Genomic DNA, 144,179 nt, shown 5'->3' on the forward strand with positions numbered 1-144,179 from the left:
GCTGCAAACACACATCAGTTTAACTCTGGAAGTTGAATACACACATTGACAACCATTCTGCTAGATAGCTCCGTTTTGGTTTTAGAGCAAGGTATTTCTCTTTACAGCCTTTTCTCCCATCCACTCTGCAATGTCCAAACGCAGCTTTTAGAAGAAATGTGTTTCTACCTCGCTGAATCTAAACATAGATGCAACTTCCAAAAAGGAAGCAACACACAGCACATGAGTTCGTAAGTAGCGGGTCTTCTGTGTTTTAAACGCATTCTTACTGCTAACTCTTATATGCGTCTCTAGGGCTGGAAATGACTGTTTCTGCATTCTCCAAAGAAAGGGTTTCCGAACTGCTGCAAACACACATCAGTTTAACTCTGGAAGTTGAATACACACATTGACAACCATTCTGCTAGATAGCTCCGTTTTGGTTTTAGAGCAAGGTATTTCTCTTTACAGCCTTTTCTCCCATCCACTCTGGAATGTCCAAACGCAGCTTTTAGAAGAAACGTGTTTCTACCTCGATGAATCTAAACATAGATGCAACTTCCTAAAAGGAACCAACGCACAGCACATGAGTTCGTAAGAAGCGGGTCTTCTGTGTTTTAAACGCATTCTTACTGCTAACTCTTATATGCGTCTCTAGGGCTGGAAATGACTGTTTCTGCATTCTCCAAAGAAAGGGTTTCCGAACTGCTGCAAACACACATCAGTTTAACCTTGGAAGCTGAATACACACGTTGCCAACCATTCTGCTACATAGCTCAGTTTTGGTTTTAGAGCAAGGTATTTCTCTTTACAGCCTTTTCTCCCATCCACTCTGGAATGTCGAAACGCAGCTTTTAGAAGAAACGTGTTTCTACCTCGCTGAATCTAAACATAGATGCAACTTCCTAAAAGGAACCAACACACAGCAGATGAGTTCGTAAGAAGCGGGTCTTCTGTGTTTTAAACGCATTCTTACTGCTAACTCTTATATGCGTCTCTAGGGCTGGAAATGACTGTTTCTGCATTCTCCAACGAAAGGGTTTCCGAACTGCTGCATACACACATCAGTTTAACTCTGGAAGCTGAATACACACATTGCCAACCATTCTGATACATAGCTCCGTTTTGGTTTTAGAGCAAGGTATTTCTCTTTACAGCCTTCTCTCCCATCCACTCTGAAATGTCCAAACGCAGCTTTTAGAAGAAACGTGTTTCTACCTCGCTGAATCTAAACATAGATGCAACTTCCTAAAAGGAACCAACACACAGCAGATGAGTTCGTAAGAAGCGGGTCTTCTGTGTTTTAAACGCATTCTTACTGCTAACTCTTATATGCGTCTCTAGGGCTGGAAATGACTGTTTCTGCATTCTCCAAAGAAAGGGTTTCCAATGTGCGGCAAACACACATCAGTTTAACTCTGGAAGTTGAATACACACATTGCCAACCATTCTGCTACATAGCTCCGTTTTGGTTTTAGAGCAAGGTATTTCTCTTACAGCCTTTTCTCCCATCCACTCTGGAATGTCCAAACGCAGCTTTTAGAAGAAACGTGTTTCTACCTCGCTGAATCTAAAGATAGATGCAACTTCCTAAAAGGAGCCAACACACAGCAGATGAGTTCGTAAGAAGCGGGTCTTCTGTGTTTTAAACGCATTCTTACTGCTAACTCTTATATCCGTCTCTAGGGCTGGAAATGACTGTTTCTGCATTCTCCAAAGAAAGGGTTTCCGAACTGCTGCAAACACACATCAGTTTAACTCTGGAAGTTGAATACACACATTGACAACCATTCTGCTAGATAGCTCCGTTTTGGTTTTAGAGCAAGGTATTTCTCTTTACAGCCTTTTCTCCCATCCACTCTGGAATGTCCAAACGCAGCTTTTCGAAGAAACGTGTTTCTACCTCGCTGAATCTAAACATAGATGCAACTTCCTAAAAGGAACCAACACACAGCACATGAGTTCGTAAGAAGCGGGTTTTCTGTGTTTTAAACGCATTCTTACTGCTAACTCTTATATGCGTCTCAAGGGCTGGAAATGACTGTTTCTGCATTCTCAAAAGAAACGGTTTCCGAACTGCTGCAAACACACATAAGTTTAACTCTGGAAGTTGAATACACACATTGACAACCATTCTGCTAGATAGCTCCGTTTTGGTTTTAGAGCAAGGTATTTCTCTTTACAGCCTTTTCTCCCATCCACTCTGGAATGTCCAAACGCAGCTTTTAGAAGAAACGTGATTCTACCTCGATGAATCTAAACATAGATGCAACTTCCTAAAAGGAACCAACACACAGCACATGAGTTCGTAAGAAGCGGGTCTTCTGTGTTTTAAACGCATTCTTACTGCTAACTCTTATATCCGTCTCTAGGGCTGGAAATGACTGTTTCTGCATTCTCCAAAGAAAGGGTTTCCGAACTGCTGCAAACACACATCAGTTTAACTCTGGAAGTTGAATACACACATTGACAACCATTCTGCTAGATAGTTCCGTTTTGGTATTAGAGCAAGGTATTTCTCTTTACAGCCTTTTCTCCCATCCACTCTGGAATGTCCAAACGCAGCTTTTAGAAGAAACGTGTTTCTACCTCGCTGAATCTAAAGATAGATGCAACTTCCTAAAAGGAACCAACACACAGCACATGAGTTCGTAAGAAGCGGGTCTTCTGTGTTTTAAACGCATTCTTACTGCTAACTCTTATATGCGTCTCTAGGGCTGGAAATGACTGTTTCTGCATTCTCCAAAGAAAGGGTTTCCGAACTGCTGCAAACACACATCAGTTTAACTCTGGAAGTTGAATACACACATTGACAACCATTCTGCTAGATAGCTCCGTTTTGGTTTTAGAGCAAGGTATTTCTCTTTACAGCCTTTTCTCCCATCCACTCTGCAATGTCCAAACGCAGCTTTTAGAAGAAACGTGTTTCTACCTCGATGAATCTAAACATAGATGCAACTTCCTAAAAGGAACCAACGCACAGCACATGAGTTCGTAAGAAGCGGGTCTTCTGTGTTTTAAACGCATTCTTACTGCTATCTCTTATATGCGTCTCTAGGGCTGGAAATGACTGTTTCTGCATTCTCCAAAGAAAGGGTTTCCAAACTGCTGCAAACACACATCAGTTTAACTCTGGAAGTTGAATACACACATTGACAACCATTCTGCTAGATAGCTCCGTTTTGGTTTTAGAGCAAGGTATTTCTCTTTACAGCCTTTTCTCCCATCCACTCTGCAATGTCCAAACGCAGCTTTTAGAAGAAACGTGTTTCTACCTCGCTGAATCTAAACATAGATGCAACTTCCAAAAAGGAACCAACACACAGCACATGAGTTCGTAAGAAGCGGGTCTTCTGTGTTTTAAACGCATTCTTACTGCTAACTCTTATATGCGTCTCTAGGGCTGGAAATGACTGTTTCTGCATTCTCCAAAGAAAGGGTTTCCGAACTGCTGCAAACACACATCAGTTTAACTCTGGAAGTTGAATACACACATTGACAACCATTCTGCTAGATAGCTCCGTTTTGGTTTTAGAGCAAGGTATTTCTCTTTACAGCCTTTTCTCCCATCCACTCTGGAATGTCCAAACGCAGCTTTTAGAAGAAACGTGTTTCTACCTCGCTGAATCTAAACATAGATGCAACTTCCTAAAAGGAACCAACACACAGCACATGAGTTCGTAAGAAGCGGGTCTTCTGTGTTTTAAACGCATTCTTACTGCTAACTCTTATATGCGTCTCTAGGGCTGGAAATGACTGTTTCTGCATTCTCAAAAGAAACGGTTTCCGAACTGCTGCAAACACACATAAGTTTAACTCTGGAAGTTGAATACACACATTGACAACCATTCTGCTAGATAGCTCCGTTTTGGTTTTAGAGCAAGGTATTTCTCTTTACAGCCTTTTCTCCCATCCACTCTGGAATGTCCAAACGCAGCTTTTAGAAGAAACGTGTTTCTACCTCGATGAATCTAAACATAGATGCAACTTCCTAAAAGGAACCAACGCACAGCACATGAGTTCGTAAGAAGCGGGTCTTCTGTGTTTTAAACGCATTCTTACTGCTATCTCTTATATGCGTCTCTAGGGCTGGAAATGACTGTTTCTGCATTCTCCAAAGAAAGGGTTTCCAAACTGCTGCAAACACACATCAGTTTAACTCTGGAAGTTGAATACACACATTGACAACCATTCTGCTAGATAGCTCCGTTTTGGTTTTAGAGCAAGTTATTTCTCTTTACAGCCTTTTCTCCCATCCACTCTGCAATGTCCAAACGCAGCTTTTAGAAGAAATGTGTTTCTACCTCGCTGAATCTAAACATAGATGCAACTTCCAAAAAGGAAGCAACACACAGCACATGAGTTCGTAAGAAGCGGGTCTTCTGTGTTTTAAACGCATTCTTACTGCTAACTCTTATATGCGTCTCTAGGGCTGGAAATGACTGTTTCTGCATTCTCCAAAGAAAGGGTTTCGGAACTGCTGCAAACACACATCAGTTTAACTCTGGAAGTTGAATACACACATTGACAACCATTCTGCTAGATAGCTCCGTTTTGGTTTTAGAGCAAGGTATTTCTCTTTACAGCCTTTTCTCCCATCCACTCTGGAATGTCCAAACGCAGCTTTTAGAAGAAACGTGTTTCTACCTCGATGAATCTAAACATAGATGCAACTTCCTAAAAGGAACCAACGCACAGCACATGAGTTCGTAAGAAGCGGGTCTTCTGTGTTTTAAACGCATTCTTACTGCTAACTCTTATATGCGTCTCTAGGGCTGGAAATGACTGTTTCTGCATTCTCCAAAGAAAGGGTTTCCGAACTGCTGCAAACACACATCAGTTTAACCTTGGAAGCTGAATACACACGTTGCCAACCATTCTGCTACATAGCTCCGTTTTGGTTTTAGAGCAAGGTATTTCTCTTTACAGCCTTTTCTCCCATCCACTCTGGAATGTCCAAACGCAGCTTTTAGAAGAAACGTGTTTCTACCTCGCTGAATCTAAACATAGATGCAACTTCCTAAAAGGAACCAACACACAGCAGATGAGTTCGTAAGAAGCGGGTCTTCTGTGTTTTAAACGCATTCTTACTGCTAACTCTTATATGCGTCTCTAGGGCTGGAAATGACTGTTTCTGCATTCTCCAACGAAAGGGTTTCCGAACTGCTGCAAACACACATCAGTTTAACTCTGGAAGTTGAATACACACATTGACAACCATTCTGCTACATAGCTCCGTTTTGGTTTTAGAGCAAGGTATTTCTCTTTACAGCCTTTTCTCCAATCCACTCTGGAATGTCCAAACGCAGCTTTTAGAAGAAACGTGTTTCTACCTCGCTGAATCTAAACATAGATGCAACTTCCTAAAAGGAACCAACGCACAGCACATGAGTTCGTAAGAAGCGGGTCTTCTGTGTTTTAAACGCATTCTTACTGCTAACTCTTATATGCGTCTCTAGGGCTGGAAATGACTGTTTCTGCATTCTCCATAGAAAGGGTTTCCAAGGTGCGGCAAACACACATCAGTTTAACTCTGGAAGTTGAATACACACATTGACAACCATTCTGCTACATAGCTCCGTTTTGGTTTTAGAGCAAGGTATTTCTCCTACAGCCTTTTCTCCCATCCACTCTGGAATGTCCAAACGCAGTTTTTAGAAGAAACGTGTTTCTACCTCGCTGAATCTAAACATAGATGCAACTTCCTAAAAGGAACCAACACACAGCAGATGAGTTCGTAAGAAGCGGGTCTTCTGTGTTTTAAACGCATTCTTACTGCTAACTCTTATATGCGTCTCTAGGGCTGGAAATGACTGTTTCTGCATTCTCCAAAGAAAGGGTTTCCGAACTGCTGCAAACACACATCAGTTTAACCTTGGAAGCTGAATACACACGTTGCCAACCATTCTGCTACATAGCTCCGTTTTGGTTTTAGAGCAAGGTATTTCTCTTTACAGCCTTTTCTCCCATCCACTCTGGAATGTCGAAACGCAGCTTTTAGAAGAAACGTTTTTCTACCTCGCTGAATCTAAACATAGATGCAACTTCCTAAAAGGAACCAACACACAGCAGATGAGTTCGTAAGAAGCGGGTCTTCTGTGTTTTAAACGCATTCTTACTGCTAACTCTTATATGCGTCTCTAGGGCTGGAAATGACTGTTTCTGCATTCTCCAACGAAAGGGTTTCCGAACTGCTGCATACACACATCAGTTTAACTCTGGAAGCTGAATACACACATTGCCAACCATTCTGATACATAGCTCCGTTTTGGTTTTAGAGCAAGGTATTTCTCTTTACAGCCTTCTCTCCCATCCACTCTGAAATGTCCAAACGCAGCTTTTAGAAGAAACGTGTTTCTACCTCGCTGAATCTAAACATAGATGCAACTTCCTAAAAGGAACCAACACACAGCAGATGAGTTCGTAAGAAGCGGGTCTTCTGTGTTTTAAACGCATTCTTACTGCTAACTCTTATATCCGTCTCTAGGGCTGGAAATGACTGTTTCTGCATTCTCCAAAGAAAGGGTTTCCAAGGTGCGGCAAACACACATCAGTTTAACTCTGGAAGTTGAATACACACATTGCCAACCATTCTGCTACATAGCTCCGTTTTGGTTTTAGAGCAAGGTATTTCTCTTACAGCCTTTTCTCCCATCCACTCTGTAATGTCCAAACGCAGCTTTTAGAAGAAACGTGTTTCTACCTCGCTGAATCTAAAGATAGATGCAACTTCCTAAAAGGAGCCAACACACAGCAGATGAGTTCGTAAGAAGCGGGTCTTCTGTGTTTTAAACGCATTCTTACTGCTAACTCTTATATCCGTCTCTAGGGCTGGAAATGACTGTTTCTGCATTCTCCAAAGAAAGGGTTTCCGAACTGCTGCAAAGACACATCAGTTTAACTCTGGAAGTTGAATACACACATTGACAACCATTCTGCTAGATAGCTCCGTTTTGGTTTTAGAGCAAGGTATTTCTCTTTACAGCCTTTTCTCCCATCCACTCTGGAATGTCCAAACGCAGCTTTTCGAAGAAACGTGTTTCTACCTCGCTGAATCTAAACATAGATGCAACTTCCTAAAAGGAACCAACACACAGCACATGAGTTCGTAAGAAGCGGGTTTTCTGTGTTTTAAACGCATTCTTACTGCTAACTCTTATATGCGTCTCTAGGGCTGGAAATGACTGTTTCTGCATTCTCCAAAGAAAGGGTTTCCAAGGTGCGGCAAACACACATCAGTTTAACTCTGGAAGTTGAATACACACATTGCCAACCATTCTGCTACATAGCTCCGTTTTGGTTTTGGAGCAAGGTATTTCTCTTACAGCCTTTTCTCCCATCCACTCTGGAATGTCCAAACGCAGCTTTTAGAAGAAACGTGTTTCTACCTCGCTGAATCTAAAGATAGATGCAACTTCCTAAAAGGAACCAACACACAGCAGATGAGTTCGTAAGAAGCGGGTCTTCTGTGTTTTAAACCCATTCTTACTGCTAACTCTTATATCAGTCTCTAGGGCTGGAAATGACTGTTTCTGCATTCTCCAAAGAAAGGGTTTCCGAACTGCTGCAAACACACATCAGTTTAACTCTGGAAGTTGAATACACACATTGACAACCATTCTGCTAGATAGCTCCGTTTTGGTTTTAGAGCAAGGTATTTCTCTTTACAGCCTTTTCTCCCATCCACTCTGGAATGTCCAAACGCAGCTTTTCGAAGAAACGTGTTTCTACCTCGCTGAATCTAAACATAGATGCAACTTCCTAAAAGGAACCAATACACAGCACATGAGTTCGTAAGAAGCGGGTTTTCTGTGTTTTAAACGCATTCTTACTGCTAAATCTTATATGCGTCTCAAGGGCTGGAAATGACTGTTTCTGCATTCTCAAAAGAAACGGTTTCCGAACTGCTGCAAACACACATAAGTTTAACTCTGGAAGTTGAATACACACATTGACAACCATTCTGCTAGATAGCTCCGTTTTGGTTTTAGAGCAAGGTATTTCTCTTTACAGCCTTTTCTCCCATCCACTCTGGAATGTCCAAACGCAGCTTTTAGATGAAACGTGATTCTACCTCGATGAATCTAAACATAGATGCAACTTCCTAAAAGGAACCAACACACAGCACATGAGTTCGTAAGAAGCGGGTCTTCTGTGATTTAAACGCATTCTTACTGCTAACTCTTATATTCGTCTCTAGGGCTGGAAATGACTGTTTCTGCATTCTCCAAAGAAAGGGTTTCCGAACTGCTGCAAACACACATCAGTTTAACTCTGGAAGTTGAATACACACATTGACAACCATTCTGCTAGATAGTTCCGTTTTGGTTTTAGAGCAAGGTATTTCTCTTTACAGCCTTTTCTCCCATCCACTCTGGAATGTCCAAACGCAGCTTTTAGAAGAAACGTGTTTCTACCTCGCTGAATCTAAACATAGATGCAACTTCCTAAAAGGAACCAACACACAGCACATGAGTTCGTAAGAAGCGGGTCTTCTGTGTTTTAAACGCATTCTTACTGCTAACTCTTATATGCGTCTCTAGGGCTGGAAATGACTGTTTCTGCATTCTCCAAAGAAAGGGTTTCCGAACTGCTGCAAACACACATCAGTTTAACTCTGGAAGTTGAATACACACATTGACAACCATTCTGCTAGATAGCTCCGTTTTGGTTTTAGAGCAAGGTATTTCTCTTTACAGCCTTTTCTCCCATCCACTCTGGAATGTCCAAACGCAGCTTTTAGAAGAAACGTGTTTCTACCTCGCTGAATCTAAACATAGATGCAACTTCCTAAAAGGAACCAACGCACAGCACATGAGTTCGTAAGAAGCGGGTCTTCTGTGTTTTAAACGCATTCTTACTGCTATCTCTTATATGCGTCTCTAGGGCTGGAAATGACTGTTTCTGCATTCTCCAAAGAAAGGGTTTCCAAACTGCTGCAAACACACATCAGTTTAACTCTGGAAGTTGAATACACACATTGACAACCATTCTGCTAGATAGCTCCGTTTTGGTTTTAGAGCAAGGTATTTCTCTTTACAGCCTTTTCTCCCATCCACTCTGGAATGTCCAAACGAAGCTTTTAGAAGAAACGTGTTTCTACCTCGCTGAATCTAAACATAGATGCAACTTCCTTAAAGGAACCAACACACAGCACATGAGTTCGTAAGAAGCGGGTCTTCTGTGTTTTAAACGCATTCTTACTGCTAACTCTTATATGCGTCTCTAGGGCTGGAAATGACTGTTTCTGCATTCTCCAAAGAAAGGGTTTCCGAACTGCTGCAAACACACATCAGTTTAACTCTGGAAGTTGAATACACACATTGACAACCATTCTGCTAGATAGCTCCGTTTTGGTTTTAGAGCAAGGTATTTCACTTTACAGCCTTTTCTCCCATTCACTCTGGAATGTCCAAACGCAGCTTTTAGAAGAAACGTGTTTCTACCTCGCTGAATCTAAACATAGATGCAACTTCCTAAAAGGAACCAACGCACAGCACATGAGTTCGTAAGAAGCGGGTCTTCTGTGTTTTAAACGCATTCTTACTGCTATCTCTTATATGCGTCTCTAGGGCTGGAAATGACTGTTTCTGCATTCTCCAAAGAAAGGGTTTCCAAACTGCTGCAAACACACATCAGTTTAACTCTGGAAGTTGAATATACACATTGACAACCATTCTGCTAGATAGCTCCGTTTTGGTTTTAGAGCAAGGTATTTCTCTTTACAGCCTTTTCTCCCATCCACTCTGCAATGTCCAAACGCAGCTTTTAGAAGAAACGTGTTTCTACCTCGCTGAATCTAAACATAGATGCAACTTCCAAAAAGGAACCAACACACAGCACATGAGTTCGTAAGAAGCGGGTCTTCTGTGTTTTAAACGCATTCTTACTTCTAACTCTTATATGCGTCTCTAGGGCTGGAAATGACTGTTTCTGCATTCTCCAAAGAAAGGATTTCCGAACTGCTGCAAACACACATCAGTTTAACTCTGGAAGTTGAATACACACATTGACAACCATTCTGCTAGATAGCTCCGTTTTGGTTTTAGAGCAAGGTATTTCTCTTTACAGCCTTTTCTCCCATCCACTCTGGAATGTCCAAACGCAGCTTTTAGAAGAAACGTGTTTCTACCTCGATGAATCTAAACATAGATGCAACTTCCTAAAAGGAACCAACACACAGCAGATGAGTTCGTAAGAAGTGGGTCTTCTGTGTTTTAAACGCATTCTTACTGCTATCTCTTATATGCGTCTCTAGGGCTGGAAATGACTGTTTCTGCATTCTCCAAAGAATGGGTTTCCAAACTGCTGCAAACACACATCAGTTTAACTCTGGAAGTTGAATACACACATTGCCAACCATTCTGCTAGATAGCTCCGTTTTGGTTTTAGAGCAAGGTATTTCTCTTTACAGCCTTTTCTCCCATCCACTCTGCAATGTCCAAACGCAGCTTTTAGAAGAAACGTGTTTCTACCTCGCTGAATCTAAACATAGATGCAACTTCCAAAAAGGAACCAACACACAGCACATGAGTTCGTAAGAAGCGGGTCTTCTGTGTTTTAAACGCATTCTTACTGCTAACTCTTATATGCGTCTCTAGGGCTGGAAATGACTGTTTCTGCATTCTCCAAAGAAAGGGTTTCCGAACTGCTGCAAACACACATCAGTTTAACTCCGGAAGTTGAATACACACATTGACAACCATTCTGCTAGATAGCTCCGTTTTGGTTTTAGAGCAAGGTATTTCTCTTTACAGCCTTTTCTCCCATCCACTCTGGAATGTCCAAACGCAGCTTTTAGAAGAAACGTGTTTCTACCTCGATGAATCTAAACATAGATGCAACTTCCTAAAAGGAACCAACGCACAGCACATGAGTTCGTAAGAAGCGGGTCTTCTGTGTTTTAAACGCATTCTTACTGCTAACTCTTATATGCGTCTCTAGGGCTGGAAATGACTGTTTCTGCATTCTCCAAAGAAAGGGTTTCCGAACTGCTGCAAACACACATCAGTTTAACCTTGGAAGCTGAATACACACGTTGCCAACCATTCTGCTACATAGCTCTGTTTTGGTTTTAGAGCAAGGTATTTCTCTTTACAGCCTTTTCTCCCATCCACTCTGGAATGTCCAAACGCAGCTTTTAGAAGAAACGTGTTTCTACCTCGCTGAATCTAAACATAGATGCAACTTCCTAAAAGGAACCAACACACAGCAGATGAGTTCGTAAGAAGCGGGTCTTCTGTGTTTTAAACGCATTCTTACTGCTAACTCTTATATCCGTCTCTAGGGCTGGAAATGACTGTTTCTGCATTCTCCAAAGAAAGGGTTTCCAAGGTGCGGCAAACACACATCAGTTTAACTCTGGAAGTTGAATACACACATTGCCAACCATTCTGCTACATAGCTCCGTTTTGGTTTTAGAGCAAGGTATTTCTCTTACAGCCTTTTCTCCCATCCACTCTGTAATGTCCAAACGCAGCTTTTAGAAGAAACGTGTTTCTACCTCGCTGAATCTAAAGATAGATGCAACTTCCTAAAAGGAGCCAACACACAGCAGATGAGTTCGTAAGAAGCGGGTCTTCTGTGTTTTAAACGCATTCTTACTGCTAACTCTTATATCCGTCTCTAGGGCTGGAAATGACTGTTTCTGCATTCTCCAAAGAAAGGGTTTCCGAACTGCTGCAAAGACACATCAGTTTAACTCTGGAAGTTGAATACACACATTGACAACCATTCTGCTAGATAGCTCCGTTTTGGTTTTAGAGCAAGGTATTTCTCTTTACAGCCTTTTCTCCCATCCACTCTGGAATGTCCAAACGCAGCTTTTCGAAGAAACGTGTTTCTACCTCGCTGAATCTAAACATAGATGCAACTTCCTAAAAGGAACCAACACACAGCACATGAGTTCGTAAGAAGCGGGTTTTCTGTGTTTTAAACGCATTCTTACTGCTAACTCTTATATGCGTCTCTAGGGCTGGAAATGACTGTTTCTGCATTCTCCAAAGAAAGGGTTTCCAAGGTGCGGCAAACACACATCAGTTTAACTCTGGAAGTTGAATACACACATTGCCAACCATTCTGCTACATAGCTCCGTTTTGGTTTTGGAGCAAGGTATTTCTCTTACAGCCTTTTCTCCCATCCACTCTGGAATGTCCAAACGCAGCTTTTAGAAGAAACGTGTTTCTACCTCGCTGAATCTAAAGATAGATGCAACTTCCTAAAAGGAACCAACACACAGCAGATGAGTTCGTAAGAAGCGGGTCTTCTGTGTTTTAAACCCATTCTTACTGCTAACTCTTATATCAGTCTCTAGGGCTGGAAATGACTGTTTCTGCATTCTCCAAAGAAAGGGTTTCCGAACTGCTGCAAACACACATCAGTTTAACTCTGGAAGTTGAATACACACATTGACAACCATTCTGCTAGATAGCTCCGTTTTGGTTTTAGAGCAAGGTATTTCTCTTTACAGCCTTTTCTCCCATCCACTCTGGAATGTCCAAACGCAGCTTTTCGAAGAAACGTGTTTCTACCTCGCTGAATCTAAACATAGATGCAACTTCCTAAAAGGAACCAATACACAGCACATGAGTTCGTAAGAAGCGGGTTTTCTGTGTTTTAAACGCATTCTTACTGCTAAATCTTATATGCGTCTCAAGGGCTGGAAATGACTGTTTCTGCATTCTCAAAAGAAACGGTTTCCGAACTGCTGCAAACACACATAAGTTTAACTCTGGAAGTTGAATACACACATTGACAACCATTCTGCTAGATAGCTCCGTTTTGGTTTTAGAGCAAGGTATTTCTCTTTACAGCCTTTTCTCCCATCCACTCTGGAATGTCCAAACGCAGCTTTTAGATGAAACGTGATTCTACCTCGATGAATCTAAACATAGATGCAACTTCCTAAAAGGAACCAACACACAGCACATGAGTTCGTAAGAAGCGGGTCTTCTGTGATTTAAACGCATTCTTACTGCTAACTCTTATATTCGTCTCTAGGGCTGGAAATGACTGTTTCTGCATTCTCCAAAGAAAGGGTTTCCGAACTGCTGCAAACACACATCAGTTTAACTCTGGAAGTTGAATACACACATTGACAACCATTCTGCTAGATAGTTCCGTTTTGGTTTTAGAGCAAGGTATTTCTCTTTACAGCCTTTTCTCCCATCCACTCTGGAATGTCCAAACGCAGCTTTTAGAAGAAACGTGTTTCTACCTCGCTGAATCTAAACATAGATGCAACTTCCTAAAAGGAACCAACACACAGCACATGAGTTCGTAAGAAGCGGGTCTTCTGTGTTTTAAACGCATTCTTACTGCTAACTCTTATATGCGTCTCTAGGGCTGGAAATGACTGTTTCTGCATTCTCCAAAGAAAGGGTTTCCGAACTGCTGCAAACACACATCAGTTTAACTCTGGAAGTTGAATACACACATTGACAACCATTCTGCTAGATAGCTCCGTTTTGGTTTTAGAGCAAGGTATTTCTCTTTACAGCCTTTTCTCCCATCCACTCTGGAATGTCCAAACGCAGCTTTTAGAAGAAACGTGTTTCTACCTCGCTGAATCTAAACATAGATGCAACTTCCTAAAAGGAACCAACGCACAGCACATGAGTTCGTAAGAAGCGGGTCTTCTGTGTTTTAAACGCATTCTTACTGCTATCTCTTATATGCGTCTCTAGGGCTGGAAATGACTGTTTCTGCATTCTCCAAAGAAAGGGTTTCCAAACTGCTGCAAACACACATCAGTTTAACTCTGGAAGTTGAATACACACATTGACAACCATTCTGCTAGATAGCTCCGTTTTGGTTTTAGAGCAAGGTATTTCTCTTTACAGCCTTTTCTCCCATCCACTCTGGAATGTCCAAACGAAGCTTTTAGAAGAAACGTGTTTCTACCTCGCTGAATCTAAACATAGATGCAACTTCCTTAAAGGAACCAACACACAGCACATGAGTTCGTAAGAAGCGGGTCTTCTGTGTTTTAAACGCATTCTTACTGCTAACTCTTATATGCGTCTCTAGGGCTGGAAATGACTGTTTCTGCATTCTCCAAAGAAAGGGTTTCCGAACTGCTGCAAACACACATCAGTTTAACTCTGGAAGTTGAATACACACATTGACAACCATTCTGCTAGATAGCTCCGTTTTGGTTTTAGAGCAAGGTATTTCACTTTACAGCCTTTTCTCCCATTCACTCTGGAATGTCCAAACGCAGCTTTTAGAAGAAACGTGTTTCTACCTCGCTGAATCTAAACATAGATGCAACTTCCTAAAAGGAACCAACGCACAGCACATGAGTTCGTAAGAAGCGGGTCTTCTGTGTTTTAAACGCATTCTTACTGCTATCTCTTATATGCGTCTCTAGGGCTGGAAATGACTGTTTCTGCATTCTCCAAAGAAAGGGTTTCCAAACTGCTGCAAACACACATCAGTTTAACTCTGGAAGTTGAATATACACATTGACAACCATTCTGCTAGATAGCTCCGTTTTGGTTTTAGAGCAAGGTATTTCTCTTTACAGCCTTTTCTCCCATCCACTCTGCAATGTCCAAACGCAGCTTTTAGAAGAAACGTGTTTCTACCTCGCTGAATCTAAACATAGATGCAACTTCCAAAAAGGAACCAACACACAGCACATGAGTTCGTAAGAAGCGGGTCTTCTGTGTTTTAAACGCATTCTTACTTCTAACTCTTATATGCGTCTCTAGGGCTGGAAATGACTGTTTCTGCATTCTCCAAAGAAAGGATTTCCGAACTGCTGCAAACACACATCAGTTTAACTCTGGAAGTTGAATACACACATTGACAACCATTCTGCTAGATAGCTCCGTTTTGGTTTTAGAGCAAGGTATTTCTCTTTACAGCCTTTTCTCCCATCCACTCTGGAATGTCCAAACGCAGCTTTTAGAAGAAACGTGTTTCTACCTCGATGAATCTAAACATAGATGCAACTTCCTAAAAGGAACCAACACACAGCAGATGAGTTCGTAAGAAGTGGGTCTTCTGTGTTTTAAACGCATTCTTACTGCTATCTCTTATATGCGTCTCTAGGGCTGGAAATGACTGTTTCTGCATTCTCCAAAGAATGGGTTTCCAAACTGCTGCAAACACACATCAGTTTAACTCTGGAAGTTGAATACACACATTGCCAACCATTCTGCTAGATAGCTCCGTTTTGGTTTTAGAGCAAGGTATTTCTCTTTACAGCCTTTTCTCCCATCCACTCTGCAATGTCCAAACGCAGCTTTTAGAAGAAACGTGTTTCTACCTCGCTGAATCTAAACATAGATGCAACTTCCAAAAAGGAACCAACACACAGCACATGAGTTCGTAAGAAGCGGGTCTTCTGTGTTTTAAACGCATTCTTACTGCTAACTCTTATATGCGTCTCTAGGGCTGGAAATGACTGTTTCTGCATTCTCCAAAGAAAGGGTTTCCGAACTGCTGCAAACACACATCAGTTTAACTCCGGAAGTTGAATACACACATTGACAACCATTCTGCTAGATAGCTCCGTTTTGGTTTTAGAGCAAGGTATTTCTCTTTACAGCCTTTTCTCCCATCCACTCTGGAATGTCCAAACGCAGCTTTTAGAAGAAACGTGTTTCTACCTCGATGAATCTAAACATAGATGCAACTTCCTAAAAGGAACCAACGCACAGCACATGAGTTCGTAAGAAGCGGGTCTTCTGTGTTTTAAACGCATTCTTACTGCTAACTCTTATATGCGTCTCTAGGGCTGGAAATGACTGTTTCTGCATTCTCCAAAGAAAGGGTTTCCGAACTGCTGCAAACACACATCAGTTTAACCTTGGAAGCTGAATACACACGTTGCCAACCATTCTGCTACATAGCTCTGTTTTGGTTTTAGAGCAAGGTATTTCTCTTTACAGCCTTTTCTCCCATCCACTCTGGAATGTCCAAACGCAGCTTTTAGAAGAAACGTGTTTCTACCTCGCTGAATCTAAACATAGATGCAACTTCCTAAAAGGAACCAACACACAGCAGATGAGTTCGTAAGAAGCGGGTCTTCTGTGTTTTAAACGCATTCTTACTGCTAACACTTATATGCGTCTCTAGGGCTGGAAATGACTGTTTCTGCATTCTCCAAAGAAAGGGTTTCCGAACTGCTGCAAACACACATCAGTTTAACTCTGGAAGCTGAATACACACATTGCCAACCATTCTACTAGATAGCTCCGTTTTGGTTTTAGAGCAAGGTATTTCTCTTTACAGCCTTCTCTCCCATCCACTCTGAAATGTCCAAACGCAGCTTTTAGAAGAAACGTGTTTCTACCTCGCTGAATCTAAAGATAGATGCAACTTCCTAAAAGGAACCAACACACAGCAGATGAGTTCGTAAGAAGCGGGTCTTCTGTGTTTTAAACGCATTCTTACTGCTAACTCTTATATCCGTCTCTAGGGCTGGAAATGACTGTTTCTGCATTCTCCAAAGAAAGGGTTTCCGAACTGCTGCAAACACACATCAGTTTAACTCTGGAAGTTGAATACACACATTGACAACCATTCTGCTAGATAGCTCCGTTTTGGTTTTAGAGCAAGGTATTTCTCTTTACAGCCTTTTCTCCCATCCACTCTGGAATGTCCAAACGAAGCTTTTAGAAGAAACGTGTTTCTACCTCGCTGAATCTAAACATAGATGCAACTTCCTAAAAGGAACCAACACACAGCACATGAGTTCGTAAGAAGCGGGTCTTCTGTGTTTTAAACGCATTCTTACTGCTAACTCTTATATGCGTCTCTAGGGCTGGAAATGACTGTTTCTGCATTCTCCAAAGAAAGGGTTTCCGAACTGCTGCAAACACACATCAGTTTAACTCTGGAAGTTGAATACACACATTGACAACCATTCTGCTAGATAGCTCCGTTTTGGTTTTAGAGCAAGGTATTTCTCTTTACAGCCTTTTCTCCCATCCACTCTGGAATGTCCAAACGCAGCTTTTAGAAGAAACGTGTTTCTACCTCGCTCAATCTAAACATAGATGCAACTTCCTAAAAGGAACCAACGCACAGCACATGAGTTCGTAAGAAGCGGGTCTTCTGTGTTTTAAACGCATTCTTACTGCTATCTCTTATATGCGTCTCTAGGGCTGGAAATGAGTGTTTCTGCATTCTCCAAAGAAAGGGTTTCCAAACTGCTGCAAACACACATCAGTTTAACTCTGGAAGTTGAATACACACATTGACAACCATTCTGCTAGATAGCTCCGTTTTGGTTTTAGAGCAAGGTATTTCTCTTTACAGCCTTTTCTCCCATCCACTCTGCAATGTCCAAACGCAGCTTTTAGAAGAAACGTGTTTCTACCTCGCTGAATCTAAACATAGATGCAACTTCCAAAAAGGAACCAACACACAGCACATGAGTTCGTAAGAAGCGGGTCTTCTGTGTTTTAAACGCATTCTTACTGCTAACTCTTATATGCGTCTCTAGGGCTGGAAATGACTGTTTCTGCATTCTCCAAAGAAAGGGTTTCCGAACTGCTGCAAACACACATCAGTTTAACTCTGGAAGTTGAATACACACATTGACAACCATTCTGCTAGATAGTTCCGTTTTGGTTTTAGAGCAAGGTATTTCTCTTTACAGCCTTTTCTCCCATCCACTCAGGAATGTCCAAACGCAGCTTTTAGAAGAAACGTGTTTCTACCTCGCTGAATCTAAACATAGATGCAACTTCCTAAAAGGAACCAACACACAGCACATGAGTTCGTAAGAAGCGGGTCTTCTGTGTTTTAAACGCATTCTTACTGCTAACTCTTATATGCGTCTCTAGGGCTGGAAATGACTGTTTCTGCATTCTCCAAAGAAAGGGTTTCCGAACTGCTGCAAACACACATCAGTTTAACTCTGGAAGTTGAATACACACATTGACAACCATTCTGCTAGATAGCTCCGTTTTGGTTTTAGAGCAAGGTATTTCTCTTTACAGCCTTTTCTCCCATCCACTCTGGAATGTCCAAACGCAGCTTTTAGAAGAAACGTGTTTCTACCTCGCTGAATCTAAACATAGATGCAACTTCCTAAAAGGAACCAACGCACAGCACATGAGTTCGTAAGAAGCGGGTCTTCTGTGTTTTAAACGCATTCTTACTGCTATCTCTTATATGCGTCTCTAGGGTTGGAAATGACTGTTTCTGCATTCTCCAAAGAAAGGGTTTCCAAACTGCTGCAAACACACATCAGTTTAACTCTGGAAGTTGAATACACACATTGACAACCATTCTGCTAGATAGCTCCGTTTTGGTTTTAGAGCAAGGTATTTCTCTTTACAGCCTTTTCTCCCATCCACTCTGGAATGTCCAAACGAAGCTTTTAGAAGAAACGTGTTTCTACCTCGCTGAATCTAAACATAGATGCAACTTCCTAAAAGGAACCAACACACAGCAGATGAGTTCGTAAGAAGCGGGTCTTCTGTGTTTTAAACGCATTCTTACTGCTAACTCTTATATGTGTCTCTAGGGCTGGAAATGACTGTTTCTGCATTCTCCAAAGAAAGGGTTTCCGAACTGCTGCAAACACACATCAGTTTAACTCTGGAAGTTGAATACACACATTGACAACCATTCTGCTAGATAGCTCCGTTTTGGTTTTAGAGCAAGGTATTTCACTTTACAGCCTTTTCTCCAATCCACTCTGGAATGTCCAAACGCAGCTTTTAGAAGAAACGTGTTTCTACCTCGCTCAATCTAAACATAGATGCAACTTCCTAAAAGGAACCAACGCACAGCACATGAGTTCGTAAGAAGCGGGTCTTCTGTGTTTTAAACGCATTCTTACTGCTATCTCTTATATGCGTCTCTAGGGCTGGAAATGACTGTTTCTGCATTCTCCAAAGAAAGGGTTTCCAAACTGCTGCAAACACACATCAGTTTAACTCTGGAAGTTGAATACACACATTGACAACCATTCTGCTAGATAGCTCCGTTTTGGTTTTAGAGCAAGGTATTTCTCTTTACAGCCTTTTCTCCCATCCACTCTGGAATGTCCAAACGCAGCTTTTAGAAGAAACGTGTTTCTACCTCGCTGAATCTAAACATAGATGCAACTTCCTAAAAGGAACCAACGCACAGCACATGAGTTCGTAAGAAGCGGGTCTTCTGTGTTTTAAACGCATTCTTACTGCTATCTCTTATATGCGTCTCTAGGGCTGGAAATGACTGTTTCTGCATTCTCCAAAGAATGGGTTTCCAAACTGCTGCAAACACACATCAGTTTAACTCTGGAAGTTAAATACACACATTGCCAACCATTCTGCTAGATAGCTCCGTTTTGGTTTTAGAGCAAGGTATTTCTCTTTACAGCCTTTTCTCCCATCCACTCTGCAATGTCCAAACGCAGCTTTTAGAAGAAACGTGTTTCTACCTCGCTGAATCTAAACATAGATGCAACTTCCAAAAAGGAACCAACACACAGCACATGAGTTCGTAAGAAGCGGGTCTTCTGTGTTTTAAACGCATTCTTACTGCTAACTCTTATATGCGTCTCTAGGGCTGGAAATGACTGTTTCTGCATTCTCCAAAGAAAGGGTTTCCGAACTGCTGCAAGCACACATCAGTTTAACTCCGGAAGTTGAATACACACATTGACAACCATTCTGCTAGATAGCTCCGTTTTGGTTTTAGAGCAAGGTATTTCTCTTTACAGCCTTTTCTCCCATCCACTCTGGAATGTCCAAACGCAGCTTTTAGAAGAAACGTGTTTCTACCTCGATGAATCTAAACATAGATGCAACTTCCTAAAAGGAACCAACGCACAGCACATGAGTTCGTAAGAAGCGGGTCTTCTGTGTTTTAAACGCATTCTTACTGCTAACTCTTATATGCGTCTCTAGGGCTGGAAATGACTGTTTCTGCATTCTCCAAAGAAAGGGTTTCCGAACTGCTGCAAACACACATCAGTTTAACCTTGGAAGCTGAATACACACGTTGCCAACCATTCTGCTACATAGCTCCGTTTTGGTTTTAGAGCAAGGTAATTCTCTTTACAGCCTTTTCTCCCATCCACTCTGGAATGTCCAAACGCAGCTTTTAGAAGAAACGTGTTTCTACCTCGCTGAATCTAAACATAGATGCAACTTCCTAAAAGGAACCAACACACAGCAGATGAGTTCGTAAGAAGCGGGTCTTCTGTGTTTTAAACGCATTCTTAATGCTAACTCTTATATGCGTCTCTAGGGCTGGAAATGACTGTTTCTGCATTCTCCAAAGAAAGGGTTTCCGAACTGCTGCAAACACACATCAGTTTAACTCTGGAAGTTGAATACACACATTGACAACCATTCTGCTAGATAGCTCCGTTTTGGTTTTAGAGAAAGGTATTTCACTTTACAGCCTTTTCTCCAATCCACTCTGGAATGTCCAAACGCAGCTTTTAGAAGAAACGTGTTTCTACCTCGCTCAATCTAAACATAGATGCAACTTCCTAAAAGGAACCAACGCACAGCACATGAGTTCGTAAGAAGCGGGTCTTCTGTGTTTTAAACGCATTCTTACTGCTATCTCTTATATGCGTCTCTAGGGCTGGAAATGACTGTTTCTGCATTCTCCAAAGAATGGGTTTCCAAACTGCTGCAAACACACATCAGTTTAACTCTGGAAGTTGAATACACACATTGCCAACCATTCTGCTAGATAGCTCCGTTTTGGTTTTAGAGCAAGGTATTTCTCTTTACAGCCTTTTCTCCCATCCACTCTGCAATGTCCAAACGCAGCTTTTAGAAGAAACGTGTTTCTACCTCGCTGAATCTAAACATAGATGCAACTTCCAAAAAGGAACCAACACACAGCACATGAGTTCGTAAGAAGCGGGTCTTCTGTGTTTTAAACGCATTCTTACTGCTAACTCTTATATGCGTCTCTAGGGCTGGAAATGACTGTTTCTGCATTCTCCAAAGAAAGGGTTTCCGAACTGCTGCAAACACACATCAGTTTAACTCCGGAAGTTGAATACACACATTGACAACCATTCTGCTAGATAGCTCCGTTTTGGTTTTAGAGCAAGGTATTTCTCTTTACAGCCTTTTCTCCCATCCACTCTGGAATGTCCAAACGCAGCTTTTAGAAGAAACGTGTTTCTACCTCGATGAATCTAAACATAGATGCAACTTCCTAAAAGGAACCAACGCACAGCACATGAGTTCGTAAGAAGCGGGTCTTCTGTGTTTTAAACGCATTCTTACTGCTAACTCTTATATGCGTCTCTAGGGCTGGAAATGACTGTTTCTGCATTCTCCAAAGAAAGGGTTTCCGAACTGCTGCAAACACACATCAGTTTAACCTTGGAAGCTGAATACACACGTTGCCAACCATTCTGCTACATAGCTCCGTTTTGGTTTTAGAGCAAGGTAATTCTTTTTACAGCCTTTTCTCCCATCCACTCTGGAATGTCCAAACGCAGCTTTTAGAAGAAACGTGTTTCTACCTCTCTGAATCTAAACATAGATGCAACTTCCTAAAAGGAACCAACACACAGCAGATGAGTTCGTAAGAAGCGGGTCTTCTGTGTTTTAAACGCATTCTTACTGCTAACTCTTATATGCGTCTCTAGGGCTGGAAATGACTGTTTCTGCATTCTCCAAAGAAAGGGTTTCCGAACTGCTGCAAACCCACATCAGTTTAACTCTGGAAGCTGAATACACACATTGCCAACCATTCTACTAGATAGCTCCGTTTTGGTTTTAGAGCAAGGTATTTCTCTTTACAGCCTTCTCTCCCATCCACTCTGAAATGTCCAAACGCAGCTTTTAGAAGAAACGTGTTTCTACCTCGCTGAATCTAAACATAGATGCAACTTCCTAAAAGGAACCAACACACAGCAGATGAGTTCGTAAGAAGCGGGTCTTCTGTGTTTTAAACGCATTCTTACTGCTAACTCTTATATGCGTCTCTAGGGCTGGAAATGACTGTTTCTGCATTCTCCAAAGAAAGGGTTTCCGAACTGCTGCAAACACACATCAGTTTAACTCCGGAAGTTGAATACACACATTGACAACCATTCTGCTAGATAGCTCCGTTTTGGTTTTAGAGCAAGGTATTTCTCTTTACAGCCTTTTCTCCCATCCACTCTGGAATGTCCAAACGCAGCTTTTAGAAGAAACGTGTTTCTACCTCGCTGAATCTAAAGATAGATGCAACTTCCTAAAAGGAACCAACACACAGCAGATGAGTTCGTAAGAAGCGGGTCTTCTGTGTTTTAAACGCATTCTTACTGCTAACTCTTATATCCGTCTCTAGGGCTGGAAATGACTGTTTCTGCATTCTCCAAAGAAAGGGTTTCCGAACTGCTGCAAACACACATCAGTTTAACTCTGGAAGTTGAATACACACATTGACAACCATTCTGCTAGATAGCTCCGTTTTGGTTTTAGAGCAAGGTATTTCTCTTTACAGCCTTTTCTCCCATCCACTCTGGAATGTCCAAACGAAGCTTTTAGAAGAAACGTGTTTCTACCTCGCTGAATCTAAACATAGATGCAACTTCCTAAAAGGAACCAACACACAGCACATGAGTTCGTAAGAAGCGGGTCTTCTGTGTTTTAAACGCATTCTTACTGCTAACTCTTATATGCGTCTCTAGGGCTGGAAATGACTGTTTCTGCATTCTCCAAAGAAAGGGTTTCCGAACTGCTGCAAACACACATCAGTTTAACTCTGGAAGTTGAATACACACATTGACAACCATTCTGCTAGATAGCTCCGTTTTGGTTTTAGAGCAAGGTATTTCTCTTTACAGCCTTTTCTCCCATCCACTCTGGAATGTCCAAACGCAGCTTTTAGAAGAAACGTGTTTCTACCTCGCTCAATCTAAACATAGATGCAACTTCCTAAAAGGAACCAACGCACAGCACATGAGTTCGTAAGAAGCGGGTCTTCTGTGTTTTAAACGCATTCTTACTGCTATCTCTTATATGCGTCTCTAGGGCTGGAAATGACTGTTTCTGCATTCTCCAAAGAAAGGGTTTCCAAACTGCTGCAAACACACATCAGTTTAACTCTGGAAGTTGAATACACACATTGACAACCATTCTGCTAGATAGCTCCGTTTTGGTTTTAGAGCAAGGTATTTCTCTTTACAGCCTTTTCTCCCATCCACTCTGGAATGTCCAAACGCAGCTTTTAGAAGAAACGTGTTTCTACCTCGCTGAATCTAAACATAGATGCAACTTCCAAAAAGGAACCAACACACAGCACATGAGTTCGTAAGAAGCGGGTCTTCTGTGTTTTAAACGCATTCTTACTGCTAACTCTTATATGCGTCTCTAGGGCTGGAAATGACTGTTTCTGCATTCTCCAAAGAAAGGGTTTCCGAACTGCTGCAAACACACATCAGTTTAACTCTGGAAGTTGAATACACACATTGACAACCATTCTGCTAGATAGTTCCGTTTTGGTTTTAGAGCAAGGTATTTCTCTTTACAGCCTTTTCTCCCATCCACTCTGGAATGTCCAAACGCAGCTTTTAGAAGAAACGTGTTTCTACCTCGCTGAATCTAAACATAGATGCAACTTCCTAAAAGGAACCAACACACAGCACATGAGTTCGTAAGAAGCGGGTCTTCTGTGTTTTAAACGCATTCTTACTGCTAACTCTTATATGCGTCTCTAGGGCTGGAAATGACTGTTTCTGCATTCTCCAAAGAAAGGGTTTCCGAACTGCTGCAAACACACATCAGTTTAACTCTGGAAGTTGAATACACACATTGACAACCATTCTGCTAGATAGCTCCGTTTTGGTTTTAGAGCAAGGTATTTCTCTTTACAGCCTTTTCTCCCATCCACTCTGGAATGTCCAAACGCAGCTTTTAGAAGAAACGTGTTTCTACCTCGCTGAATCTAAACATAGATGCAACTTCCTAAAAGGAACCAACGCACAGCACATGAGTTCGTAAGAAGCGGGTCTTCTGTGTTTTAAACGCATTCTTACTGCTATCTCTTATATGCGTCTCTAGGGCTGGAAATGACTGTTTCTGCATTCTCCAAAGAAAGGGTTTCCAAACTGCTGCAAACACACATCAGTTTAACTCTGGAAGTTGAATACACACATTGACAACCATTCTGCTAGATAGCTCCGTTTTGGTTTTAGAGCAAGGTATTTCTCTTTACAGCCTTTTCTCCCATCCACTCTGGAATGTCCAAACGAAGCTTTTAGAAGAAACGTGTTTCTACCTCGCTGAATCTAAACATAGATGCAACTTCCTAAAAGGAACCAACACACAGCACATGAGTTCGTAAGAAGCGGGTCTTCTGTGTTTTAAACGCATTCTTACTGCTAACTCTTATATGCGTCTCTAGGGCTGGAAATGACTGTTTCTGCATTCTCCAAAGAAGGGGTTTCCGAACTGCTGCAAACACACATCAGTTTAACTCTGGAAGTTGAATACACACATTGACAACCATTCTGCTAGATAGCTCCGTTTTGGTTTTAGAGCAAGGTATTTCACTTTACAGCCTTTTCTCCCATCCACTCTGGAATGTCCAAACGCAGCTTTTAGAAGAAACGTGTTTCTACCTCGCTCAATCTAAACATAGATGCAACTTCCTAAAAGGAACCAACGCACAGCACATGAGTTCGAAAGAAGCGGGTCTTCTGTGTTTTAAACGCATTCTTACTGCTATCTCTTATATGCGTCTCTAGGGCTGGAAATGACTGTTTCTGCATTCTCCAAAGAAAGGGTCTCCAAACTGCTGCAAACACACATCAGTTTAACTCTGGAAGTTGAATACACACATTGACAACCATTCTGCTAGATAGCTCCGTTTTGGTTTTAGAGCAAGGTATTTCTCTTTACAGCCTTTTCTCCCATCCACTCTGCAATGTCCAAACGCAGCTTTTAGAAGAAACGTGTTTCTACCTCGCTGAATCTAAACATAGATGCAACTTCCAAAAAGGAACCAACACACAGCACATGAGTTCGTAAGAAGCGGGTCTTCTGTGTTTTAAACGCATTCTTACTTCTAACTCTTATATGCGTCTCTAGGGCTGGAAATGACTGTTTCTGCATTCTCCAAAGAAAGGATTTCCGAACTGCTGCAAACACACATCAGTTTAACTCTGGAAGTTGAATACACACATTGACAACCATTCTGCTAGATAGCTCCGTTTTGGTTTTAGAGCAAGGTATTTCTCTTTACAGCCTTTTCTCCCATCCACTCTGGAATGTCCAAACGCAGCTTTTAGAAGAAACGTGTTTCTACCTCGCTGAATCTAAACATAGATGCAACTTCCTAAAAGGAACCAACGCACAGCACATGAGTTCGTAAGAAGCGGGTCTTCTGTGTTTTAAACGCATTCTTACTGCTATCTCTTATATGCGTCTCTAGGGCTGGAAATGACTGTTTCTGCATTCTCCAAAGAATGGGTTTCCAAACTGCTGCAAACACACATCAGTTTAACTCTGGAAGTTGAATACACACTTTGCCAACCATTCTGCTAGATAGCTCCGTTTTGGTTTTAGAGCAAGGTATTTCTCTTTACAGCCTTTTCTCCCATCCACTCTGCAATGTCCAAACGCAGCTTTTAGAAGAAACGTGTTTCTACCTCGCTGAATCTAAACATAGATGCAACTTCCAAAAAGGAACCAACACACAGCACATGAGTTCGTAAGAAGCGGGTCTTCTGTGTTTTAAACGCATTCTTACTGCTAACTCTTATATGCGTCTCTAGGGCTGGAAATGACTGTTTCTGCATTCTCCAAAGAAAGGGTTTCCGAACTGCTGCAAACACACATCAGTTTAACTCTGGAAGTTGAATACACACATTGACAACCATTCTGCTAGATAGCTCCGTTTTGGTTTTAGAGCAAGGTATTTCTCTTTACAGCCTTTTCTCCCATCCACTCTGGAATGTCCAAACGCAGCTTTTAGAAGAAACGTGTTTCTACCTCGATGAATCTAAACATAGATGCAACTTCCTAAAAGGAACCAACGCACAGCACATGAGTTCGTAAGAAGCGGGTCTTCTGTGTTTTAAACGCATTCTTACTGCTAACTCTTATATGCGTCTCTAGGGCTGGAAATGACTGTTTCTGCATTCTCCAAAGAAAGGGTTTCCGAACTGCTGCAAACACACATCAGTTTAACCTTGGAAGCTGAATACACACGTTGCCAACCATTCTGCTACATAGCTCCGTTTTGGTTTTAGAGCAAGGTAATTCTCTTTACAGCCTTTTCTCCCATCCACTCTGGAATGTCCAAACGCAGCTTTTAGAAGAAACGTGTTTCTACCTCGCTGAATCTAAACATAGATGCAACTTCCTAAAAGGAACCAACACACAGCAGATGAGTTCGTAAGAAGCGGGTCTTCTGTGTTTTAAACGCATTCTTACTGCTAACTCTTATATGCGTCTCTAGGGCAGGAAATGACTGTTTCTGCATTCTCCAAAGAAAGGGTTTCCGAACTGCTGCAAACACACATCAGTTTAACTCTGGAAGCTGAATACACACATTGCCAACCATTCTGCTACATAGCTCCGTTTTGGTTTTAGAGCAAGGTATTTCTCTTACAGCCTTTTCTCCCATCCACTCTGGAATGTCCAAACGCAGCTTTTAGAAGAAACGTGTTTCTACCTCGCTGAATCTAAAGATAGATGCAACTTCCTAAAAGGAACCAACACACAGCAGATGAGTTCGTAAGAAGCGGGTCTTCTGTGTTTTAAACGCATTCTTACTGCTAACTCTTATATCCGTCTCTAGGGCTGGAAATGACTGTTTCTGCATTCTCCAAAGAAAGGGTTTCCGAACTGCTGCAAACACACATCAGTTTAACTCTGGAAGTTGAATACACACATTGACAACCATTCTGCTAGATAGCTCCGTTTTGGTTTTAGAGCAAGGTATTTCTCTTTACAGCCTTTTCTCCCATCCACTCTGGAATGTCCAAACGCAGCTTTTAGAAGAAACGTGTTTCTACCTCGCTGAATCTAAACATAGATGCAACTTCCTAAAAGGAACCAACACACAGCACATGAGTTCGTAAGAAGCGGGTCTTCTGTGTTTTAAACGCATTCTTACTGCTAACTCTTATATGCGTCTCTAGGGCTGGAAATGACTGTTTCTGCATTCTCCAAAGAAAGGGTTTCCGAACTGCTGCAAACACACATCAGTTTAACTCTGGAAGTTGAATACACACATTGACAACCATTCTGCTAGATAGCTCCGTTTTGGTTTTAGAGCAAGGTATTTCTCTTTACAGCCTTTTCTCCCATCCACTCTGGAATGTCCAAACGCAGCTTTTAGAAGAAACGTGTTTCTACCTCGCTGAATCTAAACATAGATGCAACTTCCAAAAAGGAACCAACACACAGCACATGAGTTCGTAAGAAGCGGGTCTTCTGTGTTTTAAACGCATTCTTACTGCTAACTCTTATATGCGTCTCTAGGGCTGGAAATGACTGTTTCTGCATTCTCCAAAGAAAGGGTTTCTGAACTGCTGCAAACACACATCAGTTTAACTCTGGAAGTTGAATACACACATTGACAACCATTCTGCTAGATAGCTCCGTTTTGGTTTTAGAGCAAGGTATTTCTCTTTACAGCCTTTTCTCCCATCCACTCTGGAATGTCCAAACGCAGCTTTTAGAAGAAACGTGTTTCTACCTCGATGAATCTAAACATAGATGCAACTTCCTAAAAGGAACCAACGCACAGCACATGAGTTCGTAAGAAGCGGGTCTTCTGTGTTTTAAACGCATTCTTACTGCTAACTCTTATATGCGTCTCTAGGGCTGGAAATGACTGTTTCTGCATTCTCCAAAGAAAGGGTTTCCGAACTGCTGCAAACACACATCAGTTTAACCTTGGAAGCTGAATACACACGTTGCCAACCATTCTGCTACATAGCTCCGTTTTGGTTTTAGAGCAAGGTAATTCTCTTTACAGCCTTTTCTCCCATCCACTCTGGAATGTCCAAACGCAGCTTTTAGAAGAAACGTGTTTCTACCTCGCTGAATCTAAACATAGATGCAACTTCCTAAAAGGAACCAACACACAGCAGATGAGTTCGTAAGAAGCGGGTCTTCTGTGTTTTAAACGCATTCTTACTGCTAACTCTTATATGCGTCTCTAGGGCTGGAAATGACTGTTTCTGCATTCTCCAAAGAAAGGGTTTCCGAACTGCTGCAAACACACATCAGTTTAACTCTGGAAGCTGAATACACACATTGCCAACCATTCTACTGGATAGCTCCGTTTTGGTTTTAGAGCAAGGTATTTCTCTTTACAGCCTTCTCTCCCATCCACTCTGAAATGTCCAAACGCAGCTTTTAGAAGAAACGTGTTTCTACCTCGCTGAATCTAAACATAGATGCAACTTCCTAAAAGGAACCAACACACAGCAGATGAGTTCGTAAGAAGCGGGTCTTCTGTGTTTTAAACGCATTCTTACTGCTAACTCTTATATGCGTCTCTAGGGCTGGAAATGACTGTTTCTGCATTCTCCAAAGAAAGGGTTTCCAAGGTGCGGCAAACACACATCAGTTTAACTCTGGAAGTTGAATACACACATTGCCAACCATTCTGCTACATAGCTCCGTTTTGGTTTTAGAGCAAGGTATTTCTCTTACAGCCTTTTCTCCCATCCACTCTGGAATGTCCAAACGCAGCTTTTAGAAGAAACGTGTTTCTACCTCGCTGAATCTAAAGATAGATGCATCTTCCTAAAAGGAACCAACACACAGCAGATGAGTTCGTAAGAAGCGGGTCTTCTGTGTTTTAAACGCATTCTTACTGCTAACTCTTATATCCGTCTCTAGGGCTGGAAATGACTGTTTCTGCATTCTCCAAAGAAAGGGTTTCCGAACTGCTGCAAACACACATCAGTTTAACTCTGGAAGTTGAATACACACATTGACAACCATTCTGCTACATAGCTCCGTTTTGGTTTTAGAGCAAGATATTTCTCTTTACAGACTTTTCTCCCATCCACTCTGGAATGTCCAAACGCAGCTTTTAGAAGAAACGTGTTTCTACCTCGCTGAATCTAAACATAGATGCAACTTCCTAAAAGGATCCAACACACAGCACATGAGTTCGTAAGAAGCGGGTCTTCTGTGTTTTAATCGCATTCTTACTGCTATCTCTTATATGCGTCTCTAGGGCTGGAAATGACTGTTTCTGCATTCTCCAAAGAAAGGGTTTCCAAACTGCTGCAAACACACATCAGTTTACCTCTGGAAGTTGAATACACACATTGACAACCATTCTGCTAGATAGCTCCGTTTTGGTTTTAGAGCAAGGTATTTCTCTTTACAGCCTTTTCTCCCATCCACTCTGCAATGTCCAAACGCAGCTTTTAGAAGAAACGTGTTTCTACCTCGCTGAATCTAAACATAGATGCAACTTCCAAAAAGGAACCAACACACAGCACATGAGTTCGTAAGAAGCGGGTCTTCTGTGTTTTAAACGCATTCTTACTGCTAACTCTTATATGCGTCTCTAGGGCTGGAAATGACTGTTTCTGCATTCTCCAAAGAAAGGGTTTCGGAACTGCTGCAAACACACATCAGTTTAACTCTGGAAGTTGAATACACACATTGAAAACCATTCTGCTAGATAGCTCCGTTTTGGTTTTAGAGCAAGGTATTTCTCTTTACAGCCTTTTCTCCCATCCACTCTGCAATGTCCAAACGCAGCTTTTAGAAGAAACGTTTTTCTACCTCGCTGAATCTAAACATAGATGCAACTTCCAAAAAGGAACCAACACACAGCACATGAGTTCGTAAGAAGCGGGTCTTCTGTGTTTTAAACGCATTCTTACTGCTAACTCTTATATGCGTCTCTAGGGCTGGAAATGACTGTTTCTGCATTCTCCAAAGAAAGGGTTTCTGAACTGCTGCAAACACACATCAGTTTAACTCTGGAAGTTGAATACACACATTGACAACCATTCTGCTAGATAGCTCCGTTTTGGTTTTAGAGCAAGGTATTTCTCTTTACAGCCTTTTCTCCCATCCACTCTGCAATGTCCAAACGCAGCTTTTAGAAGAAACGTGTTTCTACCTCGCTGAATCTAAACATAGATGCAACTTCCAAAAAGGAACCAACACACAGCACATGAGTTCGTAAGAAGCGGGTCTTCTGTGTTTTAAACGCATTCTTACTGCTAACTCTTATATGCGTCTCTAGGGCTGGAAATGACTGTTTCTGCATTCTCCAAAGAAAGGGTTTCCAAGGTGCGGCAAACACACATCAGTTTAACTCTGGAAGTTGAATACACACATTGCCAACCATTCTGCTAGATAGCTCCGTTTTGGTTTTAGAGCAATTTATTTCTCTTACAGCCTTTTCTCCCATCCACTCTGCAATGTCCAAACGCAGCTTTTAGAAGAAACGTGTTTCTACCTCGCTGAATCTAAAGATAGATGCAACTTCCTAAAAGGAACCAACACACAGCAGATGAGTTCGTAAGAAGCGGGTCTTCTGTGTTTTAAACGCATTCTTACTGCTAACTCTTATATCCGTCTCTAGGGCTGGAAATGACTGTTTCTGCATTCTCCAAAGAAAGGGTTTCCGAACTGCTGCAAACACACATCAGTTTAACTCTGGAAGTTGAATACACACATTGACAACCATTCTGCTAGATAGCTCCGTTTTGGTTTTAGAGCAAGGTATTTCTCTTTACAGCCTTTTCTCCCATCCACTCTGGAATGTCCAAACGCAGCTTTTAGAAGAAACGTGTTTCTACCTCGCTGAATCTAAACATAGATGCAACTTCCTAAAAGGAACCAACACACAGCACATGAGTTCGTAAGAAGCGGGTCTTCTGTGTTTTAAACGCATTCTTACTGCTAACTCTTATATGCGTCTCTAGGGCTGGAAATGACTGTTTCTGCATTCTCCAAAGAAAGGGTTTCCGAACTGCTGCAAACACAAATCAGTTTAACTCTGGAAGTTGAATACACACATTGACAACCATTCTGCTAGATAGCTCCGTTTTGGTTTTAGAGCAAGGTATTTCTCTTTACAGCCTTTTCTCCCATCCACTCTGGAATGTCCAAACGCAGCTTTTAGAAGAAACGTGTTTCTACCTCGCTGAATCTAAACATAGATGCAACTTCCTAAAAGGAACCAACACACAGCACATGAGTTCGTAAGAAGCGGGTCTTCTGTGTTTTAAACGCATTCTTACTGCTAACTCTTATATGCGTCTCTAGGGCTGGAAATGACTGTTTCTGCATTCTCCAAAGAAAGGGTTTCCGAACTGCTGCAAACACACATCAGTTTAACCTTGGAAGCTGAATACACACGTTGCCAACAATTCTGCTACATAGCTCCGTTTTGGTTTTAGAGCAAGGTAATTCTCTTTACAGCCTTTTCTCCCATCCACTCTGGAATGTCCAAACGCAGCTTTTAGAAGAAACGTGTTTCTACCTCGCTGAATCTAAACATAGATGCAACTTCCTAAAAGGAACCAACACACAGCAGATGAGTTCGTAAGAAGCGGGTCTTCTGTGTTTTAAACGCATTCTTACTGCTAACTCTTATATGCGTCTCTAGGGCTGGAAATGACTGTTTCTGCATTCTCCAAAGAAAGGGTTTCCGAACTGCTGCAAACACACATCAGTTTAACTCTGGAAGCTGAATACACACATTGACAACCATTCTACTAGATAGCTCCGTTTTGGTTTTAGAGCAAGGTATTTCTCTTTACAGCCTTCTCTCCCATCCACTCTGAAATGTCCAAACGCAGCTTTTAGAAGAAACGTGTTTCTACCTCGCTGAATCTAAACATAGATGCAACTTCCTAAAAGGAACCAACACACAGCAGATGAGTTCGTAAGAAGCGGGTCTTCTGTGTTTTAAACGCATTCTTACTGCTAACTCTTATATGCGTCTCTAGGGCTGGAAATGACTGTTTCTGCATTCTCCAAAGAAAGGGTTTCCAAGGTGCGGCAAACACACATCAGTTTAACTCTGGAAGTTGAATACACACATTGCCAACCATTCTGCTACATAGCTCCGTTTTGGTTTTAGAGCAAGGTATTTCTCTTACAGCCTTTTCTCCCATCCACTCTGGAATGTCCAAACGCAGCTTTTAGAAGAAACGTGTTTCTACCTCGCTGAATCTAAAGATAGATGCAACTTCCTAAAAGGAACCAACACACAGCAGATGAGTTCGTAAGAAGCGGGTCTTCTGTGTTTTAAACGCATTCTTACTGCTAACTCTTATATCCGTCTCTAGGGCTGGAAATGACTGTTTCTGCATTCTCCAAAGAAAGGGTTTCCGAACTGCTGCAAACACAAATCAGTTTAACTCTGGAAGTTGAATACACACATTTACAACCATTCTGCTAGATAGCTCCGTTTTGGTTTTAGAGCAAGGTATTTCTCTTTACAGCCTTTTCTCCCATCCACTCTGGAATGTCCAAACGCAGCTTTTAGAAGAAACGTGTTTCTACCTCGCTGAATCTAAAGATAGATGCAACTTCCTAAAAGGAACCAACACACAGCACATGAGTTCGTAAGAAGCGGGTCTTCTGTGTTTTAAACGCATTCTTACTGCTAACTCTTATATGCGTCTCTAGGGCTGGAAATGACTGTTTCTGCATTCTCAAAAGAAACGGTTTCCGAACTGCTGCAAACACACATAAGTTTAACTCTGGAAGTTGAATACACACATTGACAACCATTCTGCTAGATAGCTCCGTTTTGGTTTTAGAGCAAGGTATTTCTCTTTACAGCCTTTTCTCCCATCCACTCTGGAATGTCCAAACGCAGCTTTTAGAAGAAACGTGATTCTACCTCGATGAATCTAAACATAGATGCAACTTCCTAAAAGGAACCAACACACAGCACATGAGTTCGTAAGAAGCGGGTCTTCTGTGTTTTAAACGCATTCTTACTGCTAACTCTTATATGCGTCTCTAGGGCTGGAAATGACTGTTTCTGCATTCTCCAAAGAAAGGGTTTCCGAACTGCTGCAAACACACATCAGTTTAACTCTGGAAGTTGAATACACACATTGACAACCATTCTGCTAGATAGCTCCGTTTTGGTTTTAGAGCAAGGTATTTCTCTTTACAGCCTTTTCTCCCATCCACTCTGGAATGTCCAAACGCAGCTTTTAGAAGAAACGTGTTTCTACCTCGCTGAATCTAAACATAGATGCAACTTCCTAAAAGGAACCAACGCACAGCACATGAGTTCGTAAGAAGCGGGTCTTCTGTGTTTTAAACGCATTCTTACTGCTATCTCTTATATGCGTCTCTAGGGCTGGAAATGACTGTTTCTGCATTCTCCAAAGAAAGGGTTTCCAAACTGCTGCAAACACACATCAGTTTAACTCTGGAAGTTGAATACACACATTGACAACCATTCTGCTAGATAGCTCCGTTTTGGTTTTAGAGCAAGGTATTTCTCTTTACAGCCTTTTCTCCCATCCACTCTGCAATGTCCAAACGCAGCTTTTAGAAGAAACGTGTTTCTACCTCGCTGAATCTAAACATAGATGCAACTTCCAAAAAGGAACCAACACACAGCACATGAGTTCGTAAGAAGCGGGTCTTCTGTGTTTTAAACGCATTCTTACTGCTAACTCTTATATGCGTCTCTAGGGCTGGAAATGACTGTTTCTGCATTCTCCAAAGAAAGGATTTCCGAACTGCTGCAAAACACACATCAGTTTAACTCTGGAAGTTGAATACACACATTGACAACCATTCTGCTAGATAGCTCCGTTTTGGTTTTAGAGCAAGGTATTTCTCTTTACAGCCTTTTCTCCCATCCACTCTGGAATGTCCAAACGCAGCTTTTAGAAGAAACGTGTTTCTACCTCGATGAATCTAAACATAGATGCAACTTCCTAAAAGGAACCAACGCACAGCACATGAGTTCGTAAGAAGCGGGTCTTCTGTGTTTTAAACGCATTCTTACTGCTATCTCTTATATGCGTCTCTAGGGCTGGAAATGACTGTTTCTGCATTCTCCAAAGAAAGGGTTTCCGAAATGCTGCAAACACCCATCAGTTTAACTCTGGAAGTTGAATACACACATTGTCAACCATTCTGCTAGATAGCTCCGTTTTGGTTTTAGAGCAAGGTATTTCTCTTTACAGCCTTTTCTCCCATCCACTCTGCAATGTCCAAACGCAGCTTTTAGAAGAAACGTGTTTCTACCTCGCTGAATCTAAACATAGATGCAACTTCCAAAAAGGAACCAACACACAGCACATGAGTTCGTAAGAAGCGGGTCTTCTGTGTTTTAAACGCATTCTTACTGCTAACTCTTATATGCGTCTCTAGGGCTGGAAATGACTGTTTCTGCATTCTCCAAAGAAAGGGTTTCCAAGGTGCGGCAAACACACATCAGTTTAACTCTGGAAGTTGAATACACACATTGCCAACCATTCTGCTACATAGCTCCGTTTTGGTTTTAGAGCAAGGTATTTCTCTTACAGCCTTTTCTCCCATCCACTCTGGAATGTCCAAACGCAGCTTTTAGAAGAAACGTGTTTCTACCTAGCTGAATCTAAAGATAGATGCAACTTCCTAAAAGGAACCAACACACAGCAGATGAGTTCGTAAGAAGCGGGTCTTCTGTGTTTTAAACGCATTCTTACTGCTAACTCTTATATGCGTCTCTAGAGCTGGAAATGACTGTTTCTGCATTCTCCAAAAAAAGAGTTTCCGAACTGCTGCAAACACACATCAGTTTAACTCTGGAAGTTGAATACACACATTGACAACCATTCTGCTAGATAGCTCCGTTTTGGTTTTAGAGCAAGGTATTTCTCTTTACAGCCTTTTCTCCCATCCACTCTGGAATGTCCAAACGCAGCTTTTAGAAGAAACGTGTTTCTACCTCGCTGAATCTAAACATAGATGCAACTTCCTAAAAGGAACCAACACACAGCACATGAGTTCGTAAGAAGCGGGTCTTCTGTGTTTTAAACGCATTCTTACTGCTAACTCTTATATGCGTCTCTAGGGCTGGAAATGACTGTTTCTGCATTCTCCAAAGAAAGGGTTTCCGAACTGCTGCAAACACACATCAGTTTAACCTTGGAAGCTGAATACACACGTTGCCAGCAATTCTGCTACATAGCTCCGTTTTGGTTTTAGAGCAAGGTAATTCTCTTTACAGCCTTTTCTCCCATCCACTCTGGAATGTCCAAACGCAGCTTTTAGAAGAAACGTGTTTCTACCTCGCTGAATCTAAACATAGATGCAACTTCCTAAAAGGAACCAACACACAGCAGATGAGTTCGTAAGAAGCGGGTCTTCTGTGTTTTAAACGCATTCTTACTGCTAACTCTTATATGCGTCTCTAGGGCTGGAAATGACTGTTTCTGCATTCTCCAAAGAAAGGGTTTCCGAACTGCTGCAAACACACATCAGTTTAACTCTGGAAGCTGAATACACACATTGACAACCATTCTACTAGATAGCTCCGTTTTGGTTTTAGAGCAAGGTATTTCTCTTTACAGCCTTCTCTCCCATCCACTCTGAAATGTCCAAACGCAGCTTTTAGAAGAAACGTGTTTCTACCTCGCTGAATCTAAACATAGATGCAACTTCCTAAAAGGAACCAACACACAGCAGATGAGTTCGTAAGAAGCGGGTCTTCTGTGTTTTAAACGCATTCTTACTGCTAACTCTTATATGCGTCTCTAGGGCTGGAAATGACTGTTTCTGCATTCTCCAAAGAAAGGGTTTCCAAGGTGCGGCAAACACACATCAGTTTAACTCTGGAAGTTGAATACACACATTGCCAACCATTCTGCTACATAGCTCCGTTTTGGTTTTAGAGCAAGGTATTTCTCTTACAGCCTTTTCTCCCATCCACTCTGGAATGTCCAAACGCAGCTTTTAGAAGAAACGTGTTTCTACCTCGCTGAATCTAAAGATAGATGCAACTTCCTAAAAGGAACCAACACACAGCAGATGAGTTCGTAAGAAGCGGGTCTTCTGTGTTTTAAACGCATTCTTACTGCTAACTCTTATATCCGTCTCTAGGGCTGGAAATGACTGTTTCTGCATTCTCCAAAGAAAGGGTTTCCGAACTGCTGCAAACACAAATCAGTTTAACTCTGGAAGTTGAATACACACATTTACAACCATTCTGCTAGATAGCTCCGTTTTGGTTTTAGAGCAAGGTATTTCTCTTTACAGCCTTTTCTCCCATCCACTCTGGAATGTCCAAACGCAGCTTTTAGAAGAAACGTGTTTCTACCTCGCTGAATCTAAAGATAGATGCAACTTCCTAAAAGGAACCAACACACAGCACATGAGTTCGTAAGAAGCGGGTCTTCTGTGTTTTAAACGCATTCTTACTGCTAACTCTTATATGCGTCTCTAGGGCTGGAAATGACTGTTTCTGCATTCTCAAAAGAAACGGTTTCCGAACTGCTGCAAACACACATAAGTTTAACTCTGGAAGTTGAATACACACATTGACAACCATTCTGCTAGATAGCTCCGTTTTGGTTTTAGAGCAAGGTATTTCTCTTTACAGCCTTTTCTCCCATCCACTCTGGAATGTCCAAACGCAGCTTTTAGAAGAAACGTGATTCTACCTCGATGAATCTAAACATAGATGCAACTTCCTAAAAGGAACCAACACACAGCACATGAGTTCGTAAGAAGCGGGTCTTCTGTGTTTTAAACGCATTCTTACTGCTAACTCTTATATGCGTCTCTAGGGCTGGAAATGACTGTTTCTGCATTCTCCAAAGAAAGGGTTTCCGAACTGCTGCAAACACACATCAGTTTAACTCTGGAAGTTGAATACACACATTGACAACCATTCTGCTAGATAGCTCCGTTTTGGTTTTAGAGCAAGGTATTTCTCTTTACAGCCTTTTCTCCCATCCACTCTGGAATGTCCAAACGCAGCTTTTAGAAGAAACGTGTTTCTACCTCGCTGAATCTAAACATAGATGCAACTTCCTAAAAGGAACCAACGCACAGCACATGAGTTCGTAAGAAGCGGGTCTTCTGTGTTTTAAACGCATTCTTACTGCTATCTCTTATATGCGTCTCTAGGGCTGGAAATGACTGTTTCTGCATTCTCCAAAGAAAGGGTTTCCAAACTGCTGCAAACACACATCAGTTTAACTCTGGAAGTTGAATACACACATTGACAACCATTCTGCTAGATAGCTCCGTTTTGGTTTTAGAGCAAGGTATTTCTCTTTACAGCCTTTTCTCCCATCCACTCTGCAATGTCCAAACGCAGCTTTTAGAAGAAACGTGTTTCTACCTCGCTGAATCTAAACATAGATGCAACTTCCAAAAAGGAACCAACACACAGCACATGAGTTCGTAAGAAGCGGGTCTTCTGTGTTTTAAACGCATTCTTACTGCTAACTCTTATATGCGTCTCTAGGGCTGGAAATGACTGTTTCTGCATTCTCCAAAGAAAGGATTTCCGAACTGCTGCAAAACACACATCAGTTTAACTCTGGAAGTTGAATACACACATTGACAACCATTCTGCTAGATAGCTCCGTTTTGGTTTTAGAGCAAGGTATTTCTCTTTACAGCCTTTTCTCCCATCCACTCTGGAATGTCCAAACGCAGCTTTTAGAAGAAACGTGTTTCTACCTCGATGAATCTAAACATAGATGCAACTTCCTAAAAGGAACCAACGCACAGCACATGAGTTCGTAAGAAGCGGGTCTTCTGTGTTTTAAACGCATTCTTACTGCTATCTCTTATATGCGTCTCTAGGGCTGGAAATGACTGTTTCTGCATTCTCCAAAGAAAGGGTTTCCGAAATGCTGCAAACACCCATCAGTTTAACTCTGGAAGTTGAATACACACATTGTCAACCATTCTGCTAGATAGCTCCGTTTTGGTTTTAGAGCAAGGTATTTCTCTTTACAGCCTTTTCTCCCATCCACTCTGCAATGTCCAAACGCAGCTTTTAGAAGAAACGTGTTTCTACCTCGCTGAATCTAAACATAGATGCAACTTCCAAAAAGGAACCAACACACAGCACATGAGTTCGTAAGAAGCGGGTCTTCTGTGTTTTAAACGCATTCTTACTGCTAACTCTTATATGCGTCTCTAGGGCTGGAAATGACTGTTTCTGCATTCTCCAAAGAAAGGGTTTCCAAGGTGCGGCAAACACACATCAGTTTAACTCTGGAAGTTGAATACACACATTGCCAACCATTCTGCTACATAGCTCCGTTTTGGTTTTAGAGCAAGGTATTTCTCTTACAGCCTTTTCTCCCATCCACTCTGGAATGTCCAAACGCAGCTTTTAGAAGAAACGTGTTTCTACCTCGCTGAATCTAAAGATAGATGCAACTTCCTAAAAGGAACCAACACACAGCAGATGAGTTCGTAAGAAGCGGGTCTTCTGTGTTTTAAACGCATTCTTACTGCTAACTCTTATATGCGTCTCTAGAGCTGGAAATGACTGTTTCTGCATTCTCCAAAAAAAGAGTTTCCGAACTGCTGCAAACACACATCAGTTTAACTCTGGAAGTTGAATACACACATTGACAACCATTCTGCTAGATAGCTCCGTTTTGGTTTTAGAGCAAGGTATTTCTCTTTACAGCCTTTTCTCCCATCCACTCTGGAATGTCCAAACGCAGCTTTTAGAAGAAACGTGTTTCTACCTCGCTGAATCTAAAGATAGATGCAACTTCCTAAAAGGAACCAACACACAGCACATGAGTTCGTAAGAAGCGGGTCTTCTGTGTTTTAAACGCATTCTTACTGCTAACTCTTATATGCGTCTCAAGGGCTGGAAATGACTGTTTCTGCATTCTCAAAAGAAACGGTTTCCGAACTGCTGCAAACACACATAAGTTTAACTCTGGAAGTTGTATACACACATTGACAACCATTCTGCCAGATAGCTCCGTTTTGGTTTTAGAGCAAGGTATTTCTCTTTACAGCCTTTTCTCCCATCCACTCTGGAATGTCCAAACGCAGCTTTTAGAAGAATCGTGATTCTACCTCGATGAATCTAAACATAGATGCAACTTCCTAAAAGGAACCAACACACAGCACATGAGTTCGTAAGAAGCGGGTCTTCTGTGTTTTAAACGCATTCTTACTGCTAACTCTTATATGTGTCTCTAGGGCTGGAAATGACTGTTTCTGCATTCTCCAAAGAAAGGGTTTCCGAACTGCTGCAAACACACATCAGTTTAACTCTGGAAGTTGAATACACACATTGACAACCATTCTGCTACATAGCTCCGTTTTGGTTTTAGAGCAAGGTATTTCTCTTTACAGCCTTTTCTCCCATCCACTCTGGAATGTCCAAACGCAGCTTTTAGAAGAAACGTGTTTCTACCTCGCTGAATCTAAACATAGATGCAACTTCCTAAAAGGAACCAACGCACAGCACATGAGTTCGTAAGAAGCGGGTCTTCTGTGTTTTAAACGCATTCTTACTGCTATCTCTTATATGCGTCTCTAGGGCTGGAAATGACTGTTTCTGCATTCTCCAAAGAAAGGGTTTCCAAACTGCTGCAAACACACATCAGTTTAACTCTGGAAGTTGAATACACACATTGACAACCATTCTGCTAGATAGCTCCGTTTTGGTTTTAGAGCAAGGTATTTCTCTTTACAGCCTTTTCTCCCATCCACTCTGCAATGTCCAAACGCAGCTTTTAGAAGAAACGTGTTTCTACCTCGCTGAATCTAAACATAGATGCAACTTCCAAAAAGGAACCAACACACAGCACATGAGTTCGTAAGAAGCGGGTCTTCTGTGTTTTAAACGCATTCTTACTGCTAACTCTTATATGCGTCTCTAGGGCTGGAAATGACTGTTTCTGCATTCTCCAAAGAAAGGATTTCCGAACTGCTGCAAAACACACATCAGTTTAACTCTGGAAGTTGAATACACACATTGACAACCATTCTGCTAGATAGCTCCGTTTTGGTTTTAGAGCAAGGTATTTCTCTTTACAGCCTTTTCTCCCATCCACTCTGGAATGTCCAAACGCAGCTTTTAGAAGAAACGTGTTTCTACCTCGATGAATCTAAACATAGATGCAACTTCCTAAAAGGAACCAACGCACAGCACATGAGTTCGTAAGAAGCGGGTCTTCTGTGTTTTAAACGCATTCTTACTGCTATCTCTTATATGCGTCTCTAGGGCTGGAAATGACTGTTTCTGCATTCTCCAAAGAAAGGGTTTCCGAAATGCTGCAAACACCCATCAGTTTAACTCTGGAAGTTGAATACACACATTGTCAACCATTCTGCTAGATAGCTCCGTTTTGGTTTTAGAGCAAGGTATTTCTCTTTACAGCCTTTTCTCCCATCCACTCTGCAATGTCCAAACGCAGCTTTTAGAAGAAACGTGTTTCTACCTCGCTGAATCTAAACATAGATGCAACTTCCAAAAAGGAACCAACACACAGCACATGAGTTCGAAAGAAGCGGGTCTTCTGTGTTTTAAACGCATTCTTACTGCTAACTCTTATATGCGTCTCTAGGGCTGGAAATGACTGTTTCTGCATTCTCCAAAGAAAGGGTTTCCAAGGTGCGGCAAACACACATCAGTTTAACTCTGGAAGTTGAATACACACATTGCCAACCATTCTGCTACATAGCTCCGTTTTGGTTTTAGAGCAAGGTATTTCTCTTACAGCCTTTTCTCCCATCCACTCTGGAATGTCCAAACGCAGCTTTTAGAAGAAACGTGTTTCTACCTCGCTGAATCTAAAGATAGATGCAACTTCCTAAAAGGAACCAACACACAGCAGATGAGTTCGTAAGAAGCGGGTCTTCTGTGTTTTAAACGCATTCTTACTGCTAACTCTTATATGCGTCTCTAGAGCTGGAAATGACTGTTTCTGCATTCTCCAAAAAAAGGGTTTCCGAACTGCTGCAAACACACATCAGTTTAACTCTGGAAGTTGAATACACACATTGACAACCATTCTGCTAGATAGCTCCGTTTTGGTTTTAGAGCAAGGTATTTCTCTTTACAGCCTTTTCTCCCATCCACTCTGGAATGTCCAAACGCAGCTTTTAGAAGAAACGTGTTTCTACCTCGCTGAATCTAAAGATAGATGCAACTTCCTAAAAGGAACCAACACACAGCACATGAGTTCGTAAGAAGCGGGTCTTCTGTGTTTTAAACGCATTCTTACTGCTAACTCTTATATGCGTCTCAAGGGCTGGAAATGACTGTTTCTGCATTCTCAAAAGAAACGGTTTCCGAACTGCTGCAAACACACATAAGTTTAACTCTGGAAGTTGAATACACACATTGACAACCATTCTGCCAGATAGCTCCGTTTTGGTTTTAGAGCAAGGTATTTCTCTTTACAGCCTTTTCTCCCATCCACTCTGGAATGTCCAAACGCAGCTTTTAGAAGAATCGTGATTCTACCTCGATGAATCTAAACATAGATGCAACTTCCTAAAAGGAACCAACACACAGCACATGAGTTCGTAAGAAGCGGGTCTTCTGTGTTTTAAACGCATTCTTACTGCTAACTCTTATATGTGTCTCTAGGGCTGGAAATGACTGTTTCTGCATTCTCCAAAGAAAGGGTTTCCGAACTGCTGCAAACACACATCAGTTTAACTCTGGAAGTTGAATACACACATTGACAACCATTCTGCTACATAGCTCCGTTTTGGTTTTAGAGCAAGATATTTCTCTTTACAGACTTTTCTCCCATCCACTCTGGAATGTCCAAACGCAGCTTTTAGAAGAAACGTGTTTCTACCTCGCTGAATCTAAACATAGATGCAACTTCCTAAAAGGAACCAACGCACAGCACATGAGTTCGTAAGAAGCGGGTCTTCTGTGTTTTAAACGCATTCTTACTGCTATCTCTTATATGCGTCTCTAGGGCTGGAAATGACTGTTTCTGCATTCTCCAAAGAAAGGGTTTCCGAACTGCTGCAAACACAAATCAGTTTAACTCTGGAAGTTGAATACACACATTGACAACCATTCTGCTAGATAGCTCCGTTTTGGTTTTAGAGCAAGGTATTTCTCTTTACAGCCTTTTCTCCCATCCACTCTGGAATGTCCAAACGCAGCTTTTAGAAGAAACGTGTTTCTACCTCGCTGAATCTAAACATAGATGCAACTTCCTAAAAGGAACCAACACACAGCACATGAGTTCGTAAGAAGCGGGTCTTCTGTGTTTTAAACTCATTCTTACTGCTAACTCTTATATGCGTCTCTAGGGCTGGAAATGACTGTTTCTGCATTCTCCAAAGAAAGGGTTTCCGAACTACTGCAAACACACATCACTTTAACTCTGGAAGTTGAATACACACATTGACAACCATTCTGCTAGATAGCTCCGTTTTGGTTTTAGAGCAAGGTATTTCTCTTTACAGCCTTTTCTCCCATCCACTCTGGAATGTCCAAACGCAGCTTTTAGAAGAAACGTGTTTCTACCTCGATGAATCTAAACATAGATGCAACTTCCTAAAAGGAACCAACGCACAGCACATGAGTTCGTAAGAAGCGGGTCTTCTGTGTTTTAAACGCATTCTTACTGCTATCTCTTATATGCGTCTCTAGGGCTGGAAATGACTGTTTATGCATTCTCCAAAGAATGGGTTTCCAAACTGCTGCAAACACACATCAGTTTAACTCTGGAAGTTGAATACACACATTGCCAACCATTCTGCTAGATAGCTCCGTTTTGGTTTTAGAGCAAGGTATTTCTCTTTACAGCCTTTTCTCCCATCCACTCTGCAATGTCCAAAAGCAGCTTTTAGAAGAAACGTGTTTCTACCTCGCTGAATCTAAACATAGATGCAACTTCCAAAAAGGAACCAACACACAGCACATGAGTTCGTAAGAAGCGGGTCTTCTGTGTTTTAAACGCATTCTTACTGCTAACTCTTATATGCGTCTCTAGGGCTGGAAATGACTGTTTCTGCATTCTCCAAAGAAAGGGTTTCCGAACTGCTGCAAACAGACATCAGTTTAACCTTGGAAGCTGAATACACACGTTGCCAACCATTCTGCTACATAGCTCCGTTTTGGTTTTAGAGCAAGGTATTTCTCTTTACAGCCTTTTCTCCCATCCACTCTGGAATGTCCAAACGCAGCTTTTAGAAGAAACGTGTTTCTACCTCGCTGAATCTAAACATAGATGCAACTTCCTAAAAGGAACCAACACACAGCAGATGAGTTCGTAAGAAGCGGGTCTTCTGTGTTTTAAACGCATTCTTACTGCTAACTCTTATATGCGTCTCTAGGGCTGGAAATGACTGTTTCTGCATTCTCCAAAGAAAGGGTTTCCGAACTGCTGCAAACACACATCAGTTTAACTCTGGAAGCTGAATACACACATTGCCAACCATTCTGCTAGATAGCTCCGTATTGGTTTTAGAGCAAGGTATTTCTCTTTACAGCCTTCTCTCCCATCCACTCTGAAATGTCCAAACGCAGCTTTTAGAAGAAACGTGTTTCTACCTCGCTGAATCTAAACATAGATGCAACTTCCTAAAAGGAACCAACACACAGCAGATGAGTTCGTAAGAAGCGGGTCTTCTGTGTTTTAAACGCATTCTTATTGCTAACTCTTATATGCGTCTCTAGGGCTGGAAATGACTGTTTCTGCATTCTCCAAAGAAAGGGTTTCCAAGGTGCGGTAAACACACATCAGTTTAACTCTGGAAGTTGAATACACACATTGCCAACCATTCTGCTACATAGCTCCGTTTTGGTTTTAGAGCAAGGTATTTCTCTTACAGCCTTTTCTCCCATCCACTCTGGAATGTCCAAACGCAGCTTTTAGAAGAAACGTGTTTCTACCTCGATGAATCTAAACATAGATGCAACTTCCTAAAAGGAACCAACGCACAGCACATGAGTTCGTAAGAAGCGGGTCTTCTGTGTTTTAAACGCATTCTTACTGCTATCTCTTATATGCGTCTCTAGGGCTGGAAATGACTGTTTATGCATTCTCCAAAGAATGGGTTTCCAAACTGCTGCAAACACACATCAGTTTAACTCTGGAAGTTGAATACACACATTGCCAACCATTCTGCTAGATAGCTCCGTTTTGGTTTTAGAGCAAGGTATTTCTCTTTTCAGCCTTTTCTCCCATCCACTCTGCAATGTCCAAAAGCAGCTTTTAGAAGAAACGTGTTTCTACCTCGCTGAATCTAAACATAGATGCAACTTCCAAAAAGGAACCAACACACAGCACATGAGTTCGTAAGAAGCGGGTCTTCTGTGTTTTAAACGCATTCTTACTGCTAACTCTTATATGCGTCTCTAGGGCTGGAAATGACGGTTTCTGCATTCTCCAAAGAAAGGGTTTCCGAACTGCTGCAAACACACATCAGTTTAACTCTGGAAGTTGAATACACACATTGACAACCATTCTGCTAGATAGCTCCGTTTTGGTTTTAGAGCAAGGTATTTCTCTTTACAGCCTTTTCTCCCATCCACTCTGCAATGTCCAAACGCAGCTTTTAGAAGAAACTTGTTTCTACCTCGATGAATCTAAACATAGATGCAACTTCCTAAAAGGAACCAACGCACAGCACATGAGTTCGTAAGAAGCGGGTCTTCTGTGTTTTAAACTCATTCTTACTGCTAACTCTTATATGCGTCTCTAGGGCTGGAAATGACTGTTTCTGCATTCTCCAAAGAAAGGGTTTCCGAACTGCTGCAAACACACATCAGTTTAACCTTGGAAGCTGAATACACACGTTGCCAACCATTCTGCTACATAGCTCCGTTTTGGTTTTAGAGCAAGGTATTTCTCTTTACAGCCTTTTCTCCCATCCACTCTGGAATGTCCAAACGCAGCTTTTAGAAGAAACGTGTTTCTACCTCGCTGAATCTAAACATAGATGCAACTTCCTAAAAGGAACCAACACACAGCAGATGAGTTCGTAAGAAGCGGGTCTTCTGTGTTTTAAACGCATTCTTACTGCTAACTCTTATATGCGTCTCTAGGGCTGGAAATGACTGTTTCTGCATTCTCCAAAGAAAGGGTTTCCGAACTGCTGCAAACACACATCAGTTTAACTCTGGAAGCTGAATACACACATTGCCAACCATTCTGCTAGATAGCTCCGTTTTGGTTTTAGAGCAAGGTATTTCTCTTTACAGCCTTCTCTCCCATCCACTCTGAAATGTCCAAACGCAGCTTTTAGAAGAAACGTGTTTCTACCTCGCTGAATCTAAACATAGATGCAACTTCCTAAAAGGAACCAACACACAGCAGATGAGTTCGTAAGAAGCGGGTCTTCGGTGTTTTAAACGCATTCTTACTGCTAACTCTTATATGCGTCTCTAGGGCTGGAAATGACTGTTTCTGCATTCTCCAAAGAAAGGGTTTCCAAGGTGCGGTAAACACACATCAGTTTAACTCTGGAAGTTGAATACACACATTGCCAACCATTCTGCTACATAGCTCCGTTTTGGTTTTAGAGCAAGGTAATTCTCTTTACAGCCTTTTCTCCCATCCACTCTGGAATGTCCAAACGCAGCTTTTAGAAGAAACGTGTTTCTACCTCGCTGAATCTAAACATATATGCAACTTCCTAAAAGGAACCAACACACAGCAGATGAGTTCGTAAGAAGCGGGTCTTCTGTGTTTTAAACGCATTCTTACTGCTAACTCTTATATGCGTCTCTAGGGCTGGAAATGACTGTTTCTGCATTCTCCAAAGAAAGGGTTTCCAAGGTGCGGCAAACACACATCAGTTTAACTCTGGAAGTTGAATACACACATTGCCAACCATTCTGCTACATAGCTCCGTTTTGGTTTTAGAGCAAGGTATTTCTCTTACAGCCTTTTCTCCCATCCACTCTGGAATGTCCAAACGCAGCTTTTAGAAGAAACGTGTTTCTACCTCGCTGAATCTAAACATAGATGCAACTTCCTAAAAGGAACCAACACAGAGCAGATGAGTTCGTAAGAAGCGGGTCTTCTGTGTTTTAAACGCATTCTTACTGCTAACTCTTATATGCGTCTCTAGAGCTGGAAATGACTGTTTCTGCATTCTCCAAAAAAAGGGTTTCCGAACTGCTGCAAACACACATCAGTTTAACTCTGGAAGTTGAATACACACATTGACAACCATTCTGCTAGATAGCTCCGTTTTGGTTTTAGAGCAAGGTATTTCTCTTTACAGCCTTTTCTCCCATCCACTCTGGAATGTCCAAACGCAGCTTTTAGAAGAAACGTGTTTCTACCTCGCTGAATCTAAAGATAGATGCAACTTCCTAAAAGGAACCAACACACAGCACATGAGTTCGTAAGAAGCGGGTCTTCTGTGTTTTAAACGCATTCTTACTGCTAACTCTTATATGCGTCTCAAGGGCTGGAAATGACTGTTTCTGCATTCTCAAAAGAAACGGTTTCCGAACTGCTGCAAACACACATAAGTTTAACTCTGGAAGTTGAATACACACATTGACAACCATTCTGCCAGATAGCTCCGTTTTGGTTTTAGAGCAAGGTATTTCTCTTTACAGCCTTTTCTCCCATCCACTCTGCAATGTCCAAACGCAGCTTTTAGAAGAAACGTGATTCTACCTCGATGAATCTAAACATAGATGCAACTTCCTAAAAGGAACCAACACACAGCACATGAGTTCGTAAGAAGCGGGTCTTCTGTGTTTTAAACGCATTCTTACTGCTAACTCTTATATGCGTCTCTAGGGCTGGAAATGACTGTTTCTGCATTCTCCAAAGAAAGGGTTTCCGAACTGCTGCAAACACACATCAGTTTAACTCTGGAAGTTGAATACACACATTGACAACCATTCTGCTAGATAGCTCCGTTTTGGTTTTAGAGCAAGGTATTTCTCTTTACAGCCTTTTCTCCCATCCACTCTGCAATGTCCAAAAGCAGCTTTTAGAAGAAACGTGTTTCTACCTCGCTGAATCTAAACATAGATGCAACTTCCAAAAAGGAACCAACACACAGCACATGAGTTCGTAAGAAGCGGGTCTTCTGTGTTTTAAACGCATTCTTACTGCTAACTCTTATATGCGTCTCTAGGGCTGGAAATGACGGTTTCTGCATTCTCCAAAGAAAGGGTTTCCGAACTGCTGCAAACACACATCAGTTTAACTCTGGAAGTTGAATACACACATTGACAACCATTCTGCTAGATAGCTCCGTTTTGGTTTTAGAGCAAGGTATTTCTCTTTACAGCCTTTTCCCCATCCACTCTGCAATGTCCAAACGCAGCTTTTAGAAGAAACTTGTTTCTACCTCGATGAATCTAAACATAGATGCAACTTCCTAAAAGGAACCAACGCACAGCACATGAGTTCGTAAGAAGCGGGTCTTCTGTGTTTTAAACTCATTCTTACTGCTAACTCTTATATGCGTCTCTAGGGCTGGAAATGACTGTTTCTGCATTCTCCAAAGAAAGGGTTTCCGAACTGCTGCAAACACACATCAGTTTAACCTTGGAAGCTGAATACACACGTTGCCAACCATTCTGCTACATAGCTCCGTTTTGGTTTTAGAGCAAGGTATTTCTCTTTACAGCCTTTTCTCCCATCCACTCTGGAATGTCCAAACGCAGCTTTTAGAAGAAACGTGTTTCTACCTCGCTGAATCTAAACATAGATGCAACTTCCTAAAAGGAACCAACACACAGCAGATGAGTTCGTAAGAAGCGGGTCTTCTGTGTTTTAAACGCATTCTTACTGCTAACTCTTATATGCGTCTCTAGGGCTGGAAATGACTGTTTCTGCATTCTCCAAAGAAAGGGTTTCCGAACTGCTGCAAACACACATCAGTTTAACTCTGGAAGCTGAATACACACATTGCCAACCATTCTGCTAGATAGCTCCGTTTTGGTTTTAGAGCAAGGTATTTCTCTTTACAGCCTTCTCTCCCATCCACTCTGAAATGTCCAAACGCAGCTTTTAGAAGAAACGTGTTTCTACCTCGCTGAATCTAAACATAGATGCAACTTCCTAAAAGGAACCAACACACAGCAGATGAGTTCGTAAGAAGCGGGTCTTCTGTGTTTTAAACGCATTCTTACTGCTAACTCTTATATGCGTCTCTAGGGCTGGAAATGACTGTTTCTGCATTCTCCAAAGAAAGGGTTTCCAAGGTGCGGCAAACACACATCAGTTTAACTCTGGAAGTTGAATACACACATTGCCAACCATTCTGCTACATAGCTCCGTTTTGGTTTTAGAGCAAGGTATTTCTCTTACAGCCTTTTCTCCCATCCACTCTGGAATGTCCAAACGCAGCTTTTAGAAGAAACGTGTTTCTACCTCGCTGAATCTAAAGATAGATGCAACTTCCTAAAAGGAACCAACACACAGCACATGAGTTCGTAAGAAGCAGGTCTTCTGTGTTTTAAACGCATTCTTACTGCTAACTCTTATATCCGTCTCTAGGGCTGGAAATGACTGTTTCTGCATTCTCCAAAGAAAGGGTTTCCGAACTGCTGCAAACACACATCAGTTTAACTCTGGAAGTTGAATACACACATTGACAACCATTCTGCTAGATAGCTCCGTTTTGGTTTTAGAGCAAGGTATTTCTCTTTACAGCCTTTTCTCCCATCCACTCTGGAATGTCCAAACGCAGCTTTTAGAAGAAACGTGTTTCTACCTCGCTGAATCTAAACATAGATGCAACTTCCTAAAAGGAACCAACACACAGCACATGAGTTCGTAAGAAGCGGGTCTTCTGTGTTTTAAACGCATTCTTACTGCTAACTCTTATATGCGTCTCAAGGGCTGGAAATGACTGTTTCTGCATTCTCAAAAGAAACGGTTTCCGAACTGCTGCAAACACACATAAGTTTAACTCTGGAAGTTGAATACACACATTGACAACCATTCTGATACATAGCTCCGTTTTGGTTTTAGAGCAAGGTATTTCTCTTTACAGCCTTTTCTCCCATCCACTCTGGAATGTCCAAACGCAGCTTTTAGAAGAAACGTGATTCTACCTCGATGAATCTAAACATAGATGCAACTTCCTAAAAGGAACCAACACACAGCACATGAGTTCTTAAGAAGCGGGTCTTCTGTGTTTTAAACGCATTCTTACTGCTAACTCTTATATGCGTCTCTAGGGCTGGAAATGACTGTTTCTGCATTCTCCAAAGAAAGGGTTTCCGAACTGCTGCAAACACACATCAGTTTAACTCTGGAAGTTGAATACACACCTTGACAACCATTCTGCTACATAGCTCCGTTTTGGTTTTAGAGCAAGATATTTCTCTTTACAGACTTTTCTCCCATCCACTCTGGAATGTCCAAACGCAGCTTTTAGAAGAAACGTGTTTCTACCTCGCTGAATCTAAACATAGATGCAACTTCCTAAAAGGAACCAACGCACAGCACATGAGTTCGTAAGAAGCGGGTCTTCTGTGTTTTAAACGCATTCTTACTGCTATCTCTTATATGCGTCTCTAGGGCTGGAAATGACTGTTTCTGCATTCTCCAAAGAAAGGGTTTCCGAACTGCTGCAAACACAAATCAGTTTAACTCTGGAAGTTGAATACACACATTGACAACCATTCTGCTAGATAGTTCCGTTTTGGTTTTAGAGCAAGGTATTTCTCTTTACAGCCTTTTCTCCCATCCACTCTGGAATGTCCAAACGCAGCTTTTAGAAGAAACGTGTTTCTACCTCGCTGAATCTAAACATAGATGCAACTTCCTAAAAGGAACCAACACACAGCACATGAGTTCGTAAGAAGCGGGTCTTCTGTGTTTTAAACTCATTCTTACTGCTAACTCTTATATGCGTCTCTAGGGCTGGAAATGACTGTTTCTGCATTCTCCAAAGAAAGGGTTTCCGAACTGCTGCAAACACACATCAGTTTAACTCTGGAAGTTGAATACACACATTGCCAACCATTCTGCTAGATAGCTCCGTTTTGGTTTTAGAGCAAGGTATTTCTCTTACAGCCTTTTCTCCCATCCACTCTGGAATGTCCAAACGCAGCTTTTAGAAGAAACGTGTTTCTACCTCGCTGAATCTAAAGATAGATGCAACTTCCTAAAAGGAACCAACACACAGCAGATGAGTTCGTAAGAAGCGGGTCTTCTGTGTTTTAAACGCATTCTTACTGCTAACTCTTATATCCGTCTCTAGGGCTGGAAATGACTGTTTCTGCATTCTCCAAAGAAAGGGTTTCCGAACTGCTGCAAACACACATCAGTTTAACTCTGGAAGTTGAATACACACATTGACAACCATTCTGCTACATAGCTCCGTTTTGGTTTTAGAGCAAGGTATTTCTCTTTACAGCCTTTTCTCCCATCCACTCTGGAATGTAGAAACGCAGCTTTTAGAAGAAACGTGTTTCTACCTCGCTGAATCTAAAGATAGATGCAACTTCCTAAAAGGAACCAACACACAGCACATGAGTTCGTAAGAAGCGGGTCTTCTGTGTTTTAAACGCATTCTTACTGCTAACTCTTATATGCGTCTCAAGGGCTGGAAATGACTGTTTCTGCATTCTCAAAAGAAACGGTTTCCGAACTGCTGCAAACACACATCAGTTTAACTCTGGAAGTTGAATACACACATTGACAACCATTCTGCTACATAGCTCCGTTTTGGTTTTAGAGCAAGGTATTTCTCTTTACAACCTTTTCTCCCATCCACTCTGGAATGTCCAAACGCAGCTTTTAGAAGAAACGTGTTTCTACCTCGCTGAATCTAAACATAGATGCAACTTCCTAAAAGGAACCAACACACAGCACATGAGTTCGTAAGAAGCGGGTCTTCTGTGTTTTAAACGCATTCTTACTGCTAACTCTTATATGCGTCTCAAGGGCTGGAAATGACTGTTTCTGCATTCTCAAAAGAAACGGTTTCCGAACTGCTGCAAACACACATAAGTTTAACTCTGGAAGTTGAATACACACATTGACAACCATTCTGATACATAGCTCCGTTTTGGTTTTAGAGCAAGGTATTTCTCTTTACAGCCTTTTCTCCCATCCACTCTGGAATGTCCAATCGCAGCTTTTAGAAGAAACGTGATTCTACCTCGATGAATCTAAACATAGATGCAACTTCCTAAAAGGAACCAACACACAGCACATGAGTTCTTAAGAAGCGGGTCTTCTGTGTTTTAAACGCATTCTTACTGCTAACTCTTATATGCGTCTCTAGGGCTGGAAATGACTGTTTCTGCATTCTCCAAAGAAAGGGTTTCCGAACTGCTGCAAACACACATCAGTTTAACTCTGGAAGTTGAATACACACATTGACAACCATTCTGCTACATAGCTCCGTTTTGGTTTTAGAGCAAGATATTTCTCTTTACAGACTTTTCTCCCATCCACTCTGGAATGTCCAAACGCAGCTTTTAGAAGAAACGTGTTTCTACCTCGCTGAATCTAAACATAGATGCAACTTCCTAAAAGGAACCAACGCACAGCACATGAGTTCGTAAGAAGCGGGTCTTCTGTGTTTTAAACGCATTCTTACTGCTATCTCTTATATGCGTCTCTAGGGCTGGAAATGACTGTTTCTGCATTCTCCAAAGAAAGGGTTTCCGAACTGCTGCAAACACAAATCAGTTTAACTCTGGAAGTTGAATACACACATTGACAACCATTCTGCTAGATAGCTCCGTTTTGGTTTTAGAGCAAGGTATTTCTCTTTACAGCCTTTTCTCCCATCCACTCTGGAATGTCCAAACGCAGCTTTTAGAAGAAACGTGTTTCTACCTCGCTGAATCTAAACATAGATGCAACTTCCTAAAAGGAACCAACACACAGCACATGAGTTCGTAAGAAGCGGGTCTTCTGTGTTTTAAACTCATTCTTACTGCTAACTCTTATATGCGTCTCTAGGGCTGGAAATGACTGTTTCTGCATTCTCCAAAGAAAGGGTTTCCGAACTGCTGCAAACACACATCAGTTTAACTCTGGAAGTTGAATACACACATTGACAACCATTCTGCTAGATAGCTCCGTTTTGGTTTTAGAGCAAGGTATTTCTCTTTACAGCCTTTTCTCCCATCCACTCTGGAATGTCCAAACGCAGCTTTTAGAAGAAACGTGTTTCTACCTCGATGAATCTAAACATAGATGCAACTTCCTAAAAGGAACCAACGCACAGCACATGAGTTCGTAAGAAGCGGGTCTTCTGTGTTTTAAACGCATTCTTACTGCTATCTCTTATATGCGTCTCTAGGGCTGGAAATGACTGTTTCTGCATTCTCCAAAGAAAGGGTTTCCAAACTGCTGCAAACACACATCAGTTTAACTCTGGAAGTTGAATACACACATTGACAACCATTCTGCTAGATAGCTCCGTTTTGGTTTTAGAGCAAGGTATTTCTCTTTACAGCCTTTTCTCCCATCCACTCTGCAATGTCCAAAAGCAGCTTTTAGAAGAAACGTGTTTCTACCTCGCTGAATCTAAACATAGATGCAACTTCCAAAAAGGAACCAACACACAGCACATGAGTTCGTAAGAAGCGGGTCTTCTGTGTTTTAAACGCATTCTTACTGCTAACTCTTATATGCGTCTCTAGGGCTGGAAATGACTGTTTCTGCATTCTCCAAAGAAAGGGTTTCTGAATTGCTGCAAACACACATCACTTTAACTCTGGAAGTTGAATACACACATTGACAACCATTCTGCTAGATAGCTCCGTTTTGGTTTTAGAGCAAGGTATTTCTCTTTACAGCCTTTTCTCCCATCCACTCTGGAATGTCCAAACGCAGCTTTTAGAAGAAACGTGTTTCTACCTCGATGAATCTAAACATAGATGCAACTTCCTAAAAGGAACCAACGCACAGCACATGAGTTCGTAAAAAGCGGGTCTTCTGTGTTTTAAACGCATTCTTACTGCTATCTCTTATATGCGTCTCTAGGGCTGGAAATGACTGTTTCTGCATTCTCCAAAGAATGGGTTTCCAAACTGCTGCAAACACACATCAGTTTAACTCTGGAAGTTGAATACACACATTGCCAACCATTCTGCTAGATAGCTCCGTTTTGGTTTTAGAGCAAGGTATTTCTCTTTACAGCCTTTTCTCCCATCCACTCTGGAATGTCCAAACGCAGCTTTTAGAAGAAACGTGTTTCTACCTCGCTGAATCTAAACATAGATGCAACTTCCAAAAAGGAACCAACACACAGCACATGAGTTCGTAAGAAGCGGGTCTTCTGTGTTTTAAACGCATTCTTACTGCTAACTCTTATATGCGTCTCTAGGGCTGGAAATGACTGTTTCTGCATTCTCCAAAGAAAGGGTTTCCGAACTGCTGCAAACACAAATCAGTTTAACTCTGGAAGCTGAATACACACATTGCCAACCATTCTACTAGATAGCTCCGTTTTGGTTTTAGAGCAAGGTATTTCTCTTTACAGCCTTCTCTCCCATCCACTCTGAAATGTCCAAACGCAGCTTTTAGAAGAAACGTGTTTCTACCTCGCTGAATCTAAACATAGATGCAACTTCCTAAAAGGAACCAACACACAGCAGATGAGTTCGTAAGAAGCGGGTCTTCTGTGTTTTAAACGCATTCTTACTGCTAACTCTTATATGCGTCTCTAGGGCTGGAAATGACTGTTTCTGCATTCTCCAAAGAAAAGGTTTCCAAGGTGCGGCAAACACACATCAGTTTAACTCTGGAAGTTGAATACACACATTGCCAACCATTCTGCTAGATAGCTCCGTTTTGGTTTTAGAGCAAGGAATTTCTCTTACAGCCTTTTCTCCCATCCACTCTGGAATGTCCAAACGCAGCTTTTAGAAGAAACGTGTTTCTACCTCGCTGAATCTAAAGATAGATGCAACTTCCTAAAAGGAACCAACACACAGCAGATGAGTTCGTAAGAAGCGGGTCTTCTGTGTTTTAAACGCATTCTTACTGCTAACTCTTATATCCGTCTCTAGGGCTGGAAATGACTGTTTCTGCATTCTCCAAAGAAAGGGTTTCCGAACTGCTGCAAACACACATCAGTTTAACTCTGGAAGTTGAATACACACATTGACAACCATTCTGCTAGATAGCTCCGTTTTGGTTTTAGAGCAAGGTATTTCTCTTTACAGCCTTTTCTCCCATCCACTCTGGAATGTTCAAACGCAGCTTTTAGAAGAAACGTGTTTCTACCTCGCTGAATCTAAAGATAGATGCAACTTCCTAAAAGGAACCAACACACAGCACATGAGTTCGTAAGAAGCGGGTCTTCTGTGTTTTAAACGCATTCTTACTGCTAACTCTTATATGCGTCTCAAGGGCTGGAAATGACTGTTTCTGCATTCTCAAAAGAAACGGTTTCCGAACTGCTGCAAACACACATAAGTTTAACTCTGGAAGTTGAATACACACATTGACAACCATTCTGCTAGATAGCTCCGTTTTGGTTTTAGAGCAAGGTATTTCTCTTTACAGCCTTTTCTCCCATCCACTCTGGAATGTCCAAACGCAGCTTTTAGAAGAAACGTGATTCTACCTCGATGAATCTAAACATTGATGCAACTTCCTAAAAGGAACCAACACACAGCACATGAGTTCGTAAGAAGCGGGTCTTCTGTGTTTTAAACGCATTCTTACTGCTAACTCTTATATGCGTCTCTAGGGCTGGAAATGACTGTTTCTGCATTCTCCAAAGAAAGGATTTCCGAACTGCTGCAAACACACATCAGTTTAACTCTGGAAGTTGAATACACACATTGACAACCATTCTGCTACATAGCTCCGTTTTGGTTTTAGAGCAAGATATTTCTCTTTACAGACTTTTCTCCCATCCACTCTGGAATGTCCAAACGCAGCTTTTAGAAGAAACGTGTTTCTACCTCGCTGAATCTAAACATAGATGCAACTTCCTAAAAGGAACCAACGCACAGCACATGAGTTCGTAAGAAGCGGGTCTTCTGTGTTTTAAACGCATTCTTACTGCTATCTCTTATATGCGTCTCTAGGGCTGGAAATGACTGTTTCTGCATTCTCCAAAGAAAGGGTTTCCGAACTGCTGCAAACACAAATCAGTTTAACTCTGGAAGTTGAATACACACATTGACAACCATTCTGCTAGATAGCTCCGTTTTGGTTTTAGAGCAAGGTATTTCTCTTTACAGCCTTTTCTCCCATCCACTCTGGAATGTCCAAACGCAGCTTTTAGAAGAAACGTGTTTCTACCTCGCTGAATCTAAACATAGATGCAACTTCCTAAAAGGAACCAACGCACAGCACATGAGTTCGTAAGAAGCGGGTCTTCTGTGTTTTAAACGCATTCTTACTGCTATCTCTTATATGCGTCTCTAGGGCTGGAAATGACTGTTTCTGCATTCTCCAAAGAAAGGGTTTCCAAACTGCTGCAAACACACATCAGTTTAACTCTGGAAGTTGAATACACACATTGACAACCATTCTGCTAGATAGCTCCGTTTTGGTTTTAGAGCAAGGTATTTCTCTTTACAGCCTTTTCTCCCATCCACTCTGCAATGTCCAAAAGCAGCTTTTAGAAGAAACGTGTTTCTACCTCGCTGAATCTAAACATAGATGCAACTTCCAAAAAGGAACCAACACACAGCACATGAGTTCGTAAGAAGCGGGTCTTCTGTGTTTTAAACGCATTCTTACTGCTAACTCTTATATGCGTCTCTAGGGCTGGAAATGACTGTTTCTGCATTCTCCAAAGAAAGGGTTTCCGAACTGCTGCAAACACACATCACTTTAACTCTGGAAGTTGAATACACACATTGACAACCATTCTGCTAGATAGCTCCGTTTTGGTTTTAGAGCAAGGTATTTCTCTTTACAGCCTTTTCTCCCATCCACTCTGGAATGTCCAAACGCAGCTTTTAGAAGAAACGTGTTTCTACCTCGCTGAATCTAAACATAGATGCAACTTCCAAAAAGGAACCAACACACAGCACATGAGTTCGTAAGAAGCGGGTCTTCTGTGTTTTAAACGCATTCTTACTGCTAACTCTTATATGCATCTCTAGGTCTGGAAATGACTGTTTCTGCATTCTCCAAAGAAAGGGTTTCCAAGGTGCGGCAAACACACATCAGTTTAACTCTGGAAGTTGAATACACACATTGCCAACCATTCTGCTACATAGCTGCGTTTTGGTTTTAGAGCAAGGTATTTCTCTTCCAGCCTTTTCTCCCATCCACTCTGGAATGTCCAAACGCAGCTTTTAGAAGAAACGTGTTTCTACCTCGCTGAATCTAAAGATAGATGCAACTTCCTAAAAGGAACCAACACACAGCACATGAGTTCGTAAGAAGCGGGTCTTCTGTGTTTTAAACGCATTCTTACTGCTAACTCTTATATCCGTCTCTAGGGCTGGAAATGACTGTTTCTGCATTCTCCAAAGAAAGGGTTTCCGAACTGCTGCAAACACACATCAGTTTAACTCTGGAAGTTGAATACACACATTGACAACCATTCTGCTAGATAGCTCCGTTTTGGTTTTAGAGCAAGGTATTTCTCTTTACAGCCTTTTCTCCCATCCACTCTGGAATGTCCAAACGCAGCTTTTAGAAGAAACGTGTTTCTACCTCGCTGAATCTAAAGATAGATGCAACTTCCTAAAAGGAACCAACACACAGCACATGAGTTCGTAAGAAGCGGGTCTTCTGTGTTTTAAACGCATTCTTACTGCTAACTCTTATATGCGTCTCTAGGGCTGGAAATGACTGTTTCTGCATTCTCCAAAGAAAGGGTTTCCGAACTGCTGCAAACACAAATCAGTTTAACTCTGGAAGTTGAATACACACATTGACAACCATTCTGCTAGATAGCTCCGTTTTGGTTTTAGAGCAAGGTATTTCTCTTTACAGCCTTTTCTCCCATCCACTCTGGAATGTCCAAACGCAGCTTTTAGAAGAAACGTGTTTCTACCTCGCTGAATCTAAACATAGATGCAACTTCCTAAAAGGAACCAACACACAGCACATGAGTTCGTAAGAAGCCGGTCTTCTGTGTTTTAAACTCATTCTTACTGCTAACTCTTATATGCGTCTCTAGGGCTGGAAATGACTGTTTCTGCATTCTCCAAAGAAAGGGTTTCCGAACTGCTGCAAACACACATCAGTTTAACTCTGGAAGTTGAATACACACATTGACAACCATTCTGCTAGATAGCTCCGTTTTGGTTTTAGAGCAAGGTATTTCTCTTTACAGCCTTTTCTCCCATCCACTCTGGAATGTCCAAACGCAGCTTTTAGAAGAAACGTGTTTCTACCTCGATGAATCTAAACATAGATGCAACTTCCTAAAAGGAACCAACGCACAGCACATGAGTTCGTAAGAAGCGGGTCTTCTGTGTTTTAAACGCATTCTTACTGCTAACTCTTATATGCGTCTCTAGGGCTGGAAATGACTGTTTCTGCATTCTCCAAAGAAAGCGTTTCCGAACTGCTGCAAACACACATCACTTTAACTCTGGAAGTTGAATACACACATTGACAACCATTCTGCTAGATAGCTCCGTTTTGGTTTTAGAGCAAGGTATTTCTCTTTACAGCCTTTTCTCCCATCCACTCTGGAATGTCCAAACGCAGCTTTTAGAAGAAACGTGTTTCTACCTCGATGAATCTAAACATAGATGCAACTTCCTAAAAGGAACCAACGCACAGCACATGAGTTCGTAAGAAGCGGGTCTTCTGTGTTTTAAACGCATTCTTACTGCTATCTCTTATATGCGTCTCTAGGGCTGGAAATGACTGTTTCTGCATTCTCCAAAGAATGGGTTTCCAAACTGCTGCAAACACACATCAGTTTAACTCTGGAAGTTGAATACACACATTGCCAACCATTCTGCTAGATAGCTCCGTTTTGGTTTTAGAGCAAGGTATTTCTCTTTACAGCCTTTTCTCCCATCCACTCTGCAATGTCCAAACGCAGCTTTTAGAAGAAACGTGTTTCTACCTCGCTGAATCTAAACATAGATGCAACTTCCAAAAAGGAACCAACACACAGCACATGAGTTCGTAAGAAGCGGGTCTTCTGTGTTTTAAACGCATTCTTACTGCTAACTCTTATATGCGTCTCTAGGGCTGGAAATGACTGTTTCTGCATTCTCCAAAGAAAGGGTTTCCGAACTGCTGCAAATACACATCAGTTTAACTCTGGAAGTTGAATACACACATTGACAACCATTCTGCTAGATAGCTCCGTTTTGGTTTTAGAGCAAGGTATTTCTCTTTACAGCCTTTTCTCCCATCCACTCTGGAATGTCCAAACGCAGCTTTTAGAAGAAACCTGTTTCTACCTCGATGAATCTAAACATAGATGCAACTTCCTAAAAGGAACCAACGCACAGCACATGAGTTCGTAAGAAGCGGGTCTTCTGTGTTTTAAACGCATTCTTACTGCTAACTCTTATATGCGTCTCTAGGGCTGGAAATGACTGTTTCTGCATTCTCCAAAGAAAGGGTTTCCGAACTGCTGCAAACACAAATCAGTTTAACCTTGGAAGCTGAATACACACGTTGCCAACCATTCTGCTACATAGCTCCGTTTTGGTTTTAGAGCAAGGTATTTCTCTTTACAGCCTTTTCTCCCATCCACTCTGGAATGTCCAAACGCAGCTTTTAGAAGAAACGTGTTTCTACCTCGCTGAATCTAAACATAGATGCAACTTCCTAAAAGGAACCAACACACAGCAGATGAGTTCGTAAGAAGCGGGTCTTCTGTGTTTTAAACGCATTCTTACTGCTAACTCTTATATGCGTCTCTAGGGCTGGAAATGACTGTTTCTGCATTCTCCAAAGAAAGGGTTTCCGAACTGCTGCAAACACACATCAGTTTAACTCTGGAAGCTGAATACACACATTGCCAACCATTCTGCTAGATAGCTCCGTTTTGGTTTTAGAGCAAGGTATTTCTCTTTACAGCCTTCTCTCCCATCCACTCTGAAATGTCCAAACGCAGCTTTTAGAAGAAACGTGTTTCTACCTCGCTGAATCTAAACATAGATGCAACTTCCTAAAAGGAACCAACACACAGCAGATGAGTTCGTAAGAAGCGGGTCTTCTGTGTTTTAAACGCATTCTTACTGCTAACTCTTATATGCGTCTCTAGGGCTGGAAATGACTGTTTCTGCATTCTCCAAAGAAAGGGTTTCCAAGGTGCGGTAAACACACATCAGTTTAACTCTGGAAGTTGAATACACACATTGCCAACCATTCTGCTACATAGCTCCGTTTTGGTTTTAGAGCAAGGTATTTCTCTTACAGCCTTTTCTCCCATCCACTCTGGAATGTCCAAACGCAGCTTTTAGAAGAAACGTGTTTCTACCTCGCTGAATCTAAAGATAGATGCAACTTCCTAAAAGGAACCAACACACAGCACATGAGTTCGTAAGAAGCAGGTCTTCTGTGTTTTAAACGCATTCTTACTGCTAACTCTTATATCCGTCTCTAGGGCTGGAAATGACTGTTTCTGCATTCTCCAAAGAAAGGGTTTCCGAACTGCTGCAAACACACATCAGTTTAACTCTGGAAGTTGAATACACACATTGACAACCATTCTGCTAGATAGCTCCGTTTTGGTTTTAGAGCAAGGTATTTCTCTTTACAGCCTTTTCTCCCATCCACTCTGGAATGTCCAAACGCAGCTTTTAGAAGAAACGTGTTTCTACCTCGCTGAATCTAAACATAGATGCAACTTCCTAAAAGGAACCAACACACAGCACATGAGTTCGTAAGAAGCGGGTCTTCTGTGTTTTAAACGCATTCTTACTGCTAACTCTTATATGCGTCTCAAGGGCTGGAAATGACTGTTTCTGCATTCTCAAAAGAAACGGTTTCCGAATTGCTGCAAACACACATAAGTTTAACTCTGGAAGTTGAATACACACATTGACAACCATTCTGCTAGATAGCTCCGTTTTGGTTTTAGAGCAAGGTATTTCTCTTTACAGCCTTTTCTCCCATCCACTCTGCAATGTCCAAAAGCAGCTTTTAGAAGAAACGTGTTTCTACCTCGCTGAATCTAAACATAGATGCAACTTCCAAAAAGGAACCAACACACAGCACATGAGTTCGTAAGAAGCGGGTCTTCTGTGTCTTAAACGCATTCTTACTGCTAACTCTTATATGCGTCTCTAGGGCTGGAAATGACTGTTTCTGCATTCTCCAAAGAAAGGGTTTCCGAACTGCTGCAAACACACATCAGTTTAACTCTGGAAGCTGAATACACACATTGCCAACCATTCTGCTAGATAGCTCCGTTTTGGTTTTAGAGCAAGGTATTTCTCTTTACAGCCTTCTCTCCCATCCACTCTGCAATGTCCAAACGCAGCTTTTAGAAGAAACGTGTTTCTACCTCGCTGAATCTAAACATAGATGCAACTTCCTAAAAGGAACCAACACACAGCAGATGAGTTCGTAAGAAGCGGGTCTTCTGTGTTTTAAACGCATTCTTACTGCTAACTCTTTTATGCGTCTCTAGGGCTGGAAATGACTGTTTCTGCATTCTCCAAAGAAAGGGTTTCCAAGGTGCGGCAAACACACATCAGTTTAACTCTGGAAGTTGAATACACACATTGCCAACCATTCTGCTACATAGCCCCGTTTTGGTTTTAGAGCAAGTTATTTCTCTTACAGCCTTTTCTCCCATCCACTCTGGAATGTCCAAACGCAGCTTTTAGAAGAAACGTGTTTCTACCTCGCTGAATCTAAACATAGATGCAACTTCCTAAAAGGAACCAACACACAGCACATGAGTTCGTAAGAAGCGGGTCTTCTGTGTTTTAAACGCATTCTTACTGCTAACTCTTATATGCGTCTCTAGGGCTGGAAATGACTGTTTCTGCATTCTCCAAAGAAAGGGTTTCCGAACTGCTGCAAACACACATCAGTTTAACTCTGGAAGTTGAATACACACATTGACAACCATTCTGCTAGATAGCTCCGTTTTGGTTTTAGAGCAAGGTATTTCTCTTTACAGCCTTTTCTCCCATCCACTCTGGAATGTCCAAACGCAGCTTTTAGAAGAAACGTGTTTCTACCTCGATGAATCTAAACATAGATGCAACTTCCTAAAAGGAACCAACGCACAGCACATGAGTTCGTAAGAAGCGGGTCTTCTGTGTTTTAAACGCATTCTTACTGCTAACTCTTATATGCGTCTCTAGGGCTGGAAATGACTGTTTCTGCATTCTCCAAAGAAAGGGTTTCCGAACTGCTGCAAACACACATCAGTTTAACCTTGGAAGCTGAATACACACGTTGCCATCCATTCTGCTACATAGCTCCGTTTTGGTTTTAGAGCAAGGTATTTCTCTTTACAGCCTTTTCTCCCATCCACTCTGGAATGTCCAAACGCAGCTTTTAGAAGAAACGTGTTTCTACCTCGCTGAATCTAAACATAGATGCAACTTCCTAAAAGGAACCAACACACAGCAGATGAGTTCGTAAGAAGCGGGTCTTCTGTGTTTTAAACGCATTCTTACTGCTAACTCTTATATGCGTCTCTAGGGCTGGAAATGACTGTTTCTGCATTCTCCAAAGAAAGGGTTTCCGAACTGCTGCAAACACACATCACTTTAACTCTGGAAGTTGAATACACACATTGACAACCATTCTGCTAGATAGCTCCGTTTTGGTTTTAGAGCAAGGTATTTCTCTTTACAGCCTTTTCTCCCATCCACTCTGGAATGTCCAAACGCAGCTTTTAGAAGAAACGTGTTTCTACCTCGATGAATCTAAACATAGATGCAACTTCCTAAAAGGAACCAACGCACAGCACATGAGTTCGTAAGAAGCGGGTCTTCTGTGTTTTAAACGCATTCTTACTGCTATCTCTTATATGCGTCTCTAGGGCTGGAAATGACTGTTTCTGCATTCTCCAAAGAATGGGTTTCCAAACTGCTGCAAACACACATCAGTTTAACTCTGGAAGTTGAATACACACATTGCCAACCATTCTGCTAGATAGCTCCGTTTTGGTTTTAGAGCAAGGTATTTCTCTTTACAGCCTTTTCTCCCATCCACTCTGCAATGTCCAAACGCAGCTTTTAGAAGAAACGTGTTTCTACCTCGCTGAATCTAAACATAGATGCAACTTCCAAAAAGGAACCAACACACAGCACATGAGTTCGTAAGAAGCGGGTCTTCTGTGTTTTAAACGCATTCTTACTGCTAACTCTTATATGCGTCTCTAGGGCTGGAAATGACTGTTTCTGCATTCTCCAAAGAAAGGGTTTCCGAACTGCTGCAAACACACATCAGTTTAACTCTGGAAGTTGAATACACACATTGACAACCATTCTGCTAGATAGCTCCGTTTTGGTTTTAGAGCAAGGTATTTCTCTTTACAGCCTATTCTCCCATCCACTCTGGAATGTCCAAACGCAGCTTTTAGAAGAAACGTGTTTCTACCTCGATGAATCTAAACATAGATGCAACTTCCTAAAAGGAACCAACGCACAGCACATGAGTTCGTAAGAAGCGGGTCTTCTGTGTTTTAAACTCATTCTTACTGCTAACTCTTATATGCGTCTCTAGGGCTGGAAATGACTGTTTCTGCATTTTCCAAAGAAAGGGTTTCCGAACTGCTGCAAACACACATCAGTTTAACCTTGGAAGCTGAATACACACGTTGCCAACCATTCTGCTACATAGCTCCGTTTTGGTTTTAGAGCAAGGTATTTCTCTTTACAGCCTTTTCTCCCATCCACTCTGGAATGTCCAAACGCAGCTTTTAGAAGAAACGTGTTTCTACCTCGCTGAATCTAAACATAGATGCAACATCCTAAAAGGAACCAACACACAGCAGATGAGTTCGTAAGAAGCGGGTCTTCTGTGTTTTAAACGCATTCTTACTGCTAACTCTTATATGCGTCTCTAGGGCTGGAAATGACTGTTTCTGCATTCTCCAAAGAAAGGGTTTCCGAACTGCTGCAAACACACATCAGTTTAACTCTGGAAGCTGAATACACACATTGCCAACCATTCTGCTAGATAGCTCCGTTTTGGTTTTAGAGCAAGGTATTTCTCTTTACAGCCTTCTCTCCCATCCACTCTGCAATGTCCAAACGCAGCTTTTAGAAGAAACGTGTTTCTACCTCGCTGAATCTAAACATAGATGCAACTTCCTAACAGGAACCAACACACAGCAGATGAGTTCGTAAGAAGCGGGTCTTCTGTGTTTTAAACGCATTCTTACTGCTAACTCTTTTATGCGTCTCTAGGGCTGGAAATGACTGTTTCTGCATTCTCCAAAGAAAGGGTTTCCAAGGTGCGGCAAACACACATCAGTTTAACTCTGGAAGTTGAATACACACATTGCCAACCATTCTGCTACATAGCTCCGTTTTGGTTTTAGAGCAAGGTATTTCTCTTACAGCCTTTTCTCCCATCCACTCTGGAATGTCCAAACGCAGCTTTTAGAAGAAACGTGTTTCTACCTCGCTGAATCTAAACATAGATGCAACTTCCTAAAAGGAACCAACACACAGCACATGAGTTCGTAAGAAGCGGGTCTTCTGTGTTTTAAACGCATTCTTACTGCTAACTCTTATATGCGTCTCTAGGGCTGGAAATGACTGTTTCTGCATTCTCCAAAGAAAGGGTTTCCGAACTGCTGCAAACACACATCAGTTTAACTCTGGAAGTTGAATACACACATTGACAACCATTCTGCTAGATAGCTCCGTTTTGGTTTTAGAGCAAGGTATTTCTCTTTACAGCCTTTTCTCCCATCCACTCTGGAATGTCCAAACGCAGCTTTTAGAAGAAACGTGTTTCTACCTCGCTGAATCTAAACATAGATGCAACTTCCTAAAAGGAACCAACGCACAGCACATGAGTTCGTAAGAAGCGGGTCTTCTGTGTTTTAAACGCATTCTTACTGCTAACTCTTATATGCGTCTCTAGGGCTGGAAATGACTGTTTCTGCATTCTCCAAAGAAAGGGTTTCCGAACTGCTGCAAACACACATCAGTTTAACCTTGGAAGCTGAATAAACACGTTGCCATCCATTCTGCTACATAGCTCCGTTTTGGTTTTAGAGCAAGGTATTTCTCTTTACAGCCTTTTCTCCCATCGACTCTGGAATATCCAAACGCAGCTTTTAGAAGAAACGTGTTTCTACCTCGCTGAATCTAAACATAGATGCAACTTCCTAAAAGGAACCAACACACAGCAGATGAGTTCGTAAGAAGCGGGTCTTCTGTGTTTTAAACGCATTCTTACTGCTAACTCTTATATGCGTCTCTAGGGCTGGAAATGACTGTTTCTGCATTCTCCAAAGAAAGGGTTTCCGAACTGCTGCAAACACACATCAGTTTAACTCTGGAAGCTGAATACACACATTGCCAACCATTCTGCTACATAGCTCCGTTTTGGTTTTAGAGCAAGGTATTTCTCTTTACAGCCTTCTCTCCCATCCACTCTGAAATGTCCAAACGCAGCTTTTAGAAGAAACGTGTTTCTACCTCGCTGAATCTAAACATAGATGCAACTTCCTAAAAGGAACCAACACACAGCACATGAGTTCGTAAGAAGCGGGTCTTCTGTGTTTTAAACGCATTCTTACTGCTAACTCTTTTATGCGTCTCTAGGGCTGGAAATGACTGTTTCTGCATTCTCCAAAGAAAGGGTTTCCAAGGTGCGGCAAACACACATCAGTTTAACTCTGGAAGTTGAATACACACATTACCAACAATTCTGCTACATAGCTCCGTTTTGGTTTTAGAGCAAGGTATTTCTCTTACAGCTTTTTCTCCCATCCACTCTGGAATGTCCAAACGCAGCTTTTAGAAGAAACGTGTTTCTACCTCGCTGAATCTAAAGATAGATGAAACTTCCTAAAAGGAACCAACACACAGCAGATGAGTTCGTAAGAAGCGGGTCTTCTGTGTTTTAAACGCATTCTTACTGCTAACTCTTATATCCGTCTCTAGGGCTGGAAATGACTGTTTCTGCATTCTCCAAAGAAAGGGTTTCCGAACTGCTGCAAACACACATCAGTTTAACTCTGGAAGTTGAATACACACATTGACAACCATTCTGCTAGATAGCTCCGTTTTGGTTTTAGAGCAAGGTATTTCTCTTTACAGCCTTTTCTCCCATCCACTCTGGAATGTCCAAACGCAGCTTTTAGAAGAAACGTGTTTCTACCTCGCTGAATCTAAACATAGATGCAACTCCCTAAAAGGAACCAACACACAGCACATGAGTTCGTAAGAAGCGGGTCTTCTGTGTTTTAAACGCATTCTTACTGCTAACTCTTATATGCGTCTCAAGGGCTGGAAATGACTGTTTCTGCATTCTCAAAAGAAACGGTTTCCGAACTGCTGCAAACACACATAAGTTTAACTCTGGAAGTTGAATACACACATTGACAACCATTCTGCTAGATAGCTCCGTTTTGGTTTTAGAGCAAGGTATTTCTCTTTACAGCCTTTTCTCCCATCCACTCTGGAATGTCCAAACGCAGCTTTTAGAAGAAACGTGATTCTACCTCGATGAATCTAAACATAGATGCAACTTCCTAAAAAGAACCAACACACAGCAGATGAGTTCGTAAGAATCGGGTCTTCTGTGTTTTAAACGCATTCTTACTGCTAACTCTTACATCCGTCTCTAGGGCTGGAAATGACTGTTTCTGCATTCTCCAAAGAAAGGGTTTCAGAACTGCTGCAAACACACATCAGTTTAACTCTGGAAGTTGAATACACACATTGACAACCATTCTGCTAGATAGCTCCGTTTTGGGTTTAGAGCAAGGTATTTCTCTTTACAGCCTTTTCTCCCATCCACTCTGGAATGTCCAAACGCAGCTTTTAGAAGAAACGTGTTTCTACCTCGCTGAATCTAAACATAGAAGCAACTTCCTAAAAGGAACCAACACACAGCACATGAGTTCGTAAGAAGCGGGTCTTCTGTGTTTTAAACGCATTCTTACTGCTAACTCTTATATGCGTCTCTAGGGCTGGAAATGACTGTTTCTGCATTCTCCAAAGAAAGGGTTTCCGAACTGCTGCAAACAAACATCAGTTTAACTCTGGAAGTTGAATACACACATTGACAACCATTCTGCTAGATAGCTCCGTTTTGGTTTTAGAGCAAGGTATTTCTCTTTACAGCCTTTTCTCCCATCCACTCTGGAATGTCCAAACGCAGCTTTTAGAAGAAACGTGTTTCTACCTCGATGAATCTAAACATAGATGCAACTTCCTAAAAGGAACCAACGCACAGCACATGAGTTCGTAAGAAGCGGGTCTTCTGTGTTTTAAACGCATTCTTACTGCTATCTCTTATATGCGTCTCTAGGGCTGGAAATGACTGTTTCTGCATTCTCCAAAGAAAGGGTTTCCAAACTGCTGCAAACACACATCAGTTTAACTCTGGAAGTTGAATACACACATTGACAACCATTCTGCTAGATAGCTCCGTTTTGGTTTTAGAGCAAGGTATTTCTCTTTACAGCCTTTTCTCCCATCCACTCTGCAATGTCCAAACGCAGCTTTTAGAAGAAACGTGTTTCTACCTCGCTGAATCTAAACATAGATGCAAGTTCCAAAAAGGAACCAACACACAGCACATGAGTTCGTAAGAAGCGGGTCTTCTGTGTTTTAAACGCATTCTTACTGCTAACTCTTATATGCGTCTCTAGGGCTGGAAATGACTGTTTCTGCATTCTCCAAAGAAAGGGTTTCCGAACTGCTGCAAACACACATCAGTTTAACTCTGAAAGTTGAATACACACATTGACAACCATTCTGCTACATAGCTCCGTTTTGGTTTTAGAGCAAGATATTTCTCTTTACACACTTTTCTCCCATCCACTCTGGAATGTCCAATCGCAGCTTTTAGAAGAAACGTGTTTCTACCTCGCTGAATCTAAACATAGATGCAACTTCCTAAAAGGAACCAACGCACAGCACATGAGTTCGCAAGAAGCGGGTCTTCTGTGTTTTAAACGCATTCTTACTGCTATCTCTTATATGCGTCTCTAGGGCTGGAAATGACTGTTTCTGCATTCTCCAAAGAAAGGGTTTCCGAACTGCTGCAAACACAAATCAGTTTAACTCTGGAAGTTGAATACACACATTGACAACCATTCTGCTAGATAGCTCCGTTTTGGTTTTAGAGCAAGGTATTTCTCTTTACAGCCTTTTCTCCCATCCACTCTGGAATGTCCAAACGCAGCTTTTAGAAGAAACGTGTTTCTACCTCGCTGAATCTAAACATAGATGCAACTTCCTAAAAGGAACCAACACACAGCACATGAGTTCGTAAGAAGCGGGTCTTCTGTGTTTTAAACGCATTCTTACTGCTAACTCTTATATGCTTCTCTAGGGCTGGAAATGACTGTTTCTGCATTCTCCAAAGAAAGGGTTTCCGAACTGCTGCAAACACACATCAGTTTAACTCTGGAAGTTGAATACACACATTGACAACCATTCTGCTAGATAGCTCCGTTTTGGTTTTAGAGCAAGGTATTTCTCTTTACAGCCTTTTCTCCCATCCACTCTGGAATGTCCAAACGCAGCTTTTAGAAGAAACGTGTTTCTACCTCGCTGAATCTAAACATAGATGCAAATTCCTAAAAGGAACCAACGCACAGCACATGAGTTCGTAAGAAGCGGGTCTTCTGTGTTTTAAACGCATTCTTACTGCTAACTCTTATATGCGTCTCTAGGGCTGGAAATGACTGTTTCTGCATTCTCCAAAGAAAGGGTTTCCGAACTGCTGCAAACACACATCAGTTTAACCTTGGAAGCTGAATACACACGTTGCCAACCATTCTGCTACATAGCTCCGTTTTGGTTTTAGAGCAAGGTATTTCTCTTTACAGCCTTTTCTCCCATCCACTCTGGAATGTCCAAACGCAGCTTTTAGAAGAAACGTGATTCTACCTCGATGAATCTAAACATAGATGCAACTTCCTAAAAGGAACCAACACACAGCACATGAGTTCGTAAGAAGCGGGTCTTCTGTGTTTTAAACGCATTCTTACTGCTAACTCTTATATGCGTCTCTAGGCCTGGAAATGACTGTTTCTGCATTCTCCAAAGAAAGGGTTTCCGAACTGCTGCAAACACACATCAGTTTAACTCTGGAAGTTGAATACACACATTGACAACCATTCTGCTACATAGCTCCGTTTTGGTTTTAGAGCAAGGTATTTCTCTTTACAGCCTTTTCTCCCATCCACTCTGGAATGTCCAAACGCAGCTTTTAGAAGAAACGTGTTTCTACCTCGCTGATCTAAACATAGATGCAACTTCCTAAAAAGAACCAACACACAGCAGATGAGTTCGTAAGAAGCGGGTCTTCTGTGTTTTAAATGCATTCTTACTGCTAATACTTATATCCGTCTCTAGGGCTGGAAATGACTGTTTCTGCATTCTCCAAAGAAAGGGTTTCCAAGCTGCGGCAAACACACATCAGTTTAACTCTGGAAGTTGAATACACACATTGCCAACCATTCTGCTACATAGCTCCGTTTTGGTTTTAGAGCAAGGTATTTCTCTTACAGCCTTTTCTCCCATCAACTCTGGAATGTCCAAACGCAGCTTTTAGAAGAAAAGTGTTTCTACCTCGCTGAATCTAAACATAGATGCAACTTCCTAAAAGGAACCAACACACAGCACATGAGTTCGTAAGAAGCGGGTCTTCTGTGTTTTAAACGCATTCTTACTGCTAACTCTCATATGCGTCTCTAGGGCTGGAAATGACTGTTTCTGCATTCTCCAAAGAAAGGGTTTCCGAACTGCTGCAAACACACATCAGTTTAACTCTGGAAGTTGAATACACACACTGACAACCATTCTGCTACATAGCTCCGTTTTGGGTTTAGAGCAAGATATTTCTCTTTACAGCCTTTTCTCCCATCCACTCTGCAATGTCCAAACGCAGCTTTTAGAAGAAACGTGTTTCTACCTCGATGAATCTAAACATAGATGCAACTTCCTAAGAGGAACCAACGCACAGCACATGAGTTAGTAAGAAGCGGGTCTTCTGTGTTTTAAACGCATTCTTACTGCTATCTCTTATATGCGTCTCTAGGGCTGGAAATGACTGATTCTGCATTCTCCAAAGAAAGGGTTTCCAAACTGCTGCAAACACACATCAGTTTAACTCTGGAAGTTGAATACACACATTGCCAACCATTCTGCTAGATAGCTCCGTTTTGGTTTTAGAGCAAGGTATTTCTCTTTACAGCCTTTTCTCCCATCCACTCTGGAATGTCCAAACGCAGCTTTTAGAAGAAACGTGTTTCTACGTCGCTGATCTAAACACAGATGCAACTTCCTAAAAAGAACCAACACACAGCAGATGAGTTCGTAAGAAGCGGGTCTTCTGTGTTTTAAACGCATTCTTACTGCTAACTCTTATATCCGTCTCTAGGGCTGGAAATGACTGTTTCTGCATTCTCCAAAGAAAGGGTTTCCAAGCTGCAGCAAACACACATCAGTTTAACTCTGGAAGTTGAATACACACATTGACAACCATTCTGCTAGATAGCTCCGTTTTGGTTTTAGAGCAAGGTATTTCTCTTTACAGCCTTTTCTCCCATCCACTCTGGAATGTCCAAACGCAGCTTTTAGAAGAAACGTGTTTCTACCTCGATGAATCTAAACATAGATGCAACTTCCTAAAAGGAACCAACGCACAGCACATGAGTTCGTAAGAAGCGGGTCTTCTGTGTTTTAAAAGCATTCTTATTGCTAACTCTTATATCCGTCTCTAGGGCTGGAAATGACTGCTTCTGCATTCTCCAAAGAAAGGGTTTCCAAGCTGCGGCAAACACACATCAGTTTAACTCTGGAAGTTGAATACACACATTGCCAACCATTCTGCTACATAGCTCCGTTTTGGTTTTAGAGCAAGGTATTTCTCTTACAGCCTTTTCTCCCATCCACTCTGGAATGTCCAAACGCAGCTTTTAGAGGAAAAGTGTTTCTACCTCGCTGAATCTAAACATAGAAGCAACTTCCTAAAAGGAACCAACACACAGCACATGAGTTCGTAAGAAGCGGGTCTTCTGTGTTTTAAACGCATTCTTACTGCTAACTCTTATATGCGTCTCTAGGGCTGGAAATGACTGTTTCTGCATTCTCCAAAGAAAGGGTTTCCGAACTGCTGCAAACACACATCAGTTTAACTCTGGAAGTTGAATACACACATTGACAACCATTCTGCTAGATAGCTCCGTTTTGGTTTTAGAGCAAGGTATTTCTCTTTACAGCCTTTTCTCCCATCCACTCTGGAATGTCCAAACACAGCTTTTAGAAGAAACGTGTTTCTATCTCGATGAATCTAAACATAGATGCAACTTCCTAAAAGGAACCAACGCACAGCACATGAGTTCGTAAGAAGCGGGTCTTCTGTGTTTTAAACGCATTCTTACTGCTATCTCTTATATGCGTCTCTAGGGCTGGAAATGACTGTTTCTGCATTCTCCAAAGAAAGGGTTTCCAAACTGCTGCAAACACACATCAGTTTAACTCTGGAAGTTGAATACACACATTGACAACCATTCTGCTAGATAGCTCCGTTTTGGTTTTAGAGCAAGGTATTTCTCTTTACAGCCTTTTCTCCCATCCACTCTGCAATGTCCAAACGCAGCTTTTAGAAGAAACGTGTTTCTACCTCGCTGAATCTAAACATAGATGCAAGTTCCAAAAAGGAACCAACACACAGCACATGAGTTCGTAAGAAGCGGGTCTTCTGTGTTTTAAACGCATTCTTACTGCTAACTCTTATATGCGTCTCTAGGGCTGGAAATGACTGTTTCTGCATTCTCCAAAGAAAGGGTTTCCGAACTGCTGCAAACACACATCAGTTTAACTCTGAAAGTTGAATACACACATTGACAACCATTCTGCTACATAGCTCCGTTTTGGTTTTAGAGCAAGATATTTCTCTTTACACACTTTTCTCCCATCCACTCTGGAATGTCCAATCGCAGCTTTTAGAAGAAACGTGTTTCTACCTCGCTGAATCTAAACATAGATGCAACTTCCTAAAAGGAACCAACGCACAGCACATGAGTTCGCAAGAAGCGGGTCTTCTGTGTTTTAAACGCATTCTTACTGCTATCTCTTATATGCGTCTCTAGGGCTGGAAATGACTGTTTCTGCATTCTCCAAAGAAAGGGTTTCCGAACTGCTGCAAACACAAATCAGTTTAACTCTGGAAGTTGAATACACACATTGACAACCATTCTGCTACATAGCTCCGTTTTGGTTTTAGAGCAAGGTATTTCTCTTTACAGCCTTTTCTCCCATCCACTCTGGAATGTCCAAACGCAGCTTTTAGAAGAAACGTGTTTCTACCTCGCTGAATCTAAACATAGATGCAACTTCCTAAAAGGAACCAACACACAGCACATGAGTTCGTAAGAAGCGGGTCTTCTGTGTTTTAAACGCATTCTTACTGCTAACTCTTATATGCGTATCTAGGGCTGGAAATGACTGTTTCTGCATTCTCCAAAGAAAGGGTTTCCGAACTGCTGCAAACACACATCAGTTTAACTCTGGAAGTTGAATACACACATTGACAACCATTCTGCTACATAGCTCCGTTTTGGTTTTAGAGCAAGGTATTTCTCTTTACAGCCTTTTCTCCCATCCACTCTGGAATGTCCAAACGCAGCTTTTAGAAGAAACGTGTTTCTACCTCGCTGATCTAAAGATAGATGCAACTTCCTAAAAAGAACCAACACACAGCAGATGAGTTCGTAAGAAGCGGGTCTTCTGTGTTTTAAACGCATTCTTACTGCTAACTCTTATATGCGTCTCTAGGGCTGGAAATGACTGTTTCTGCATTCTCCAAAGAAAGGGTTTCCAAGCTGCGGCAAACACACATCAGTTTAACTCTGGAAGTTGAATACACACATTGCCAACCATTCTGCTACATAGCTCCGTTTTGGTTTTAGAGCAAGGTATTTCTCTTACAGCCTTTTCTCCCATCCACTCTGGAATGTCCAAACGCAGCTTTTAGAAGAAAAGTGTTTCTACCTCGCTGAATCTAAACATAGATGCAACTTCCTAAAAGGAACCAACACACAGCACATGAGTTCGTAAGAAGCGGGTCTTCTGTGTTTTAAACGCATTCTTACTGCTAACTCTCATATGTGTCTATAGGGCTGGAAATGACTGTTTCTGCATTCTCCAAAGAAAGGGTTTCCGAACTGCTGCAAACACACATCAGTTTAACTCTGGAAGTTGAATACACACACTGACAACCATTCTGCTAGATAGCTCCGTTTTGGGTTTAGAGCAAGGTATTTCTCTTTACAGCCTTTTCTCCCATCCACTCTGCAATGTCCAAACGCAGCTTTTAGAAGAAACGTGTTTCTACCTCGATGAATCTAAACATAGATGCAACTTCCTAAGAGGAACCAACTCACAGCACATGAGTTAGTAAGAAGCGGGTCTTCTGTGTTTTAAACGCATTCTTACTGCTATCTCTTATATGCGTCTCTAGGGCTGGAAATGACTGTTTCTGCATTCTCCAAAGAAAGGGTTTCCAAACTGCTGCAAACACACATCAGTTTAACTCTGGAAGTTGAATACACACATTGCCAACCATTCTGCTAGATAGCTCCGTTTTGGTTTTAGAGCAAGGTATTTCTCTTTACAGCCTTTTCTCCCATCCACTCTGGAATGTCCAAACGCAGCTTTTAGAAGAAACGTGTTTCTACGTCGCTGATCTGAACATAGATGCAACTTCCTAAAAAGAACCAACACACAGCAGATGAGTTCGTAAGAAGCGGGTCTTCTGTGTTTTAAACGCATTCTTACCGCTAACTCTTATATCCGTCTCTAGGGCTGGAAATGACTGTTTCTGCATTCTCCAAAGAAAGGGTTTCCAAGCTGCGGCAAACACACATCAGTTTAACTCTGGAAGTTGAATACACACATTGACAACCATTCTGCTAGATAGCTCCGTTTTGGTTTTAGAGCAAGGTATTTCTCTTTACAGCCTTTTCTCCCATCCACTCTGGAATGTCCAAACGCAGCTTTTAGAAGAAACGTGTTTCTTCCTCGATGAATCTAAACATAGATGCAACTTCCTAAAAGGAACCAACGCACAGCACATGAGTTCGTAAGAAGCGGGTCTTCTGTGTTTTAAACGCATTCTTACTGCTAACTCTTATATGCGTCTCTGGGGCTGGAAATGACTGTTTCTGCATTCTCCAAAGAAAGGGTTTCCGAACTGCTGCAAACACACATCAGTTTAACTCTGGAAGTTGAATACACACATTGACAACCATTCTGCTAGATAGCTCCGTTTTGGTTTTAGAGCAAGGTATTTCTCTTTACAGCCTTTTCTCCCATCCACTCTGGAATGTCCCAACACAGCTTTTAGAAGAAACGTGTTTCTACCTCGATGAATCTAAACATAGATGCAACTTCCTAAAAGGAACCAACGCACAGCACATGAGTTCGTAAGAAGCGGGTCTTCTGTGTTTTAAACGCATTCTTACTGCTATCTCTTATATGCGTCTCTAGGGCTGGAAATGACTGTTTCTGCATTCTCCAAAGAAAGGGTTTCCAAACTGCTGCAAACACACATCAGTTTAACTCTGGAAGTTGAATACACACATTGACAACCATTCTGCTAGATAGCTCCGTTTTGGTTTTAGAGCAAGGTATTTCTCTTTACAGCCTTTTCTCCCATCCACTCTGAAATGTCCAAACGCAGCTTTTAGAAGAAACGTGTTTCTACCTCGCTGAATCTAAACATAGATGCAAGTTCCAAAAAGGAACCAACACACAGCACATGAGTTCGTAAGAAGCGGGTCTTCTGTGTTTTAAACGCATTCTTACTGCTAACTCTTATATGCGTCTCTAGGGCTGGAAATGACTGTTTCTGCATTCTCCAAAGAAAGGGTTTCCGAACTGCTGCAAACACACATCAGTTTAACTCTGGAAGTTGAATACACACATTGAGAACCATTCTGCTACATAGCTCCGTTTTGGTTTTAGAGCAAGATATTTCTCTTTACAGACTTTTCTCCCATCCACTCTGGAATGTCCAAACGCAGCTTTTAGAAGAAACGTGTTTCTATCTCGCTGAATCTAAACATAGATGCAACTTCCTAAAAGGAACCAACGCACAGCACATGAGTTCGTAAGAAGCGGGTCTTCTGTGTTTTAAACGCATTCTTACTGCTATCTCTTATATGCGTCTCTAGGGCTGGAAATGACTGTTTCTGCATTCTCCAAAGAAAGGGTTTCCGAACTGCTGCAAACACAAATCAGTTTAACTCTGGAAATTGAATACACACATTGACAACCATTCTGCTAGATAGCTCCGTTTTGGTTTTAGAGCAAGGTATTTCTCTTTACAGCCTTTTCTCCCATCCACTCTGGAATGTCCAAACGCAGCTTTTAGAAGAAACGTGTTTCTACCTCGCTGAATCTAAACATAGATGCAACTTCCTAAAAGGAACCAACACACAGCACATGAATTCGTAAGAAGCGGGTCTTCTGTGTTTTAAACGCATTCTTACTGCTAACTCTTATATGCGTCTCTAGGGCTGGAAATGACTGTTTCTGCATTCTCCAAAGAAAGGGTTTCCGAACTGCTGCAAACACACATCAGTTTAACTCTGGAAGATGAATACACACATTGACAACCATTCTGCTAGATAGCTCCATTTTGGTTTTAGAGCAAGGTATTTCTCTTTACAGCCTTTTCTCCCATCCACTCTGGAATGTCCAAACGCAGCTTTTAGAAGAAACGTGTTTCTACCTCGATGAATCTAAACATAGATGCAACTTCCTAAAAGGAACCAACGCACAGCACATGAGTTCGTAAGAAGCGGGTCTTCTGTGTTTTAAACGCATTCTTACTGCTAACTCTTATATGCGTCTCTAGGGCTGGAAATGACTGTTTCTGCATTCTCCAAAGAAAGGGTTTCCGAACTGCTGCAAACACACATCAGTTTAACCTTGGAAGCTGAATACACACGTTGCCAACCATTCTGCTACATAGCTATGTTTTGGTTTTAGAGCAAGGTATTTCTCTTTACAGCCTTTTCTCCCATCCACTCTGGAATGTCCAAACGCAGCTTTTAGAAGAAACGTGATTCTACCTCGATGAATCTAAACATAGATGCAACTTCCTAAAAGGAACCAACACACAGCACATGAGTTCGTAAGAAGCGGGTCTTCTGTGTTTTAAACGCATTCTTACTGCTAACTCTTATATCCGTCTCTAGGGCTGGAAATGACTGTTTCTGCATTCTCCAAAGAAAGGGTTTCCAAGCTGCAGCAAACACACATCAGTTTAACTCTGGAAGTTGAATGCACACATTGACAACCATTCTGCTAGATAGCTCCGTTTTGGTTTTAGAGCAAGGTATTTCTCTTTACAGCCTTTTCTCCCATCCACTCTGGAATGTCCAAACGCAGCTTTTAGAAGAAACGTGTTTCTACCTCGATGAATCTAAACATAGATGCAACTTCCTAAAAGGAACCAACGCACAGCACATGAGTTCGTAAGAAGCGGGTCTTCTGTGTTTTAAACGCATTCTTATTGCTAACTCTTATATCCGTCTCTAGGGCTGGAAATGACTGCTTCTGCATTCTCCAAAGAAAGGGTTTCCAAGCTGCGGCAAACACACATCAGTTTAACTCTGGAAGTTGAATACACACATTGCCAACCATTCTGCTACATAGCTCCGTTTTGGTTTTAGAGCAAGGTATTTCTCTTACAGCCTTTTCTCCCATCCACTCTGGAATGTCCAAACGCAGCTTTTAGAGGAAAAGTGTTTCTACCTCGCTGAATCTAAACATAGAAGCAACTTCCTAAAAGGAACCAACACACAGCACATGAGTTCGTAAGAAGCGGGTCTTCTGTGTTTTAAACGCATTCTTACTGCTAACTCTTATATGCGTCTCTAGGGCTGGAAATGACTGTTTCTGCATTCTCCAAAGAAAGGGTTTCCGAACTGCTGCAAACACACATCAGTTTAACTCTGGAAGTTGAATACACACATTGACAACCATTCTGCTAGATAGCTCCGTTTTGGTTTTAGAGCAAGGTATTTCTCTTTACAGCCTTTTCTCCCATCCACTCTGGAATGTCCAAACACAGCTTTTAGAAGAAACGTGTTTCTACCTCGATGAATCTAAACATAGATGCAACTTCCTAAAAGGAACCAACGCACAGCACATGAGTTCGTAAGAAGCGGGTCTTCTGTGTTTTAAACGCATTCTTACTGCTATCTCTTATATGCGTCTCTAGGGCTGGAAATGACTGTTTCTGCATTCTCCAAAGAAAGGGTTTCCAAACTGCTGCAAACACACATCAGTTTAACTCTGGAAGTTGAATACACACATTGACAACCATTCTGCTAGATAGCTCCGTTTTGGTTTTAGAGCAAGGTATTTCTCTTTACAGCCTTTTCTCCCATCCACTCTGCAATGTCCAAACGCAGCTTTTAGAAGAAACGTGTTTCTACCTCGCTGAATCTAAACATAGATGCAAGTTCCAAAAAGGAACCAACACACAGCACATGAGTTCGTAAGAAGCGGGTCTTCTGTGTTTTAAACGCATTCTTACTGCTAACTCTTATATGCGTCTCTAGGGCTGGAAATGACTGTTTCTGCATTCTCCAAAGAAAGGGTTTCCGAACTGCTGCAAACACACATCAGTTTAACTCTGAAAGTTGAATACACACATTGACAACCATTCTGCTACATAGCTCCGTTTTGGTTTTAGAGCAAGATATTTCTCTTTACACACTTTTCTCCCATCCACTCTGGAATGTCCAATCGCAGCTTTTAGAAGAAACGTGTTTCTACCTCGCTGAATCTAAACATAGATGCAACTTCCTAAAAGGAACCAACGCACAGCACATGAGTTCGCAAGAAGCGGGTCTTCTGTGTTTTAAACGCATTCTTACTGCTATCTCTTATATGCGTCTCTAGGGCTGGAAATGACTGTTTCTGCATTCTCCAAAGAAAGGGTTTCCGAACTGCTGCAAACACAAATCAGTTTAACTCTGGAAGTTGAATACACACATTGACAACCATTCTGCTACATAGCTCCGTTTTGGTTTTAGAGCAAGGTATTTCTCTTTACAGCCTTTTCTCCCATCCACTCTGGAATGTCCAAACGCAGCTTTTAGAAGAAACGTGTTTCTACCTCGCTGAATCTAAACATAGATGCAACTTCCTAAAAGGAACCAACACACAGCACATGAGTTCGTAAGAAGCGGGTCTTCTGTGTTTTAAACGCATTCTTACTGCTAACTCTTATATGCGTATCTAGGGCTGGAAATGACTGTTTCTGCATTCTCCAAAGAAAGGGTTTCCGAACTGCTGCAAACACACATCAGTTTAACTCTGGAAGTTGAATACACACGTTGCCAACCATTCTGCTACATAGCTCCGTTTTGGTTTTAGAGCAAGGTATTTCTCTTTACAGCCTTTTCTCCCATCCACTCTGGAATGTCCAAACGCAGCTTTTAGAAGAAACGTGATTCTACCTCGATGAATCTAAACATAGATGCAACTTCCTAAAAGGAACCAACACACAGCACATGAGTTCGTAAGAAGCGGGTCTTCTGTGTTTTAAACGCATTCTTACTGCTAACTCTTATATCCGTCTCTAGGGCTGGAAATGACTGTTTCTGCATTCTCCAAAGAAAGGGTTTCCAAGCTGCAGCAAACACACATCAGTTTAACTCTGGAAGTTGAATGCACACATTGACAACCATTCTGCTAGATAGCTCCGTTTTGGTTTTAGAGCAAGGTATTTCTCTTTACAGCCTTTTCTCCCATCCACTCTGGAATGTCCAAACGCAGCTTTTAGAAGAAACGTGTTTCTACCTCGATGAATCTAAACATAGATGCAACTTCCTAAAAGGAACCAACGCACAGCACATGAGTTCGTAAGAAGCGGGTCTTCTGTGTTTTAAACGCATTCATATTGCTAACTCTTATATCCGTCTCTAGGGCTGGAAATGACTGCTTCGGCATTCTCCAAAGAAAGGGTTTCCAAGCTGCGGCAAACACACATCAGTTTAACTCTGGAAGTTGAATACACACATTGCCAACCATTCTGCTACATAGCTCCGTTTTGGTTTTAGAGCAAGGTATTTCTCTTACAGCCTTTTCTCCCATCCACTCTGGAATGTCCAAACGCAGCTTTTAGAGGAAAAGTGTTTCTACCTCGCTGAATCTAAACATAGAAGCAACTTCCTAAAAGGAACCAACACACAGCACATGAGTTCGTAAGAAGCGGGTCTTCTGTGTTTTAAACGCATTCTTACTGCTAACTCTTATATGCGTCTCTAGGGCTGGAAATGACTGTTTCTGCATTCTCCAAAGAAAGGGTTTCCGAACTGCTGCAAACACACATCAGTTTAACTCTGGAAGTTGAATACACACATTGACAACCATTCTGCTAGATAGCTCCGTTTTGGTTTTAGAGCAAGGTATTTCTCTTTACAGCCTTTTCTCCCATCCACTCTGGAATGTCCAAACACAGCTTTTAGAAGAAACGTGTTTCTACCTCGATGAATCTAAAAATAGATGCAACTTCCTAAAAGGAACCAACGCACAGCACATGAGTTCGTAAGAAGCGGGTCTTCTGTGTTTTAAACGCATTCTTACTGCTATCTCTTATATGCGTCTCTAGGGCTGGAAATGACTGTTTCTGCATTCTCCAAAGAAAGGGTTTCCAAACTGCTGCAAACACACATCAGTTTAACTCTGGAAGTTGAATACACACATTGACAACCATTCTGCTAGATAGCTCCGTTTTGGTTTTAGAGCAAGGTATTTCTCTTTACAGCCTTTTCTCCCATCCACTCTGCAATGTCCAAACGCAGCTTTTAGAAGAAACGTGTTTCTACCTCGCTGAATCTAAACATAGATGCAAGTTCCAAAAAGGAACCAACACACAGCACATGAGTTCGTAAGAAGCGGGTCTTCTGTGTTTTAAACGCATTCTTACTGCTAACTCTTATATGCGTCTCTAGGGCTGGAAATGACTGTTTCTGCATTCTCCAAAGAAAGGGTTTCCGAACTGCTGCAAACACACATCAGTTTAACTCTGAAAGTTGAATACACACATTGACAACCATTCTGCTACATAGCTCCGTTTTGGTTTTAGAGCAAGATATTTCTCTTTACACACTTTTCTCCCATCCACTCTGGAATGTCCAATCGCAGCTTTTAGAAGAAACGTGTTTCTACCTCGCTGAATCTAAACATAGATGCAACTTCCTAAAAGGAACCAACGCACAGCACATGAGTTCGCAAGAAGCGGGTCTTCTGTGTTTTAAACGCATTCTTACTGCTATCTCTTATATGCGTCTCTAGGGCTGGAAATGACTGTTTCTGCATTCTCCAAAGAAAGGGTTTCCGAACTGCTGCAAACACAAATCAGTTTAACTCTGGAAGTTGAATACACACATTGACAACCATTCTGCTACATAGCTCCGTTTTGGTTTTAGAGCAAGGTATTTCTCTTTACAGCCTTTTCTCCCATCCACTCTGGAATGTCCAAACGCAGCTTTTAGAAGAAACGTGTTTCTACCTCGCTGAATCTAAACATAGATGCAACTTCCTAAAAGGAACCAACACACAGCACATGAGTTCGTAAGAAGCGGGTCTTCTGTGTTTTAAACGCATTCTTACTGCTAACTCTTATATGCGTATCTAGGGCTGGAAATGACTGTTTCTGCATTCTCCAAAGAAAGGGTTTCCGAACTGCTGCAAACACACATCAGTTTAACTCTGGAAGTTGAATACACACATTGACAACCATTCTGCTACATAGCTCCGTTTTGGTTTTAGAGCAAGGTATTTCTCTTTACAGCCTTTTCTCCCATCCACTCTGGAATGTCCAATCGCAGCTTTTAGAAGAAACGTGTTTCTACCTCGCTGAATCTAAACATAGATGCAACTTCCTAAAAAGAACCAACACACAGCAGATGAGTTCGTAAGAAGCGGGTCTTCTGTGTTTTAAACGCATTCTTACTGCTAACTCTTATATGCGTCTCTAGGGCTGGAAATGACTGTTTCTGCATTCTCCAAAGAAAGGGTTTCCAAGCTGCGGCAAACACACATCAGTTTAACTCTGGAAGTTGAATACACACATTGCCAACCATTCTGCTACATAGCTCCGTTTTGGTTTTAGAGCAAGGTATTTCTCTTACAGCCTTTTCTCCCATCCACTCTGGAATGTCCAAACGCAGCTTTTAGAAGAAAAGTGTTTCTACCTCGCTGAATCTAAACATAGATGCAACTTCCTAAAAGGAACCAACACACAGCACATGAGTTCGTAAGAAGCGGGTCTTCTGTGTTTTAAACGCATTCTTACTGCTAACTCTCATATGTGTCTCTAGGGCTGGAAATGACTGTTTCTGCATTCTCCAAAGAAAGGGTTTCCGAACTGCTGCAAACACACATCAGTTTAACTCTGGAAGTTGAATACACACACTGACAACCATTCTGCTAGATAGCTCCGTTTTGGGTTTAGAGCAAGGTATTTCTCTTTACAGCCTTTTCTCCCATCCACTCTGCAATGTCCAAACGCAGCTTTTAGAAGAAACGTGTTTCTACCTCGATGAATCTAAACATAGATGCAACTTCCTAAGAGGAACCAACGCACAGCACATGAGTTAGTAAGAAGCGGGTCTTCTGTGTTTTAAACGCATTCTTACTGCTATCTCTTATATGCGTCTCTAGGGCTGGAAATGACTGTTTCTGCATTCTCCAAAGAAAGGGTTTCCAAACTGCTGCAAACACACATCAGTTTAACTCTGGAAGTTGAATACACACATTGCCAACCATTCTGCTAGATAGCTCCGTTTTGGTTTTAGAGCAAGGTATTTCTCTTTACAGCCTTTTCTCCCATCCACTCTGGAATGTCCAAACGCAGCTTTTAGAAGAAACGTGTTTCTACGTCGCTGATCTGAACATAGATGCAACTTCCTAAAAAGAACCAACACACAGCAGATGAGTTCGTAAGAAGCGGGTCTTCTGTGTTTTAAACGCATTCTTACTGCTAACTCTTATATCCGTCTCTAGGGCTGGAAATGACTGTTTCTGCATTCTCCAAAGAAAGGGTTTCCAAGCTGCGGCAAACACACATCAGTTTAACTCTGGAAGTTGAATACACACATTGACAACCATTCTGCTAGATAGCTCCGTTTTGGTTTTAGAGCAAGGTATTTCTCTTTACAGCCTTTTCTCCCATCCACTCTGGAATGTCCAAACGCAGCTTTTAGAAGAAACGTGTTTCTTCCTCGATGAATCTAAACATAGATGCAACTTCCTAAAAGGAACCAACGCACAGCACATGAGTTCGTAAGAAGCGGGTCTTCTGTGTTTTAAACGCATTCTTACTGCTAACTCTTATATGCGTCTCTGGGGCTGGAAATGACTGTTTCTGCATTCTCCAAAGAAAGGGTTTCCGAACTGCTGCAAACACACATCAGTTTAACTCTGGAAGTTGAATACACACATTGACAACCATTCTGCTAGATAGCTCCGTTTTGGTTTTAGAGCAAGGTATTTCTCTTTACAGCCTTTTCTCCCATCCACTCTGGAATGTCCCAACACAGCTTTTAGAAGAAACGTGTTTCTACCTCGATGAATCTAAACATAGATGCAACTTCCTAAAAGGAACCAACGCACAGCACATGAGTTCGTAAGAAGCGGGTCTTCTGTGTTTTGAACGCATTCTTACTGCTATCTCTTATATGCGTCTCTAGGGCTGGAAATGACTGTTTCTGCATTCTCCAAAGAAAGGGTTTCCAAACTGCTGCAAACACACATCAGTTTAACTCTGGAAGTTGAATACACACATTGACAACCATTCTGCTAGATAGCTCCGTTTTGGTTTTAGAGCAAGGTATTTCTCTTTACAGCCTTTTCTCCCATCCACTCTGCAATGTCCAAACGCAGCTTTTAGAAGAAACGTGTTTCTACCTCGCTGAATCTAAACATAGATGCAAGTTCCAAAAAGGAACCAACACACAGCACATGAGTTCGTAAGAAGCGGGTCTTCTGTGTTTTAAACGCATTCTTACTGCTAACTCTTATATGCGTCTCTAGGGCTGGAAATGACTGTTTCTGCATTCTCCAAAGAAAGGGTTTCCGAACTGCTGCAAACACACATCAGTTTAACTCTGGAAGTTGAATACACACATTGACAACCATTCTGCTACATAGCTCCGTTTTGGTTTTAGAGCAAGATATTTCTCTTTACAGACTTTTCTCCCATCCACTCTGGAACGTCCAAACGCAGCTTTTAGAAGAAACGTGTTTCTATCTCGCTGAATCTAAACATAGATGCAACTTCCTAAAAGGAACCAACGCACAGCACATGAGTTCGTAAGAAGCGGGTCTTCTGTGTTTTAAACGCATTCTTACTGCTATCTCTTATATGCGTCTCTAGGGCTGGAAATGACTGTTTCTGCATTCTCCAAAGAAAGGGTTTCCGAACTGCTGCAAACACAAATCAGTTTAACTCTGGAAGTTGAATACACACATTGACAACCATTCTGCTAGATAGCTCCGTTTTGGTTTTAGAGCAAGGTATTTCTCTTTACAGCCTTTTCTCCCATCCACTCTGGAATGTCCAAACGCAGCTTTTAGAAGAAACGTGTTTCTACCTCGATGAATCTAAACATAGATGCAACTTCCTAAAAGGAACCAACACACAGCACATGAATTCGTAAGAAGCGGGTCTTCTGTGTTTTAAACGCATTCTTACTGCTAACTCTTATATGCGTCTCTAGGGCTGGAAATGACTGTTTCTGCATTCTCCAAAGAAAGGGTTTCCGAACTGCTGCAAACACACATCAGTTTAACTCTGGAAGATGAATACACACATTGACAACCATTCTGCTAGATAGCTCCATTTTGGTTTTAGAGCAAGGTATTTCTCTTTACAGTCTTTTCTCCCATCCACTCTGGAATGTCCAAACGCAGCTTTTAGAAGAAACGTGTTTCTACCTCGATGAATCTAAACATAGATGCAACTTCCTAAAAGGAACCAACGCACAGCACATGAGTTCGTAAGAAGCGGGTCTTCTGTGTTTTAAACGCATTCTTACTGCTAACTCTTATATGCGTCTCTAGGGCTGGAAATGACTGTTTCTGCATTCTCCAAAGAAAGGGTTTCCGAACTGCTGCAAACACACATCAGTTTAACCTTGGAAGCTGAATACACACGTTGCCAACCATTCTGCTACATAGCTCCGTTTTGGTTTTAGAGCAAGGTATTTCTCTTTACAGACTTTTCTCCCATCCACTCTGGAATGTCCAAACGCAGCTTTTAGAAGAAACGTGATTCTACCTCGATGAATCTAAACATAGATGCAACTTCCTAAAAGGAACCAACACACAGCACATGAGTTCGTAAGAAGCGGGTCTTCTGTGTTTTAAACGCATTCTTACTGCTAACTCTTATATGCGTCTCTAGGGCTGGAAATGACTGTTTCTGCATTCTCCAAAGAAAGGGTTTCAGAACTGCTGCAAACACACATCAGTTTAACTCTGGAAGTTGAATGCACACATTGACAACCATTCTGCTACATAGCTCCGTTTTGGTTTTAGAGCAAGGTATTTCTCTTTACAGCCTTTTCTCCCATCCACTCTGGAATGTCCAAACGCAGCTTTTAGAAGAAACGTGTTTCTACCTCGCTGATCTAAACATAGATGCAACTTCCTAAAAAGAACCAACACACAGCAGATGAGTTCGTAAGAAGCGGGTCTTCTGTGTTTTAAACGCATTCTTACTGCTAACTCTTATATCCGTCTCTAGGGCTGGAAATGACTGTTTCTGCATTCTCCAAAGAAAGGGTTTCCAAGCTGCGGCAAACACACATCAGTTTAACTCTGGAAGTTGAATACACACATGGCCAACCATTCCGCTACATAGCTCCGTTTTGGTTTTAGAGCAAGGTATTTCTCTTACAGCCTTTTCTCCCATCCACTCTGGAATGTCCAAACGCAGCTTTTAGAAAAAAAGTGTTTCTACCTCGCTGAATCTAAACATAGATGCAACTTCCTAAAAGGAACCAACACACAGCACATGAGTTCGTAAGAAGCGGGTCTTCAGTGTTTTAAACGCATTCTTACTGCTAACTCTCATATGCATCTCTAGGGCTGGAAATGACTGTTTCTGCATTCTCCAAAGAAAGGGTTTCCGAACTGCTGCAAACACACATCAGTTTAACTCTGGAAGTTGAATACACACATTGACAACCATTCTGCTAGATAGCTCCGTTTTGGGTTTAGAGCAAGGTATTTCTCTTTACAGCCTTTTCTCCCATCCACTCTGGAATGTCCAAACGCAGCTTTTAGAAGAAACGTGTTTCTACCTCGCTGAATCTAAACATAGAAGCAACTTCCTAAAAGGAACCAACACACAGCACATGAGTTCGTAAGAAGCGGGTCTTCTGTGTTTTAAACGCATTCTTACTGCTAACTCTTATATGCGTCTCTAGGGCAGGAAATGACTGTTTCTGCATTCTCCAAAGAAAGGGTTTCCGAACTGCTGCAAACACACATCAGTTTAACTCTGGAAGTTGAATACACACATTGACAACCATTCTGCTAGATAGCTCCGTTTTGGTTTTAGAGCAAGGTATTTCTCTTTACAGCCTTTTCTCCCATCCACTCTGGAATGTCCAAACGCAGCTTTTAGAAGAAACGTGTTTCTACCTCGCTGAATCTAAACATAGATGCAACTTCCAAAAAGGAACCAACGCACAGCACATGAGTTCGTAAGAAGCGGGTCTTCTGTGTTTTAAACGCATTCTTACTGCTAACTCTTATATGCGTCTCTAGGGCTGGAAATGACTGTTTCTGCATTCTCCAAAGAAAGGGTTTCCGAACTGCTGCAAACACACATCAGTTTAACTCTGGAAGTTGAATACACACATTGACAACCATTCTGCTAGATAGCTCCGTTTTGGTTTTAGAGCAAGGTATTTCTCTTTACAGCCTTTTCTCCCATCCACTCTGCAATGTCCAAACGCAGCTTTTAGAAGAAACGTGTTTCTACCTCGCTGAATCTAAACATAGATGCAACTTCCAAAAAGGAACCAACGCACTGCACATGAGTTCGTAAGAAGCGGGTCTTCTGTGTTTTAAACGCATTCTTACTGCTAACTCTTATATGCGTCTCTAGGGCTGGAAATGACTGTTTCTGCATTCTCCAAAGAAAGGGTTTCCGAACTGCTGCAAACACACATCAGTTTAACTCTGGAAGTTGAATACACACGTTGACAACCATTCTGCTAGATAGCTCCGTTTTGGTTTTAGAGCAAGGTATTTCTCTTTACAGCCTTTTCTCCCATCCACTCTGGAATGTCCAAACGCAGCTTTTAGAAGAAACGTGTTTCTACCTCGATGAATCTAAACATAGATGCAACTTCCTAAAAGGAACCAACGCACAGCACATGAGTTCGTAAGAAGCGGGTCTTCTGTGTTTTAAACGCATTCTTACTGCTAACTCTTATATGCGTCTCTAGGGCTGGAAATGACTGTTTCTGCATTCTCCAAAGAAAGGGTTTCCGAACTGCTGCAAACACACATCAGTTTAACCTTGGAAGCTGAATACACACGTTGCCAACCATTCTGCTACATAGCTCCGTTTTGGTTTTAGAGCAAGGTATTTCTCTTTACAGCCTTTTCTCCCATCCACTCTGGAATGTCCAAACGCAGCTTTTAGAAGAAACGTGTTTCTACCTCGCTGAATCTAAACATAGATGCAACTTCCTAAAAGGAACCAACACACAGCAGATGAGTTCGTAAGAATCGGGTCTTCTGTGTTTTAAACGCATTCTTACTGCTAACTCTTATATGCATCTCTAGGGCTGGAAATGACTGTTTCTGCATTCTCCAAAGAAAGGGTTTCCGAACTGCTGCAAACACACATCAGTTTAGCTCTGGAAGCTGAATACACACATTGCCAACCATTCTGCTACATAGCTCCGTTTTGGTTTTAGAGCAAGGTATTTCTCTTTACAGCCTTCTCTCCCATCCACTCTGAAATGTCCAAACGCAGCTTTTAGAAGAAACGTGTTTCTACCTCGCTGAATCTAAACATAGATGCAACTTCCTAAAAGGAACCAACACACAGCAGATGAGTTCGTAAGAAGCGGGTCTTCTGTGTTTTAAACGCATTCTTACTGCTAACTCTTATATGCGTCTCTAGGGCTGGAAATGACTGTTTCTGCATTCTCCAAAGAAAGGGTTTCCAAGGTGCGGCAAACACACATCAGTTTAACTCTGGAAGTTGAATACACACATTGCCAACCATTCTGCTACATAGCTCCGTTTTGGTTTTAGAGCAAGGTATTTCTCTTACAGCCTTTTCTCCCATCCACTCTGGAATGTCCAAACGCAGCTTTTAGAAGAAACGTGTTTCTACCTCGCTGAATCTAAAGATAGATGCAACTTCCTAAAAGGAACTAACACACAGCAGATGAGTTCGTAAGAAGCGGGTCTTCTGTGTTTTAAACTCATTCTTACTGCTAACTCTTATATCCGTCTCTAGGGCTGGAAATGACTGTTTCTGCATTATCCAAAGAAAGGGTTTCCGAACTGCTGCAAACACACATCAGTTTAACTCTGGAAGTTGAATACACACATTGACAACCATTCTGCTAGATAGCTCCGTTTTGGTTTTAGAGCAAGGTATTTCTCTTTACAGCCTTTTCTCCCATCCACTCTGGAATGTCCAAACACAGATTTTAGAAGAAACCTGTTTCTACCAAGATGAATCTAAACATAGATGCAACTTCCTAAAAGGAACCAACGCACAGCACATGAGTTCGTAAGAAGCGGGTCTTCTGTGTTTTAAACGCATTCTTACTGCTAACTCTTATATGCGTCTCTAGGGCTGGAAATGACTGTTTCTGCATTCTCCAAAGAAAGGGTTTCCGAACTGCTGCAAACACACATCAGTTTAACCTTGGAAGCTGAATACACACGTTGCCAACCATTCTGTTACATAGCTCCGTTTTGGTTTTAGAGCAAGGTATTTCTCTTTACAGCCTTTTCTCCCATCCACTCTGGAATGTCCAAACGCAGCTTTTAGAAGAAACGTGTTTCTACCTCGCTGAATCTAAACATAGATGCAACTTCCTAAAAGGAACCAACGCACAGCACATGAGTTCGTAAGAAGCGGGTCTTCTGTGTTTTAAACGCATTCTTACTGCTAACTCTTATATGCGTCTCTAGGGCTGGAAATGACTGTTTCTGCATTCTCCAAAGAAAGGGTTTCCGAACTGCTGCAAACACACATCAGTTTAACTCTGGAAGCTGAATACACACATTGCCAACCATTCTGCTACATAGCTCCGTTTTGGTTTTAGAGCAAGGTATTTCTCTTTACAGCCTTCTCTCCCATCCACTCTGAAATGTCCAAACGCAGCTTTTAGAAGAAACGTGTTTCTACCTCGCTGAATCTAAACATAGATGCAACTTCCTAAAAGGAACCAACACACAGCAGATGAGTTCGTAAGAAGCGGGTCTTCTGTGTTTTAAACGCATTCTTACTGCTAACTCTTATATGCGTCTCTAGGGCTGGAAATGACTGTTTCTGCATTCTCCAAAGAAAGGGTTTCCAAGGTGCGGCAAACACACATCAGTTTAACTCTGGAAGTTGAATACACACATTGCCAACCATTCTGCTAGATAGCTCCGTTTTGGTTTTAGAGCAAGGTATTTCTCTTACAGCCTTTTCTCCCATCCACTCTGGAATGTCCAAACGCAGCTTTTAGAAGAAACGTGTTTCTACCTCGCTGAATCTAAAGATAGATGCAACTTCCTAAAAGGAACTAACACACAGCAGATGAGTTCGAAAGAAGCGGGTCTTCTGCGTTTTATTCTTACTGCTAACTCTTATATCCGTCTCTAGGGCTGGAAATGACTGTTTCTGCATTCTCCAAAGAAAGGGTTTCCGAACTGCTGCAAACACACATCAGTTTAACTCTGGAAGTTGAATACACACATTGACAACCATTCTGCTAGATAGCTCCGTTTTGGTTTTAGAGCAAGTTATTTCTCTTTACAGCCTTTTCTCCTATCCACTCTGGAATGTCCAAACGCAGCTTTTAGAAGAAACGTGTTTCTACCTTGCTGAATCTAAACATAGATGCAACTTCCTAAAAGGAACCAACACACAGCACATGAGTTCGTAAGAAGCGGGTCTTCTGTGTTTTAAACGCATTCTTACTGCTAAATCTTATATGCGTCTCAAGGGCTGGAAATGACTGTTTCTGCATTCTCAAAAGAAACTGTTTCCGAACTGCTGCAAACACGCATCAGTTTAACTCTGGAAGTTGAATAAACACATTGACAACCATTCTGCTAGATAGCTCCGTTTTGGTTTTAGAGCAAGGTATTTCTCTTTACAGCCTTTTCTCCCATCCACTCTGCAATGTCCAAACGCAGCTTTTAGAAGAAACGTGTTTCTACCTCGATGAATCTAAACATAGATGCAACTTCCTAAAAGGAACCAACGCACAGCACATGAGTTCGTAAGAAGCGGGTTTTCTGTGTTTTAAACGCATTCTTACTGCTATCTCTTATATGCGTCTCTAGGGCTGGAAATGACTGTTTCTGCATTCTCCAAAGAAAGGGTTTCCAAACTGCTGCAAACACACATCAGTTTATCTCTGGAAATTGAATACACACATTGACAACCATTCTGCTAGATAGCTCTGTTTTGGTTTTAGAGCAAGGTATTTCTCTTTACAGCCTTTTCTCCCATCCACTCTGCAATGTCCAAACGCAGCTTTTAGAAGAAACGTGTTTCTACCTCGCTGAATCTAAACATAGATGCAACTTCCAAAAAGGAACCAACACACAGCACATGAGTTCGTAAGAAGCGGGTCTTCTGTGTTTTAAACGCATTCTTACTGCTAAGTCTTATATGCGTCTCTAGGGCTGGAAATGACTGTTTCTGCATTCTCCAAGGAAAGGGTTTCCGAACTGCTGCAAACACACATCAGTTTAACTCTGGAAGTTGAATACACACATTGACAACCATTCTGCTAGATAGCTCCGTTTTGGTTTTAGAGCAAGGTATTTCTCTTTACAGCCTTTTCTCCCATCCACTCTGGAATGTCCAAACGCAGCTTTTAGAAGAAACGTGTTTCTACCTCGATGAATCTAAACATAGATGCAACTTCCTAAAAGGAACCAACGCACAGCACATGAGTTCGTAAGAAGCGGGTCTTCTGTGTTTTAAACGCACTCTTACTGCTATCTCTTATATGCGTCTCTAGGGCTGGAAATGACTGTTTCTGCATTCTCCAAAGAAAGGGTTTCCGAACTGCTGCAAACACACATCAGTTTAACTCTGGAAGTTGAATACACACATTGACAACCATTCTGCTAGATAGCTCCGTTTTGGTTTTAGAGCAAGGTATTTCTCTTTACAGCCTTTTCTCCCATCCACTCTGCAATGTCCAAACGCAGCTTTTAGAAGAAACGTGTTTCTACCTCGCTGAATCTAAACATAGATGCAACTTCCAAAAAGGAACCAACGCACAGCACATGAGTTCGTAAGAAGCGGGTCTTCTGTGTTTTAAACGCATTCTTACTGCTAACTCTTATATGCGTCTCTAGGGCTGGAAATGACTGTTTCTGCATTCTCCAAAGAAAGGGTTTCCGAACTGCTGCAAACACACATCAGTTTAACTCTGGAAGTTGAATACACACGTTGACAACCATTCTGCTAGATAGCTCCGTTTTGGTTTTAGAGCAAGGTATTTCTCTTTACAGCCTTTTCTCCCATCCACTCTGGAATGTCCAAACGCAGCTTTTAGAAGAAACGTGTTTCTACCTCGATGAATCTAAACATAGATGCAACTTCCTAAAAGGAACCAACGCACAGCACATGAGTTCGTAAGAAGCGGGTCTTCTGTGTTTTAAACGCATTCTTACTGCTAACTCTTATATGCGTCTCTAGGGCTGGAAATGACTGTTTCTGCATTCTCCAAAGAAAGGGTTTCCGAACTGCTGCAAACACACATCAGTTTAACCTTGGAAGCTGAATACACACGTTGCCAACCATTCTGCTACATAGCTCCGTTTTGGTTTTAGAGCAAGGTATTTCTCTTTACAGCCTTTTCTCCCATCCACTCTGGAATGTCCAAACGCAGCTTTTAGAAGAAACGTGTTTCTACCTCGCTGAATCTAAACATAGATGCAACTTCCTAAAAGGAACCAACACACAGCAGATGAGTTCGTAAGAATCGGGTCTTCTGTGTTTTAAACGCATTCTTACTGCTAACTCTTATATGCATCTCTAGGGCTGGAAATGACTGTTTCTGCATTCTCCAAAGAAAGGGTTTCCGAACTGCTGCAAACACACATCAGTTTAACTCTGGAAGCTGAATACACACATTGCCAACCATTCTGCTACATAGCTCCGTTTTGGTTTTAGAGCAAGGTATTTCTCTTTACAGCCTTCTCTCCCATCCACTCTGAAATGTCCAAACGCAGCTTTTAGAAGAAACGTGTTTCTACCTCGCTGAATCTAAACATAGATGCAACTTCCTAAAAGGAACCAACACACAGCAGATGAGTTCGTAAGAAGCGGGTCTTCTGTGTTTTAAACGCATTCTTACTGCTAACTCTTATATGCGTCTCTAGGGCTGGAAATGACTGTTTCTGCATTCTCCAAAGAAAGGGTTTCCAAGGTGCGGCAAACACACATCAGTTTAACTCTGGAAGTTGAATACACACATTGCCAACCATTCTGCTACATAGCTCCGTTTTGGTTTTAGAGCAAGGTATTTCTCTTACAGCCTTTTCTCCCATCCACTCTGGAATGTCCAAACGCAGCTTTTAGAAGAAACGTGTTTCTACCTCGCTGAATCTAAAGATAGATGCAACTTCCTAAAAGGAACTAACACACAGCAGATGAGTTCGTAAGAAGCGGGTCTTCTGTGTTTTAAACGCATTCTTACTGCTAACTCTTATATCCGTCTCTAGGGCTGGAAATGACTGTTTCTGCATTATCCAAAGAAAGGGTTTCCGAACTGCTGCAAACACACATCAGTTTAACTCTGGAAGTTGAATACACACATTGACAACCATTCTGCTAGATAGCTCCGTTTTGGTTTTAGAGCAAGGTATTTCTCTTTACAGCCTTTTCTCCCATCCACTCTGGAATGTCCAAACGCAGCTTTTAGAAGAAACGTGTTTCTACCTCGCTGAATCTAAACATAGATGCAACTTCCTAAAAGGAACCAACACACAGCACATGAGTTCGTAAGAAGCGGGTCTTCTGTGTTTTAAACGCATTCTTACTGCTAAATCTTATATGCGTCTCAAGGGCTGGAAATGACTGTTTCTGCATTCTCAAAAGAAACGGTTTCCGAACTGCTGCAAACACACATCAGTTTAACTCTGGAAGTTGAATACACACATTGACAACCATTCTGCTAGATAGCTCCGTTTTTGTTTTAGAGCAAGGTATTTCTCTTTACAGCCTTTTCTCCCATCCACTCTGCAATGTCCAAACGCAGCTTTTAGAAGAAACGTGTTTCTACCTCGCTGAATCTAAACATAGATGCAACTTCCAAAAAGGAACCAACACACAGCAGATGAGTTCGTAAGAAGCGGGTCTTCTGTGTTTTAAACGCATTCTTACTGCTAACTCTTATATGCGTCTCTAGGGCTGGAAATGACTGTTTCTGCATTCTCCAAAGAAAGGGTTTCCGAACTGCTGCAAACACACATCAGTTTAACCTTGGAAGCTGAATACACACGTTGCCAACCATTCTGCTACATAGCTCCGTTTTGGTTTTAGAGCAAGGTATTTCTCTTTACAGCCTTTTCTCCCATCCACTCTGGAATGTCCAAACGCAGCTTTTAGAAGAAACGTGTTTCTACCTCGCTGAATCTAAACATAGATGCAACTTCCTAAAAGGAACCAACACACAGCAGATGAGTTCGTAAGAAGCGGGTCTTCTGTGTTTTAAACGCATTCTTACTGCTAACTCTTATATGCATCTCTAGGGCTGGAAATGACTGTTTCTGCATTCTCCAAAGAAAGGGTTTCCGAACTGCTGCAAACACACATCAGTTTAACTCTGGAAGCTGAATACACACATTGCCAACCATTCTGCTACATAGCTCCGTTTTGGTTTTAGAGCAAGGTATTTCTCTTTACAGCCTTCTCTCCCATCCACTCTGAAATGTCCAAACGCAGCTTTTAGAAGAAACGTGTTTCTACCTCGCTGAATCTAAACATAGATGCAACTTCCTAAAAGGAACCAACACACAGCAGATGAGTTCGTAAGAAGCGGGTCTTCTGTGTTTTAAACGCATTCTTACTGCTAACTCTTATATGCGTCTCTAGGGCTGGAAATGACTGTTTCTGCATTCTCCAAAGAAAGGGTTTCCGAACTGCTGCAAACACACATCAGTTTAACCTTGGAAGCTGAATACACACGTTGCCAACCATTCTGTTACATAGCTCCGTTTTGGTTTTAGAGCAAGGTATTTCTCTTTACAGCCTTTTCTCCCATCCACTCTGGAATGTCCAAACGCAGCTTTTAGAAGAAACGTGTTTCTACCTCGCTGAATCTAAACATAGATGCAACTTCCTAAAAGGAACCAACACACAGCAGATGAGTTCGTAAGAAGCGGGTCTTCTGTGTTTTAAACGCATTCTTACTGCTAACTCTTATATGCGTCTCTAGGGCTGGAAATGACTGTTTCTGCATTCTCCAAAGAAAGGGTTTCCGAACTGCTGCAAACACACATCAGTATAACTCTGGAAGCTGAATACACACATTGCCAACCATTCTGCTACATAGCTCCGTTTTGGTTTTAGAGCAAGGTATTTCTCTTTACAGCCTTCTCTCCCATCCACTCTGAAATGTCCAAACGCAGCTTTTAGAAGAAACGTGTTTCTACCTCGCTGAATCTAAACATAGATGCAACTTCCTAAAAGGAACCAACACACAGCAGATGAGTTCGTAAGAAGCGGGTCTTCTGTGTTTTAAACGCATTCTTACTGCTAACTCTTATATGCGTCTCTAGGGCTGGAAATGACTGTTTCTGCATTCTCCAAAGAAAGGGTTTCCAAGGTGCGGCAAACACACATCAGTTTAACTCTGGAAGTTGAATACACACATTGCCAACCATTCTGCTAGATAGCTCCGTTTTGGTTTTAGAGCAAGGTATTTCTCTTACAGCCTTTTCTCCCATCCACTCTGGAATGTCCAAACGCAGCTTTTAGAAGAAACGTGTTTCTACCTCGCTGAATCTAAAGATAGATGCAACTTCCTAAAAGGAACTAACACACAGCAGATGAGTTCGAAAGAAGCGGGTCTTCTGTGTTTTAAACGCATTCTTACTGCTAACTCTTATATCCGACTCTAGGGCTGGAAATGACTGTTTCTGCATTCTCCAAAGAAAGGGTTTCCGAACTGCTGCAAACACACATCAGTTTAACTCTGGAAGTTGAATACACACATTGACAACCATTCTGCTAGATAGCTCCGTTTTGGTTTTAGAGCAAGGTATTTCTCTTTACAGCCTTTTCTCCCATCCACTCTGGAATGTCCAAACGCAGCTTTTAGAAGAAACGTGTTTCTACCTTGCTGAATCTAAACATAGATGCAACTTCCTAAAAGGAACCAACACACAGCACATGAGTTCGTAAGAAGCGGGTCTTCTGTGTTTTAAACGCATTCTTACTGCTAAATCTTATATGCGTCTCAAGGGCTGGAAATGACTGTTTCTGCATTCTCAAAAGAAACGGTTTCCGAACTGCTGCAAACACGCATCAGTTTAACTCTGGAAGTTGAATAAACACATTGACAACCATTCTGCTAGATAGCTCCGTTTTGGTTTTAGAGCAAGGTATTTCTCTTTACAGCCTTTTCTCCCATCCACTCTGCAATGTCCAAACGCAGCTTTTAGAAGAAACGTGTTTCTACCTCGATGAATCTAAACATAGATGCAACTTCCTAAAAGGAACCAACGCACAGCACATGAGTTCGTAAGAAGCGGGTCTTCTGTGTTTTAAACGCATTCTTACTGCTATCTCTTATATGCGTCTCTAGGGCTGGAAATGACTGTTTCTGCATTCTCCAAGGAAAGGGTTTCCAAACTGCTGCAAACACACATCAGTTTAACTCTGGAAGTTGAATACACACATTGACAACCATTCTGCTAGATAGCTCCGTTTTGGTTTTAGAGCAAGGTATTTCTCTTTACAGCCTTTTCTCCCATCCACTCTGGAATGTCCAAACGCAGCTTTTAGAAGAAACGTGTTTCTACCTCGCTGAATCTAAACATAGATGCAACTTCCTAAAAGGAACCAACACACAGCACATGAGTTCGTAAGAAGCGGGTCTTCTGTGTTTTAAACGCATTCTTACTGCTAACTCTTATATGCGTCTCTAGGGCTGGAAATGACTGTTTCTGCATTCTCCAAAGAAAGGGTTTCCGAACTGCTGCAAACACACATCAGTTTAACTCTGGAAGTTGAATACACACATTGACAACCATTCTGCTAGATAGCTCCGTTTTGGTTTTAGAGCAAGGTATTTCTCTTTACAGCCTTTTCTCCCATCCACTCTGGAATGTCCAAACGCAGCTTTTAGAAGAAACGTGTTTCTACCTCGATGAATCTAAACATAGATGCAACTTCCTAAAAGGAACCAACGCACAGCACATGAGTTCGTAAGAAGCGGGTCTTCTGTGTTTTAATCGCATTCTTACTGCTATCTCTTATATGCGTCTCTAGGGCTGGAAATGACTGTTTCTGCATTCTCCAAAGAAAGGGTTTCCGAACTGCTGCAAACACACATCAGTTTAACTCTGGAAGTTGAATACACACATTGACAACCATTCTGCTACATAGCTCCGTTTTGGTTTTAGAGCAAGATATTTCTCTTTACAGACTTTTCTCCCATCCACTCTGGAATGTCCAAACGCAGCTTTTAGAAGAAACGTGTTTCTACCTCGCTGAATCTAAACATAGATGCAACTTCCTAAAAGGAACCAACACACAGCACATGAGTTCGTAAGAAGCGGGTCTTCTGTGTTTTAAACGCATTCTTACTGCTATCTCTTATATGCGTCTCTAGGGCTGGAAATGACTGTTTCTGCATTCTCCAAAGAAAGGGTTTCCGAACTGCTGCAAACACAAATCAGTTTAACTCTGGAAGTTGAATACACACATTGACAACCATTCTGCTAGATAGCTCCGTTTTGGTTTTAGAGCAAGGTATTTCTCTTTACAGCCTTTTCTCCCATTAACTCTGGAATGTCCAAACGCAGCTTTTAGAAGAAACGTGTTTCTACCTCGCTGAATCTAAACATAGATGCAACTTCCTAAAAGGAACCAACACACAGCACATGAGTTCGTAAGAAGCGGGTCTTCTGTGTTTTAAACGCATTCTTACTGCTAACTCTTATATGCGTCTCTAGGGCTGGAAATGACTGTTTCTGCATTCTCCAAAGAAAGGGTTTCCGAACTGCTGCAAACACACATCAGTTTAATTCTGGAAGCTGAGTACACACATTGCCAACCATTCTGCTACATAGCTCCATTTTGGTTTTAGAGCAAGGTATTTCTCTTTACAGCCTTTTCTCCCATCCACTCTGGAATGTCCAAACGCAGCTTTTAGAAGAAACGTGTTTCTACCTCGCTGAATCTAAAGATAGATGCAACTTCCTAAAAGGAACCAACACACAGCACATGAGTTCGTAAGAAGCGGGTCTTCTGTGTTTTAAACGCATTCTTACTGCTATCTCTTATATGCGTCTCTAGGGCTGGAAATGACTGTTTCTGCATTCTCCAAAGAAAGGGTTTCCAAACTGCTGCAAACACACATCAGTTTAACTCTGGAAGTTGAATACACACATTGACAACCATTCTGCTAGATAGCTCCGTTTTGGTTTTAGAGCAAGGTATTTCTCTTTACAGCCTTTTCTCCCATCCACTCTGCAATGTCCAAACGCAGCTTTTAGAAGAAACGTGTTTCTACCTCGCTGAATCTAAACATAGATGCAAGTTCCAAAAAGGAACCAACACACAGCACATGAGTTCGTAAGAAGCGGGTCTTCTGTGTTTTAAACGCATTCTTACTGTTATCTCTTATATGCGTCTCTAGGGCTGGAAATGACTGTTTCTGCATTCTCCAAAGAAAGGGTTTCCAAACTGCTGCAAACACACATCAGTTTAACTCTGGAAGTTGAATACACACATTGACAACCATTCTGCTAGATAGCTCCGTTTTGGTTTTAGAGCAAGGTATTTCTCTTTACAGCCTTTTCTCCCATCTACTCTGCAATGTCCAAACGCAGCTTTTAGAAGAAACGTGTTTCTACCTCGCTGAATCTAAACATAGATGCAACTTCCAAAAAGGAACCAACACACAGCACATGAGTTCGTAAGAAGCGGGTCTTCTGTGTTTTAAACGCATTCTTACTGCTAACTCTTATATGCGTCTCTAGGGCTGGAAATGACTGTTTCTGCATTCTCCGAAGAAAGGGTTTCCGAACTGCTGCAAACACACATCAGTTTAACTCTGGAAGTTGAATACACACATTGACAACCATTCTGCTAGATAGCTCCGTTTTGGTTTTAGAGCAAGGTATTTCTCTTTACAGCCTTTTCTCCCATCCACTCTGGAATGTCCAAACGCAGCTTTTAGAAGAAACGTGTTTCTACCTCGATGAATCTAAACATAGATGCAACTTCCTAAAAGGAACCAACGCACAGCACATGAGTTCGTAAGAAGCGGGTCTTCTGTGTTTTAAACGCATTCTTACTGCTATCTCTTATATGGGTCTCTAGGGCTGGAAATGACTGTTTCTGCATTCTCCAAAGAAAGGGTTTCCGAACTGCTGCAAACACACATCAGTTTAACTCTGGAAGTTGAATACACACATTGACAACCATTCTGCTATATAGCTCCGTTTTGGTTTTAGAGCAAGGTATTTCTCTTTACAGCCTTTTTTCCCATCCACTCTGGAATGTCCAAACGCAGCTTTTAGAAGAAACCTGTTTCTACCTCGATGAATCTAAACCTAGATGCAACTTCCTAAAAGGAACCAACGCACAGCACATGAGTTCGTAAGAAGCGGGTCTTCTGTGTTTTAAACGCATTCTTACTGCTAACTCTTATATGCGTCTCTAGGGCAGGAAATGACTGTTTCTGCATTCTCCAAAGAAAGGGTTTCCGAACTGGTGCAAACACACATCAGTTTAACCTTGGAAGCTGAATACACACGTTGCCAACCATTCTGCTACATAGCTCCGTTTTGGTTTTAGAGCAAGGTATTTCTCTTTACAGCCTTTTCTCCCATCCACTCTGGAATGTCCAAACGCAGCTTTTAGAAGAAACGTGATTCTACCTCGATGAATCTAAACATAGATGCAACTTCCTAAAAGGAACCAACGCACAGCACATGAGTTCGTAAGAAGCGGGTCTTCTGTGTTTTAAACGCATTCTTACTGCTATCTCTTATATGCGTCTCTAGGGCTGGAAATGACTGTTTCTGCATTCTCCAAAGAAAGGGTTTCCAAACTGCTGCAAACACACATCAGTTTAACTCTGGAAGTTGAATACACACATTGACAACCATTCTGCTAGATAGCTCCGTTTTGGTTTTAGAGCAAGGTATTTCTCTTTACAGCCTTTTCTCCCATCCACTCTGCAATGTCCAAACGCAGCTTTTAGAAGAAACGTGTTTCTACCTCGCTGAATCTAAAGATAGATGCAACTTCCTAAAAGGAACCAACACACAGCACATGAGTTCGTAAGAAGCGGGTCTTCTGTGTTTTAAACGCATTCTTACTGCTATCTCTTATATGCGTCTCTAGGGCTGGAAATGACTGTTTCTGCATTCTCCAAAGAAAGGGTTTCCAAACTGCTGCAAACACACATCAGTTTAACTCTGGAAGTTGAATACACACATTGACAACCATTCTGCTAGATAGCTCCGTTTTGGTTTTAGAGCAAGGTATTTCTCTTTACAGCCTTTTCTCCCATCCACTCTGCAATGTCCAAACGCAGCTTTTAGAAGAAACGTGTTTCTACCTCGCTGAATCTAAACATAGATGCAAGTTCCAAAAAGGAACCAACACACAGCACATGAGTTCGTAAGAAGCGGGTCTTCTGTGTTTTAAACGCATTCTTACTGTTATCTCTTATATGCGTCTCTAGGGCTGGAAATGACTGTTTCTGCATTCTCCAAAGAAAGGGTTTCCAAACTGCTGCAAACACACATCAGTTTAACTCTGGAAGTTGAATACACACATTGACAACCATTCTGCTAGATAGCTCCGTTTTGGTTTTAGAGCAAGGTATTTCTCTTTACAGCCTTTTCTCCCATCCACTCTGCAATGTCCAAACGCAGCTTTTAGAAGAAACGTGTTTCTACCTCGCTGAATCTAAACATAGATGCAACTTCCAAAAAGGAACCAACACACAGCACATGAGTTCGTAAGAAGCGGGTCTTCTGTGTTTTAAACGCATTCTTACTGCTAACTCTTATATGCGTCTCTAGGGCTGGAAATGACTGTTTCTGCATTCTCCGAAGAAAGGGTTTCCGAACTGCTGCAAACACACATCAGTTTAACTCTGGAAGTTGAATACACACATTGACAACCATTCTGCTAGATAGCTCCGTTTTGGTTTTAGAGCAAGGTATTTCTCTTTACAGCCTTTTCTCCCATCCACTCTGGAATGTCCAAACGCAGCTTTTAGAAGAAACGTGTTTCTACCTCGATGAATCTAAACATAGATGCAACTTCCTAAAAGGAACCAACGCACAGCACATGAGTTCGTAAGAAGCGGGTCTTCTGTGTTTTAAACGCATTCTTACTGCTATCTCTTATATGGGTCTCTAGGGCTGGAAATGACTGTTTCTGCATTCTCCAAAGAAAGGGTTTCCGAACTGCTGCAAACACAAATCAGTTTAACTCTGGAAGTTGAATACACACATTGACAACCATTCTGCTAGATAGCTCCGTTTTGGTTTTAGAGCAAGGTATTTCTCTTTACAGCCTTTTCTCCCATCCACTCTGGAATGTCCAAACGCAGCTTTTAGAAGAAACGTGTTTCTACCTCGATGAATCTAAACATAGATGCAACTTCCTAAAAGGAACCAACACACAGCACATGAGTTCGTAAGAAGCGGGTCTTCTGTGTTTTAAACGCATTCTTACTGCTAACTCTTATATGCGTCTCTAGGGCTGGAAATGACTGTTTCTGCATTCTCCAAAGAAAGGGTTTCCGAACTGCTGCAAACACAAATCAGTTTAACTCTGGAAGTTGAATACACACATTGACAACCATTCTGCTAGATAGCTCCGTTTTGGTTTTAGAGCAAGGTATTTCTCTTTACAGCCTTTTCTCCCATTCACTCTGGAATGTCTAAACGCAGCTTTTAGAAGAAACGTGTTTCTACCTCGCTGAATCTAAACATAGATGCAACTTCCTAAAAGGAACCAACACACAGCACATGAGTTCGTAAGAAGCGGGTCTTCTGTGTTTTAAACGCATTCTGACTGCTAACTCTTATATGCGTCTCTAGGGCTGGAAATGACTGTTTCTGCATTCTCCAAAGAAAGGGTTTCCGAACTGCTGCAAACACACATCAGTTTAACTCTGGAAGTTGAATACACACATTGACAACCATTCTGCTAGATAGCTCCGTTTTGGTTTTAGAGCAAGGTATTTCTCTTTACAGCCTTTTTTCCCATCCACTCTGGAATGTCCAAACGCAGCTTTTAGAAGAAACCTGTTTCTACCTCGATGAATCTAAACCTAGATGCAACTTCCTAAAAGGAACCAACGCACAGCACATGAGTTCGTAAGAAGCGGGTCTTCTGTGTTTTAAACGCATTCTTACTGCTAACTCTTATATGCGTCTCTAGGGCAGGAAATGACTGTTTCTGCATTCTCCAAAGAAAGGGTTTCCGAACTGGTGCAAACACACATCAGTTTAACCTTGGAAGCTGAATACACACGTTGCCAACCATTCTGCTACATAGCTCCGTTTTGGTTTTAGAGCAAGGTATTTCTCTTTACAGCCTTTTCTCCCATCCACTCTGGAATGTCCAAACGCAGCTTTTAGAAGAAACGTGATTCTACCTCGATGAATCTAAACATAGATGCAACTTCCTAAAAGGAACCAACGCACAGCACATGAGTTCGTAAGAAGCGGGTCTTCTGTGTTTTAAACGCATTCTTACTGCTATCTCTTATATGCGTCTCTAGGGCTGGAAATGACTGTTTCTGCATTCTCCAAAGAAAGGGTTTCCAAACTGCTGCAAACACACATCAGTTTAACTCTGGAAGTTGAATACACACATTGACAACCATTCTGCTAGATAGCTCCGTTTTGGTTTTAGAGCAAGGTATTTCTCTTTACAGACTTTTCTCCCATCCACTCTGCAATGTCCAAACGCAGCTTTTAGAAGAAACGTGTTTCTACCTCGCTGAATCTAAATATAGATGCAACTTCCTAAAAGGAACCAACACACAGCACATGAGTTCGTAAGAAGCGGGTCTTCTGTGTTTTAAACGCATTCTTACTGCTAACTCTTATATGCGTCTCTAGGGCTGGAAATGACTGTTTCTGCATTCTCCAAAGAAAGGGTTTCCGAACTGCTGCAAACACACATCAGTTTAACTCTGGAAGTTGAATACACACATTGACAACCATTCTGCTAGATAGCTCCGTTTTGGTTTTAGAGCAAGGTATTTCTCTTTACAGCCTTTTCTCCCATCCACTCTGGAATGTCCAAACGCAGCTTTTAGAAGAAACGTGTTTCTACCTCGATGAATCTAAACATAGATGCAACTTCCTAAAAGGAACCAACGCACAGCACATGAGTTCGTAAGAAGCGGGTCTTCTGTGTTTTAAACGCATTCTTACTGCTATCTCTTATATGCGTCTCTAGGGCTGGAAATGACTGTTTCTGCATTCTCCAAAGAAAGGGTTTCCGAACTGCTGCAAACACACATCAGTTTAACTCTGGAAGTTGAATACACACGTTGACAACCATTCTGCTAGATAGCTCCGTTTTGGTTTTAGAGCAAGGTATTTCTCTTTACAGCCTTTTCTCCCATCCACTCTGCAATGTCCAAACGCAGCTTTTAGAAGAAACGTGTTTCTACCTCGCTGAATCTAAACATAGATGCAACTTCCAAAAAGGAACCAACACACAGCACATGAGTTCGTAAGAAGCGGGTCTTCTGTGTTTTAAACGCATTCTTACTGCTAACTCTTATATGCGTCTCTAGGGCTGGAAATGACTGTTTCTGCATTCTCCAAAGAAAGGGTTTCCGAACTGCTGCAAACACACATCAGTTTAACTCTGGAAGTTGAATACACACATTGACAACCATTCTGCTAGATAGCTCCGTTTTGGTTTTAGAGCAAGGTATTTCTCTTTACAGCCTTTTCTCCCATCCACTCTGGAATGTCCAAACGCAGCTTTTAGAAGAAACGTGTTTCTACCTCGCTGAATCTAAACATAGATGCAACTTCCTAAAAGGAACCAACGCACAGCACATGAGTTCGTAAGAAGCGGGTCTTCTGTGTTTTAAACGCATTCTTACTGCTATCTCTTATATGCGTCTCTAGGGCTGGAAATGACTGTTTCTGCATTCTCCAAAGAAAGGGTTTCCAAACTGCTGCAAACACACATCAGTTTAACTCTGGAAGTTGAATACACACATTGACAACCATTCTGCTAGATAGCTCCGTTTTGGTTTTAGAGCAAGGTATTTCTCTTTACAGCCTTTTCTCCCATCCACTCTGCAATGTCCAAACGCAGCTTTTAGAAGAAACGTGTTTCTACCTCGCTGAATCTAAACATAGATGCAAATTCCAAAAAGGAACCAACACACAGCACATGAGTTCGTAAGAAGCGGGTCTTCTGTGTTTTAAACGCATTCTTACTGCTAACTCTTATATGCGTCTCTAGGGCTGGAAATGACTGTTTCTGCATTCTCCAAAGAAAGGGTTTCCGAACTGCTGCAAACACACATCAGTTTAACTCTGGAAGTTGAATACACACATTGACAACCATTCTGCTAGATAGCTCCGTTTTGGTTTTAGAGCAAGGTATTTCTCTTTACAGCCTTTTCTCCCATCCACTCTGGAATGTCCAAACGCAGCTTTTGGAAGAAACGTGTTTCTACCTCGATGAATCTAAACATAGATGCAACTTCCTAAAAGGAACCAACACACAGCACATGAGTTCGTAAGAAGCAGGTCTTCTGTGTTTTAAACGCATTCTTACTGCTATCTCTTATATGCGTCTCTAGGGCTGGAAATGACTGTTTCTGCATTCTCCAAAGAAAGGGTTTCCAAACTGCTGCAAACACACATCAGTTTAACTCTGGAAGTTGAATACACACATTGACAACCATTCTGCTAGATAGCTCCGTTTTGGTTTTAGAGCAAGGTATTTCTCTTTACAGCCTTTTCTCCCATCCACTCTGCAATGTCCAAACGCAGCTTTTAGAAGAAACGTGTTTCTACCTCGCTGAATCTAAACATAGATGCAACTTCCAAAAAGGAACCAACACACAGCACATGAGTTCGTAAGAAGCGGGTCTTCTGTGTTTTAAACGCATTCTTACTGCTAACTCTTATATGCGTCTCTAGGGCTGGAAATGACTGTTTCTGCATTCTCCGAAGAAAGGGTTTCCGAACTGCTGCAAACACACATCAGTTTAACTCTGGAAGTTGAATACACACATTGACAACCATTCTGCTAGATAGCTCCGTTTTGGTTTTAGAGCAAGGTATTTCTCTTTACAGCCTTTTCTCCCATCCACTCTGGAATGTCCAAACGCAGCTTTTAGAAGAAACGTGTTTCTACCTCGATGAATCTAAACATAGATGCAACTTCCTAAAAGGAACCAACGCACAGCACATGAGTTCGTAAGAAGCGGGTCTTCTGTGTTTTAAACGCATTCTTACTGCTATCTCTTATATGGGTCTCTAGGGCTGGAAATGACTGTTTCTGCATTCTCCAAAGAAAGGGTTTCCGAACTGCTGCAAACACAAATCAGTTTAACTCTGGAAGTTGAATACACACATTGACAACCATTCTGCTAGATAGCTCCGTTTTGGTTTTAGAGCAAGGTATTTCTCTTTACAGCCTTTTCTCCCATCCACTCTGGAATGTCCAAACGCAGCTTTTAGAAGAAACGTGTTTCTACCTCGATGAATCTAAACATAGATGCAACTTCCTAAAAGGAACCAACACACAGCACATGAGTTCGTAAGAAGCGGGTCTTCTGTGTTTTAAACGCATTCTTACTGCTAACTCTTATATGCGTCTCTAGGGCTGGAAATGACTGTTTCTGCATTCTCCAAAGAAAGGGTTTCCGAACTGCTGCAAACACAAATCAGTTTAACTCTGGAAGTTGAATACACACATTGACAACCATTCTGCTAGATAGCTCCGTTTTGGTTTTAGAGCAAGGTATTTCTCTTTACAGCCTTTTCTCCCATTCACTCTGGAATGTCCAAACGCAGCTTTTAGAAGAAACGTGTTTCTACCTCGCTGAATCTAAACATAGATGCAACTTCCTAAAAGGAACCAACACACAGCACATGAGTTCGTAAGAAGCGGGTCTTCTGTGTTTTAAACGCATTCTGACTGCTAACTCTTATATGCGTCTCTAGGGCTGGAAATGACTGTTTCTGCATTCTCCAAAGAAAGGGTTTCCGAACTGCTGCAAACACACATCAGTTTAACTCTGGAAGTTGAATACACACATTGACAACCATTCTGCTAGATAGCTCCGTTTTGGTTTTAGAGCAAGGTATTTCTCTTTACAGCCTTTTTTCCCATCCACTCTGGAATGTCCAAACGCAGCTTTTAGAAGAAACCTGTTTCTACCTCGATGAATCTAAACCTAGATGCAACTTCCTAAAAGGAACCAACGCACAGCACATGAGTTCGTAAGAAGCGGGTCTTCTGTGTTTTAAACGCATTCTTACTGCTAACTCTTATATGCGTCTCTAGGGCAGGAAATGACTGTTTCTGCATTCTCCAAAGAAAGGGTTTCCGAACTGGTGCAAACACACATCAGTTTAACCTTGGAAGCTGAATACACACGTTGCCAACCATTCTGCTACATAGCTCCGTTTTGGTTTTAGAGCAAGGTATTTCTCTTTACAGCCTTTTCTCCCATCCACTCTGGAATGTCCAAACGCAGCTTTTAGAAGAAACGTGATTCTACCTCGATGAATCTAAACATAGATGCAACTTCCTAAAAGGAACCAACGCACAGCACATGAGTTCGTAAGAAGCGGGTCTTCTGTGTTTTAAACGCATTCTTACTGCTATCTCTTATATGCGTCTCTAGGGCTGGAAATGACTGTTTCTGCATTCTCCAAAGAAAGGGTTTCCAAACTGCTGCAAACACACATCAGTTTAACTCTGGAAGTTGAATACACACATTGACAACCATTCTGCTAGATAGCTCCGTTTTGGTTTTAGAGCAAGGTATTTCTCTTTACAGACTTTTCTCCCATCCACTCTGCAATGTCCAAACGCAGCTTTTAGAAGAAACGTGTTTCTACCTCGCTGAATCTAAACATAGATGCAACTTCCTAAAAGGAACCAACACACAGCACATGAGTTCGTAAGAAGCGGGTCTTCTGTGTTTTAAACGCATTCTTACTGCTAACTCTTATATGCGTCTCTAGGGCTGGAAATGACTGTTTCTGCATTCTCCAAAGAAAGGGTTTCCGAACTGCTGCAAACACACATCAGTTTAACTCTGGAAGTTGAATACACACATTGACAACCATTCTGCTAGATAGCTCCGTTTTGGTTTTAGAGCAAGGTATTTCTCTTTACAGCCTTTTCTCCCATCCACTCTGGAATGTCCAAACGCAGCTTTTAGAAGAAACGTGTTTCTACCTCGATGAATCTAAACATAGATGCAACTTCCTAAAAGGAACCAACGCACAGCACATGAGTTCGTAAGAAGCGGGTCTTCTGTGTTTTAAACGCATTCTTACTGCTATCTCTTATATGCGTCTCTAGGGCTGGAAATGACTGTTTCTGCATTCTCCAAAGAAAGGGTTTCCGAACTGCTGCAAACACACATCAGTTTAACTCTGGAAGTTGAATACACACGTTGACAACCATTCTGCTAGATAGCTCCGTTTTGGTTTTAGAGCAAGGTATTTCTCTTTACAGCCTTTTCTCCCATCCACTCTGCAATGTCCAAACGCAGCTTTTAGAAGAAACGTGTTTCTACCTCGCTGAATCTAAACATAGATGCAACTTCCAAAAAGGAACCAACACACAGCACATGAGTTCGTAAGAAGCGGGTCTTCTGTGTTTTAAACGCATTCTTACTGCTAACTCTTATATGCGTCTCTAGGGCTGGAAATGACTGTTTCTGCATTCTCCAAAGAAAGGGTTTCCGAACTGCTGCAAACACACATCAGTTTAACTCTGGAAGTTGAATACACACATTGACAACCATTCTGCTAGATAGCTCCGTTTTGGTTTTAGAGCAAGGTATTTCTCTTTACAGCCTTTTCTCCCATCCACTCTGGAATGTCCAAACGCAGCTTTTAGAAGAAACGTGTTTCTACCTCGCTGAATCTAAACATAGATGCAACTTCCTAAAAGGAACCAACGCACAGCACATGAGTTCGTAAGAAGCGGGTCTTCTGTGTTTTAAACGCATTCTTACTGCTATCTCTTATATGCGTCTCTAGGGCTGGAAATGACTGTTTCTGCATTCTCCAAAGAAAGGGTTTCCAAACTGCTGCAAACACACATCAGTTTAACTCTGGAAGTTGAATACACACATTGACAACCATTCTGCTAGATAGCTCCGTTTTGGTTTTAGAGCAAGGTATTTCTCTTTACAGCCTTTTCTCCCATCCACTCTGCAATGTCCAAACGCAGCTTTTAGAAGAAACGTGTTTCTACCTCGCTGAATCTAAACATAGATGCAAATTCCAAAAAGGAACCAACACACAGCACATGAGTTCGTAAGAAGCGGGTCTTCTGTGTTTTAAACGCATTCTTACTGCTAACTCTTATATGCGTCTCTAGGGCTGGAAATGACTGTTTCTGCATTCTCCAAAGAAAGGGTTTCCGAACTGCTGCAAACACACATCAGTTTAACTCTGGAAGTTGAATACACACATTGACAACCATTCTGCTAGATAGCTCCGTTTTGGTTTTAGAGCAAGGTATTTCTCTTTACAGCCTTTTCTCCCATCCACTCTGGAATGTCCAAACGCAGCTTTTGGAAGAAACGTGTTTCTACCTCGATGAATCTAAACATAGATGCAACTTCCTAAAAGGAACCAACACACAGCACATGAGTTCGTAAGAAGCAGGTCTTCTGTGTTTTAAACGCATTCTTACTGCTATCTCTTATATGCGTCTCTAGGGCTGGAAATGACTGTTTCTGCATTCTCCAAAGAAAGGGTTTCCGAACTGCTGCAAACACAAATCAGTTTAACTCTGGAAGTTGAATACACACATTGACAACCATTCTGCTAGATAGCTCCGTTTTGGTTTTAGAGCAAGGTATTTCTCTTTACAGCCTTTTCTCCCATCCACTCTGGAATGTCCAAACGCAGCTTTTAGAAGAAACGTGTTTCTACCTCGCTGAATCTAAACATAGATGCAACTTCCTAAAAGGAACCAACGCACAGCACATGAGTTCGTAAGAAGCGGGTCTTCTGTGTTTTAAACGCATTCTTACTGCTAACTCTTATATGCGTCTCTAGGGCTGGAAATGACTGTTTCTGCATTCTCCAAAGAAAGGGTTTCCGAACTGCTGCAAACACAAATCAGTTTAACTCTGGAAGTTGAATACACACATTGACAACCATTCTGCTAGATAGCTCCGTTTTGGTTTTAGAGCAAGGTATTTCTCTTTACAGCCTTTTCTCCCATCCACTCTGGAATGTCCAAACGCAGCTTTTAGAAGAAACGTGTTTCTACCTCGCTGAATCTAAACATAGATGCAACTTCCTAAAAGGAACCAACACACAGCACATGAGTTCGTAAGAAGCGGGTCTTCTGTGTTTTAAACGCATTCTTACTGCTAACTCTTATATGCGTCTCTAGGGCTGGAAATGACTGTTTCTGCATTCTCCAAAGAAAGGGTTTCCGAACTGCTGCAAACACACATCAGTTTAACTCTGGAAGTTGAATACACACATTGACAACCATTCTGCTAGATAGCTCCGTTTTGGTTTTAGAGCAAGGTATTTCTCTTTACAGCCTTTTCTCCCATCCACTCTGGAATGTCCAAACGCAGCTTTTAGAAGAAACGTGTTTCTACCTCGATGAATCTAAACATAGATGCAACTTCCTAAAAGGAACCAACGCACAGCACATGAGTTCGTAAGAAGCGGGTCTTCTGTGTTTTAAACGCATTCTTACTGCTATCTCTTATATGCGTCTCTAGGGCTGGAAATGACTGTTTCTGCATTCTCCAAAGAAAGGGTTTCCGAACTGCTGCAAACACACATCAGTTTAACTCTGGAAGTTGAATACACACGTTGACAACCATTCTGCTAGATAGCTCCGTTTTGGTTTTAGAGCAAGGTATTTCTCTTTACAGCCTTTTCTCCCATCCACTCTGCAATGTCCAAACGCAGCTTTTAGAAGAAACGTGTTTCTACCTCGCTGAATCTAAACATAGATGCAACTTCCAAAAAGGAACCAACACACAGCACATGAGTTCGTAAGAAGCGGGTCTTCTGTGTTTTAAACGCATTCTTACTGCTAACTCTTATATGCGTCTCTAGGGCTGGAAATGACTGTTTCTGCATTCTCCAAAGAAAGGGTTTCCGAACTGCTGCAAACACACATCAGTTTAACTCTGGAAGTTGAATACACACATTGACAACCATTCTGCTAGATAGCTCCGTTTTGGTTTTAGAGCAAGGTATTTCTCTTTACAGCCTTTTCTCCCATCCACTCTGGAATGTCCAAACGCAGCTTTTAGAAGAAACGTGTTTCTACCTCGCTGAATCTAAACATAGATGCAACTTCCTAAAAGGAACCAACGCACAGCACATGAGTTCGTAAGAAGCGGGTCTTCTGTGTTTTAAACGCATTCTTACTGCTATCTCTTATATGCGTCTCTAGGGCTGGAAATGACTGTTTCTGCATTCTCCAAAGAAAGGGTTTCCAAACTGCTGCAAACACACATCAGTTTAACTCTGGAAGTTGAATACACACATTGACAACCATTCTGCTAGATAGCTCCGTTTTGGTTTTAGAGCAAGGTATTTCTCTTTACAGCCTTTTCTCCCATCCACTCTGCAATGTCCAAACGCAGCTTTTAGAAGAAACGTGTTTCTACCTCGCTGAATCTAAACATAGATGCAAATTCCAAAAAGGAACCAACACACAGCACATGAGTTCGTAAGAAGCGGGTCTTCTGTGTTTTAAACGCATTCTTACTGCTAACTCTTATATGCGTCTCTAGGGCTGGAAATGACTGTTTCTGCATTCTCCAAAGAAAGGGTTTCCGAACTGCTGCAAACACACATCAGTTTAACTCTGGAAGTTGAATACACACATTGACAACCATTCTGCTAGATAGCTCCGTTTTGGTTTTAGAGCAAGGTATTTCTCTTTACAGCCTTTTCTCCCATCCACTCTGGAATGTCCAAACGCAGCTTTTGGAAGAAACGTGTTTCTACCTCGATGAATCTAAACATAGATGCAACTTCCTAAAAGGAACCAACACACAGCACATGAGTTCGTAAGAAGCAGGTCTTCTGTGTTTTAAACGCATTCTTACTGCTATCTCTTATATGCGTCTCTAGGGCTGGAAATGACTGTTTCTGCATTCTCCAAAGAAAGGGTTTCCGAACTGCTGCAAACACAAATCAGTTTAACTCTGGAAGTTGAATACACACATTGACAACCATTCTGCTAGATAGCTCCGTTTTGGTTTTAGAGCAAGGTATTTCTCTTTACAGCCTTTTCTCCCATCCACTCTGGAATGTCCAAACGCAGCTTTTAGAAGAAACGTGTTTCTACCTCGCTGAATCTAAACATAGATGCAACTTCCTAAAAGGAACCAACGCACAGCACATGAGTTCGTAAGAAGCGGGTCTTCTGTGTTTTAAACGCATTCTTACTGCTAACTCTTATATGCGTCTCTAGGGCTGGAAATGACTGTTTCTGCATTCTCCAAAGAAAGGGTTTCCGAACTGCTGCAAACACACATCAGTTTAACTCTGGAAGTTGAATACACACATTGACAACCATTCTGCTAGATAGCTCCGTTTTGGTTTTAGAGCAAGGTATTTCTCTTTACAGCCTTTTCTCCCATCCACTCTGGAATGTCCAAACGCAGCTTTTAGAAGAAACGTGTTTCTACCTCGCTGAATCTAAACATAGATGCAACTTCCTAAAAGGAACCAACGCACAGCACATGAGTTCGTAAGAAGCGGGTCTTCTGTGTTTTAAACGCATTCTTACTGCTATCTCTTATATGCGTCTCTAGGGCTGGAAATGACTGTTTCTGCATTCTCCAAAGAAAGGGTTTCCAAACTGCTGCAAACACACATCAGTTTAACTCTGGAAGTTGAATACACACATTGACAACCATTCTGCTAGATAGCTCCGTTTTGGTTTTAGAGCAAGGTATTTCTCTTTACAGCCTTTTCTCCCATCCACTCTGCAATGTCCAAACGCAGCTTTTAGAAGAAACGTGTTTCTACCTCGCTGAATCTAAACATAGATGCAAATTCCAAAAAGGAACCAACACACAGCACATGAGTTCGTAAGAAGCGGGTCTTCTGTGTTTTAAACGCATTCTTACTGCTAACTCTTATATGCGTCTCTAGGGCTGGAAATGACTGTTTCTGCATTCTCCAAAGAAAGGGTTTCCGAACTGCTGCAAACACACATCAGTTTAACTCTGGAAGTTGAATACACACATTGACAACCATTCTGCTAGATAGCTCCGTTTTGGTTTTAGAGCAAGGTATTTCTCTTTACAGCCTTTTCTCCCATCCACTCTGGAATGTCCAAACGCAGCTTTTGGAAGAAACGTGTTTCTACCTCGATGAATCTAAACATAGATGCAACTTCCTAAAAGGAACCAACACACAGCACATGAGTTCGTAAGAAGCAGGTCTTCTGTGTTTTAAACGCATTCTTACTGCTATCTCTTATATGCGTCTCTAGGGCTGGAAATGACTGTTTCTGCATTCTCCAAAGAAAGGGTTTCCGAACTGCTGCAAACACAAATCAGTTTAACTCTGGAAGTTGAATACACACATTGACAACCATTCTGCTAGATAGCTCCGTTTTGGTTTTAGAGCAAGGTATTTCTCTTTACAGCCTTTTCTCCCATCCACTCTGGAATGTCCAAACGCAGCTTTTAGAAGAAACGTGTTTCTACCTCGCTGAATCTAAACATAGATGCAACTTCCTAAAAGGAACCAACGCACAGCACATGAGTTCGTAAGAAGCGGGTCTTCTGTGTTTTAAACGCATTCTTACTGCTAACTCTTATATGCGTCTCTAGGGCTGGAAATGACTGTTTCTGCATTCTCCAAAGAAAGGGTTTCCGAACTGCTGCAAACACAAATCAGTTTAACTCTGGAAGTTGAATACACACATTGACAACCATTCTGCTAGATAGCTCCGTTTTGGTTTTAGAGCAAGGTATTTCTCTTTACAGCCTTTTCTCCCATCCACTCTGCAATGTCCAAACGCAGCTTTTAGAAGAAACGTGTTTCTACCTCGATGAATCTAAACATAGATGCAACTTCGAAAAAGGAACCAACACACAGCACATGAGTTCGTAAGAAGCGGGTCTTCTGTGTTTTAAACGCATTCTTACTGCTAACTCTTATATGCGTCTCTAGGGCTGGAAATGACTGTTTCTGCATTCTCCAAAGAAAGGGTTTCCGAACTGCTGCAAACACACATCAGTTTAACTCTGGAAGTTGAATACACACATTGACAACCATTCTGCTAGATAGCTCCGTTTTGGTTTTAGAGCAAGTTATTTCTCTTTACAGCCTTTTCTCCCATCCACTCTGGAATGTCCAAACGCAGCTTTTAGAAGAAACGTGTTTCTACCTCGCTGAATCTAAACATAGATGCAACTTCCTAAAAGGAACCAACGCACAGCACATGAGTTCGTAAGAAGCGGGTCTTCTGTGTTTTAAACGCATTCTTACTGCTATCTCTTATATGCGTCTCTAGGGCTGGAAATGACTGTTTCTGCATTCTCCAAAGAAAGGGTTTCCAAACTGCTGCAAACACACATCAGTTTAACTCTGGAAGTTGAATACACACATTGACAACCATTCTGCTAGATAGCTCCGTTTTGGTTTTAGAGCAAGGTATTTCTCTTTATAGCCTTTTCTCCCATCCACTCTGCAATGTCCAAACGCAGCTTTTAGAAGAAACGTGTTTCTACCTCGCTGAATCTAAACATAGATGCAACTTCCAAAAAGGAACCAACACACAGCACATGAGTTCGTAAGAAGCGGGTCTTCTGTGTTTTAAACGCATTCTTACTGCTAACTCTTATATGCGTCTCTAGGGCTGGAAATGACTGTTTCTGCATTCTCCAAAGAAAGGGTTTCCGAACTGCGGCAAACACACATCAGTTTAACTCTGGAAGTTGAATACACACATTGACAACCATTCTGCTACATAGCTCCGTTTTGGTTTTAGAGCAAGATATTTCTCTTTACAGACTTTTCTCCCATCCACTCTGGAATGTCCAAACGCAGCTTTTAGAATAAACGTGTTTCTACCTCGCTGAATCTAAACATAGTTGCAACTTCCTAAAAGGAACCAACGCACAGCACATGAGTTCGTAAGAAGCGGGTCTTCTGTGTTTTAAACGCATTCTTACTGCTATCTCTTATATGCGTCTCTAGGGCTGGAAATGACTGTTTCTGCATTCTCCAAAGAAAGGGTTTCCGAACTGCTGCAAACACAAATCAGTTTAACTCTGGAAGTTGAATACACACATTGACAACCATTCTGCTAGATAGCTCCGTTTTGGTTTTAGAGCAAGGTATTTCTCTTTACAGCCTTTTCTCCCATCCACTCTGGAATGTCCAAACGCAGCTTTTAGAAGAAACGTGTTTCTACCTCGCTGAATCTAAACATAGATGCAACTTCCTAAAAGGAACCAACACACAGCACATGAATTCGTAAGAAGCGGGTCTTCTGTGTTTTAAACGCATTCTGACTGCTAACTCTTATATGCGTCTCTAGGGCTGGAAATGACTGTTTCTGCATTCTCCAAAGAAAGGGTTTCCGAACTGCTGCAAACACACATCAGTTTAACTCTGGAAGTTGAATACACACATTGACAACCATTCTGCTAGATAGCTCCGTTTTGGTTTTAGAGCAAGGTATTTCTCTTTACAGCCTTTTCTCCCATCCACTCTGGAATGTCCAAACGCAGCTTTTAGAAGAAACGTGTTTCTACCTCGATGAATCTAAACATAGATGCAACTTCCTAAAAGGAACCAACGCACAGCACATGAGTTCGTAAGAAGCGGGTCTTCTGTGTTTTAAACGCATTCTTACTGCTATCTCTTATATGCGTATCTAGGGCTGGAAATGACTGTTTCTGCATTCTCCAAAGAAAGGGTTTCCAAACTGCTGCAAACACACATCAGTTTAACTCTGGAAGTTGAATACACACATTGACAACCATTCTGCTAGATAGCTCCGTTTTGGTTTTAGAGCAAGGTATTTCTCTTTACAGCCTTTTCTCCCATCCACTCTGCAATGTCCAAACGCAGCTTTTAGAAGAAACGTGTTTCTACCTCGCTGAATCTAAACATAGATGCAACTTCCAAAAAGGAACCAACACACAGCACATGAGTTCGTAAGAAGCTGGTCTTCTGTGTTTTAAACGCATTCTTACTGCTAACTCTTATATGCGTCTCTAGGGCTGGAAATGACTGTTTCTGCATTCTCCAAAGAAAGGGTTTCCGAACTGCTGCAAACACACATCAGTTTAACTCTGGAAGTTGAATACACACATTGACAACCATTCTGCTAGATAGCTCCGTTTTGGTTTTAGAGCAAGGTATTTCTCTTTACAGCCTTTTCTCCCATCCACTCTGGAATGTCCAAACGCAGCTTTTAGAAGAAACGTGTTTCTACCTCTATGAATATAAACATAGATGCAACTTCCTAAAAGGAACCAACGCACAGCACATGAGTTCGTAAAAAGCGGGTCTTCTGTGTTTTAAACGCATTTTTACTGCTATCTCTTATATGCGTCTCTAGGGCTGGAAATGACTGTTTCTGCATTCTCCAAAGAAAGGGTTTCCGAACTGCTGCGAACACAAATCAGTTTAACTCTGGAAGTTGAATACACACATTGACAACCATTCTGCTAGATAGCTCCGTTTTGGTTTTAGAGCAAGGTATTTCTCTTTACAGCCTTTTCTCCCATCCACTCTGGAATGTCCAAACGCAGCTTTTAGAAGAAACGTGTTTCTACCTCGCTGAATCTAAACATAGATGCAACTTCCTAAAAGGAACCAACACACAGCACATGAGTTCGTAAGAAGCGGGTCTTCTGTGTTTTAAACGCATTCTTACTGCTAACTCTTATATGCGTCTCTAGGGCTGGAAATGACTGTTTCTGCATTCTCCAAAGAAAGGGTTTCCGAACTGCTGCAAAAACACATCAGTTTAACTCTGGAAGTTGAATACACACATTGACAACCATTCTGCTAGATAGCTCCGTTTTGGTTTTAGAGCAAGGTATTTCTCTTTACAGCCTTTTCTCCCATCCACTCTGGAATGTCCAAACGCAGCTTTTAGAAGAAACGTGTTTCTACCTCGATGAATCTAAACATAGATGCAACTTCCTAAAAGGAACCAACGCACAGCACATGAGTTCGTAAGAAGCGGGTCTTCTGTGTTTTAAACGCATTCTTACTGCTATCTCTTATATGCGTCTCTAGGGCTGGAAATGACTGTTTCTGCATTCTCCAAAGAAAGGGTTTCCAAACTGCTGCAAACACACATCAGTTTAACTCTGGAAGTTGAATACACACATTGACAACCATTCTGCTAGATAGCTCCGTTTTGGTTTTAGAGCAAGGTATTTCTCTTTACAGCCTTTTCTCCCATCCACTCTGCAATGTCCAAACGCAGCTTTTAGAAGAAACGTGTTTCTACCTCGCTGAATCTAAACATAGATGCAACTTCCAAAAAGGAACCAACACACAGCACATGAGTTCGTAAGAAGCGGGTCTTCTGTGTTTTAAACGCATTCTTACTGCTAACTCTTATATGCGTCTCTAGGGCTGGAAATGACTGTTTCTGCATTCTCCAAAGAAAGGGTTTCCGAACTGCTGCAAACACACATCAGTTTAACTATGGAAGTTGAATACACACATTGACAACCATTCTGCTAGATAGCTCCGTTTTGGTTTTAGAGCAAGGTATTTCTCTTTACAGCCTTTTCTCCCATCCACTCTGGAATGTCCAAACGCAGCTTTTAGAAGAAACGTGTTTCTACCTCGATGAATCTAAACATAGATGCAACTTCCTAAAAGGAACCAACGCACAGCACATGAGTTCGTAAGAAGCGGGTCTTCTGTGTTTTAAACGCATTCTTACTGCTATCTCTTATATGCGTCTCTAGGGCTGGAAATGACTGTTTCTGCATTCTCCAAAGAAAGGGTTTCCAAACTGCTGCAAACACACATCAGTTTAACTCTGGAAGTTGAATACACACATTGACAACCATTCTGCTAGATAGCTCCGTTTTGGTTTTAGAGCAAGGTATTTCTCTTTACAGCCTTTTCTCCCATCCACTCTGCAATGTCCAAACGCAGCTTTTAGAAGAAACGTGTTTCTACCTCGCTGAATCTAAACATAGATGCAACTTCCAAAAAGGAACCAACACACAGCACATGAGTTCGTAAGAAGCGGGTCTTCTGTGTTTTAAACGCATTCTTACTGCTAACTCTTATATGCGTCTCTAGGGCTGGAAATGACTGTTTCTGCATTCTCCAAAGAAAGGGTTTCCGAACTGCTGCAAACACACATCAGTTTAACTCTGGAAGTTGAATACACACATTGACAACCATTCTGCTAGATAGCTCCGTTTTGGTTTTAGAGCAAGGTATTTCTCTTTACAGCCTTTTCTTCCATCCACTCTGGAATGTCCAAACGCAGCTTTTAGAAGAAACGTGTTTCTACCTCGATGAATCTAAACATAGATGCAACTTCCTAAAAGGAACCAACGCACAGCACATGAGTTCGTAAGAAGCGGGTCTTCTGTGTTTTAAACGCATTCTTACTGCTATCTCTTATATGCGTCTCTAGGGCTGGAAATGACTGTTTCTGCATTCTCCAAAGAAAGGGTTTCCGAACTGCTGCAAACACACATCAGTTTAACTCTGGAAGTTGAATACACACATTGACAACCATTCTGCTAGATAGCTCCGTTTTGGTTTTAGAGCAAGGTATTTCTCTTTACAGCCTTTTCTCCCATCCACTCTGGAATGTCCAAACGCAGCTTTTAGAAGAAACGTGTTTCTACCTCGATGAATCTAAACATAGATGCAACTTCCTAAAAGGAACCAACGCACAGCACATGAGTTCGTAAGAAGCGGGTCTTCTGTGTTTTAAACGCATTCTTACTGCTATCTCTTATATGCGTCTCTAGGGCTGGAAATGACTGTTTCTGCATTCTCCAAAGAAAGGGTTTCCAAACTGCTGCAAACACACATCAGTTTAACTCTGGAAGTTGAATACACACATTGACAACCATTCTGCTAGATAGCTCCGTTTTGGTTTTAGAGCAAGGTATTTCTCTTTACAGCCTTTTCTCCCATCCACTCTGCAATGTCCAAACGCAGCTTTTAGAAGAAACGTGTTTCTACCTCGCTGAATCTAAACATAGATGCAACTTCCAAAAAGGAACCAACACACAGCACATGAGTTCGTAAGAAGCGGGTCTTCTGTGTTTTAAACGCATTCTTACTGCTAACTCTTATATGCGTCTCTAGGGCTGGAAATGACTGTTTCTGCATTCTCCAAAGAAAGGGTTTCCGAACTGCTGCAAACACACATCAGTTTAACTCTGGAAGTTGAATACACACATTGACAACCATTCTGCTAGATAGCTCCGTTTTGGTTTTAGAGCAAGGTATTTCTCTTTACAGCCTTTTCTCCCATCCACTCTGGAATGTCCAAACGCAGCTTTTAGAAGAAACGTGTTTCTACCTCGATGAATCTAAACATAGATGCAACTTCCTAAAAGGAACCAACGCACAGCACATGAGTTCGTAAGAAGCGGGTCTTCTGTGTTTTAAACGCATTCTTACTGCTAACTCTTATATGCGTCTCTAGGGCTGGAAATGACTGTTTCTGCATTCTCCAAAGAAAGGGTTTCCGAACTGCTGCAAACACACATCAGTTTAACCTTGGAAGCTGAATACACACGTTGCCAACAATTCTGCTACATAGCTCCGTTTTGGTTTTAGAGCAAGGTATTTCTCTTTACAGCCTTTTCTCCCATCCACTCTGAAATGTCCAAACGCAGCTTTTAGAAGAAACGTGTTTCTATCTCGCTGAATCTAAACATAGATGCAACTTCCTAAAAGGAACCAACACACAGCAGATGAGTTCGTAAGAAGCGGGTCTTCTGTGTTTTAAACGCATTCTTACTGCTAACTCTTATATGCGTCTCTAGGGCTGGAAATGACTGTTTCTGCATTCTCCAAAGAAAGGGTTTCCGAACTGCTGCAAACACACATCAGTTTAACTCTGGAAGTTGAATACACACATTGACAACCATTCTGCTAGATAGCTCCGTTTTGGTTTTAGAGCAAGGTATTTCTCTTTACAGCCTTTTCTCCCATCCACTCTGGAATGTCCAAACGCAGCTTTTAGAAGAAACGTGTTTCTACCTCGCTGAATCTAAAGATAGATGCAACTTCCTAAAAGGAACCAACACACAGCACATGAGTTCGTAAGAAGGGGGTCTTCTGTGTTTTAAACGCATTCTTACTGCTAAATCTTATATGCGTCTCAAGGGCTGGAAATGACTGTTTCTGCATTCTCAAAAGAAACGGTTTCCGAACTGCTGCAAACACACATCAGTTTACCTCTGGAAGTTGAATACACACATTGACAACCATTCTGCTAGATAGCTCCGTTTTGGTTTTAGAGCAAGGTATTTCTCTTTACAGCCTTTTCTCCCATCCACTCTGCAATGTCCAAACGCAGCTTTTAGAAGAAACGTGTTTCTACCTCGCTGAATCTAAACATAGATGCAACTTCCAAAAAGGAACCAACACACAGCACATGAGTTCGTAAGAAGCGGGTCTTCTGTGTTTTAAACGCATTCTTACTGCTAACTCTTATATGCGTCTCTAGGGCTGGAAATGACTTTTTCTGCATTCTCCAAAGAAAGGGTTTCCGAACTGCTGCAAACACACATCAGTTTAACTCTGGAAGTTGAATACACACATTGACAACCATTCTGCTACATAGCTCCGTTTTGGTTTTAGAACAAGATATTTCTCTTTACAGACTTTTCTCCCATCCACTCTGGAATGTCCAAACGCAGCTTTTAGAAGAAACGTGTTTCTACCTCGCTGAATCTAAACATAGATGAAACTTCCTAAAAGGAACCAACACACAGCACATGAGTTCGTAAGAAGCGGGTCTTCTGTGTTTTAAACGCATTCTTACTGCTAACTCTTATATGCGTCTCTAGGGCTGGAAATGACTGTTTCTGCATTCTCCAAAGAAAGGGTTTCCGAACTGCTGCAAACACACATCAGTTTAACTCTGGAAGTTGAATACACACATTGACAACCATTCTGCTAGATAGCTCCGTTTTGGTTTTAGAGCAAGGTATTTCTCTTTACAGCCTTTTCTCCCATCCACTCTGGAATGTCCAAACGCAGCTTTTAGAAGAAACGTGTTTCTACCTCGATGAATCTAAACATAGATGCAACTTCCTAAAAGGAACCAACGCACAGCACATGAGTTCGTAAGAAGCGGGTCTTCTGTGTTTTAAACGCATTCTTACTGCTATCTCTTATATGCGTCTCTAGGGCTGGAAATGACTGTTTCTGCATTCTCCAAAGAAAGGGTTTCCAAACTGCTGCAAACACACATCAGTTTAACTCTGGAAGTTGAATACACACATTGACAACCATTCTGCTAGATAGCTCCGTTTTGGTTTTAGAGCAAGGTATTTCTCTTTACAGCCTTTTCTCCCATCCACTCTGCAATGTCCAAACGCAGCTTTTAGAAGAAACGTGTTTCTACCTCGCTGAATCTAAACATAGATGCAACTTCCAAAAAGGAACCAACACACAGCACATGAGTTCGTAAGAAGCGGGTCTTCTGTGTTTTAAACGCATTCTTACTGCTAACTCTTATATGCGTCTCTAGGGCTGGAAATGACTGTTTCTGCATTCTCCAAAGAAAGGGTTTCCGAACTGCTGCAAACACACATCAGTTTAACTCTGGAAGTTGAATACACACATTGACAACCATTCTGCTAGATAGCTCCGTTTTGGTTTTAGAGCAAGGTATTTCTCTTTACAGCCTTTTCTCCCATCCACTCTGGAATGTCCAAACGCAGCTTTTAGAAGAAACGTGTTTCTACCTCGATGAATCTAAACATAGATGCAACTTCCTAAAAGGAACCAACGCACAGCACATGAGTTCGTAAGAAGCGGGTCTTCTGTGTTTTAAACGCATTCTTACTGCTAACTCTTATATGCGTCTCTAGGGCTGGAAATGACTGTTTCTGCATTCTCCAAAGAAAGGGTTTCCGAACTGCTGCAAACACACATCAGTTAAACCTTGGAAGCTGAATACACACGTTGCCAACAATTCTGCTACATAGCTCCGTTTTGGTTTTAGAGCAAGGTATTTCTCTTTACAGCCTTTTCTCCCATCCACTCTGAAATGTCCAAACGCAGCTTTTAGAAGAAACGTGTTTCTATCTCGCTGAATCGAAACATAGATGCAACTTCCTAAAAGGAACCAACACACAGCAGATGAGTTCGTAAGAAGCGGGTCTTCTGTGTTTTAAACGCATTCTTACTGCTAACTCTTATATGCGTCTCTAGGGCTGGAAATGACTGTTTCTGCATTCTCCAAAGAAAGGGTTTCCGAACTGCTGCAAACACACATCAGTTTAACTCTGGAAGTTGAATACACACATTGACAACCATTCTGCTAGATAGCTCCGTTTTGGTTTTAGAGCAAGGTATTTCTCTTTACAGCCTTTTCTCCCATCCACTCTGGAATGTCCAAACGCAGCTTTTAGAAGAAACGTGTTTCTACCTCGCTGAATCTAAAGATAGATGCAACTTCCTAAAAGGAACCAACACACAGCACATGAGTTCGTAAGAAGGGGGTCTTCTGTGTTTTAAACGCATTCTTACTGCTAAATCTTATATGCGTCTCAAGGGCTGGAAATGACTGTTTCTGCATTCTCAAAAGAAACGGTTTCCGAACTGCTGCAAACACACATCAGTTTACCTCTGGAAGTTGAATACACACATTGACAACCATTCTGCTAGATAGCTCCGTTTTGGTTTTAGAGCAAGGTATTTCTCTTTACAGCCTTTTCTCCCATCCACTCTGCAATGTCCAAACGCAGCTTTTAGAAGAAACGTGTTTCTACCTCGCTGAATCTAAACATAGATGCAACTTCCAAAAAGGAACCAACACACAGCACATGAGTTCGTAAGAAGCGGGTCTTCTGTGTTTTAAACGCATTCTTACTGCTAACTCTTATATGCGTCTCTAGGGCTGGAAATGACTGTTTCTGCATTCTCCAAAGAAAGGGTTTCCGAACTGCTGCAAACACACATCAGTTTAACTCTGGAAGTTGAATACACACATTGACAACCATTCTGCTACATAGCTCCGTTTTGGTTTTAGAGCAAGATATTTCTCTTTACAGACTTTTCTCCCATCCACTCTGGAATGTCCAAACGCAGCTTTTAGAAGAAACGTGTTTCTACCTCGCTGAATCTAAACATAGATGAAACTTCCTAAAAGGAACCAACACACAGCACATGAGTTCGTAAGAAGCGGGTCTTCTGTGTTTTAAACGCATTCTTACTGCTAACTCTTATATGCGTCTCTGGGGCTGGAAATGACTGTTTCTGCATTCTCCAAAGAAAGGGTTTCCGAACTGCTGCAAACACACATCAGTTTAACTCTGGAAGTTGAATACACACATTGACAACCATTCTGCTAGATAGCTCCGTTTTGGTTTTAGAGCAAGGTATTTCTCTTTACAGCCTTTTCTCCCATCCACTCTGGAATGTCCAAACGCAGCTTTTAGAAGAAACGTGTTTCTACCTCGATGAATCTAAACATAGATGCAACTTCCTAAAAGGAACCAACGCACAGCACATGAGTTCGTAAGAAGCGGGTCTTCTGTGTTTTAAACGCATTCTTACTGCTATCTCTTATATGCGTCTCTAGGGCTGGAAATGACTGTTTCTGCATTCTCCAAAGAAAGGGTTTCCAAACTGCTGCAAACACACATCAGTTTAACTCTGGAAGTTGAATACACACATTGACAACCATTCTGCTAGATAGCTCCGTTTTGGTTTTAGTGCAAGGTATTTCTCTTTACAGCCTTTTCTCCCATCCACTCTGCAATGTCCAAACGCAGCTTTTAGAAGAAACGTGTTTCTACCTCGCTGAATCTAAACATAGATGCAACTTCCAAAAAGGAACCAACACACAGCACATGAGTTCGTAAGAAGCGGGTCTTCTGTGTTTTAAACGCATTCTTACTGCTAACTCTTATATGCGTCTCTAGGGCTGGAAATGACTGTTTCTGCATTCTCCAAAGAAAGGGTTTCCGAACTGCTGCAAACACACATCAGTTTAACTCTGGAAGTTGAATACACACATTGACAACCATTCTGCTACATAGCTCCGTTTTGGTTTTAGAGCAAGATATTTCTCTTTACAGGCTTTTCTCCCATCCACTCTGGAATGTCCAAACGCAGCTTTTAGAAGAAACGTGTTTCTACCTCACTGAATCTAAACATAGATGCAACTTCCTCAAAGGAACCAACGCACAGCACATGAGTTCGTAAGAAGCGGGTCTTCTGTGTTTTAAACGCATTCTTACTGCTATCTCTTATATGCGTCTCTAGGGCTGGAAATGACTGTTTCTGCATTCTCCAAAGAAAGGGTTTCCGAACTGCTGCAAACACAAATCAGTTTAACTCTGGAAGTTGAATACACACATTGACAACCATTCTGCTAGATAGCTCCGTTTTGGTTTTAGAGCAAGGTATTTCTCTTTACAGCCTTTTCTCCCATCCACTCTGGAATGTCCAAACGCAGCTTTTAGAAGAAACGTGTTTCTACCTCGCTGAATCTAAACATAGATGCAACTTCTTAAAAGGAACCAACACACAGCACATGAGTTCGTAAGAAGCGGGTCTTCTGTGTTTTAAACGCATTCTTACTGCTAACTCTTATATGCGTCTCTAGGGCTGGAAATGACTGTTTCTGCATTCTCCAAAGAAAGGGTTTCCGAACTGCTGCAAACACACATCAGTTTAACTCTGGAAGTTGAATACACACATTGACAACCATTCTGCTAGATAGCTCCGTTTTGGTTTTAGAGCAAGGTATTTCTCTTTACAGCCTTTTCTCCCATCCACTCTGGAATGTCCAAACGCAGCTTTTAGAAGAATCGTGTTTCTACCTCGCTGAATCTAAACATAGATGCAACTTCCTAAAAGGAACCAACACACAGCACATGAGTTCGTAAGAAGCGGGTCTTCTGTGTTTTAAACGCATTCTTACTGCTAACTCTTATATGCGTCTCTAGGGCTGGAAATGACTGTTTCTGCATTCTCCAAAGAAAGGGTTTCCGAACTGCTGCAAACACACATCAGTTTAACTCTGGAAGTTGAATACACACATTGACAACCATTCTGCTACATAGCTCCGTTTTGGTTTTAGAGCAAGATATTTCTCTTTACAGACTTTTCTCCCATCCACTCTGGAATGTCCAAACGCAGCTTTTAGAAGAAACGTGTTTCTACCTCACTGAATCTAAACATAGATGCAACTTCCTAAAAGGAACCAACGCACAGCACATGAGTTCGTAAGAAGCGGGTCTTCTGTGTTTTAAACGCATTCTTACTGCTATCTCTTATATGCGTCTCTAGGGCTGGAAATGACTGTTTCTGCATTCTCCAAAGAAAGGGTTTCCGAACTGCTGCAAACACAAATCAGTTTAACTCTGGAAGTTGAATACACACATTGAAAACCATTCTGCTAGATAGCTCCGTTTTGGTTTTAGAGCAAGGTATTTCTCTTTACAGCATTTTCTCCCATCCACTCTGGAATGTCCAAACGCAACTTTTAGAAGAAACGTGTTTCTACCTCGCTGAATCTAAACATAGATGCAACTTCCTAAAAGGAACCAACACACAGCACATGAGTTCGTAAGAAGCGGGTCTTCTGTGTTTTAAACGCATTCTTACTGCTAACTCTTATATGCGTCTCTAGGGCTGGAAATGACTGTTTCTGCATTCTCCAAAGAAAGGGTTTCCGAACTGCTGCAAACACACATCAGTTTAACTCTGGAAGTTGAATACACACATTGACAACCATTCTGCTAGATAGCTCCGTTTTGGTTTTAGAGCAAGGTATTTCTCTTTACAGCCTTTTCTCCCATCCACTTTGGAATGTCCAAACGCAGCTTTTAGAAGAAACGTGTTTCTACCTCGATGAATCTCAACATAGATGCAACTTCCTAAAAGGAACCAACGCACAGCACATGAGTTCGTAAGAAGCGGGTCTTCTGTGTTTTAAACGCATTCTTACTGCTATCTCTTATATGCGTCTCTAGGGCTGGAAATGACTGTTTCTGCATTCTCCAAAGAAAGGGTTTCCAAACTGCTGCAAACACACATCAGTTTAACTCTGGAAGTTGAATACACACATTGACAACCATTCTGCTAGATAGCTCCGTTTTGGTTTTAGAGCAAGGTATTTCTCTTTACAGCCTTTTCTCCCATCCACTCTGCAATGTCCAAACGCAGCTTTTAGAAGAAACGTGTTTCTACCTCGCTGAATCTAAACATAGATGCAACTTCCAAAAAGGAACCAACACACAGCACATGAGTTCGTAAGAAGCGGGTCTTCTGTGTTTTAAACGCATTCTTACTGCTAACTCTTATATGCGTCTCTAGGGCTGGAAATGACTGTTTCTGCATTCTCCAAAGAAAGGGTTTCCGAACAGCTGCAAACACACATCAGTTTAACTCTGGAAGTTGAATACACACATTGACAACCATTCTGCTAGATAGCTTTGTTTTGGTTTTATAGCAAGGTATTTCTCTTTACAGCCTTTTCTCCCATCCACTCTGGAATGTCCAAACGCAGCTTTTAGAAGAAACGTGTTTCTACCTCGATGAATCTAAACATAGATGCAACTTCCTAAAAGGAACCAACGCACAGCACATGAGTTCGTAAGAAGCGGGTCTTCTGTGTTTTAAACGCATTCTTACTGCTAACTCTTATATGCGTCTCTAGGGCTGGAAATGACTGTTTCTGCATTCTCCAAAGAAAGGGTTTCCGAACTGCTGCAAACACACATCAGTTTAACTCTGGAAGTTGAATACACACATTGACAACCATTCTGCTAGATAGCTCCGTTTTGGTTTTAGAGCAAGGTATTTCTCTTTACAGCCTTTTTTCCCATCCACTCTGGAATGTCCAAACGCAGCTTTTAGAAGAAACGTGTTTCTACCTCGCTGAATCTAAACATAGATGCAACTTCCTAAAAGGAACCAACGCACAGCACATGAGTTCGTAAGAAGCGGGTCTTCTGTGTTTTAAACGCATTCTTACTGCTATCTCTTATATGCGTCTCTAGGGCTGGAAATGACTGTTTCTGCATTCTCCAAAGAAAGGGTTTCCAAACTGCTGCAAACACACATCAGTTTAACTCTGTAAGTTGAATACACACATTGACAGCCATTCTGCTAGATAGCTCCGTTTTGGTTTTAGAGCAAGGTATTTCTCTTTACAGCCTTTTCTCCCATCCACTCTGCAATGTCCAAACGCAGCTTTTAGAAGAAACGTGTTTCTACCTCGCTGAATCTAAACATAGATGCAACTTCCAAAAAGGAACCAACACAGAGCACATGAGTTCGTAAGAAGCGGGTCTTCTGTGTTTTAAACGCATTCTTACTGCTAACTCTTATATGCGTCTCTAGGGCTGGAAATGACTGTTTCTGCATTCTCCAAAGAAAGGGTTTCCGAACTGCTGCAAACACACATCAGTTTAACTCTGGAAGTTGAATACACACATTGACAACCATTCTGCTAGATAGCTCCGTTTTGGTTTTAGAGCAAGGTATTTCTCTTTACAGCCTTTTCTCCCATCCACTCTGGAATGTCCAAACGCAGCTTTTAGAAGAAACGTGTTTCTACCTCGATGAATCTAAACATAGATGCAACTTCCTAAAAGAAACCAACGCACAGCACATGAGTTCGTAAGAAGCGGGTCTTCTGTGTTTTAAACGCATTCTTACTGCTAACTCTTATATGCGTCTCTAGGGCTGGAAATGACTGTTTCTGCATTCTCCAAAGAAAGGGTTTCCGAACTGCTGCAAACACACATCAGTTTAACCTTGGAAGCTGAATACACACGTTGCCAACAATTCTGCTACATAGCTCCGTTTTGGTTTTAGAGCAAGGTATTTCTCTTTACAGCCTTTTCTCCCATCCACTCTGGAATGTCCAAACGCAGCTTTTAGAAGAAACGTGTTACTACCTCGATGAATCTAAACATAGATGCAACTTCCTAAAAGGAACCAACGCACAGCACATGAGTTCGTAAGAAGCTGGTCTTCTGTGTTTTAATCGCATTCTTACTGCTATCTCTTATATGCGTCTCTAGGGCTGGAAATGACTGTTTCTGCATTCTCCAAAGAAAGGGTTTCCAAACTGCTGCAAACACACATCAGTTTAACTCTGGAAGTTGAATACACACATTGACAACCATTCTGCTACATAGCTCCGTTTTGGTTTTAGAGCAAGATATTTCTCTTTACAGACTTTTCTCCCATCCACTCTGGAATGTCCAAACGCAGCTTTTAGAAGAAACGTGTTTCTACCTCGCTGAATCTAAACATAGATGCAACTTCCAAAAAGGAACCAACACACAGCACATGAGTTCGTAAGAAGTGGGTCTTCTGTGTTTTAAACGAATTCTTACTGCTATCTCTTATATGCGTCTCTAGGGCTGGAAATGACTGTTTCTGCATTCTCCAAAGAAAGGGTTTCCGAACTGCTGCAAACACAAATCAGTTTAACTCTGGAAGTTGAATACACACATTGACAACCATTCTGCTACATAGCTCCGTTTTGGTTTTAGAGCAAGGTATTTCTCTTTACAGCCTTTTCTCCCATCCACTCTGGAATGTCCAAACGCAGCTTTTAGAAGAAACGTGTTTCTACCTCGATGAATCTAAACATAGATGCAACTTCCTAAAAGGAACCAACACACAGCAGATGAGTTCGTAAGAAGCGGGTCTTCTGTGTTTTAAACGCATTCTTACTGCTAACTCTTATATGCGTCTCTAGGGCTGGAAATGACTGTTTCTGCATTCTCCAAAGAAAGGGTTTCCGAACTGCTGCAAACACACATCAGTTTAATTCTGGAAGCTGAATACACACATTGCCAACCATTCTGCTACATAGCTCCATTTTGGTTTTAGAGCAAGGTATTTCTCTTTACAGCCTTTTCTCCCATCCACTCTGGAATGTCCAAACGCAACTTTTAGAAGAAACGTGTTTCTACCTCGCTGAATCTAAACATAGATGCAACTTCCTTAAAGGAACCAACACACAGCAGATGAGTTCGTTAGAAGCGGGTCTTCTGTGTTTTAAACGCATTCTTACTGCTAACTCTTATATCTGTCTCTAGGGCTGGAAATGACTGTTTCTGCATTCTCCAAAGAAAGGGTTTCCAAGCTGCGGCAAACACACATCAGTTTAACTCTGGAAGTTGAACACACACATTGCCAACCATTCTGCTACATAGCTCCGTTTTGGTTTTAGAGCAAGGTATTTCTCTTTACAGCCTTTTCTCCCATCCACTCTGGAATGTCCAAACGCAGCTTTTAGAAGAAACGTGTTTCTACCTCGCTGAATCTAAACATAGATGCAACTTCCAAAAAGGAACCAACACACAGCACATGAGTTCGTAAGAAGCGGGTCTTCTGTGTTTTAAACGCATTCTTACTGCTAACTCTTATATGCGTCTCTAGGGCTGGAAATGACTGTTTCTGCATTCTCCAAAGAAAGGGTTTCCGAACTGCTGCAAACACACATCAGTTTAACTCTGGAAGTTGAATACACACATTGACAACCATTCTGCTACATAGCTCCGTTTTGGTTTTAGAGCAAGATATTTCTCTTTACAGACTTTTCTCCCATCCACTCTGGAATGTCCAAACGCAGCTTTTAGAAGAAACGTGTTTCTACCTCGCTGAATCTAAACATAGATGCAACTTCCTAAAAGGAACCAACGCACAGCACATGAGTTCGTAAGAAGCGGGTCTTCTGTGTTTTAAACGCATTCTTACTGCTATCTCTTATATGCGTCTCTAGGGCTGGAAATGACTGTTTCTGCATTCTCCAAAGAAAGGGTTTCCGAACTGCTGCAAACACAAATCAGTTTAACTCTGGAAGTTGAATACACACATTGACAACCATTCTGCTAGATAGCTCCGTTTTGGTTTTAGAGCAAGGTATTTCTCTTTACAGCCTTTTCTCCCATCCACTCTGGAATGTCCAAACGCAGCTTTTAGAAGAAACGTGTTTCTACCTCGATGAATCTAAACATAGATGCAACTTCCTAAAAGGAACCAACGCACAGCACATGAGTTCGTAAGAAGCGGGTCTTCTGTGTTTTAAACGCATTCTTACTGCTATCTCTTATATGCGTCTCTAGGGCTGGAAATGACTGTTTCTGCATTCTCCAAAGAAAGGGTTTCCAAACTGCTGCAAACACACATCAGTTTAACTCTGGAAGTTGAATACACACATTGACAACCATTCTGCTAGATAGCTCCGTTTTGGTTTTAGAGCAAGGTATTTCTCTTTACAACCTTTTCTCCCATCCACTCTGCAATGTCCAAACGCAGCTTTTAGAAGAAACGTGTTTCTACCTCGCTGAATCTAAACATAGATGCAACTTCCAAAAAGGAACCAACACACAGCACATGAGTTCGTAAGAAGCGGGTCTTCTGTGTTTTAAACGCATTCTTACTGCTAACTCTTATATGCGTCTCTAGGGCTGGAAATGACTGTTTCTGCATTCTGCAAAGAAAGGGTTTCCGAACTGCTGCAAACACACATCAGTTTAACTCTGGAAGTTGAATACACACATTGACAACCATTCTGCTACATAGCTCCGTTTTGGTTTTAGAGCAAGATATTTCTCTTTACAGACTTTTCTCCCATCCACTCTGGAATGTCCAAACGCAGCTTTTAGAAGAAACGTGTTTCTACCTCACTGAATCTAAACATAGATGCAACTTCCTAAAAGGAACCAACGCACAGCACATGAGTTCGTAAGAAGCGGGTCTTCTGTGTTTTAAACGCATTCTTACTGCTATCTCTTATATGCGTCTCTAGGGCTGGAAATGACTGTTTCTGCATTCTCCAAAGAAAGGGTTTCCGAACTGCTGCAAACACAAATCAGTTTAACTCTGGAAGTTGAATACACACATTGACAACCATTCTGCTAGATAGCTCCGTTTTGGTTTTAGAGCAAGGTTTTTCTCTTTACAGCCTTTTCTCCCATCCACTCTGGAATGTCCAAACGCAGCTTTTAGAAGAAACGTGTTTCTACCTCGCTGAATCTAAACATAGATGCAACTTCCTAAAAGGAACCAACACACAGCACATGAGTTCGTAAGAAGCGGGTCTTCTGTGTTTTAAACGCATTCTTACTGCTAACTCTTATATGCGTCTCTAGGGCTGGAAATGACTGTTTCTGCATTCTCCAAAGAAAGGGTTTCCAAACTGCTGCAAACACACATCAGTTTAACTCTGGAAGTTGAATACACACATTGACAACCATTCTTCTAGATAGCTCCGTTTTGGTTTTAGAGCAAGGTATTTCTCTTTACAACCTTTTCTCCCATCCACTCTGGAATGTCCAAACGCAGCTTTTAGAAGAAACGTGTTTCTACCTCGATGAATCTAAACATAGATGCAACTTCCTAAAAGGAACCAACGCACAGCACATGAGTTCGTAAGAAGCGGGTCTTCTGTGTTTTAAACGCATTCTTACTGCTATCTCTTATATGCGTCTCTAGGGCTGGAAATGACTGTTTCTGCATTCTCCAAAGAAAGGGTTTCCAAACTGCTGCAAACACACATCAGTTTAACTCTGGAAGTTGAATACACACATTGACAACCATTCTGCTAGATAGCTCCGTTTTGGTTTTAGAGCAAGGTATTTCTCTTTACAGCCTTTTCTCCCATCCACTCTGCAATGTCCAAACGCAGCTTTTAGAAGAAACGTGTTTCTACCTCGCTGAATCTAAACATAGATGCAACTTCCAAAAAGGAACCAACACACAGCACATGAGTTCGTAAGAAGCGGGTCTTCTGTGTTTTAAACGCATTCTTACTGCTAACTCTTATATGCGTCTCTAGGGCTGGAAATGACTGTTTCTGCATTCTCCAAAGAAAGGGTTTCCGAACTGCTGCAAACACACATCAGTTTAACTCTGGAAGTTGAATACACACATTGACAACCATTCTGCTAGATAGCTCCGTTTTGGTTTTAGAGCAAGGAATTTCTCTTTACAGCCTTTTCTCCCATCCTCTCTGGAATGTCCAAACGCAGCTTTTAGAAGAAACGTGTTTCTACCTCGATGAATCTAAACATAGATGCAACTTCCTAAAAGGAACCAACGCACAGCACATGAGTTCGTAAGAAGCGGGTCTTCTGTGTTTTAAACGCATTCTTACTGCTATCTCTTATATGCATCTCTAGGGCTGGAAATGACTGTTTCTGCATTCTCCAAAGAAAGGGTTTCCGAACTGCTGCAAACACACATCAGTTTAACTCTGGAAGTTGAATACACACATTGACAACCATTCTGCTAGATAGTTCCGTTTTGGTTTTAGAGCAAGGTATTTCTCTTTACAGCCTTTTCTCCCATCCACTCTGGAATGTCCATACGCAGCTTTTAGAAGAAACGTGTTTCTACCTCGCTGAATCTAAACATAGATGCAACTTCCTAAAAGGAACCAACACACAGCACATGAGTTCGTAAGAAGCGGGTCTTCTGTGTTTTAAACGCATTCTTACTGCTAACTCTTATATGCGTCTCTAGGGCTGGAAATGACTGTTTCTGCATTCTCCAAAGAAAGGGTTTCCGAACTGCTGCAAACACACATCAGTTTAACTCTGGAAGTTGAATACACACATTGACAACCATTCTGCTAGATAGCTCCGTTTTGGTTTTAGAGCAAGGTATTTCTCTTTACAGCCTTTTCTCCCATCCACTCTGGAATGTCCAAACGCAGCTTTTAGAAGAAACGTGTTTCTACCTCGCTGAATCTAAACATAGATGCAACTTCCTAAAAGGAACCAACGCACAGCACATGAGTTCGTAAGAAGCGGGTCTTCTGTGTTTTAAACGCATTCTTACTGCTATCTCTTATATGCGTCTCTAGGGCTGGAAATGACTGTTTCTGCATTCTCCAAAGAAAGGGTTTCCAAACTGCTGCAAACACACATCAGTTTAACTCTGGAAGTTGAATACACACATTGACAACCATTCTGCTAGATAGCTCCGTTTTGGTTTTAGAGCAAGGTATTTCTCTTTACAGCCTTTTCTCCCATCCACTCTGCAATGTCCAAACGCAGCTTTTAGAAGAAACGTGTTTCTACCTTGCTGAATCTAAACATAGATGCAACTTCCTAAAAGGAACCAACACACAGCACATGAGTTCGTAAGAAGCGGGTCTTCTGTGTTTTAAACGCATTCTTACTGCTAACTCTTATATGCGTCTCTAGGGCTGGAAATGACTGTTTCTGCATTCTCCAAAGAAAGGGTTTCCGAACTGCTGCAAACACACATCAGTTTAACTCTGGAAGTTGAATACACACATTGACAACCATTCTGCTAGATAGCTCCGTTTTGGTTTTAGAGCAAGGTATTTCTCTTTACAGCCTTTTCTCCCATCCACTCTGGAATGTCCAAACGCAGCTTTTAGAAGAAACGTGTTTCTACCTCGATGAATCTAAACATAGATGCAACTTCCTAAAAGGAACCAACGCACAGCACATGAGTTCGTAAGAAGCGGGTCTTCTGTGTTTTAAACGCATTCTTACTGCTATCTCTTATATGCGTCTCTAGGGCTGGAAATGACTGTTTCTGCATTCTCCAAAGAAAGGGTTTCCAAACTGCTGCAAACACACATCAGTTTAACTCTGGAAGTTGAATACACACATTGACAACCATTCTGCTAGATAGCTCCGTTTTGGTTTTAGAGCAAGGTATTTCTCTTTACAACCTTTTCTCCCATCCACTCTGCAATGTCCAAACGCAGCTTTTAGAAGAAACGTGTTTCTACCTCGCTGAATCTAAACATAGATGCAACTTCCAAAAAGGAACCAACACACAGCACATGAGTTCGTAAGAAGCGGGTCTTCTGTGTTTTAAACGCATTCTTACTGCTAACTCTTATATGCGTCTCTAGGGCTGGAAATGACTGTTTCTGCATTCTGCAAAGAAAGGGTTTCCGAACTGCTGCAAACACACATCAGTTTAACTCTGGAAGTTGAATACACACATTGACAACCATTCTGCTACATAGCTCCGTTTTGGTTTTAGAGCAAGATATTTCTCTTTACAGACTTTTCTCCCATCCACTCTGGAATGTCCAAACGCAGCTTTTAGAAGAAACGTGTTTCTACCTCACTGAATCTAAACATAGATGCAACTTCCTAAAAGGAACCAACGCACAGCACATGAGTTCGTAAGAAGCGGGTCTTCTGTGTTTTAAACGCATTCTTACTGCTATCTCTTATATGCGTCTCTAGGGCTGGAAATGACTGTTTCTGCATTCTCCAAAGAAAGGGTTTCCGAACTGCTGCAAACACAAATCAGTTTAACTCTGGAAGTTGAATACACACATTGACAACCATTCTGCTAGATAGCTCCGTTTTGGTTTTAGAGCAAGGTTTTTCTCTTTACAGCCTTTTCTCCCATCCACTCTGGAATGTCCAAACGCAGCTTTTAGAAGAAACGTGTTTCTACCTCGCTGAATCTAAACATAGATGCAACTTCCTAAAAGGAACCAACACACAGCACATGAGTTCGTAAGAAGCGGGTCTTCTGTGTTTTAAACGCATTCTTACTGCTAACTCTTATATGCGTCTCTAGGGCTGGAAATGACTGTTTCTGCATTCTCCAAAGAAAGGGTTTCCAAACTGCTGCAAACACACATCAGTTTAACTCTGGAAGTTGAATACACACATTGACAACCATTCTTCTAGATAGCTCCGTTTTGGTTTTAGAGCAAGGTATTTCTCTTTACAACCTTTTCTCCCATCCACTCTGGAATGTCCAAACGCAGCTTTTAGAAGAAACGTGTTTCTACCTCGATGAATCTAAACATAGATGCAACTTCCTAAAAGGAACCAACGCACAGCACATGAGTTCGTAAGAAGCGGGTCTTCTGTGTTTTAAACGCATTCTTACTGCTATCTCTTATATGCGTCTCTAGGGCTGGAAATGACTGTTTCTGCATTCTCCAAAGAAAGGGTTTCCAAACTGCTGCAAACACACATCAGTTTAACTCTGGAAGTTGAATACACACATTGACAACCATTCTGCTAGATAGCTCCGTTTTGGTTTTAGAGCAAGGTATTTCTCTTTACAGCCTTTTCTCCCATCCACTCTGCAATGTCCAAACGCAGCTTTTAGAAGAAACGTGTTTCTACCTCGCTGAATCTAAACATAGATGCAACTTCCAAAAAGGAACCAACACACAGCACATGAGTTCGTAAGAAGCGGGTCTTCTGTGTTTTAAACGCATTCTTACTGCTAACTCTTATATGCGTCTCTAGGGCTGGAAATGACTGTTTCTGCATTCTCCAAAGAAAGGGTTTCCGAACTGCTGCAAACACACATCAGTTTAACTCTGGAAGTTGAATACACACATTGACAACCATTCTGCTAGATAGCTCCGTTTTGGTTTTAGAGCAAGGAATTTCTCTTTACAGCCTTTTCTCCCATCCTCTCTGGAATGTCCAAACGCAGCTTTTAGAAGAAACGTGTTTCTACCTCGATGAATCTAAACATAGATGCAACTTCCTAAAAGGAACCAACGCACAGCACATGAGTTCGTAAGAAGCGGGTCTTCTGTGTTTTAAACGCATTCTTACTGCTATCTCTTATATGCATCTCTAGGGCTGGAAATGACTGTTTCTGCATTCTCCAAAGAAAGGGTTTCCGAACTGCTGCAAACACACATCAGTTTAACTCTGGAAGTTGAATACACACATTGACAACCATTCTGCTAGATAGTTCCGTTTTGGTTTTAGAGCAAGGTATTTCTCTTTACAGCCTTTTCTCCCATCCACTCTGGAATGTCCATACGCAGCTTTTAGAAGAAACGTGTTTCTACCTCGCTGAATCTAAACATAGATGCAACTTCCTAAAAGGAACCAACACACAGCACATGAGTTCGTAAGAAGCGGGTCTTCTGTGTTTTAAACGCATTCTTACTGCTAACTCTTATATGCGTCTCTAGGGCTGGAAATGACTGTTTCTGCATTCTCCAAAGAAAGGGTTTCCGAACTGCTGCAAACACACATCAGTTTAACTCTGGAAGTTGAATACACACATTGACAACCATTCTGCTAGATAGCTCCGTTTTGGTTTTAGAGCAAGGTATTTCTCTTTACAGCCTTTTCTCCCATCCACTCTGGAATGTCCAAACGCAGCTTTTAGAAGAAACGTGTTTCTACCTCGCTGAATCTAAACATAGATGCAACTTCCTAAAAGGAACCAACGCACAGCACATGAGTTCGTAAGAAGCGGGTCTTCTGTGTTTTAAACGCATTCTTACTGCTATCTCTTATATGCGTCTCTAGGGCTGGAAATGACTGTTTCTGCATTCTCCAAAGAAAGGGTTTCCAAACTGCTGCAAACACACATCAGTTTAACTCTGGAAGTTGAATACACACATTGACAACCATTCTGCTAGATAGCTCCGTTTTGGTTTTAGAGCAAGGTATTTCTCTTTACAGCCTTTTCTCCCATCCACTCTGCAATGTCCAAACGCAGCTTTTAGAAGAAACGTGTTTCTACCTTGCTGAATCTAAACATAGATGCAACTTCCTAAAAGGAACCAACACACAGCACATGAGTTCGTAAGAAGCGGGTCTTCTGTGTTTTAAACGCATTCTTACTGCTAACTCTTATATGCGTCTCTAGGGCTGGAAATGACTGTTTCTGCATTCTCCAAAGAAAGGGTTTCCGAACTGCTGCAAACACACATCAGTTTAACTCTGGAAGTTGAATACACACATTGACAACCATTCTGCTAGATAGCTCCGTTTTGGTTTTAGAGCAAGGTATTTCTCTTTACAGCCTTTTCTCCCATCCACTCTGGAATGTCCAAACGCAGCTTTTAGAAGAAACGTGTTTCTACCTCGATGAATCTAAACATAGATGCAACTTCCTAAAAGGAACCAACGCACAGCACATGAGTTCGTAAGAAGCGGGTCTTCTGTGTTTTAAACGCATTCTTACTGCTATCTCTTATATGCGTCTCTAGGGCTGGAAATGACTGTTTCTGCATTCTCCAAAGAAAGGGTTTCCAAACTGCTGCAAACACACATCAGTTTAACTCTGGAAGTTGAATACACACATTGACAACCATTCTGCTAGATAGCTCCGTTTTGGTTTTAGAGCAAGGTATTTCTCTTTACAGCCTTTTCTCCCATCCACTCTGCAATGTCCAAACGCAGCTTTTAGAAGAAACGTGTTTCTACCTCGCTGAATCTAAACATAGATGCAACTTCCAAAAAGGAACCAACACACAGCACATGAGTTCGTAAGAAGCGGGTCTTCTGTGTTTTAAACGCATTCTTACTGCTAACTCTTATATGCGTCTCTAGGGCTGGAAATGACTGTTTCTGCATTCTCCAAAGAAAGGGTTTCCGAACTGCTGCAAACACACATCAGTTTAACTCTGGAAGTTGAATACACACATTGACAACCATTCTGCTACATAGCTCCGTTTTGGTTTTAGAGCAAGGAATTTCTCTTTACAGCCTTTTCTCCCATCCACTCTGGAATGTCCAAACGCAGCTTTTAGAAGAAACGTGTTTCTACCTCGATGAATCTAAACATAGATGCAACTTCCTAAAAGGAACCAACGCACAGCACATGAGTTCGTAAGAAGCGGGTCTTCTGTGTTTTAAACGCATTCTTACTGCTATCTCTTATATGCGTCTCTAGGGCTGGAAATGACTGTTTCTGCATTCTCCAAAGAAAGGGTTTCCGAACTGCTGCAAACACAAATCAGTTTAACTCTGGAAGTTGAATACACACATTGACAACCATTCTGCTAGATAGCTCCGTTTTGGTTTTAGAGCAAGGTATTTCTCTTTACAGCCTTTTCTCCCATCCACTCTGGAATGTCCAAACGCAGCTTTTAGAAGAAACGTGTTTCTACCTCGCTGAATCTAAACATAGATGCAACTTCCTAAAAGGAACCAACACACAGCACATGAGTTCGTAAGAAGCGGGTCTTCTGTGTTTTAAACGCATTCTTACTGCTAACTCTTATATGCGTCTCTAGGGCTGGAAATGACTGTTTCTGCATTCTCCAAAGAAAGGGTTTCCGAACTGCTGCAAACACACATCAGTTTAACTCTGGAAGTTGAATACACACATTGACAACCATTCTGCTAGATAGCTCCGTTTTGGTTTTAGAGCAAGGTATTTCTCTTTACAGCCTTTTCTCCCATCCACTCTGGAATGTCCAAACGCAGCTTTTAGAAGAAACGTGTTTCTACCTCGATGAATCTAAACATAGATGCAACTTCCTAAAAGGAACCAACGCACAGCACATGAGTTCGTAAGAAGCGGGTCTTCTGTGTTTTAAACGCATTCTTACTGCTAACTCTTACATGCGTCTCTAGGGCTGGAAATGACTGTTTCTGCATTCTCCAAAGAAAGGGTTTCCGAACTGCTGCAAACACACATCAGTTTAACCTTGGAAGCTGAATACACACGTTGCCAACCATTCTGCTACATAGCTCCGTTTTGGTTTTAGAGCAAGGTATTTCTCTTTACAGCCTTTTCTCCCATCCACTCTGGAATGTCCAAACGCAGCTTTTAGAAGAAACGTGTTTCTACCTCGCTGAATCTAAACATAGATGCAACTTCCTAAAAGGAACCAACACACAGCAGATGAGTTCGTAAGAAGCGGGTCTTCTGTGTTTTAAACGCATTCTTACTGCTAACTCTTATATGCGTCTCTAGGGCTGGAAATGACTGTTTCTGCATTCTCCAAAGAAAGGGTTTCCGAACTGCTGCAAACACACATCAGTTTAACTCTGGAAGCTGAATACACACATTGCCAACCATTCTGCTACATAGCTCCGTTTTGGTTTTAGAGCAAGGTATTTCTCTTTACAGCCTTCTCTCCCATCGACTCTGAAATGTCCAAACGCAGCTTTTAGAAGAAACGTGTTTCTATCTCGCTGAATCTAAACATAGATGCAACTTCCTAAAAGGAACCAACACACAGCAGATGAGTTCGTAAGAAGCGGGTCTTCTGTGTTTTAAACGCATTCTTACTGCTAACTCTTATATGCGTCTCTAGGGCTGGAAATGACTGTTTCTGCATTCTCCAAAGAACGGGTTTCCAAGGTGCGGCAAACACACATCAGTTTAACTCTGGAAGTTGAATACACACATTGCCAACCATTCTGCTAGATAGCTCCGTTTTGGTTTTAGAGCAAGGTATTTCTCTTACAGCCTTTTCTCCCATCCACTCTGGAATGTCCAAACGCAGCTTTTAGAAGAAACGTGTTTCTACCTCGCTGAATCTAAAGATAGATGCAACTTCCTAAAAGGAACCAACACACAGCAGATGAGTTCGTAAGAAGCGGGTCTTCTGTGTTTTAAACGCATTCTTACTGCTAACTCTTATATCCGTCTCTAGGGCTGGAAATGACTGTTTCTGCATTCTCCAAAGAAAGGGTTTCCGAACTGCTGCAAACACTCATCAGTTTAACTCTGGAAGTTGAATACACACATTGACAACCATTCTGCTAGATAGCTCCGTTTTGGTTTTAGAGCAAGGTATTTCTCTTTACAGCCTTTTCTCCCATCCACTCTGGAATGTTTAAACGCAGCTTTTAGAAGAAACGTGTTTCTACCTCGCTGAATCTAAACATAGATGCAACTTCCTAAAAGGAACCAACACACAGCACATGAGTTCGTAAGAAGCGGGTCTTCTGTGTTTTAAACGCATTCTTACTGCTAAATCTTATATGCGTCTCAAGGGCTGGAAATGACTGTTTCTGCATTCTCCAAAGAATCGGTTTACGAACTGCTGCAAACACACATCAGTTTAACTCTGGAAGTTGAATACACACATTGACAACCATTCTGCTAGATAGCTCCGTTTTGGTTTTAGAGCAAGGTATTTCTCTTTACAGCCTTTTCTCCCATCCACTCTGGAATGTCCAAACGCAGCTTTTAGAAGAAACGTGTTTCTACCTCGCTGAATCTAAACATAGATGCAACTTCCTAAAAGGAACCAACACACAGCAGATGAGTTCGTTAGAAGCGGGTCTTCTGTGTTTTAAACGCATTCTTACTGCTAACTCTTATATCCGTCTCTAGGGTTGGAAATGACTGTTTCTGCATTCTCCAAAGAAAGGGTTTCCAAGCTGCGGCAAACACACATCAGTTTAACTCTGGAAGTTGAATACACACATTGACAACCATTCTGCTAGATAGCTCCGTTTTGGTTTTAGAGCAAGGTATTTCTCTTTACAGCCTTTTCTCCCATCCACTCTGGAATGTCCAAACGCAGCTTTTAGAAGAAACGTGTTTCTACCTCGCTGAATCTAAACATAGATGCAACTTCCTAAAAGGAACCAACACACAGCACATGAGTTCGTAAGAAGCGGGTCTTCTGTGTTTTAAACGCATTCTTACTGCTAAATCTTATATGCGTCTCAAGGGCTGGAAATGACTGTTTCTGCATTCTCAAAAGAAACGGTTTCCGAACTGCTGCAAACACACATCAGTTTACCTCTGGAAGTTGAATACACACATTGACAACCATTCTGCTAGATAGCTCCGTTTTGGTTTTAGAGCAAGGTATTTCTCTTTACAGCCTTTTTTCCCATCCACTCTGCAATGTCCAAAAGCAGCTTTTAGAAGTAACGTGTTTCTACCTCGATGAATCTAAACATAGATGCAACTTCCTAAAAGGAACCAACGTACAGCACATGAGTTCGTAAGAAGCGGGTCTTCTGTGTTTTAAACGCATTCTTACTGCTATGTCTTATATGCGTCTCTAGGGCTGGAAATGACTGTATCTGCATTCTCCAAAGAAAGGGTTTCCAAACTGCTGCAAACACACATCAGTTTATCTCTGGAAGTTGAATACACACATTGAAAACCATTCTGCTAGATAGCTCCGTTTTGGTTTTAGAGCAAGGTATTTCTCTTTACAGCCTTTTCTCCCATCCACTCTGCAATGTCCAAACGCAGCTTTTAGAAGAAACGTGTTTCTACCTCGCTGAATCTAAACATAGATGCAGCTTCCAAAAAGGAACCAACACACAGCACATGAGTTCGTAAGAAGCGGGTCTTCTGTGTTTTAAACGCATTCTTACTGCTAAGTCTTAATTGGGTCTCTAGGGCTGGAAATGACTGTTTCTGCATTCTCCAAAGAAAGGGTTTCCGAACTGCTGCAAACACACATCAGTTTAACTCTGGAAGTTGAATACACACATTGACAACCATTCTGCTAGATAGCTCCGTTTTGGTTTTAGAGCAAGGTATTTCTCTTTACAGCCTTTTCTCCCATCCACTCTGGAATGTCCAAACGCAGCTTTTAGAAGAAACGTGTTTCTACCTCGCTGAATCTAAACATAGATGCAACTCCCTAAAAGGAACCAACACACAGCACATGAGTTCGTAAGAAGCGGGTCTTCTGTGTTTTAAACGCATTCTTACTGCTAAATCTTATATGCGTCTCAAGGGCTGGAAATGACTGTTTCTGCATTCTCAAAAGAAACGGTTTCCGAACTGCTGCAAACACACATCAGTTTAACTCTGGAAGTTGAATACACACATTGACAACCATTCTGCTAGATAGCTCCGTTTTGGTTTTAGAGCAAGGTATTTCTCTTTACAGCCTTTTCTCCCATCCACTCTGCAATGTCCAAACGCAGCTTTTAGAAGAAACGTGTTACTACCTCGATGAATCTAAACATAGATGCAAATTCCTAAAAGGAACCAACACACAGCACATGAGTTCGTAAGAAGCGGGTCTTCTGTGTTTTAATCGCATTCTTACTGCTATCTCTTATATGCGTCTCTAGGGCTGGAAATGACTGTTTCTGCATTCTCCAAAGAAAGGGTTTCCGAACTGCTGCAAACACACATCAGTTTAACTCTGGAAGTTGAATACACACATTGACAACCATTCTGCTAGATAGCTCCGTTTTGGTTTTAGAGCAAGATATTTCTCTTTACAGACTTTTCTCCCATCCACTCTGGAATGTCCAAACGCAGCTTTTAGAAGAAACGTGTTTCTACCTCGCTGAATCTAAACATAGATGCAACTTCCTAAAAGGAACCAACACACAGCACATGAGTTCGTAAGAAGCGGGTCTTCTGTGTTTTAAACGCATTCTTACTGCTATCTCTTATATGCGTTTCTAGGGCTGGAAGTGACTGTTTCTGCATTCTCCAAAGAAAGGGTTTCCGAACTGCTGCAAACACAAATCAGTTTAACTCTGGAAGTTGAATACACACATTGACAACCATTCTGCTAGATAGCTCCGTTTTGGTTTTAGAGCAAGGTATTTCTCTTTACAGCCTTTTCTCCCATCCACTCTGGAATGTCCAAACGCAGCTTTTAGAAGAAACGTGTTTCTACCTCGCTGAATCTAAACATAGATGCAACTTCCTAAAAGGAACCAACACACAGCAGATGAGTTCGTAAGAAACGGGTCTTCTGTGTTTTAAACGCATTCTTACTGCTAACTCTTATATGCGTCTCTAGGGCTGGAAATGACTGTTTCTGCATTCTCCAAAGAAAGGGTTTCCGAACTGCTGCAAACACACATCAGTTTAATTCTGGAAGCTGAATACACACATTGCCAACCATTCTGCTACATAGCTCCATTTTGGTTTTAGAGCAAGGTATTTCTCTTTACAGCCTTTTCTCCCATCCACTCTGGAATTTCCAAACGCAGCTTTTAGAAGAAACGTGTTTCTACCTCGCTGAATCTAAACATAGATGCAACTTCCTAAAAGGAACCAACACACAGCAGATGAGTTCGTTAGAAGCGGGTCTTCTGTGTTTTAAACGCATTCTTACTGCTAACTCTTATATCCGTCTCTAGGGCTGGAAATGACTGTTTCTGCATTCTCCAAAGAAAGGGTTTCCAACCTGCGGCAAACACACATCAGTTTAACTCTGGAAGTTGAATACACACATTGCCAACCATTCTGCTACATAGCTCCGTTTTGGTTTTAGAGCAAGGTATTTCTCTTTACAGCCTTTTCTCCCATCCACTCTGCAATGTCAAACGCAGCTTTTAGAAGAAACGTGTTTCTACCTCGCTGAATCTAAACATAGATGCAACTTCCAAAAAGGAACCAACACACAGCACATGAGTTCGTAAGAAGCGGGTCTTCTGTGTTTTAAATGCATTCTTACTGCTAACTCTTATATGCGTCTCTAGGGCTGGAAATGACTGTTTCTGCATTCTCCAAAGAAAGGGTTTCCGAACTGCTGCAAACACACATCAGTTTAACTCTGGAAGTTGAATACACACATTGACAACCATTCTGCTACATAGCTCCGTTTTGGTTTTAGAGCAAGATATTTCTCTTTACAGACTTTTCTCCCATCCACTCTGGAATGTCCAAACGCAGCTTTTAGAAGAAACGTGTTTCTACCTCGCTGAATCTAAACATAGATGCAACTTCCTAAAAGGAACCAACGCACAGCACATGAGTTCGTAAGAAGCGGGTCTTCTGTGTTTTAAACGCATTCTTACTGCTATCTCTTATATGCGTCTCTAGGGCTGTAAATGACTGTTTCTGCATTCTCCAAAGAAAGGGTATCCGAACTGCTGCAAACACACATCAGTTTAACTCTGGAAGCTGAATACACACATTGACAACCATTCTGCTAGATAGCTCCGTTTTGGTTTTAGAGCAAGGTATTTCTCTTTACAGCCTTTTCTCCCATCCACTCTGGAATGTCCAAACGCAGCTTTTAGAAGAAACGTGTTTCTACGTCGCTGAATCTAAACATAGATGCAACTTCCTAAAAGGAACCAACACACAGCACATGAGTTCGTAAGAAGCGGGTCTTCTGTGTTTTAAACGCATTCTTACTGCTAACTCTTATATGCGTCTCTAGGGCTGGAAATGACTGTTTCTGCATTCTCCAAAGAAAGGGTTTCCAAGGTGCGGCAAACACACATCAGTTTAACTCTGGAAGTTGAATACACACATTGCCAACCATTCTGCTACATAGCTCCGTTTTGGTTTTAGAGCAAGGTATTTCTCTTACAGCCTTTTCTCCCATCCACTCTGGAATGTCCAAACGCAGCTTTTAGAAGAAAAGTGTTTCTACCTCGCTGAATCTAAACATAGATGCAACTTCCTAAAAGGAACCAACACACAGCAGATGAGTTCGTAAAAAGCGGGTCTTCTGTGTTTTAAACGCATTCTTACTGCTATCTCTTATATCCGTCTCTAGGGCTGGAAATGAGTGTTTCTGCATTCTCCAAAGAAAGGGTTTTCCGAACTGCTGCAAACACACATCAGTTTAACTCTGGAAGTTGAATACACACATTGACAACCATTCTGCTAGATAGCTCCGTTTTGGTTTTAGAGCAAGGTATTTCTCTTTACAGCCTTTTCTCCCATCCACTCTGGAATGTCCAAACGCAGCTTTTAGAAGAAACGTGTTTCTACCTCGCTGAATCTAAACATAGATGCAACTTCCTAAAAGGAACCAACACACAGCACATGAGTTCGTAAGAAGCGGGTCTTCTGTGTTTTAAACGCATTCTTACTGCTAACTCTTATATGCGTCTCAAGGGCTGGAAATGACTGTTTCTGCATTCTCAAAAGAAACGGTTTCCGAACTGCTGCAAACACACATCAGTTTAACTCTGGAAGTTGAATACACACATTGACAACCATTCTGCTAGATAGCTCCGTTTTGGTTTTAGAGCAAGGTATTTCTCTTTACAGCCTTTTCTCCCATCCACTCTGGAATGTCCAAACGCAGCTTTTAGAAGAAACGTGATTCTACCTCGATGAATCTAAACATAGATGCAACTTCCTAAAAGGAACCAACACACAGCACATGAGTTCGTAAGAAGCGGGTCTTCTGTGTTTTAAACGCATTCTGACTGCTAACTCTTATATCCGTCTCTAGGGCTGGAAATGACTGTTTCTGCATTCTCGAAAGAAAGGGTTTCCAAGCTGCGGCAAACACACTTCAGTTTAACTCTGGAAGTTGAATACACACATTGCCAACCATTCTGCTACATAGCTCCGTTTTGGTTTTAGAGCAAGGTATTTGTCTTACAGCCTTTTCTCCCATCCACTCTGGAATGTCCAAACGCAGCTTTTAGAAGAAAAGTGTTTCTACCTCGCTGAATCTAAACATAGATGCAACTTCCTAAAAGGAACCAACACACAGCACATGAGTTCGTAAGAAGCGGGTCTTCTGTGTTTTAAACGCATTCTTACTGCTAACACTTATATGCGTCTCTAGGGCTGGAAATGACTGTTTCTGCATTCTCCAAAGAAAGGGTTTCCGAACTGCTGCAAACACACATCAGTTTAACTCTGGAAGTTGAATACACACATTGACAACCATTCTGCTAGATAGCTCCGTTTTGGTTTTAGAGCAAGGTATTTCTCTTTACAGCCTTTTCTCCCATCCACTCTGGAATGTCCAAACGCAGCTATTAGTAGAAACGTGTTTCTACCTCGCTGAATCTAAACATAGATGCAACTTCCTAAAAGGAACCAACACACAGCACATGAGTTCGTAAGAAGCGGGTCTTCTGTGTTTTAAACGCATTCTTAATGCTAACTCTTATATGCGTCTCTAGGGCTGGAAATGACTGTTTCTGCATTCTCCAAAGAAAGGGTTCCCGAACTGCTGAAAACACACATCAGTTTAACTCTGGAAGTTTAATACACACATTGACAACCATTCTGCTAGATAGCTCCGTTTTGGGTTTAGAGCAAGGTATTTCTCTTTACAGCCTTTTCTCCCATCCACTCTGGAATGTCCAAACGCAGCTTTTAGAAGAAACGTGTTTCTACCTCGCTGAATCTAAACATAGAAGCAACTTCCTAAAAGGAACCAACACACAGCACATGAGTTCGTAAGAAGCGGGTCTTCTGTGTTTTAAACGCATTCTTACTGCTAACTCTTATATGCGTCTCTAGGGCTGGAAATGACTGTTTCTGCATTCTCCAAAGAAAGGGTTTCCGAACTGCTGCAAACACACATCAGTTTAACTCTGGAAGTTGAATACACACATTGACAACCATTCTGCTAGATAGCTCCGTTTTGGTTTTAGAGCAAGTTATTTCTCTTTACAGCCTTTTCTCCCATCCACTCTGGAATGTCCAAACGCAGCTTTTAGAAGAAACGTGTTTCTACCTCGATGAATCTAAACATAGATGCAACTTCCTAAAAGGAACCAACGCACAGCACATGAGTTCGTAAGAAGCGGGTCTTCTGTGTTTTAAACGCATTCTTACTGCTATCTCTTATATGCGTCTCTAGGGCTGGAAATGACTGTTTCTGCATTCTCCAAAGAAAGGGTTTCCAAACTGCTGCAAACACACATCAGTTTAACTCTGGAAGTTGAATACACACATTGACAACCATTCTGCTAGATAGCTCCGTTTTGGTTTTAGAGTAAGGTATTTCTCTTTACAGCCTTTTCTCCCATCCACTCTGCAATGTCCAAACGCAGCTTTTAGAAGAAACGTGTTTCTAGCTCGCTGAATCTAAACATAGATGCAACTTCCAAAAAGGAACCAACACACAGCACATGAGTTCGTAAGAAGCGGGTCTTCTGTGTTTTAAACGCATTCTTACTGCTAACTCTTATATGCGTCTCTAGGGCTGGAAATGAGTGTTTCTGCATTCTCCTAAGAAAGGGTTTCCGAACTGCTGCAAACACACATCAGTTTAACTCTGGAAGTTGAATACACACATTGACAACCATTCTGCTACATAGCTCCGTTTTGGTTTTAGAGCAAGATATTTCTCTTTACAGACTTTTCTCCCATCCACTCTGGAATGTCCAAACGCAGCTTTTAGAAGAAACGTGTTTCTACCTCGCTGAATCTAAACATAGATGCAACTTCCTAAAAGGAACCAACGCACAGCACATGAGTTCGTAAGAAGCGGGTCTTCTGTGTTTTAAACGCATTCTTACTGCTATCTCTTATATGCGTCTCTAGGGCTGGAAATGACTGTTTCTGCATTCTCCAAAGAAAGGGTTTCCGAACTGCTGCAAACACAAATCAGTTTAACTCTGGAAGTTGAATACACACATTGACAACCATTCTGCTAGATAGCTCCGTTTTGGTTTTAGAGCAAGGTATTTCTCTTTACAGCCTTTTCTCCCATCCACTCTGGAATGTCCAAACGCAGCTTTTAGAAGAAACGAGTTTCTACCTCGATGAATCTAAACATAGATGCAACTTCCTAAAAGGAACCAACGCACAGCGGATGAGTTCGTAAGAAGCGGGTCTTCTGTGTTTTAAACGCATTCTTACTGCTATCTCTTATATGCGTCTCTAGGGCTGGAAATGACTGTTTCTGCATTCTCCAAAGAAAGGGTTTCCAAACTGCTGCAAACACACATCAGTTTAACTCTGGAAGTTGAATACACACATTGACAACCATTCTGCTAGATAGCTCCGTTTTGGTTTTAGAGCAAGGTATTTCTCTTTACAGCCTTTTCTCCCATCCACTCTGGAATGTCCAAACGCAGCTTTTAGAAGAAACGTGTTTCTA

The sequence above is a fragment of the Saimiri boliviensis genome, chromosome 10, assembly GCF_048565385.1.
Source record: "Saimiri boliviensis isolate mSaiBol1 chromosome 10, mSaiBol1.pri, whole genome shotgun sequence".
In the NCBI taxonomy this organism is placed as follows: domain Eukaryota; kingdom Metazoa; phylum Chordata; class Mammalia; order Primates; family Cebidae; genus Saimiri; species Saimiri boliviensis.